We start from the raw sequence: 142,517 nt of genomic DNA on the forward strand, positions 1-142,517 counted from the left end.
GGGAGAGGGGAGAAACAACGAGCAAGCAATTAAATCAGGGAGGTGCTTGGACTTAGTTCAAGGGTTAACTCACCTGACTTCCTGGAGCAGAGTTAACGGTTCTCTGCTCTGGGTCCTCTGATCGCTTTTCATTTTAAGGGTCGTGTGTTCTAACACCTGCGCAGCATTGCAGGGCACATGGATGAATGAAGAGCCCGTTGAGTTAATAGGGGAGAGGGTCAGGTGGAGAGGTGGGGAGGCGTGGCCTGTGACACACTGAGAATGCGTGTCCCAGCTAAAGGGGACAGTGGCTTTTTCACCTCCTTCCAATTGTTGCCAGATCTGCTATTTCAACAACAACAAAAAGATGGAAATACTGATTTTTATGTGAACTTTCCCAGTTTTTAAAAATTCGTTGCCAGCTACACTAAGCATGCCTGTAGGTCAGATTTGGCCTGTGGCCACCAGTTTGCCACCCACCGTCACATGACACGATATCATTGTCTTGCATCCGATCAGTATTCATATACACTTTGTCCCCTGAGACCCTGTTCTTGAGTCGTTAGCCCCTAACACAGTGGCTGGCACATGGTACCAGTCACACAGTAACAAATGCTGATGGAAGAGCCAAAAGAAGGAATAGAAGGAGGGAGGAAGGAGGCAAACTGGGAACAAGGTTTTTTGGGGTTTTTTTTTAAGATTTTATTTATTTTATTTTTAGACAGAGCGGAAAGGAGGGAGAAAGAGATAGAGAGAAACATCAATGTGTGGTTGCCTCTCATGCACCCCCTACCAGGGACCCAGCCTGCAACCCAGGCATGTGGCCTGACTGGGAACTGAACCAGCGACCCTGTGGTTTGCAAGCAGGCGCTCAATCCACCAAGCCATACCAGCCAGGGCAGGAACAAGTTTATTGATGGGAATTTTTACTTACAACGGCTTTGGGTGTGGGGCACGTGGAACAAGAAAGCCTGAAACTAGTTATACCTGAGTGTGCATGTGTGCATGAGTGTGAGTTCCCATGTGAGCAGGTGTGACAGCTGAAAATTGTGTAAGAACCACCAGGTCCTTTCTTGGTGGGCTCCCAAGCCATCCCTCCCTCTTCTTGGCAGAGGAGGGGGAGGAGAAGAACGCCAGGCTCATGGTGGACTCCTGGCTTCCTTCCAGGACCTGTAGTCCCTGGCACTGAGATCAGAAAGAGCTTATATAGGCTTTTGGCTCCAACTGATACATCCTCGGGGGAAGGTGTCTAGCAGCTGTTGCCACCCGCTGGAGTGCCCACTGCATAGCAAGCAGTTGTGGGGGTCAAAGTAAAATGCTTTCTCTTCCTACTTGTCCAAGGTGAGATCATCAAAATGACCCTTCCCCCTGTACTGGGGATCAAAACTCCCAGGTTAAAGAGAGGGGTAGGGGTGGCTTAGACTGCCCATCACAGTCCCCAAAAGATTGAGCAGGAGCTTGACCACCGAGGCAGAGATCTGCTCATTTCTGCTAGTGGTATGCTGTCCTTTTTATCAAGAGTGATGCTGCCTTGAGCCCACACAGAGCATCCCATATATATTCTTGCTGCCCAATGAACAAGGACATATCTTTGGAAAATAGACATCTGAGGCTTAGATAGTATATTTTGTCTAGTTTTCAGGAGAAGTCACTAGATCATTTAGGAATCAGAGCCTCCATCTTCTCTCCGAGACCTCTCGTGAGGGCTGGAAAATGTGATTTTCTGAATTGGAGAGGGTGGAGGGTATTGGACAGCCTGAAGTACATTGGAATCACTTGTTCACTAGACTCTGGAAATTTCTATCCCATGATGCTCTCTCTGGTGAGAGAGATCTTGAAAGCCAAAGCTATCTCCAGCCTCCAGGGTCCCTCTTGCTTCCTACCAGCATTTGGCCAGCCAGAAGCTTTGAAGCAAGGCTTTCCAGGAAGCAATCCTTCTTACAGGCAGTGCTGACTCAGCCCGGACTCCAAGCTCCAAGCCTGGTTCCCGTCCCAGAGTAGCCAGCAGAGGCACAGGCACACAGGGAGCTGTGACCCTGGGCTGTGGGTGTGCTGCTGGGAGGAGGGGGAATGAGGGGGGTGCAGAAACAGTGAGGCATGGACCTTGAATGGTTGAGGCTTTCACTAAGGGAAAGGGGAGAGAGACTCAATAGTGGCTTGAATCTAGCACCCTTGGACAAAATCTATCTTCCATAAATTCCCAGAGGCAGGGATGGTGGCAAAGTCAGAACCTTGAATCTGAGAGTGAGAACGTTCTTTGATACATTCCCCAGTGAGTGTCATTTCTAATGTGCTGTGGGGGGAGGGCAGGACCTTCTCTGGGGCCTCCGCCCGGCTCTCCAACATTCTCTGTTACTTCCTGTAACCCAAGTTACTTCACTTGGGTTAACAGGAATTCGAGCTCCCTCTCTCCTCTTCACTCTCTTCCATCTCTGCTACTGCTTCCTGCTTGCCCTTCCTTCCTTCTCTCCTTCACTGGCATTTTCCTCTCTCCACACTCCCTCCTCCCTTCCCGCCATTCTGATGGCAAATCCTTTCCCTGGCACAGGCCCTCCACTTGCTTGCCAGCCCTGCTGGGTTATTCTCTTCATTTCTGTAGCTTCTGTCCAATTATTTCTTTGGCCAGGCTCATTGGGAGCCCTCTCCTCTGGCCACCCTGCCTCCTTCTTTCCTGCTGCTATAGCAGTGCAATCTATCACCCACAATTCCTATCTATTTGGGGATGGAGGTGGAAAGCTCATTTAAGTAGACTGGGAGATGCCTGGCAATCCATTCTGTGGTCTGCTCTGAGGGCCCCAGCAGAGTTAAGAGTCTTAGGGAAGATGACACCATTTCATAGGCCATTAAGGGCCGCAGGATCTAGTTTTAATGAACGTGGGATCAAAAGACCTTTAGAGTGGGACAGTCCTTAAGAACAAGGGCCCAGTGACAGGAAGGAGTGGAGGCCCTGGCCACCCATGGAAAACAAAGCGGTGACTCACAGGCATCGCGTGGATGCCTCCTCACTCATCCACGTTCCTGAGTTTCTTGTCTTTGGCTTGGGAATTAACTGTGAGACTTTTCCAACCTAGATAAAAATAGAACTCGTAAATGCCATCCTAGGCACTTTTCAACAAGGTGGCCTTTTAAGGCAAAGCTGGGCTCCCAGCACTGGGTGTGTCAAGGAGCCCCTTGGGCGGGGGTGTTCAGCATTCTCACAGGCTGCTGACCAGCCTGCTGACAAGCCTGTGGCCAAACAGTGGATGCAGGAAGAGGAAGCTGCTGGAGGCTTTTGTGCGTGAAACTACAGCAACCAAATTCCTGAAAGGAATGTTTATTTCACTCATTCATCCATTTATTCATCATACAGGCATTTCTCTGAATACTTAGTATGTACCAGGAATGCTGCTTGGTGCTGGAAATACCATAGACAAAAGGAAAAAGGAATCCCTGTCCCAAACACAGAGAGGGTATCAGGCTACCAAGAATCAGAGGATATTGCAGTGGGAGGGGAAATACCAGGAGACGTAGCTCAGGGTTAGAGGACTTGCGCAGCTTCCTGGAGGAACTTAATAGGTAAATCAAAGCCTAGAGACCCAGCAGAGAATTAACCTGGGGAAGGTGGGGGTGGGGGCAGAGGAAGGTGTGGAGATGACTGTTCTGGGAAGAGGTAACAGCATGTGCAAAAAGAAGAACTTGGTTTACTCAGGGAATTGAAAGTAGTTCTGTGTATATGACTAGAAACCATATTGCTAAGCGGTGTTGGGAGGGTAAGAGAGCCCTTAGAGACCAAGGCATGGTCACTGATAAAGAACCTTTCACTCCCGTTAAGGAGTGTGGACTTTATCTAGAGGGCAATGGGGAGCCATTGAAGGGCTGTATGCGAAGAGGTGACTCGAGCAGATTGGCATTTTAGAAAGCTCCCTCTTGCTGCAGAGCAGAGAATGAACTGAAAGAGGGAAGACCAGAGGCTGCGAGGCAGGTAAGGAAACTGTTATGATTCAAGGGAGAATTGGGGAAGTGTCAAGAAGATGGAAGGAAGTAGGCAGAGCTGGGAGATAACTAAAGCGCAGAATTGTCTGAACTTGTTGTTGAATTAGAAGTGGGCTCGAGAAGTCAGGAATAATTACCAGTTCCAGGCTGGATTTACTTGGTGAGACAGAGAACACTGGAGGAGAAGCACGTTTTAGATCTGCTGACTCTTAGTGCCCACGGGACATCCAACTGAAGGTGTCAGGTTGGTAGTTGGGTGTGTAAGTCTAGAGCTCAAGAGAAAGACCTGGCTCAAGATCGATTTGGAATGTTTTTCAGCAGATGGATGGCAGCGGAGCTGTGAGAGGGAATGAGCGATCTCAAGGCGAGTGAGGACAGTGTGAAGAGGAGAGGAAATGAACAGAATCCAAGGAAAGCCGATGTTCAAGGGATGGCTAAAGGAAGCAGCCAAAGAGGTAGAAGGAAAACCAGGAGCAATGGTCTCTTGTCGTCGGCCTCTAGTGCTCATTTCCCCCTTCTCCTGCCAAGAACTCTCCTGTGGTTTGGATCCTACGGGAGAGATACTGGCTGGTTCTGCCTCACCCTTCTGACCCACCTCCCACAGACTCCCACAGACTCCCACAGACTCCCACTTGTTCTCTGTACTCCAGCCACACAGATTTTCCTTGAGTTTCTAAAAAACTTTACACTCCCTGGCCTTAGGATCATTACCTCTCTGGGCTGCTTCCCTTCCTCATTCCCCTTCTCCATACCCTTTGCTTGTTAACCTTCCCTTCAGGCTTCAGATCTCTGTTCAAGCCTTTTCTGACTTTCTAGATAAGTCCAGGGCTTTCTGTCTTTGTTCATTCAATCATTCATTCATTCATCCATCCATTCATTATGTACTAACCACCTGCTATGTGTCAGCACTGTGCTGAATGCTGGGATATCATGGAGAGCCAAACAGACAGGTCCCTATGAAGCTGACAAATGAGGAAGGGAGACTGATAATAAACAAGTAAATGCTCAAAACAGTTACAAACTGTTGTTAGTGTGGTAAAGAAAGTAAACAGGATACCTTGATAGAAAATAACAGAAGGGCCTTATTTTGGATCAGGTGGGTGGTCAGAGAAGGCTCTCTGTGGATGTGAAAATTAAACTGAGATCTGAAAGGAGAGGCAGAACCACCCATGTGAAGAGCTGGGGGGAAGTGTTCCAGACAGACGGAACAGCGAATACAAAGGCCTGTGGAGGGAAAGAGCTTGATGCGTCTTATCAGTTCTAGACATTGATAGATGCCTAGGCTCAAGTGAAGACAGAAGGAAGTGACATGACACGTCGCTGAATACGAGACTCTGGTGGGCAGTGGTACAAAGCTGGGATTTTATTCTTGGTACAAAGAGAAGCCATTAAAAGGTCTTAAGCAGGGGTCAGCACGATGTGATTTAAGTTTTAATTAGATTGGCCTGGGTGCTGAGTGAAGAAGGGATTGAAGGCCAAGCAAAGAATTAGGAAGCCTCATTAAGCCTAATTAAGACCCTCTCATTGTGGTTCAGGCAAAAGAAGATCATGGCTAGAACTTGGATAGGACAGGGGAGATGCAGAAAGTGGGTGGGTTTGAAACTAGAATTTACAGGGACTCCTGATGGATTAGATGGGAGGTATCAAGGGGGAAAGACGAGGCAAGGATGCTGTCTAATTTCTGGCCTGAACGAATAGGAAGAGAAGCAGGCTGGCTTGGCTTGTTCTGCCCCAGACCCATTTGATCAGCCGTGGAGACCTTGAGACAAATCTTCAGAAGCCCAGAGCTTGAGAAGCAAGTGCCATTCAAAAACCCCTGGGCTATCTTCATGGTTCCTTCTGGTTTTGAATTGTATTCTTTCTTTGAAACTGAAAACTCTCCGTGAATAGGGACAATACTTCTATTTCTTTTGCCTTCTCCTGTAGTGAGGTAGGTAGAGCTCTGCACCCAGGGAGTGTTCACTAAGTGCTAGTTGACTGTTCACTTTGGCACAGACCTTCTGTAATTGAATTTTAGATTAAATTCCCTTTTCAAAATAGGATTCTAAGGTAGAGTAAACTTTCAGTTGAAATCAATCCACGTTGATAAAGTAGAGCCATGGCAAGGGTAATCTGAAATTGTAGAATCCAAAGTAATTTCTATTTGAGTGGAGGCAGAGAAAAAAAATGTGTTTATGCTAAACTAATTATCTACATTTAGGTAAATGTTCTTTTAGGGCAAATGCCAACAGGTGGTGGATCAATCCCAATCAGAATAGGACCCAAAAAACCCGCTGAAAATAATTCATAATGGTGAAGATAATCTGCATTTGGTAATATATTCTTTATTGAAAACAAATATTAATCCACTAAAACTTGTCTTAAAGCAATGAGCAATGACGTCAGGCAATTTTTAGACCTGTTTTAAAGATGAACAAGATGGAGATGGAGCTGTGTTGTCAGTTCAAGACAAAAATCAGAGGAGAGCGAGACATTTTCAAACTCACCGTTTCCTCTTCTCTCTTTCCCACTGCTGGTTCTTTGAGGTTACTCTACCTTCAGATATACGTTTCCTAGCCATCTTTCTCGGTTGAAACCTCAGAATGTCAGTATCTATAAGCACATTGATCAAATCCTCAAATAACTACACCGTTCCAAGCCTTTTGTTTTATTAAAGAGAGGTAAAGGAACAGAATGCCTTTTATGTGCCAAGCACTTTGGAACAAATGTCATGTCATTCCATGCTGCTTATTACCCTGTGATGAATGCCCCATTTCACAGATGACATGGGAGGGCTGGCAGTCCAGCATCTGACCCGCTTCCTCTTTGGGATGAGTCCCCTGCGATAGATAATGTCAGTGAGGAGCACCGAATATTACACAGTGGACACTGGCAGTGAGATCTTTCTTTGTTGCCCATCATGGTGGTCAGGCCTCAGGATGTGGCCTAGGATTGGCCAACAGGGTGCTGAGCATGGGGCACATGGAAGGAAGATTAGACATCCTTTCCAGCGGCAGCAGCTGTGACCATGTGTCTGGTGGTGGCACTTTGGGGCAGTGCCCAACAGTTAGACCTCCTGGCCAGAATGGCCTGCTAAAGAGGATTGTTCTTCCTCTGCTAGCCTTTGGTTTTTCAGCCGAATTTCCAAGTCTGATTCTTCAGCTCCTGTCAATTTGGGGAGCCAGAGATATTTCTTCAGTAAATTTCAGTTTTGGTTGATGTAGCTGGAGTTGGTGCAATTCTTGCAAACCGGAAACCCTGCCCGACCTGTGAGGAAACAGACTCCGCAATCAAAGAGCTTGTTCAGGGACACCAGCTAGCAGGTGGCACTGCTCTGGCTGAGAACCTATGCTGTTTCCTTGATTTCATGCTCCCCTAAAAAGGGCACAGAGAAAAGGAGTGAGCGTGGTTCACAGATTAGTGGGGCTTGAAAACCAGTTGCTCTGGATGAACACTTACCCTAAAAAACCACATTTGGTAACATACCCATAAATCAGCACGGTCTACTCTACCAGGGACTGTGCTATGTTCCAATATTATCTCAGTTATCTCTCACAACAATATATGTTGGGCATTATTTTCTCCATTGTTTTGATGGAAAAACGGAGGCTCAGAGGCATTTGTCCAAGTTTATATTATAGTGTCAGTGCTGGGTTTGGACTTAAGTCTCCAGATAGGGAGGCCGAATCTCATTCATTAAGCCACAGCTGCCTCTCCGTGAAATGTAATCAATCAATAAATATTTTTCCACTGCCAATTTCTATTAACCCCAGCATGGCCCCAGCATAACTTCATCAATGTGTTCTTGTTGGCACGTGTCCTTGTGTGTGGCCTTATGCCTGTGTCCCAGGGTGTGTCATCTGTCTCTGTTTCTTTAGACTGGAGACCTCCAGAGTACAGTACCATGTCCCTACTAAGGATCTTCCTGACTATCCCTCTCTGATTCCCATGTGGGGCTCCACCATGGCAGGGCACTGGGCCGGGTGTTCATTGACTGGCCATCTGAATAACTGTATAGAAAGGAGAGGACTTCATCTTTCAACAGGGCTTACAGCCAAAATGGGAGTTTGTACGCATCTTCTGTCCCATTCTGTCCCTCTCTATCTCCCCTAAAACTTCAAGGGAGACCATGCCTTTGTTTACTGGACTGTAAAATGGAGCCGGAAGTCCTTATTGGCCAAATAAATACGTCTCAGGGTCATTTGGGACAAAGCCCTAGCCCAGACCTGATTCCTGATGGTCAAGGAACACTTTGTCATTTGTGTTTTGGAATTAAGAAAACGAGTTCTGCATGTTTCCTCCTGTCACAAGGGGCAGTGAATTGAATTGATGCCATTGTAAGCTTGATTGTTGTTGCATAGATAAAAGCCTCATTAAGTCCCTCCTGAGGAGAGAAGAATTTTATTCCGAGGACAGAGTTGTGAGAGGGGCTTCTTGCGGTTACAACAACAAAACAATAAACGGAGGAAATAATGAAATAACTGCACTCTCCCACCCCCTCAAACCTCGTCAAGAGGCTGGGTAAGTTTTTAATTAGTGCTGCATTTTCAATAAATCCGTATCTGTATGTGGTGCCGATTCTTCCCTGGATAAGGAAAGACGATAATGAGAATCCTATTTTCCAGCCCCACACTAAAGGGATGCCTAGTATATTTAATCATGTTGTAGAAAATCCTGGCAGCTTTCTCGGAGCCCAGCCTCTACTCTAATTACATTTCTAGATTTTAGTAAATTGAAAGGGAAAATGTAGGAACAAAATAATTAAAACCGAAGAGGAAGTGCATATTAAAAAGGAGAAGCTGTTTAAAATTCTTCCACACACGGCTTCCAAGGACGTCGACAGTCATTTAATCAGATCCACACCAAATCAAAGTCCTTTGTACAGAGGCTGGTGGATCACAGTCTCAGGCGGGCGGTATGGTCCCCATCGTAGAATGGGAGCCTCATTGCAGCAGGCTACAGATGGGGATAGGACTCTTAGGTCCTTCCAGATCTCTAGGGATTCAAGGCCAGCCTGGACAAGTTGCTGGCAGACTCACTAGCCCTCAAATCTGGCTAAACTGTAATGATTAGCCCAAGTCGTGGGGTAGCTAAAGCATATTGTCCCTGCCTCCTGTTTCCTTGCTCTCCATCCCTTCCCCACCTCCATGCTCCTACCTCTAAGAAGTGAGTACTCCTTTTTTTCTTTCCCATTGTCCTGTGAAATCTAAAGTCGAGAACTAACAACCTCATGACACCAGGAGTCAATTACTAGTAACTGCTTATTGGGTTACCTGTGGGGCGCTTTGCATTTTCACAAGGACTAAAAACCTTGCTGGCTTCAGCTAAAGGAATGAATGTTTGTTGATAATCACGTTGAGTGAAATCTAATTGGAAAGTTTCATGCATCAGCCTAATAGGTGACAAAAGCTCTTTTTGTTTCAAGAGGGGCAGGCACAAATTTAGAATCCCCATTTCTTGATCATTTTTACTGAAATTCAGTTTGGGCAAGCTCTAGGAGCTTGGGGTGTTTTGACCATGATTCCTAGGACATTTTAAGCTGTGGAGTGTAGGGTCTGCCTGTGTACTTGAAAGTGGAAGCCAGCCTGGTATTGTCAGGGGTTTCTTTCCAAACCCCTGTAGCTTTGCTCAGGTGCTCCCAGCCTTTCTTGTCCAACAGACTCACCAGCCACCTGCCACCAGCACACTTGTGGCAGGAGACATTGAGCACCGTCTCCAGGAGACGGTCTCACAGCAGTAGGGCTTACAGAAGCTTTTCCCAAGGTAGGACGCACACTTTGTCACCCCATGACCTGCAGGTTCATTTGGTTGCTTTTTTGGGCCCGATGCCTCTTTCGGTATGTGTGTGTGTGTGTGTGTGTGTGTGTGTGTCTACATAATGATACTATCTCAGCATGTAAGAGACAATGCCTGCTCAGGATTATTTAGCTTGATTCAGTAAGAATAATTTTTAAAGTTTAAGCTAAAGAAAAGAATTGTAGCAATAATAAATATCCCATCACTGATGTTATTACTGTAAGTGGGAAATGACTTATTTTTCCTCGCAGGGCCAGGATACTCTAAGACTTTTTTATTTTACTAAACTCAGGAATCACTGATGGCCCCTGGGAGCTAAGACCTGAGGCCAACTGGGGACCCAGGTGTCCAAGACAACAAATTATCACTGAATCAGCTTCCTTTCAGTTGTCACTTACATGCCCGCCTTCACCCCCAAGATGGTTCTTCTTATTTTTGTTTCTAAATGCTAAATTTTAAGTTACTTAAAAGAATCTCTAGCGTTATCATGTCCAAAAAACATTTTACTGACGGTTAGAAGAAACGGGGTAATGAATGTAAAAGTTGTTGGTAATTCATAAATTGCCTGCAAATATAAACTGCCGTTGTTAAATGCCTTTATTGTTACACGGCCCACTCTCCCCTCGTTGTTACCCCTCTCCCCTCGTTGTGCCTCCATTCGGTCCTGGCACCTCCGAGCAGCTTGCGGGGGCCCGCTCGCCACCACCTTCGAGTTCCCGCCTCTTTCTTCTAAGCCCCCTCCTTCCCTTCAAATCCCCTGGCCCGGAGAGATCCCTGAGACGCCTGCGCGCTAGGGGAAAGTAGGCGGAGTCCTGAGGAAGAAGGAGGAGGGGCAGGAGAACCCAGGGAGGGGCGGAGAGTAGAGGGGGCGGAGGCCGCGCGGGGTGGGGCCCGGCGGGTGCGCGCTCGCTGCGTCGACGTGCCGACGCCATGACGTTCCGGCCGGTGTGTGTCGGTGTGTGTGTGAGTGTGTGAGTGTGCGCGTTCAGAGTGTGTGTGTATTTGTGTATCGGCGGTCCCGCAGGTCCCGGATGTTGCGGACAGTATGAGGCGAGCGCAGGGGGACGGGGACCAGCAGCTGTTGCCGCCGTTCTCAGGTGAGTGGGGGGGAGGAGAGTCGAGGGAGAGGGTTGTCTTGTCGGAGTGGGGGGCGCCTCCCTTAAGAGGTGGTTGACCCCCCACTCCACCCGCCCCCTCCTCCAGGCACACATATACTCTTCACTGCCCCTTTTCCCACATCCCGGGTTACGTGACTTGTGAATGCCAGAGCTTAATCAACCGTTCCTTCTCTCAATCCCAAGCATTCAGGAGACACAAACGCGCCCCCTGCCTTCAGCCCCCCCCACGTCATTTTCCCAGCCCCATCCCCCTTGCCAAATAGTGAGCTGTCGCCTGCGGCGAGATGGGTGACTGCGCATGCGCGAGTGTGAACGAGCTCGGGGTGCTTGTTCCCTGCCCTCGGGGCGCATGCGCATCGCTGTGTTGCAGGGACCTGCGGGATAAAAGAGCCCCTTGACCACGCGACCGCCTTCTTCCCCGGCAGTGGGCTAGACTTGCTGCCAGATAGCGAGCCTGTTGCTCCTATCCTAAAGGGAGAATTTAAATTATTTGAGGGCCTTATTGACAGAGCACTGTTTGCATCTGGTGTTGCCTTAGAGACTCCCAGGCTACAAACGCTTCCTAGAGCCAACATGCCCCACGCTGACCCTTTTGAAACTGTCACTACAACTTACAGTTCTAGCACTACTTTTCTTTACTCCCATCGTTATACTGTGTTTTAAATGCAAACATCCCCCAAATTTTGGAGTCGGTGCCCAAGCCCATTCAATTACTCTGGTAGGGGATTTTGGGAGGATTTCTGAGGACTAAGGGTAATAAAAAAGAAAGTAAAGGGGGTTTCCTTTTAGCAAAATTCTTAATTATCTTCAAAGAACTAGATAAGGTATAGAAAAAGAGCGTACAGTATAAGGTTTAGAGTAGTAGCTGTAAATCAGTATATCAAAGTTCTCTCCTCGCCAGGCCTCTTATTTATGTGAGCTATTTACCTCTTTCTTAGTAAAAGATGATCTTCCTTAGCGCTTTCGTTTTAGCTGTACATTATTGATGCTCTGTGAACGTCACATGAAAACAAAAGCAATCTGAAACTACTGGTGGACAATAGCTTATCCAGTGGAGGTTTTAACTCTTAAGTAATGAGAGTGCGAGTTACAAACAGCAATTTAAAACTAGGAACTTTGCACTACAGTAATATTTCAGTGATAAAGGCCCTGGTGGCAGACTATGCATGGCCCTTTAATTTGCTCCCGTGTTGCCCTCTTTTGCATACTTTGCTGTTTCTTACCTCTGTCATCAGAATAGGGTGAGGAAATGATAAACTCTCACAGAGGGTTGGCTGAATAGCACTGAAATGAATAGCCAAATTGTTGGGTGCCAGGGGGTGTCGGGACAGGGTGCATTTCTGCATTTTTCAGATATCTTTGCCAACTCTGACTCCTGTCTGGATAACTGGGAATGGGATATATTAATAAGCCTTATTTTCTGTTCTCTTTCTTTTGTGTTCTTTCTTTGGTATTCTTCTCTCAAGGCTTTTTTGGCTGCCATTTTTAATTCTAAGACCTAATGTTCTTGGGCCTTAAAGTATACGGGTATATTCTTTTTCACTTTCCCATTTAACTCTGGCCTTTGCATGGTTCAGCTGTCTTTTGTGCTGTTTTCTGTTGCCATGGTTACAGTGGAGCCAAGAGATGACACAGAGGAAACATAGAAATTTGGGGGACGTATGTCGTCCTTGCCCTGGGAAAGAGCTGGAGAGTCATGTTTTTTTCCTCTTGTTTGAACAGGAGGAGTGTTCAGTTGTTGTGACACTTAGGGAGCGGGTGGTGGTGTCCATTTGGTACTTTAGTGACCTCTCCTTTTAGAGCTCTTGCGATTGGTTAATGTTGTATGTGTCCAGACTTTAGTCAGGTTCTGGTAAAATCCTGAAGTAAAGCTATTGAGGTAATAAATGTCCATGTCTCTTCTTGGTAGGCTTCTGTCTTCTAGGATGCTTTGTTTTATCTGCAAACATTTCATTTGGTTGAATTTACTGAAGCCTCATTTAAAATTGTTATGATACCAAGGCATGGTATGCTTTCAGGATTTAAGATGAGTATCATTAAATAATTCTTACTGGTGCAGAGCCATGTTAAAAAAAAAAAAACTCTTCAAAATGAGTAACACATTTACATACATATGAAACAAAATTCAAAAGGTACACAGAAAAATTGAAAAATCTTTTTCTATTCTGTCCTTTCATCCATCTTGTTACCCTCCCCAAAGGAAATTGTTGCTACTTGTATCGTGTTTACCCTTCCAGAGATGGTTGATGCTTTTACAAGCATATACAACTATATATTCTTTGTCATTTTTAATAAAGATTTTATTTATTTACTTTTAGAGAGGGGAAGGGAGGGAGAAAGAGGGAAACGTCAACGCTTGTTGCCTCTCACGCATCCCCTCCTGGGGACCTGGCCCGCAACCCAGGCATGTGCCCTGACTGGGAATTGAACCAGCATTCCTTTGGTTCTCAGGCCAGCACTGAATCCACTGAGCCATACCAGCCAGGGCAGAATTTTTGTTTTTAATTGTTGTTTTACACAAATGGTAAGAAACTATACCCATTATTCTGCACTTTGCTTTTCTCATTTAATATATCTTGGCCATCAGTTAATAAAGTACATAGAGTGTCTCTTTTTAAAAGCTGGCGGGTATTCCATTGTATAGGTGTACTATCATTCATCTAGCTCTTATTATTGGAAACTTAGGTTGTTTACAGAGCTGCAATTAATGTTTTGTGTGTACTTTTCATGTACCTGAGTGTCTGTTGGGTAAATTCATAGTGGAAGGGCAGAATCAGAGACTATAGGCATTTTTAATGTTCTTCAGTATTGTTAAATTGCTTTCCATCAAGGTTGTATGAATTTATATTCCTGCCAGCAGAGTATGAGCTATATTGTCAAACATCTTTTATCTGTGTATGGTCTTTTATTTAAAATTTTAAAGTTCATTATATAGCTTGTTAAGTTTCATTACACCAGGAGTTGTGGATAAATGCCGTTGCTGTTTTGCATATGGGGGTGGTGGTGGAAGATACTGCTCAACTGAAGAATAATGTCATGGCAGTCAAGCCCTGTGCCTGGACAACACACCTCCCCATAGCAGCGCTAGGAAGACGTGGAAATCCTGTACTCTCATTCATTTAACTATTAGATGCCAGTTTTTCTATGCGAACTTGTATAAGCCCATAAATGAGGTTTTAGGATCTTTTGATAGCTGTGACTCAAAATGCTTTGTACAAGTGGACTGCCGTTCTGTTGAGGAATTGAAAAGCTAACTCAGTTAAAGTATGTTGGTACTAGCGCTATTTAAAAGTCTGCTGACTACAAAATATTTCACTGTGAGTTGTGAGGAAATAGAAAAACATTAAAAGATGTCTGTTTCTGAAGGAGCTTACAGCCCTGTTGGAAAACCAAATCTACTGAATATATGAAATAATAAGAGACCAGAAAACAGAACAGACACATTAATACAGTGTTCTATGCTGAGAGGACTTTGTAAACAAAGGATTAAGAGTTTTAGGGGAGTTCATTTGAGATACCTTGCTGGAAGAATTATATTTTGAGCCCTACTTTCTTTTTTTTACAACTATTCAAGTGAAAAAGTTTAAACACACAGAAAAACTGAAAGAATAGTACAGTTATTATCTTTATGCCATTATCCCCTAGATTCAACAGTTGTTAACATTTTACTATACTTGCTTTATATCTCTGCATGTGTGTTTATATGTATAAATTTTTGTATTGCAGACCTCATACATAATACATTAATACTTCAATACTTCGAATACGGTAGATGCGTCTTCTTAAAATACATTGTTTTACTTAATTGTTCTTACAATACATTGCCATAGTTAAGGCAATTAACAGTAATTTTCTAATACCATCTAATACCTATTTCATGTCCAGATTTTCCCATTTGTCTTGCAGATGACAACTTCTAGCTATTGGTATTTTTTTCTCTCCAAACATGCCTCTTTAGTCTCTTTTTAAGTCTAGAACAGTTTATATGGAAGCCACATAATACTGATTTTTTGAAGAGCCCAGGCCATTTGTCTTGTAGAATATGCCACTTCTAGAATTTTCTGATTGTTTTCTTAGTTTTATTTGATTTGTTCCTTTATTCATGTGTTTCCTATAAACTGGCATTGAAGTCTGAAGACTTGATTAGAATCAGGTTAAACACAGTTGGTACGAATACTTCATAGGTTTTGCTCTGTACCTCATATTGCGTCACAGTAAGAGAAGTGTAATGTTGTAATGTCTCACTGTTGATACTGAGCTTGATCATTTCTTAAGATGATAAATACAATGCGTCTCTATTGAAAAGACTTTTTTTCTTTGTAATTAGCAAGTGATCTGCAGAGTGGTGACACTTTGGCACTGTGCTGTTACACTTCTCCAGCCATCTTTCATCTGATGATGACGATCCTTGCCAGTTATTTCTTTGGTTGTTGTAAAATGGTAATTTTCCAATTCTCATTCCCCCAGTGTTCTGTAAGAATTGCCCTCATCAGTAAGGAATAAATTGTAATTTCTACCAAAAAGTTCAGGTAAATTCTTAGTGTTCCCTTTAACAATTTTCTGAGTAAGGAGATGGTATAATAATCACCTCTAACGGTGGCACATTGTTTCCTTTTCTTACTTTTTGTTTTAGCGTGATTATAAACTTACGGATTTTAATTTATTCTATGCTTTACCAAAATTTACTTTTCTTTGATGATCAAGATGCCCCATATTTGGCCTGTGGAGAGCCCTTTAAGCTTGATGTATGAGCACTTCCTTGCTTCCTTGCCTTCTAGTACAATAAGTTTCTGGCTCACTTTGCATTTTCCTGTCCCAGATGTGGAACCCTTGCCTCTCTGTGTGTGCATACCACATTTTCTTCCCTTTTAATATGTTATGTTGTCTTATCTCCCTATGGAGCTTCTGGAACCAAATTCTAAAAAATAAAGGTGCCTTTATTTTAACACAATGCACCTAGTGTTTGACTAATTTCTGTGCCACTGGCATTACTGGATCCTGGACCTTAGACTTCCCAGATTCCCTTTCTTCAGTCTTCAGTACTCTTTGTGAAAGACAGGTAGTGTCTCCGAAGAGAGCATTGCTCCCTTACACTCCCCTCCCCCTTAATAAAAGGCTAGCCGTAGAAGAGACGGGAGAATTTCTTCCCTCACGAGCAGTGTTGCTTTTTTTCTGAGATGACGGGTACACAAAATGAACTTTAGAGACTGAAATTGTGTTTATAAGCTTTCTGGGAGATGTGGGGTTTTGATTGTTATGTAAAAACATCTTTGTGTGTGTGCATATATGCACAAGTATTTGTCTTTTCTCTCTTTTCCTCAAATTACATGCATTTCTCCAGACAGTTGGAGTGTTATGTAAGATTATGCTGTAATAGCATATTTTTTTTCATTATCACTAGATTTTCAGAATAAAGAAGCAGTGAGACAAATTGTTCTTAATTAGGGAAAATTTTCAGATAGGCCATGAACTTTAATATCTAGCTGTCTCAACTCGGTCTGGAACAGCGCTGAATCCCGTGGGTTTCTTCTGTGCACCGCGGGCTCAGGAGAAATGGTGGTGCATCCAGTGTTTTCTGAAACTCCATCACACTAATGAAGGTTGATACAAACGAAAGATATAGTGGAACTGCCTTCAAAAGCTGGTTTTAGGGGCTGGACTAACTTTTGCCTTAGCAGAAAACGTTTATATTCGACGTTGATGTAGTGGCATTCTGAGTGAACTTATTTGAGTGAACTGATTTCAAATTACTCAAAGCCTGACAATAACGGTAGTCTGATATTTATCTGAAATTTGTTTTTCTTTTCACCATCTTCTCATACTTACTTCCAGACATAACATTGTTCTCGCCCTGGTTCCTCCATAAAGCAATACTGGCCCCATGTGAAATCCCGGTTATGTATTCAGGGAAGCACACCTGTTTCTCGTGTTTGCTTTCAGGCGTGGGCAATCACTCTGAAAGGCAGTGCCGACGAGTTTGTTACCAAGACCCAGTAGTTTTCTTTTGCTTTTGTTTTTGGCAAACTCCCACTGTAGGAAAAAAGATTCTAAGTATTCTGAAGTATAGCCTCTTTGGGAAACCCTTGGGCCGTCGTTCTCCCAGCTCTGGTCACGTTGTGGTAGAGCAGCAGTTGCCCACCCGCTCTGTGCCGCAAGGCTGGGCGTGCCGCTTGGGGAGAGCTGGGTGCAGACCTCCGAGTGGCGATGAGACCTGCAGACAGTAACCCTTATTTGACCACGAAGGCCTTTTTTCTTGATTGTTTCTTTTTAAGAAGCTGTAGCAATAAATCTTGCTGTGACATCAGCTACATCAAAGAAGGGCTTGCAGTAGTTTTCTGAAAACCTCTAATTCTTCCTATTTATTTGTTAGGAAAAATGTATATGTAATCATTCATCTCCTTAATTTGAAGTTTATGTAATTCTTTTCTGGTATTTAGGAACAGGTACTACTTCCTGTTTCTGTGATTTTTGGCTACTGTATCTTGTTTACTTCACTTAGCATAATGTCCATGAAATTCATCCATGTTGTGGCATGTGTCAGAATTTCCTTCCTTTTTATTTACTTTTTACCTTCTTTAAGATTTTATTTATTTATTTTAGAGAGGGGAAGGGAGGGAGAAAGAGAGGGAGAGAAACATCAGTGTGTGGTTGCCTCTCGCACACCCCCTACTGGGGACCTGGCATGAGCCCTGACTGGGAATCGAACTGGCGACCCCTTGGTTCACAGGCTGACATTCAATCCACTGAGCCACACCAGCCAGGGCAGAATTTCCTTCCTTTTTAAAGCTGAATTATATTCCATTGTATGTGTTTATTCATCTGCTGGTGGACACTTGCATTGCTTCCGTCTTTTGGCTATTGTTAATAATGCTGCTCTGAACATTGTAAACATACCTCTTTGAGATCCTGCTTGCAGTTCTTTTGGATATATACCCAGAAGTGGAATTGCTGAATCATAGGCTAACTCTATTTTTAATTTTTTTGAGGAACTGCCATGCTGTTTAACGTAGTGGCTGCACTATTTTACATTCTTACCAAGAGTGCACAAGGATTCCAATTTCTCTACATCCTCCACAACACTTGTTATTTTCTGTTTTTTTTAAATAGTAGTCATCCTAATGAGTGTGTTTTAATTTGTTTTTTTAACTTTATTCTATCTTTTTTTGAAACTAAGTTTTGAATTTTAGCAGAATCAGATTTATTATGTTTTTTCTTTGTAGCACGTGTTTTTTGTTTCTGAATGAAGGTCTCCTCCTCTATACTGAGGTAATAGTTACACCCTATATTTTCTTCTAAAAGTTTTAAAGTTTTGCTTTTCACATTTAGCTCTCTAATCTACCTAGAATTTATTTTGATATTTGGTGTGAAATAGGGATCTAATTTTTTCCATGAGAATAACCAGCTACCTCAGTATCATTTATTAAATCCCCCTACTACTTTATGTTTCCAAATATGTGAGTATTTGTGTCTGTATTTTCTGCCCTGTACTATTAGTCTGCTTGCATACTTAATTATCATAGCTTTGTAATAATTGTTCATATCGGATAGGACAAGTCTCACTAATCTTGTTCTTTTTTTGTTTATCAACCTACCTGAAAAACCCTGTCAGATTGGTATATTTTAATGAAGCCATTTGCTGTCTAAAATATATTGACATGATACATAGAATGGTTTTCTCCAGAAAAAAAAATAAGCTTCCCTTATCTAGCAGCTGATCATTAAGTTTGTCTCTTGTTCTGCATGAGCATAAAATTTCCATTTAATTTTTAGTTTTTTGGGAGTGATTTTTATTTTTATATAGGGATCTCATCTTTCAAATGAAGGAAAAGAAACTTATTTAAAATAGCTCATATAAAAGATTTATCAAAAGGAAATAGCTGTCATACAATCCAAGGAAAAGCTGAACAATCAGGCCTCAGAAAGGGCTGGAACAAAAACAGTTCCAAGGACTTTGGCAATAAGAGTTAACGGACGCTAGTGTTCCACCATAAATAGATCTCAGTATCCATGAGACGTAGTTGAGATTCCTGAGTGATATCTGATTTGGTCAGCCTAAGGCTTGATTTCCCTTGGGCCATATATCTGCCCCAGGTTCATCTGTGGTTGAGGATGGGTTGAAGGGAGATTTGGTCCAAACAGCCATGTTGGGAGTGGCTGGAATAGGAGGGAGATTCTCTTAGAGTGGTGTTTCTCAGACTCTCCCGTCTCGGGACTATTTATACTCTTAAAAAATTACTGAGGCCCCAGGGAGCTTTTGTTTACGTGGCTTATATCTATTGATATGAACCAGATTAGAAATCAAAACAGAAAACATGTTTTAGAAATATTGATTACTTAAAAAGGAAACATGTTACTTTTCTCATGTGAACATAAATTATATACAGGGGTGGGCAAAAGTAGGTTTACGGTTGTGAGTACGTGAAACAGTTTATTCTTGTATTATTATTTATTATTGTATTGTTTATTTGTATTATAACTGTAAATCTACTTTTGCCCACCCCTGTATTTTTATGTAAATAACTTAAAAAAAATTAGTGAGCCCTAGCTGGTGTGGCTCAGTGGATTGAGTGCCAGCCTGCGAACCAAAAGGTTGCTGGTTTGATTCCCAGTGCGGGTACACTCCTGCATTGAGGGACGGGTCCCCAATTGGGGGTATGCGAGAGGCAACCGATTGATGTATCTCTCACACATCAATGTTTTTCTCCCTCTTTTTCTCCTTCCCTTCCCCTCTCTCTAAAAATAAATAAAATCTTTAAAAAAATTAGTGAGAAGACTTTTTTGCATTTTTACAAATCTCATAAATATCCACTTAATAGAAGACAACTAGATTCTCATTTCTTCTATAGTTAGTCTGATATGATAGATTGTTTTAGTTGAAGTATATGAAGAAAATATGACCTCAAATGTTGTAGTTGGAAAAAGGAGGATTATTTTCAGACAGTTGTGCATATTCTTCTATGGTACTACACCAAAACTTGACAAATGGTAGTTTCTTATATGTTGCAGTGTGGAATCTGAAATCATATGTTACTGTTACATTAATCAATTGATAGGTCTTATACTTTGAATGGATCCTTTACCTATATATGATATTATAGTATCATGCATTGGTTGCTTGGGAAATATTGGTTCATTGAGTTAAGCATATCTTCCAAATGACACATTTTATAGTGCCATATCCAAAAACCATGTTAGTTGCCCTGGCTGGGTGACTCAGTTGAAGTGTTGTCCCCTACACCAACAGGTTGCAGGTTCAATTCCCAGTCACAGCACATACCTAGGTTACAGGTTTGATACCCAGTGGGAGGGGTGTACTGGAGGCAACAGATCAGTGTTTCCTTCTCTCTCTCTTCCCACCCTCTCTCCCTCTCCCCTTTCTTCTCTCCTCCCCCCTCCACCTACCCCCCATCAGTGAGCATATCCTCCAGTGAGGATTGAAAAAAAAAAAAAAACAAACCCGCACGTTAGTCAATATCACCACCCATCTCATCAGAAAAGTTTTTGAAATCTGTCATGCAGCCACAAGATTTCCAAATTTCTAACTTTTGATTAAAGGTTTAGGTTTTATCATTGGCAACATATACTGTCAGTTGTTTTCCTTGAAGTGACAGACTCATTTCATTTTCAAGAAAATGCCTGCTAAATAGTCATGTCTGAATAACCAGTTTGTTGCTTTGTTCCAAGTAAAAGTAGTGTTCTGTGAAAAAGGCAGTTAGTTCACCTCGCAACGCAGAGTCACACGTGCTTTTCCTAGAGAAATCCATTGTAATTGAATATCCTGCAGAAGTACTTTTTGCATATTTCTCATTTCACGCAGAATATTTATTTATTTACTTACTTATTTATCCTTACCTGAGGACATGCTCATTGATTTTAGAGAAAGGGGAAGGGAGGGTAAGAGAGAGGAAGGGAGAGGGAGAGAAACATCAGTGTGAGAGAGAAACATCCATCCATTGCCTCCTGTATGCACCCCGAGGGGGGACTGAACCCTCAGCTGCGGCATGTGCCCTGACCAGGAATCGAACTATGACGTTTTGGTTTATGGGGTGGTGCTCCAACCAACTGAGCCACACCGACCAGGGCCATCACACAGAATATTTAAAAGACCTGTACTCAAGGTTTTAGGTTTATAAAATTTATAATTTTTATTGCTTCATCAAAACCATTTTTAAGTGAAATTGACTTTTTAAAAATCATCAGTATATGGTGGTAAAAGACATACGACAGGTACAGTTGGATGCCATTACCTTGATTTATGCTAAGGCATCAGAAGTTTTACCCATTATTGATTTTTATACCACCAGCGGAAATGTCAATGTAATGAAAAAGGCAGATAATTTCTTAGTATTATGAAAATAGTTTTGACTTCACGGACTCTTTGAAAGGGACCTCAGAGATACACAGACTACACTTCGGGAACCACAGCCTTGTGAGAGGGCGTGGGTAGGGAAACAGAGGTCTGTAACTTAGGTATAACTTGTGTTTCATGATAGAATTTTACTGGGTTGCCAGGATGTTACTTAACGTCACTTAACATGAAATAAAAATGAATGAGATATTTTAAAAGATCATAAAATGTTTCAGATTTCTTGTTGAACATCTATATTTTTCTAGTAATTATTGTTTTCAGACAACAGAGTTTAAAGTATGCAGATTTTCAGCCAGCTATTCTTTCAAGTATGTGATAATCGTAGGGTAACTCATTTTAATATAGCTTCTGAAATTTATGTCATCATAGTAGCACATTGAAGTTTAATGTTTTTTTCCAGGCAATTGAATACATTTAAAAATCTGAGCTCCAAAAATTGCATTTAAGAAGATTTTGCTTTTTCAGAAAAGGCATAGAAGGGAATACCGTTCCTGCTTTGTACCTTCCCCCTTCCCAATTTAAATATTTTATGACAGAGAAAGGAGTAATGGTGTTAACTGACTTCATTTCACCAAACATCTGTTGACCATAAACAAAAGGTTTTGTAAAGGTAGGGGAGGGGTATGATCTGAAAAGAGTAGGGCATTAAACCAGTATTGCATACTTTGGTGTTCAGAAGAGGAAGAGGCCATTCAGTTGGGGAAGTTGGGATGGGAGTCAGGACTGTCTTTATGAAGGTTGCTTTTGAGCTGAGTTTTGAAGGGTAGGTAGTTTGAAAGCTGGAATTTTAATTGGCAGGAACAGGAAGGGAATCCAGACAGAAGGAATGTTGTGAACAAAAATGTGGAGGTGGGGAAATGCAGTGTGTGTGAGTAGTATTGGGTGTGTACCAGAAATAATGAACAGTGTAGCATTGCTGAAGCAAAAGACGCATGGAATAATGGGAGATAAGACAGGAAAGTAAATTGGTCCAGAACATGGCAGGTTTACTACCAAGGCCAGGTAGTAGGTGTTTAATGTGGTAAGTGATGGAGAGACTTGGAAAGTTTTTGATTGAAAAATAATATGATCAGATGTGCTTTCAGAAACTCTATTTGTCCTCATTCATTTATTATTTTATTCATTGACTATTTTTTTAAAGATTTTATTTATTTACTTTTAGAGAGAAGGGAAGGGAAGGAGAAAGAGAGGGAGAGAAACATCAGTGTGTGGTTGCCTCTCACACACTCCCAGCTGGGGACCTAGCCCAGGCATGTGCCCTGACTGGGAATTGAACCGGCGACCTTTTGGTTTGCAGGCTGGCACTCAATCCACTGATCCATGCCAGCCAGCGCTCACTGACTATTTTTTAAAATAGTTACTCTGTGACACTTAGTCATGAGGGATGGTGTATACAGAGTGGGCCAAGAGTAAGTTTACAGTTGTTTGTATGAAAAATAATACAACAATTAATAAATAATACAAGAATAAACTTTTGCATACTTAAACCTATGGGGCAAAAGTAGGTTTACAATTGTTTGTATGGAAAATAACACAATAAATAATAATACAAGAATATACTCTGTGTTTCATGTACTCACAACTGTAAACCTACTTTTGCTCTGCCCTGTATAATGGTGCACCAAACAGAATGTCCTTATTCTCATAGAATTTATAGTCTAGGAAAGGAGCTTCAACAAATAAACATAAATAAAATTACAAATTACTGTAAATGTTATGAAGGAAAGGAATAAATTAGAGTTAGGGGAATAATAGGGAAATTATATTTAGTTGGGGGAATCTGGGAAGGCCTTGCTGTGGAGTTAAATATTAATTATCTACCTATGTCAGATGTTATTCTGGGTGCTGGCGATATAGTTAACCAAAACAGACAAAAATTCCAGCTGTCATAAAGTATATAAACAAGATAAATAAAATACATGATTTGTTAAAAAGTGGTAAGTCCCAAGGAGAAAAATAAAGCTGGAGAAAGAGGTAGGGAATATTGAGTTGGGGTTGCAGGTTTGAATAGAAGGGCCAGGGACCATCTCACTAAATCACTGAAAATGTAATGTTGGAACAAATATCTATAGAAGGTGAAGAAGTGAATCAGAACTCCAGACAGAGGGAGTAGCAAGGGCGAACACCATGAGGAATGTACGTGCCTGGCAAGTTCAAGAAACCAGCGAGGAGGCCAATGTAGCTGGAGTTAAGTGAGCAAAGGAGAAAGCGGTAGAAATGAGGTCACAGAGGTTAGTGGGAGAACCTGTAGAGCAGTGGTTCTCACCCCTAATCGCATGTTAAAATTACCTGGGGAGCTTTTAAAAATCCTGATGCCTGGACTGCACCTCATAGCACTTAAATAAGGATCTTCGCAGGTAGGACTTGGTGGCAGAGGCGATGGAGAGAAGTAGATGGATTTAGGAAGTGTGTTAAAGAAAGAATTCATTTAATTATAGATTGAATGTGGGAGTTGAGGGAGAAGAAAGTGTCGAGGATGACTCCCAGGTTTCTGGCTCAAGCAATTGGATGGGTAGAGGTGCCACTTACTAAGATGGGAGTGAGGGGTAAAGGAATGGGAGGAGTAGGTGTGGGATTTGGAGGGAAGATCGGAAATCAGGAGTTCAATTTTAGACATGTTAAATTTGAGATGTGAATGAAGCTAAGTATAAGTATGTTAAGTAGGCAGAAATATGAGTGGAGCTTAAAGTCAGAACTTGAGTTAATAAATTTATATTATCTGCTTATTGGTAGTCTTAAAAGTATCTAAATGACATCATACAGGGTAAATTGGATGAGGGATGAACTGGTTAGCCTATTCCAGTAATTTCAACAAGAATTGGTAATAATGTGAATTAGGATGGTAGCAATTGCACTAGTATGGAAAGAGAGAGAGATTTGAGGACCTGTGGAGCCCACATCTAGTGGCAGTGGGCAGTAGGAAGGAATGAAAGATAACTGAGATACCAAGTCTGGGTGAATGATTGGTCTGTCAGCAGATGTAAAATAAGCAGAAGGAGCTGGTTTGGGGAAAATAGATAGTGTTTGACTTTGCATGTATTGCCATTTAGCAGAGGCTGCCTAACAGGTAGGCAGTTGAATCTCTTGCACTGGGCTTTGGAAGAGCAGATGAGGCTTGAAACATAGATCTGGGTTTCATTTATATATAATTGATTCACCATGGGAGTGGCAAAATTTATGAACATAACAACATCCAAAATCTTTATCGTGACCTGTTAGGCCCTCTGAGATATATATAGTCCTTTCCTGTTTCTGGTACAGTGCTTTTCCTTTGTTCACCAAGTTCAAGCTGCACTGGCCTTCCTTCTATTCTTCCCATATACCCAGCTAGATACTGCTGGGCTTCTGCACTTGCTGTTTTCCCGTCTTGACTCTTCCCTTCCCCTTGGTAGAGGGAATAGGAGTTTGGAGAGAAAAATTCAGAAGTTAATATCTGCAAAGTAGAGAAAATTCCAAGAGATCCGTGCATGTGGATGAGCTTCTGCAGTGGAATGGCCCTGGGAGCGATTGAAGTTGAAATCCCGTCAACACAAAGGCACCATCTTAGTACGCAGGGTCGTAGTGTGCCCCAATGCTCAAATCTCTTGACCAGAGATGCTCAGTCGACCAGTGGTACTTCTCTCCACCTTGGTGGTCTGATGATGCGATGGTGGTGGTGGTGGTGATGGTTGACCTTTGGAATATAACTTGTCTTGATGACGTCTTGACTCATTGCCATCCTGGCACCACTTATGGAAACCTACTCTGCATGGGTGAGAAACTTCCTTCAGTGAAAATTAATGGTTAATTATTCCAGAAACTTCTTGCTTGAAGAAACAACATGAAAACAGCAGGGAAGCCAATTGCATGTAGACTTTTTTAAAAAAAGGTTTTATTTACTTTTAGAAAGGAAGGGAGGGAGAAAGAGAGACAGAGAAACGTCAATGTGTGGTTGCCTCTCATGTGCCCCCTACTGGGGACCTGGCCTGCAACCCAGGCATGTGCCCTAAACTGGGAATCGAACCGGGGACCCTCTGGTTTGCAGGTCAGCACTCAATCCACTGAGCCACACCAGCCAGGGGTATGTGTAGACTTTGATACATTGTTAGGGACTACTTCTCTCCATGAGGTAGTATGTCACTCAAGTGGTGGTGATAATAATAGATGTGAGTAATGCACTATATACACAAATTCTTAAAAAGAGTTTTTGTAATTTCAAAATCTATACTGTATTTTCTTTTCAGAATAAAAAGATTTGCTTTTTCTGTAATACAAATGGAAAAAATAGAAAAAAATAAAATTAAAAAATTTCATGTTACTAAAAAATAATCTTTTAAATACATAGAATTCTTTGTATAGATGCATCATATTTAATTTGGCCAGTTCCCTACTAATGAATTTCCTTTTTCTCCAGTTTTTGCTTATAAGTTATGCTGTAATGAAAATCCTTGTATATAAATTATTATATACTGAGCAGGAATTTCAGTGTTAAAGGGTATGCAATGTTCAGTTTTTCCTAATTACTCTTTAAATATTTTTATAGTTAAAAGGAAATTTAAACAGCATTAAAGGACATTTTAATAAAGGGAAAAAATCAGTTTTATTCTTCTACCAGCTCTTTTGTTTTGGTTTTTAAGTACCTATTCTTAGGTCTCACTAGACCTATCAAAAGAATTTTGGGGTAGGCAAAGACATATACACAAAACAAATACATTTCTGAGCATCTTCTGTTAATTATCAGGTAGGGGAGTCTAAGTTATATTTGTTAACTGCTAAGAAAGTAATAACAAGTACTATGGGAATGTAGAGTGAACTGGGGTGATTAGGAAAAGCTCTACCTGGATCCAGAAGGGAGATATTCAAATAGAAGGTGGGAGAAATTCCTGGCTTTCAGAATGGTATGAACAGATTTGAGGAAGGCACATGGGGGAAAGGACACAGGACTGTACACATGAGCTGACAAGCAGTAACATCTAGACTAATGGGAGAGGATGGCTCATGTGGTGGTGTGGTGGAGAGGCTTGTCCAGGGTTAAAGGTATACCCCATGTGACCAGTTTTATTTCTAGGACATCTGAAGTTGTATGGATCTATAAAATAGATACATAGATGTGACCCAATTTAAGCAAAAGTGAATATATTAAAGTCTCTTTTTATAAGAAATATAGAAGGCTATTTATTTATATAAGTGAATTAATTTTAAAATATTTTATTTATTTATTTCTAGAGAGAGGGGAAGGGAGGGAGAGAGGTAGAGAAACACCAATGTGTGGCCTCTTGCACCCCCCCCCCCCACACCGGGGACCTGGCCCTCAACCCAGGCATGTTCCCTGACTGGGAATCGAACCTACGACTCTTTGGTTCAAAGGCCAGCACTCAATCCACCGAGCCATACCAGCCAGGACTGAATTATTTAAATAATGAACTTCCTGTAGATCTTAAAAGTTCTCATCACAAGAAAAAACAGTTTTTGTAACTCTGTGAGGTGATGGATGTTAAGTGGACTCACTGAGTCGCTCATTTCACAGTACAGATATCGAATCATATGTTGTACACGTGAAACTAATACAGTGTTATATGTCAGTTATATCTCAATTTTTTAATGAACTTCCCCACACTTAATATTTAGTTTGACAGACATGTTGCAACTTTTGTGGATCTTGGTTTCTTCTATAAAATCAAAGGGTTTAGATAAGGTGGTCACCAAAGTACTTTCTGGCACTGAAATTGTTACATGACCTTTCTAGAATACCTGGATTTTATGAAATAAATTGGCCTGTAGTTAGGCCGATACTCACTTCTGGCTCTTTAGCTAGCACAATAATGCACCTCCACACCTGTGGCAGCAAAGATCCTCAGTCGGATGGTCCTCTCATGGCTTCAGAGGTGTAGATCAATTCACCTTTAAACACTCCGTTGTTCTCATCATTTATTCCTAAGTGACATTTAGAGATTTTCGTTTGAAAGAATCTTATGGCTAAGATTAAACCTCAAGAGGATGCTGTGAGGTTGAGAGGAATTATTACATAGTAATAGTCAGTTTTAAATTATCCTCATGTAAATTATCTATAGGAATTTATTTCACACTGGCTTCCTTCTTTTACGTTTAGTTCACTCCCGTGATGTTTTTAATGTATGGCCACACTATGCAAACACATTTTTTTATTAGTTCAGCCCAGATACAATTTTGGATATAAATCTATAGGAGAAATTACACAATACATTCTAAAGTAAAATGTTAAGGATTTCCTTTTTACTATCAGTTTTGAATTAATTATACCACTTTTCAGCTCCTTAGTGTGGATAGTTGAGACATGACTAATACTTTTTAAACTCAGAGACTTTCTCTTTAAGTAAATCATATTCAAAGCTAATTAGTGACATACTTTAAGTATCTCCCTCCCAGCCTCACAGTCTGTTCACTAAATTGTACTATCTTTGACCAAAACGTTGCCTTTAGAGGGAACCAAGGTGAGGTGTCATAGGTGACCAACTAATTCCTCCTACAAGTCCTGTCAGGATGCTGCTACCTTGATGGGGTCTTCGAGATGCAGGACCCACCCCTGTTTTCCAAGTAAACATTTCTTCATTGTCACCAGGGTTGATTGGGTTCACGGAAAAGTGGCTAACCACGCTGCAAGGGGCGGGCAGATAAAACCTCCTGTACTTTGAGGGATAGTCTTTTCCATGACCAAGAAAACGTGTCTGCTCAGTCCATTCTCCTAGCATTGTGTATTATTAAAAAACTAATAACAATAGCTAGTGTTTACTGAGCACTTACTGTGTGTCAGGTACTGCTCTAAGCATTTTACATGTATTTAACTCATCTGATCTCCACAGCAACCTTACGGGAGAGGTATTCTTTATTAGTATTTTACAGGTGAGGAATCTGAGGCACGGTGAGGAATCTGAGGCACGGAGAGGTCTTTAAGTAACTTGCCCAAAATCGTACAACTACTGTATTGGGCTGAGCAAAAGATCACTTGGTAAGCGTGGAATCTTAACAAAGGGAAGTCATTTTATCTGGATTATGATATATTCATTCATTTTTAAAAACATTTATTTAGCATCTACAACTTGCGGGGCACTGTGTAGACACCAGGCTTACCGAGGCGAATATATAACACAGTCAGTTAAGTGCCCTCTTGGTACTCTGAATCTAGTGGAAAAGACAAATAATTGCAACAGCAAGAGGGTTACACATTCAGAGTGATCATGAGGAGAGCCCTGGCTGGTGTGACTCAGTGGATTGAGCACCAGCCTGTGAACCAAGGAGTCACCAGTTCAATTCCCAGTCAGGGCACGAGCTGGGTTGAGGGCCAGGTCCCCAGTGGGGGGTGTGCAAGAGGCAACCACACGTTGATGTTTCTCTCCCTCTCGTCTCCCTCCCTTCCTTTCTGTCTAAAAAAATAAAAAATAAAAGAGATGAGGAGAAAGCATTTAATTTTAGTTGGAGAGATTAGAGTAGATGTTTGCAAAGATGAAGGAAAGGCATTCTGGGTGGAGAAAACATTGTATGCAGTGCTGTGGTGAAAAGACGGCTTATTCCGCAGGAATGAAACAAGAAAGTATTGCATTAATTAAGGTGTACTGCAGTATACTAATGTTCCGACCTGATTAAACTGGTTGGTGGTTGTGGGGATCAGGAGAAGTAGACCATTTTGGGATATATATCTGAGGTAAAATTGACAAGGCAGACTAAATCAGGGGCGGGGAATGGAGGTGGGGGGCTGGTGAGGGAGCTTGGGGGGTTAAGGATAACTCCAAGGTTTGTAGTTTGAGTACTTGGATGAATGGCCGCATTACTGGAAAACAGGGTGTTCGGTGGGGTGAGAGGAAGATGGGCTTTCATTTTGGACTTGCTGAATTTGTATAGCCGTGAAACATCTCGTAGCAGAAGTTAGTTTGTGGTGCAGAAGATACGCTTGTACGTGGTAACTGATGGCATGGGAATTTAAGGAGTGGGGTGATTTGTAGTGATTAGAATTGGCTAGAAGGCAGGAGTACAAGCAGAGAGGGGCCAGTATTCCTCTATTTTCAGTAAATCCTTGTTTAAATTTTTAGGTCCTCTTTTATCTGCTTTTACTTGGTAGAAAGAAATCTTTTGAAGTAAGCCCTTTAGATAACTCTTATTTATGGTTGTTGTCCTAAAATTCACATGAAAACTGTTTTGTTATTTTGATTGTGGTTGTGATTACATGTGCATTTTGTCAAAATTCACAGACTGTATAATTTTATACAAAAGGTAAATTTTACTGTATATAAAAATTGTTTTAAAAATGCATTCAGAGTTTACCCCAGAGTTCTGTGGGTGCTTTTCTCCTGTATTCTTTTAATAGTATCCAATTAGAACTTTTTATAATGCCAAAACTTCATTCTAACAAATTCCTCTAAACTTTGTCACCAGTTCTTTGACCGAGCTCCCAAACAAGAAAATGGGTGGACTTAAATTTATCTATTCTCTTCTCACTCAGTTATCACTGTTTGAAGACAGGGAGGCAGCAAAGGAGCCGAAGAATCTGCAAATTGGATAGTGAGCACTATATTGACTCCAGTCTTTTTTTCCCCAGTAAATTGTGAGTGATTGCACTATATATATCTACAGTGTTTTTTAAAGTTTCTTTTTTAAGTAAGTTTTCATCTTTAATTATGGTAGGAATTAAAATAAAGATCATAATTTCATTCTAGAATAATGAAGATACGAATATTATCTTTATTGCCAACTATAATATAAAGATATTTTAAACTAGCTAAATTAACATCAGTTGTGAAAGTCAAAGTTTATAGACATGCGATATTTATAGAAGTGATTGGGTTAATTATAAATTATGTGGGAGTCTCAAGGACATTAGACATTAGTTTTTGGTAATTTTTGTGCAGCAATACACTGAGACACCTCCATTCCTCTGCTGGACTGGGCCTTGACTACTGGGCCTTGTATAGAGTACATGCTTATTGAAAACTCATACAATGAAAAGAAAAACCCCAAACTACTCATTTTTGGATGTTATTTGCATTACCTGATTTAATTGGATAAACTTGTGTGGCAAGTATGGGAAGTAACCAATAAATATGCACTTTGGTTACCAGACTGTCTACAGCCAATCATGAACCATTATTTTCTTTTATGTCACAGTAGCTTGCCATGTAACAGGAACCCAACCAAATATTGCTTTACTTTGTTTTTTACTTAAGTACAAGTTCAGTGTTAAATTGGATGTCTTTAGATTTGACTTTTGGATTAATTTCAAGTAGTCAGTTATTTTCTCTTCTTCATCCATTGCCACTTAATACCAATCTCAAGTCCAAGAAACAGATTCTTGTGTGTCTTGGAAACATTAGATTGTATTGAAGGATATAATTATTTCATTTTGGTCTGAGGCCTGCTCTTTAATTATGTGATTGGAATATTTGTTTTTCTTTGCTTTATAATTTTTATTTGAAAACTCTTAACCTAAAATATTTATCTACAAATCTATGGAATTCAGCCTGGTAGAAGGGACATTGAACTCCCTTCAGTAGAATTTGCCAGCACCCAGAAGACTTTTTCTTCAGCTGCAGCTAATCTTAAAGGGCCTATCCAAATCATATACAGGTAAGGGATTCCTTGTTAGTATTAGAATTTGGGGACTTCCCATGTGATTTTTTTGATAATATCATAGGCAGGACCCTTGCCAAGTAACCCTTTTATTTGACTTTGTGGCCCATTTAGTTCAACTCCCCCTCCCTTTCCCAGTTGCTGCTTTATTGGATGCCTGGAACTATGTGCTCTGAGCCCAGTGTCTGGCTTTGGCACTGACCATTTGGGATGTAGTCAGAACTGGGGTTGAGAAGACCACCTCATTTTAAAAGAGATGCTTCTGGCCCTCAGTATAGGACTTTCTGTGCTTGGTTAGTTTATGTGTAGGTATATATAAGGCTCACCTTGATTCTAAGTGCTTCCCATTAATGCTTGAAGTTGCTTTTTAAAAAAAAAAAATGATCTCTGACAATATAAGAAACCGGGGGCAGTTTTCTTAAGTGACTTAATGTTGGATATGGTTGATTTACCTGGGTGAGGAGAGGAAAAGAATGTGTTGGGAATAATCTCACATTGAATGTTCCTAAATTGTATTTTCCTACTTAAAAAATTAGAGGGACCTTCTGCTGGAAACAAACATATTGTATTAGATACACTCCATTTCCCTGATTATAAATTAAAATTTTTTTTTCACATTTCAGTGTAAGACCGAAGTATAATGTTTTCTGCCCCCACCCCCAATTTGATAGCATCCTACAACTGAAGGTAGAATAAATACTTACACAGTTGACCATTGAACAATGTGGGGGTTAGGGGTACTGATTCCCACGCAGTTGAAAATCCATGTGTAACTTTTGACTCAGTATCTGTGGGGGATTGGTTCCAGGACCCACTGGGCAGAAACCAGAACCTTAGGACGCTCAGGTTCCTCATATACACTGGTGTAGAGCAGTGCATAGACTCGGCCCTCTGCACCCCCGGAATCTGCGGATGGAAACCTGAGGATGCAGAGGTCCGGCTGTGCGTTTTTTGAAAATGTTCTGCTTATAAGTGGACCCATGCAGTTCAAAGGTCACCTATAATAGCAAATTATAGGACAGATAAATGAGAAACTTTTGTCTGTATTTATTTTGATTTTAGAAACTTATGTGTTCCTTCATACATGTACACATACACATTCACACATGCACTTATTCCTAGAGTTGCCTGATTTTCACATGGTCCTTTGCAAATACTTCCTATTAAACAAATTTTCAAAGTGGATAGTGTGAATAACTTAACAGCTATTTATTATCTACTGCATGCTAGACATTATTCCAACTATTTAGTAAACACCACTTTTAAAATATAGCAAGTTGCTTCCTTATGTGCTTTATTAACACTTAAAAAAAAATTTTACTAGTATTTATGCTGAATATACTCCCGGGTCATAAGTTTTTGTCTCTTCAGTTTCTTCTGGGGTATCTTTTTGTTCTGTGCAAACTCCGTTTCTGGTCTGAAACAGTCTGCCCTTTTCAGTCAGGGTCGGTGCAGTGTGGCAGGTCTGAGAGCTCGTGTGTGTGTGTGTACATCCGCCCTGAGCGCTGTTGGTTCCGTGCCGCATTTTAGGAGCTTTGTTCCCCTGGATGTGCTCGATGACCAGAGAATCTATATCTACACCCTTAAGTTCATCATTGCGTTCTGCATTTTTAAGCATGTGCAGCAAAAATTCACTCTTTTGGGCACCAACCCTGTGTCCAGCCCCACTGTTTGGCCGGGGCACACCTTACCAACTCCACCATTGTGAGGACAGAATGGCACACATTGCTTCTGTAAAGGGACATCCTTTGGATGCTTGGTGGCTTCTTGAACATGCATACGTTGATGGCCTGGGCAGCTTCACTAGTGTTCTTAAAGTGAACATGAAGATTTGAACCTCGTGATTTGCGTGATTTGATAGTGTTTTCTGGGTCAAGTGAATAACAAACCATTTTCAGAGTTCACCTCTGGCTGCAGCTATTAATACTTTTATTACCTCTGAAGTAATGTACTATTCCAATTAATTCTGGGGTAAAAGCTGAATTAATAGGGATCCTTTGCCAGTGGTAAGGATAAGGAACTAAATTGACTTTTTACTGTGGATAACCATCTCTGGAAAAAAGTGGCCAGATTATATGTAGAGGAATTCAGTCATACATGTTATTACCATATTTTTCAGACTATAAGACACACTTTTCCCTGCCCGAAACTTGGGAGGAAAATGGGGGTGCGCCTTATAGTCTGAATGTGCTTACCTGGCTCGCAGGGTGGGGTGGGCGGCTGTGGAGTGGGTTTTTTTTCCTATTTTCCTCCTCTAAAACCTAGGTACGTCTTATGGTCTGTTGCATCTTAGAGTCTAAAAAATACGGTAAATCCGTACCCTGATCTGTGACAGAACTGGGTCTCCTTGTAATTAATAGAGTCTGCAGTACAGGTTGCTTACTTGCTCTCCTTGTATTTCCTCTCCATGCCCCCCAAATTTATTTTCTATCAGTATCTTTTACAAACATCTGAAGGAAACAACACCACTTAAATCTTGTAAACAAACAAGTACCACATATCATTTCTGGTATATTTTTGGCTGAAGTTTTTCCACTTAATTCATAAAAGATATTTCTCTTCTCTAGGGGGAAAGGGTCTAAATCTCACTGGCTTTTCTGCCTAAAGGTATGTTTCAATCTCTCTGTCTCTGACCATCCTGGATGAGTATCAAGAGAATAGATGCTCAGAAATTCAGGGAATCGGGCAATTGTATGGGAAGTATGTATTATCAACACAACATTTTGTAGGGCAGTTTGGAAATATCTATCAAAATAACCAATGCACAGGTTCTTGGGCTTGGTTGCACTGGTGTTCAGATGTACGTATTTGCCACGTTGTTTGCAGTAGTAAAATCCTGACAGCCACACATCAGTGGACAAAATTCTTTGCAAAAATTAGAAAGAGTAAGGTATATGTGTGCCTACACAGGAATATGAGAGACAGTGTGTGTGTCTGCTGATACATGCCCCTTTTTTGGTTTTCTGTGTTTTTTGTTTGTTTCTGAGGAACAAAAGAAAACAGTGGTTATCTTTAGTCTTTGGAAGAGGGATTTGGGTGCCTATAACTTTTGAATTATTCTGTATGTGTATTGCTTTTCATTTTCAAAAAGCATATGAAGAGAGGCAGGTAGAATTTTAACAGTATTTCCAAAGGAGCATAGAAGCTTAGCTCTGAGAGGGACCTTAGAGATTCTTGGACAGTTGCTCTCAATTTAAAGATGAGAAAATTTAGATTTCGGAAAGTATTTGCAAAACTTGCACTAGAATTTGGGTCCCGAAAAGGCAAAAGCTTATGAATATATTGACTTGTATTCTTATTCTAAAAGTTTATTTAAATGTTCTTTTCTTGTTGTGAAGTATTGATTTTTGGAAGACCAAATAAAATGTTAACCTTTCTAAGACAGTTTTTTTTATTTTAAATTTTTTGTAAAGATTTTATTTTATTTTTAGAGAAAAGAGAAGGGAGGAAAAAGAGAGGGAAAGAAACATTATTTTATTTTAGGGAGAGGTGTGTGGTTGCCTCTCATGCACCCCCTACTAGGGACCTGGCATGTGCCCTGACTGAGAATTGAACCAGCACCCTTTGGTTCGCAGGCCAGCGCTCAATCCACTGAGCCAAACCAGCCAGGGCTAAATTCTTCTCTTTTAATTGTACTTTATTGATTATGTTATTACAGTTGTCCTGATTTTTACCCCTTTGCCCCCACTCCACCCAGTACCACCCACTCTCAGACAATTTCCCCACCATTGTCCATGTCCATGGGTCATGCATATAAATTCTTTGGCCACTCCATTTCCTATACTGTACTTTGTATCCCCATGGCTGTTCTCTCACTACCTATTTGTACTTAATCCCCTCACCTCTTCACTCATTCCCCTATAACCCCCTCCCATCTAGCAACCATCAGAATGCTCTTTGTATCCATGATTCTGTCTCTGTTGTTCTTATTTGTTTAGTTTGATTTTTAGATTTAATTATTGATAGATATGTATTTATTGCCATTTTATAGTTCATAGTCTTGATCTTCTTTTTCTTAAATAAGTCCTTTTAACATTTCTTTTTTTTTTTTAAGATTTTATTTATTTTTAGAGAGAGGGGAAGGGAGGGAGAAAGAGAGGGAGACAATGTCAATGTGTGGTTGCCTCCCTCACGCCCCCAACTGGGGACCTGGCCCGAAATCCAGGCATGTGCCCTGACTTCAGGCACAAGGTCCCCAGTTGGAATCGAACCGGCGACTTGTTTGGTTTGCAGGCTGGCACTCGATCCATCGAGCCACACCAGCCAGGGCTAACATTTCATATAACAATGGTTTGGTGATGATGAATTCCTTTAGTATTTTTTCTTGTCCAGGAAGCTCTTTATCTGCCCTTAGATTCTAAATGATATCTTTGCTGGTTAAAGCAATCTAGGTTCCTGCTTTTCATGACTTTGACTATTTCTTGCCAATCCCTTCTAGCCTACAAAATTTCTTTTAAGAAATTATCTGACATTCTTATAGGAACTCCCCTGTAGGTAACTAACTGCTTTTCTCTTGCTGCTTTTAAGATTCTCTCTTTATCTTTAACCTTTGGCATTTTAATTATGATGTGTCTTGGAGTGGGCCTCTTTGCATCCATCTTGTTTGGGACTCTCTGTGCTTCCTGGACTTGCAGGTCTATATCCTTCACCAAATTAGGGAAGTTTTCTTTCATTATTATTTCAAATAGATTTCCGATTTCTTGCTCTTTCTCTTCTCCTTCTGGCACCTCTATGATGCAAATGTTGGAATGCTTAAAGTTGTCCCAGAGGCTGCTTATACTCTCCTCATTTTTTTGAATTCTTTTTTTCTTCTTGCTGTCCCGATTGTTTTTAGCTTCCTTCATCCACTCTACTGTTGTTTCCCTGTAAATTATTCTTATTTCAATTAGTATATCCTTTGTTTCTAACTGAATCTTTTTTATGCCATTGAGGTCCCCACTAAGTTCCTTGAGCATCCTTATAACTGTTTTAAACTCTATCTGATACATTGCTTATCTCCTTTACATTTAGTTGTTTTTCTAGAGCTTTGATCTCTTCTTTCATTTGGGCCATGCTTCTTTGTCTCCTCATTTTGGCAGCCTCCCTGTGTTTATTTCTATGTATTAGAGCGAGCTGCTTTGAGTCTGTGTCTTGGTAGTGTGGCCTAATGTAGTAGGTGTCCTGAGGGGTCCAGTGGCACAGCCTCCCATATCTCCCTGAGTACTCGAGCTGTGCCCTTTGTGTGGGCTGAGTACACCCTCCTCTTGTAGCTGAGTCTTGATGGCTGTTGGCAGGTCAATGGGAGGGATGTACCCAGGCCAGTCAGCTGCAAGGACTGGCTGTGACCACTGACCACCACCCTCTGCCCTCTGTGAAGGATCAGCTGTTTGGCAGCAGGATGGTGGTGCTCTGATGTGGTCCGAAGCCGTCCACTGGGTGAACAGGCTCTAGGGTTTCCTGGGTGGTGCAGGGCAAGGTCAGCCCTCACCTGTGCTTTGCCCAGGGCCATTCTGCCTGGGGTATAAAGCAATCTGAGAAGGCTGCTACTTGTGCTGGGCTTGGAGATTCCCAAGTGAAGCCAAGCTGTGAATCTAGGCTGGCTGCTGCTGGTGCCAGGCCTGGGGCTCACTGAGGCCAGCTGTTGGTTGTTTGAGAGGATTTAGAAAGTTGTGAAGCATGAGCCAAGACCAGCTTTTCATATGGAAAAGAAGCTTGAGTGGGCCCCTAAGTTGGGTGGGGTGGAGTTTCAGGGGATCTCCAGGGTGGGGCAAACAGTGTTAGCCCAGTTGATGGAGTCTCAGATACGGCACCAGCTTGCTGGCCTTGTCGGGGGAGGATTCAGAAAAGGCACAATGGCTTTTGCTTGCCTTGATGCCAACCACTTCAGTTTCTTCCTGTATGCCACTGGTGCCTTTCATGCTGCTACCCTGTTGCTGGAGCTCAGAAGGAGTGAATCTGAGTTGGTGAGTCCGTGCGTGGGTTCTTTAAGAGGAACTGCTTGGGGCTCCAGAAGTCTCTTCCACTGACTCAATCTCTGCTCATTTTTGCAGCCAGAAGTTGTGGGAACTTATCTTCCTGGCACTGGAACCCTTGGCTAGGGGGCCTGATGTGAGGCTGGGACTCCTTGCTCCCAAGATATCCCTCCTGAATTTTATCTACCACAGGTGGATGTGGGACTAGCCTATTCCTCATCTGTGCCCCTTCTACCAGTCTGGATGGATGTGGTTTCTTTAATTTCGTAGTTGTCAGACTTCCAATCAACTCTATTTCTGAAGGTTCTGATTAATGTTTGTTTTAGATTTTAGTAGTAATTTTTATGAGGTGGTCAGAGGAGGGGAGCCATGTCTGCCTACACAGCCATCTTGACAGGAAGGAAGTCAGTTGACATTTTTTTTTAAACAGTTCTTAAAGTCCTTACCTCTGGCAGTAAAGATGAAGTGGTAGTGGTAACTCTTACCCACATTTTGTAACTTTGGAGATTCATTCCTCTAAAAATGAATTTGTTTTTGAGTTCTATAAATATTTAATATATTTTTTAATATTGTATTTGTTTATTTTTAGACAGAGGGAAAGGGAGGAAGAGAAGCATCAATGTGTGGTTGCCTCTTGTGCACCCCCTAGTGGGGGCCTGGCCCACAACCCAGGCATGTGCCCTGACCAGGAATTGAACCAGGGACCTCTCAGTTTTCAGGCCAGTGCTCAACCCACTGAGCCACACCAGCCAGCGCATAAGTATTTAATATTTAAAGTGAATTTGTGTGTAGAGTCCAAAGCTTCCCTTTTTGATTTGAATACCTGACTGTTCTGATTTATAAAATTGATTTTACTGAGTTTTTATTCATCTAATATCCAGAAGTGAATAGATGGAGAAATAATTTTTGTGACTTTTAACTGGCTTGCTATTTAAAAAGCAAAGTATACTGTAAAAGATGGTAGCAAAAAATTTTTTTAACCATTTTTTAAAAAATTTATTTATTTTTATTTTTAGAGAGAGGGGAAGGGAGAGAGAAAGAGAGGAAGAGAAGCATCAGTGTGTGGTTGCCTCTCGCACACCCCCTATTGGGAACCTGGCCTGCATCCCCATCATGTGGCCTGACTGAGAATAGAACTGGTGACCCTCTGCTCTGCAGTCTGGAGCTCAATCCACTGAACCACACCAGCCAGGGAGGTAGTAAAATTTTTTAAAGGAGGAAAATTTATATGTTGAGAATTTCTGTTCTTGAAAATATGAGCAATTTTTCTTTTAGCTGTAAGTTGAATCTTTTCCTGGTTCTTTAAGGCCAGAAACATTTTTTCTTTATTTAAACCAAGCCATTGCAAAGTTATTCTAAAGAAATTGGTAGTGGTGAGGCTGTTAGTTCAGCTTGGAACTGGCATCTAAACTGCATTCATTGAATATTTGTCATGGTTGATTGACTTTAGGATTCAGGCAATAGAAACATTAATGTAAAGATTAGTTGTTGGACTTAGGATAAAAATCTATCTTTGCTTGTGATTCTACTACTTTATAGATGGGGAATGTTACTCTTCCATAATTTAAATTGTCCATAGGACTCTCTCAAAATAGGTACTCTATTTGATGATAATTTGGTTAGGCTGATAAGATGAATCTTTCTTTTCAAAGGAAAGAATTTTCAGGAAATAGAGTAAAACCTTTTCCCATCTTGAGGATCATCGTCAAATCATGTCTGTGCAGTTTTAATCAGTAAAGGTTTGGTTGAGTTGAAAGGAGAAAAGGTTATAGAAGGCCAAGAACAAAGAGAGTTGCAGATTTGTCTTTGTAACCCTACACAGGTAGGGAGGAACCCAGTGAGTGTAACTACTTTAATTCTGTTGTGAGTGAACAATGGAGTTGGGTAGCCATCTTACTTTGAGCAGTCATATAGGTAAGACTTTAAAGCTAGGTTGGAGGATGTCAGTGTTTGAGGTGTTTTCAGTACCCTTTCTGATAATGGAGAGAAGAATTCGGTCTGTTTGGACCACACATAAAGGGTAACTGTGCCTCATCAAGTTCTTTCTTTTTGTACTTGAAATAATTTTAAACTCAGTGTCCTTAATTACAGTTTGATCGTTTTTCACCAGTGCATTATTTTTCATTTATCCACGTTGAAATTCTGGAAAAATCTTGATTTTTCCAACATAATTATAGGGAGATGGTAAAAGAGCTTGGGGTTTGGTCTCAGCTCTGGTCCTGGCCTCCTGCGTGTACTGTATCACATTGGGCCAGCCGCTGAGCCGCTTTGGGGTTCTGGTTCCTGATATGTAAAACAAAATCATTTAACTTCATGCTCATTAAGTCCTTTTACATCTCTAGATTTATTTTACTAATTTCTTTATTCACCGGAGATTTATGAAGCACCCTCTGTGTGCCAGGCACGTGCAGGACGCTGTGGGAGCAAGTCCCTGCCCTCAGAGAGTAGCCAGGCTGTAGCAAAGCATTCCCTTCACTTTATTCAGATCACTGCAGTCTTTTCCCCCTGAAGGATGAAGCGGTATTAGCAAGTTGTCTTGATCTTTATCATCACTTTATAAGGCATTTGTTAAAACTGTTGGTATTATTTACATCTCCAAAAATACTCTTATTTCTGTCTTTATTTTTCTGTTTGTAAGCCAATTTCCCATCTCAGAAAACAGATTCCAGATCCCTAGTCTCATTATCATTAGTCGTTATCCTTAATTGATAGAAAATAAACTATGTACTATACAGTAAGGTTAGTGGTCAGAAAAACTAGTGATTTCTTTAAGGCAAATGCAAAATAATGACAGACTCTAGAGGCTTGATACTATACTTTTTAAAAAGAGAAGCATGAATGGGTATAATAGGAAACATTTCAAAGAACAGTGGCTTTGTTTAAAAAATATATACTTAAAAAAAAAAGGAAATTTAAGAGAGTCTTTGGGTGCCATAAAGAAAAAGATCAGGGTGCTACTTTTGACTTTGAACGGGCATTATATTTGCAGAGCCCTCCACTGTCTAGGTTCCGGTTTTCAGCTTTGCTGAATGTCAGTATTAAAAGTGGACTCAGAAGAGATGATCAGGTTGTAGACTGTGGACAGTGTAGAGGATTAATTCATATAAAAATTCTGTAGTCAGAGAAGGCCTTTTTAAAAGATAAACACCAATGGGTTGCCTCTTGCACACCTGCATCTGGGCACCTGGCCTACAACCCAGGCATGTGCCCTGACTGGGAATCGAACCAGCAACCTTTAGGTTCACAGGCTGGTGCTCAGTCCACTGAGCCACACCAGCCGGGGCTGATTTCTTTTTTCAAAGTTCATTATGGCTGCTATGTGGCGACTAGATTGTGCTATAGAGTAAGCTGGGAGATAATTAGAAACCAGTTAACACTGGTTTAGGTAAGAGGAAGCTGCACAGAAATGGGTAAAATTAAAATAGGTAAATGTGGAATATATTAGGGAGCAGGAGAGCTGACAGGACCTCCTGATAGATCAGATATGAAAAGATAGGTTTTGGGTTGAGCAACTGGGTAGAAGATAGTTTCATTTAGTGTTTTAGTCATGTTAGATATCTCAAATTGAGTATAGTTAAGTAATGATAGAAACTTTATTTTTAAATCCTGTAATCTTGTGGCAAAAGGGAGATAGAGATCTCCAGAGAAAAAGACACTGTACCTCAGAAACTCAGACTAGAAAATTGCTCTGCACGGTAGAACAGTAGATGTTTTGTTTTTTAAATTAATGGTGATTAGCTACTACTAAAGCATGGAGAGTCATTCTAAAAGTATTAGGACATATGATTTGTTCCCAGGGTCCAGTCTTGAAGGTAGATGGGCATGAGCCTATCAACAATAGTGGAAATTTGACTCAAATTTCCACTAATAATGGTGCTCAGCCCCTAACTGGTGTGGCTTAGTTGGTTGGGCATCATTCCACAAAGCAAGGGGCCGCCAGTTCAATTCCCAGTCAGGGTACATGCCTGGGTTGTAGGTTTGGTCCCCGGATGGGGTACGTACAAGAGGCAACTGATCAGTGTTTCTCACATCGATATTTCTCTCCCTCTTTCTCCCTCCCTTCTCCTCTCTCTAAAAATAAATAAATCTTAAAAAAAAAAAACCAAAACGGTGCTCAGAATTCATTAGAACAAAAGAGCATGCTTTTCAACAGAGTTGCCAGTTGAAAATGAAATGGGAGTCAGAAGCTAGGGTATGTGAATGTGCCTTCTCTCAGATATTTTTCTGGTTCCTACAGGTTGAATAAAAGACCGTGCCTGATCTAAGAATCACCTCATCACAGAACTATAACGTATTGGATTAGGAAGTGAAAGACTTCAGTTCCGAACTCAAACCCCTTAATAGCTGTGTGACCGTGACAGTCGTAACCCCTGAGCTCTGTGCCCTTATTTGTAAAATGCACGTCCTGCATGCCTTACAGAGCTGTTTAAAACCCCAAATAAGACCATGAATGTCAGAGTCCTCTGAAGACCGAAGCACTGACGACTGCTTGGGAGAGGATGCTCGTATAGCTTAAAGCAGTGAACAAAAAGGACCTTGGAAGTTTTTGTTTCTCATTATTTTTTTTTTAAGACCAGGAGGATGAGGTTGGGAGTGTGTGGGTTGTACCTGTACTGTGAATCTTGAGGTTATGTTTCTGCTAGGCTGTCGTGTCCAACTGTGCAGACGTGTTCTAAGTGGTCTTACTGTTCTTAACCCAAGTGCCTTGTGAAGTAGAGGACTCCAGGTACGTTCACAATGCTATAAAGATGGTAAAATGAACAAGGAAGTTTGGTTTTGCTCTCTGATTAGGTGGTTAGAACTTTATCCTTAGCCATAATATCAAAATGAAAGGCAACAAAATATGGCTAGTATTTTTTACTTTTAGTTTTTTCCCCCCTTCATTTGACCTTTGAGCTGTGGAGTGGGATTTTGTTTGGTTTACTTGGGAGTATCTTTTCCTTAAGAAGTGAAATGTAGAAACGTGCCAGCGGCTGCCAGCAGTGGAAAGCAGCCGTTGGCCCTGGCCAGGTAGCTCAGTTGGTCAGAGCGTCGTCCTGGTCATCAAGGATGCGGGTTTGATCCCTGGTCGGGGCCCCTACAGGGAGCAACCAGTGAACGCCTAAGTAAGTGGAACAACAAAGCCATGTTTCTCTCTAAAACTCAATTAGAAAATAAATTAAGATGGAAGGAAAAAACAGGTTGAGGATGGAAAAGGTAACAAAAGGAAGAAAAACACATTTGAAAGAGGAGAAAAAGCTAAAATCATTTCAGAAAGTCTCAAGTTTTCTTTTAAAAAATCTGTCTTTGGGTATATAGGTAATACAATTTGAGGTGATTAAAGAAGAATTGGTCTGTAGAGAGGGAAGTGAGTAAGTAACACTGGGGAAAGATGGAGCACAGGGCTACAGGAGGTTAGAGGGTAGAGTAGAACAGAGGTCTCAGGAGGTCAGAAGGTTAGAAAGGAGAGAGAAGGCGCTCTGTGGAGACACGGTTCCTCGTGAGGGTTCATGGGCTCTGAGGATATGCTGGATTACTATGAGTATTATTTTTATTTAAAATGTACTTTTGTACTGAAGTATATGAAATCAGTCTGTTCACTCCCTCCCTTTTCAAGTAACCCCTGTGCTATGTAATTTCCACCAACTGGGAAAAATATTTTACCAACAAAAGCTGGACTTCTCATTATTGAGAAGATAGGGACTGAATTCACTGGCTTTTTTCTTTTCTTTTTTTAAAGATTTTATTTATTTATTTTTAGACAGAGGGGAGGGGAGGGAGAAAGAGAGGGAGAGAAGTATCAGTGTGTGTGGTTGCCTCTTGCACACTCCCTACCGGGACCCGGCCCACAACCCAGGCATGTGCCCTGACTGGGAATCGAACTGGTGACCCTTTAGTTTGAAGGCTGGCACTGAATCCACCGAGCCACGCCAGCCAGGGCTTCACTGGCTTTTTTTGGTTGGATTCTGATTACAGTATTGTTTATTGAAAATATTGCTCTGATGTCGATTTTTAAAGCTTTTCTAATTTACTTTTTCCTCTGAATTCATTGTTTTTGGAAAGTTTTTTCAAAAAGCCAAACAACTAGAGAGATTGTGGCAAACACCTTCAACTAAAGTCCTCTTTATTCACTTTCTCAGTTCTTTTTCCTACCTTCACTCACCAGAGGCAACCTGTTACCATAGATTTAGTGTGTATTCTTCCAGTGCCGTGTGTGTGAAATACATAGATGTGTGTAAGAAATATATAAGTAAATTCTATGGAAGTCTTTTTTCATTTATTCTTGTTTTTCAACATCTGTTCATCTGGATACGTATAGATCTAGGTCCCTCATTTTAGCTGTTTTATTTTTATTTCACCGTATGACTGTTTTCACAGTTTTTCCAAAACCCTTTGATGGATATATAAGTTGTTTTCTTTTTTTCTTTTCTTTTTTTTTTTTTTTGCCATTAAAGACAAAACTCGGGTGACCAAACTCTCATACATATTCCTTATGGTTTTCTCCTCCTCTTCCTCATCCTCTTCTTACTTTTTGTTGTTTTGCTGGTTTGATTCTATTCTAAGTACCTTTTTTTTTTTTTTTTTTTTTTTTAAGATTTTATGTATTCACTTCTAGAGAGGGGAAGGGAGGGAGAGAAACATCGGTCTGCTGCCTCTGGCATGTCCCCAACCGGGTACCTGGCCCGCAACCCAGGTATGTGCGCTGACTGGGAATCAAACCAGCGACCTTTCAGTTCGCAGACCAGCACTCAACCCCACAGAGACACACCAGCCAGGGTTTAAGTATCTTTTTATTTGAATTTTTCCCCTTAGTCTACCACTTTGAGGAGAGGGAGAGATCATTTGAGGAAGAGGAAGGGATAAGGAAAATCTTCCATAACTTGGAATGACAATCTTTTTCTAAGGCCAGAGGCCCTGAAAATTTCTTTTCCTGTGGATTCTTTCTGGAATCTGATAAATTTGGCAACTTTTGCATGTTAATATTTCGTGATTTTATTGTCTCATATCCAATAGCTATTTTTCATAAATGTCAATAACTACTCACCTTTCTCCCTTCTCAGTTTCTTTTACTACTTTTTAACTCCTAGAATATTCCCTGCCCACTAAGTGTAGGCCTATTTAGTGATCTCCAATCCAGTTCATACAATTCTTATGTTACCTTGTAAGTTCAGCAGGATCCAGATACAGCTGATATTTATGAAAGTTTCTTGGAGTGTTCTTAGTCAAATTAAGCATCTAAAAAATACAAGCCTTCACCTTAAATTAGAACTATTGGAGGTGAATTTAGCTCAGGGACCATCAGTTTTAATGACCAGTGGTTTTCAGTTAAAATTCTTTTCTGGAATCCTTAAATCTGCTATATTTTAATTATTGTGAGGTTGAGTATATTTTTAATTTTTATATTCCATATTTTCCTCTTTAAACGTATTCTGAGCTTTGAGCACTTGGAATGCTGAAGTGGGACAAATGAAAACTGGTGCTCCTTGATAATAACACTGCTGCTGCAGGTATTCCGGTGGGGTTCTTCAGTGTGGGCAGCCAGCTCGTGTATGAGTATATATACTCATGAGGTATGAACTACCTTAAGAATTTGAGAAGAATTTATATGCTACGTATTTTTTAAAACAATAAAACTTAAGATGGAAATCTTAGTAATAAGTAACTGTAGAGTATCAGATGACTGTGTATTGTCTCTCAGATTTATTAAGTCTTAGGGTATGGTTCAGGCGTGGTTGGAAAGTAACCGTTGGATGTAGGCCAACTCCGTCTTTGGCGAAGCAGTTCATGGAAAGAACGAGCCCTCCCTGTGCGCTTGGATGTGCCTGTCCTGTCGCCCAGTGGGCTTCGTTCAGTGAACTGTCCTCCTCATGCCGCCGTGACCACCAAGTTGGAGTGGAGCTCGTTCCCTGCGCTGCACCACGTCAGTCCTGTGTTTTAGCCTGTGCAGAAGTGTTCCTATTTTAACTCTTTCTTTAGAGTAAAATTATATTCTTTGTGGAATAGGAACACCATGGAGTTTTGTTTTCCCTTCTACTCTGGAAACCCTCCATAAAATTTCTAGTTTCTAAGTCAAGAAAATTGTTTTTCCTAACTGCAGTCCCCTTCTTGGGCTGTTTCATCTGGATATACAGTAGAAGCCTTCACTGTTTCTGTGTTAGTCAACAGATATTGTAAAGAACTTCTTGAAATTATGTTTTGTTTGCAAAATTTTTAAAAAACACCTTTTTTCCTGACAATAAAAGTAAAACGTGCGTGCCTGGCTGGCGTGGCGCGGTTGGAGTGTTGTCCCATGGACCGAAAGGTCACGGGCTCGATTCCCATTCAGGGCACGTGCCCAGGTTGAGGGTTCCATCCGTGGTTGGAGTGCCAAGGAGAAGGCAAGCAATTGATGTTTCTTTCTCACATCAGTGGTCTCTCTCTCTCTGCCTCTCTCCCTCTGTCCGTCGCTTTCAGAATAACAGAAAAAAATGGCCTTGGGTAAGGATTAAAAAAAAAGGAAAACATGCTTATTTTATAAAAGCTTAAAAATAACGAAAAGTATAGCTAAAGGAAACGATCCCCCAGTCTTCGTGCTGAGTCTTGTCAGGTGGTCTCCACAGCGATGAGGCCGGGATGAGGCCGGCGTCTACCTGCAGCCGCGTGCGGGAGAGTTCTTGTCTCCCCAGCGTTGTCATCGTAACAGGCGCTGCACATCGTTTTAGCAGAAAATACAATTTAGTTTGTGTCAACTTTATATAAGTCTTACCTGTGACTCCTTAATGTTAATCAGAACATAACCCTGAAACCTGCAAGTAAAACAAACTTTGTTATTAAATTTGGCGTATAGCAAGGGGAACATTGTCTGTTCGTTTGTTTCAACTGTATGGAATTACTGTCTGATCTTTCAAGAGGAATCAAAAGGAAAAGATTAATTCAGTCGTTTATTAAATAAGTATTTATTTCTGGCCTTCTGTGTGCCAGACACTGACAGGGTGCAGCAACAGAACAGACAAGAGTCTGCCTTCTTCCATTCCAAATACAGTCGGGTAGATGACTTTAAGTGCTGTAGAAAAAAAAAGTAGAGTAGGAGGAACACAATTGGGGTTACAGGGTTGGGGATTGCATCTTGAAGAGTGTTAGGGTAGGCTTCACAGAGCTGGTGACCATTATGGAAAGACCCAGCAATGTTAGCGAGTGTGCCAAGAGACTATCTCAGGGAAGAGTTATTCAGGTGCAGAGAAGGGCAAGCACAAAGCCTTGAGGCAGGAACAAGCCTCTTTTGTTTGAGGAACGACAGCGAAGAAGGGCAGCGTGGCTGGAACGAGGTGAGCTCAGGAGAAGGTAATTGGAGATGAGGCTGATGAGGTAATGACACCCAGATTGTGCGGGGCCTTTTAGCCACTGAAAAGGATTTGGCTTTTACTTGGAGTGAGATGGGAAGTCATTGGAAGTTTCATCAGAGGCAGCAGTAATACAAAGAAATACTTGTATCCTGCCTTTGCTTGTTCAGGAGCTTTTGCTTATCTCTTGTAATAATTTGGGTATTAAGTAATGGCTCCAGGTGAGTAGATATACATAGATTTAAACATTTGTGTCAGTATTGAAAATTTTCCTGAAATACAGAGCTTATATATTGCATATAAATTCAAGGAAAGGGAGTGTAGTAAGAAAGCCTGTCTGTAGGTATTCATTCCTGAGTGGCCCTGCTCTGTTACTGAGTTCTCATCCTAAATTGTCTTGTGGGGGAAAAATCAAGGGTGTATTCTGCACAAGACATTTATTTGCCCTTAGACATTGGAGGAAATAAATAGATATTATTTATAATAAATATTAAATATATTCAGTAAATATATAAATAGAATTTACATACAAACACAAAGTTGACCCTTAAACAGTTCAGGGTTTAGGGATGCCGACCCCCCCATGCCATTGAAAATCTGTATGTAACTTCGACTTCCCCAAAATTGAACTACTAATAGACTACTGATGATCGGAAGCCTTACCAATAACAGTGGATAAACACATGTTTTCTATGTTATGTATATTATATACTGTATTCTTACAGTAAAGTAAGCTAGAGAAAAGAAAATGTTATTAAGAAAATCAGGAGAAAAAATACATTTACAGTGTTTATTGGAGAAAGATCTGTGTGTATAAGTGGACCCATGCAGTTCAAAACTGCGTTGTTCAAAGGTCAGCTATATATACACACTCTGTTGGATTATTTTAACGTGTGCTGAACATTTGCATTATGAATATAACAAAGATACACAGTGTAACTGCATAAAGGTTAATTACAAAAAACAAGTACCCATAAGACCTAGAAATGATGTATCATTGCCCAAAAGCAGCTTGCTGTGTGCCCCTTCTAGCTTATAACCAGTACTTTTTTGCGCAGAGGTATGACTAGTCCGACATTTATGATAATTATTTCGTTCCTTTGTGATTTCACCATTGAGGTTTGATTGCAAACCAGTACAGTTTAATTTTGCCTGCTTTTGAACTTTATACAAATGGACTAATATTATAAGTGCTCTTTTGTGTCTTCCTTCAGAACCTAACAGTGTGTTTGTAACTGTCGTCCATGTCGTTGCGTAGACCCGTAGTTTAAGTTTACTGCCGTGTAGCATCTAGTACGTGAATGTGCGCTGCCACAATTTGTGTAGCCGTTCTCCTGTCGATGTTTTCGGCTGTCAAGAACATTGCTGCTCTGAACTTTTGTTTTCTTTAATGGGTGCTGACGGGAATTTTCAGGAGGAGTTTCTCTGGGCCATCTTGGAGAGCGAAATTGCTGGATCCTTAGGTTTATTAGATAATAAACTGTTTTTCCAAAGTGGTGGCACTAATTTGTTCTACCAAGAGTATGAGAGTGTCCCTGTTCTTCTGTTCTTCTTAGTCCTTAACCAGTATTGTCAGACTCTTCAACCTTTGCTAATCCTTTGGGCCTGAAAGTGTTTGTTTCACCAAATTAACTGAGACACCAAAAACCTTAAACGTAAAAATATAGAGAAAGAGAGTAAAGGACTAAAGGTATTGGTTTCGGCTTTAAGAATCAGATTCAAAGCATTTTTATCTGTTAAAGTTCATTAATAACTTCTGCATAAGATAGTTACTTATAAAACCTTGAAGGCATGTGTCGGTCTGTACCCTCAGAGGGTCAGGAACCTGGTCTTTTTTTTAACTACAGTATCTCAAAGAGTGTCTTGAATAGTTGGTGTTTGGTAAATATTTCTTAGATGGACTCAGCCTGAGTCTCCCTACCTTCTCTTAAACCTTCTGAGCATGGCTGTCCTGTTTTAACACAAGTAGTTTAAGGTGGTTTTTGGTGAGAGCTCATTCCGTTACTGGTAGTAACCAGATTTGGTTTACCAAAATAAGAAAAGCTTATTTGTACAGTTTAATAGTTAAAGATAGTGTTTCCATTTTCAGGAAAAGATTCTGTTTTTAAAGAATGACCCCAGTGTATGCAGTACTTCATTTTCCTGCAAAAGGGGACAGCAGCAGAATGTCCTGCCTACCTGAGGCTGCTGGAAGCCTCGCGACCACTTTTATTCCTGTTTCTGTTTTGAGTCACTTTGTAGGATATGGTAGATTTTTAGGGTGGTATAGTGGTGGTGTCTAGCCAGGTTATCTTACCAGTCTTCAACAGAAACCTCAGAGTGACAGCTGTTTATTAAAACTATAGGATACAGCTCTGACTGATGTGGCTCAGTGGGTTGGGCATCGTCCCACAAAATGAAAAGTTGACGGTTCGATTCCTACTCAGGGCACACACCTGGTTGGGGGTAGGTTTCTCTCAACACATTTATGTTTCTCTCCCTTTCTTTCTCTGTCCCTTCCCCCTCTCTAAAAATAAGTAAATAAAATCTTTTTAAAAAACTATAGGTTATATTGCTTTGTTTAAATGCATCTTGCGTTTGTGTATAGACCCACAGGGCACATTCTTAAAAGGGTATTTTACATAAAAACAATAGTTATTTTTTAAATATTTTGTGAGGTAGCTGGCAAAAGTGATCACTCCTCTCGTTGATGTGGGGCAAGCCACCTATTTCATTTTTGCTACATTCATAGGCCATTTCATTAGAAGAATTAGCTTGGATTTTCTGACTTTAATTTCTAAGCATTATCTTTTTGAAAGATGACTAAGAAGTACAGCACTCAGGACGAGAGATGTAAGAATGGTAATTTTGACGTGTAAATCCTAGCAAATGCATCACCCGCCTTTGTAAGATTTGCCCATTTCAGGACAGCCAGAGTAAGGAGGACTTGTGTTGAGAGTCAGAATCTGGTTAAGTCTGATTCATCGTCTCTATTTCCAACAGAGATTTCCTGTTAGACAAGACAAATTAGTCTTCCTGCTGACTTAGTGACTTTTTACATAGTTTTATTTTAAATATAGTTTAAGATAACGAGGAAAAAAGTGGAATGAAATGCATAGAAATATTTACCATGACTTTAAAAAATGCACATCTTGAGTGCAATCTACCATTTCATTTCAGTGCAAATGATATGTAAAGTTGGAAGTCATAGAAGGTAAGCATGTAAGTTGGTATTCAGAAAAATTTTTTAAAAAATAATGAGCATTACAAACTGTGAAAGAAACATTTTTATAAATGCCTTCAAAAAGAAGCTTTATTCTAAATATTCTTCCCTAGAGTAAGCCGAGTCATTCAGACCTCCTGCGGTGACTGTTGTGTGTAGAAAGGATTAGGCTTTATATTGAGGGTGGAGGGGAGAAAAGATGTTTGGGTTTAAACTTTTAACTAACAGTTGATAGTACATGATTTTGAGACCTTAGAGTAAGATTATTTTTCTCCCTAGGAAAGATCTTCAGGGAAATTAGAATTGCAGTCTAGAAAAGGAGATACCTTAATCCCGCAGCAGGGTGTCCAGCCCGCGGCTATTGTGGCCCAGGATGGCTATGGATGCAGCCCAACACAAACTCATAAATTTACTTCAAACCTTTTATTTGCTCATCAGTTTCCGTTAGTGTTTGTGTATTTAATGTGTGGCCCGAGACAACTAACTCTTCTTCCAGTGTGGCCCAGAGACGACAAAAGGTCGACATGCCTGCGCAATTCACGGGCTTCATTTTACTCTGTAAAAGGGTTTGATTTAGAGCAGGTTGCCTTTGTGTATGCACGTTAGGGCCCGTCTCTCTGTGGGTAACTTTAAAAGATCTACCATTCTGGCTAGCATCGTGGGTGTTTTCTTTCTTTTTTTAACATACATAGATATATTTGTATATTTATTTATTCATTTATTTATTTTTTAATTGATTTCAGAGAAAGAGAGAGGATGGGGGAGAGAGAGAAACATTGCTTTGTTGTTCCACTTGCTTAAGCATTCATTGCTTGTTTCTTGTATGTACCCTGACCTGGGATCAAACCCACAACCTTGGCGTGCGTGAATGATACTCTAACCAACTGAGCTAGCTGGCCAGGCCTGCAACTAACATCTTAAAACATTTACTTTGTGGTATGAGATTCTTGTCTCAAATGTTTATGTATGTTTTTACAGTGTTTTAGTGGGTAAAATAGGTGTTTTTGCATGCTAATCATTTAAATTCTGACACAAATCATTTGGGAGCCAGGAGATTCTGTAAAGACAGACATTCTGTCTAATTTTCCCTAGTTTTATCTGCCTGTGTGGTTTTACTTTTTCCTTGTGTTGTGAATTTTGTGATGAACATTCAAAGCTGGGAACTTCCTGCCCATCCTTTGTTTCATTTAGGTTAGTTAGAATCTTAACATTTACATAGAAATTGCTTTATTTTAATAACTTCAGAAAAAGAGAGAATTTCTTTCCTGCCAATATTTGCTAGGCCAGGAGCATGGGTCCATGTAAACAGTCATCAGATTTCTTCAGTTAAGACTGTAATTAAAGAAGGCGAAAGTATATGTACATCTTGGTCTCTCATAGTTCGAGGGAGGTCTAGGTGTTTCATAAAGAAGTATCTCCAGCCCTGGCTGCTGTGGCTCAGTAGGTGGAATGTCGGCCTGCAAACCAGAAGGTCATCAGTTGGATTCCCAGCAAGGGCACATGCCTGGGTTGCAGGCCAGGTCCCTGGTCGGGGGTGCACGAGAGGCAACCCACACATTGATGTTTGTCTCCCTCTCTTGCTCCCTCCCGTCGCCTCTCTAAAAATAAATAAATAAAATCTTATTTAAAAGAAAAGTATCTCCAGAAAATACTGATTCTGTACTTTAAAAAATATATTTAAGCTAGATAGTATTATAGTAGTTATTGCTGAAGAGACTTGGTTGCCCATGTAGTTAATATGAGGGGGACCCCCCAAAACCCCGGAATTATCTTCTGGAGGGTAGGCCCCTTGTAGTACAGGTTTCCCCCGCTAGGTCAGTGTTCTAGGAGCCCATCTGGAACGTGGTACCAGCTGATGCTGTTGTGAGAGACTGCGTTTGCCTTCAGTGAATTTATTTTAAAGAGTCTTTCAACACGTGTGTCCATTTCCTGATGGGTGATTTACGAGTGCACCTGCCCACACCATGTTGAGTGTTCAGCAGTTTTTGACCAAAAACACCCCGCCCCCCGCCGCTGCCCTGTGCCTCACCCTCCCTTTCACCCAATCTCACCTGAGCGATTCCCCTGGATGAAAAAAGTCCTCAGAGGGTAACATTTTGCTGATGTGGAAGAGGTGAAACAAAAAACAGCAGAAGCACTAAAAGACATCAAAATCATGAGTTCAAAAACTGTTTTGAGCAGTGAATAAAAGGTCCCGACAGGTGTATTGCATCAAATGGAGAGTACTTTGAAGGTGACTGAAGTTTAAACATGTAAGAATAAATACACAATTTTTATAAATAAATTCTGAGTTTTGGGGGGGACCCCTTGTATACCAAATCCTCTGGAGCAGATGGACCTTTTCAGCTTCTAACTTACTCTAAATCGTATGGCTTAAGTCCAATTTAGACTTTATTTTTTGATATGTATTCCTTGGCCCTTTCTGTAGCCAAATTGTGTTAAGAAGAAATATTTTTAAATGGCTTGACTAAAGTATAGATGGCCAAAGAACTGCATATTGAATTCGGCTTCTATAAAGGGGGGACCCTGTGGGGTTATCCAACCTCTCTCTATTTGTTTCATGTAATAGTAACTTTTGTTTCCGGATTCCTTGCAGATTGGACATGCTTAAACTGTATTAGGGCCAAGCCTTTCACCTGTTTACTATTTGGATTTTATAAGGCTCTTCCTAGTTGTAGTGGAAGGGAAAGGTTGAAAAACCTCTCAAATCTCAAAACGACTTTGGGAATATAATTATATATAAACAGAATCTTCTTAGCCATAAGGTTTTCTCCCCCTGTGCCCCATCCCCTTCCTCTCCTCCCTTCCCCCTTCCCTTCCTTTCCCCCTCCTCTACCTCCTTCCCCTCCTTCCCTCTCCCCACCTCCTCTTTCTTTTTAAAAATTCTGTTCCAGCTCTTGTTTTAGGATAAATTTCCTCAACCTAGAGGAGAAATCTTTGATAACACGTGGGATGTGTTAAAATCTTCGTCTTTCCTAACTTTGCTCTTTGTAGCCTTAGAGATTTTCTCCAAAGCCGTTCAGTGGAATCAACACATTATTATAATTCGTGAAAAAGAGAAGTTGCTGATTGTTTGGTTTTGCCGATCTAACTTCATTTCTAAATGTGTTTTCCTTTGGAACTAAGGCCCACTTTGAAGTGAAGTAGCCCCTTTATAATCAGGTTTGTTTGCTGATTTGGATTCATGTCATCCCATTTCAGACATCTCCCAAATGATGGAGTTTGTTTGAAAGTGATGTGTGGAGAGGCTTAATCTGATGAACCCTGTCTGCTGTTTCTTTTAAAGCAGTTGGAGGAATTTGTTTTTTCCTAGTTGGGGTTCTGTAATTACAATAGCAGCATATCACCTGATGGTGTTAACCCAGGTCTTGTGAAACCTCTGAGGGTTGCAGCCATGGTTTATTCTGCTGTCTCCTCCATCCAAGTGGAGACAGGATTTTTTTTCTTTCCAGTCTTGTTTTGTAGATATATTTAGCTCAATAGTCATTTTTGTCTAAATTAAAAAGCAAGAACAAAACTCAAAAAACGTTTTTTTAGGGTCTAAGGAGACACAGTCCTACAAGGCTGTTCATCTGCCTGCCTCTTTCCAGGAGAGATCTCTGCATTTGGAGCAGAGCATGCGCTACTTTCACCCTGCACATATTTTGGGGGTAGGGAATTATGCTAATATGTCTGTGTCAACAACACGCACATAATGGATAGTTTTCAGTGGAAGGGAATGATTCCCCAGCTCTTAAACTGGCAATACATTTTTCTGTTCTTTTGATTATTTTGCTAGCTGAAAAGTTGCATCCAAAGTGAAAATTATTCCATATTTTAACCTCTGAGCTGGCTGCTAAGGTCTCCTTGGGGGCAAGGACACTTTGTAGTTATTTATAACCTGTAGAAAAGGGCAGTGAGACTGTAAACAGCCAGCACACACTGAGGTGTGGGAGTCAGTGGGAGCATTTTGTTGGTTATCCCACTGCCTTCTGCGACGTGAGATTCTTTATGTACCTTCTTGTTCATCTTGACTTTGTCTGCGTGAGACTCACTAGCCAGGCCGTTCTATAAAACTCTACCTCATAACACTTAGATTGAGGAGAAGAAGGAAAAATAACCAATTTCTGTACCATGAACATACCTAATCCTTAGTCATTTTAGAGTCTGTGCTTGCCTAAGAGATACTTGTAAACTGGGATGATCCTAAAGGTGCTGACATGCATACGTAACACTGTACTTGTTTCTGAGTTTTCCCTATATACAACAGTTCCGAGAACAGTCTCACTCTTAATTCTGCATCTTAGCCTGGTATAGAAAAAGCTTAGTTATGTGACTAGACATGTTTTAAAGATATGTTTACATATATATTTACATATATATACACACACACGTTGACACGTATATATTTAATGTTAATTATCTTTGCATGCCAATTTTAAGGGAATCAAATCCATACCAGATAGTGTGAAAATTACACGTCAAATCTAGATAAATGCTAAGGATCTGCCTCATTTTATTAACATGTTGGAATTTCATTATAGAGAACTTAACTCGAAGTAACTTGGAGCCCAACCTGAATCCCTGACGACTGCCCCAGCGGTGGGCTCTGTACCCAGCACTGACTTACTCCAGAGAGTCTGCTCATTACTGTTGTCTTGTGGGTCAGGAACTTCTCGTTTAGCCCTTTTCTCCCAAGTATTCTTGGATTTTTTTAATTAAAGAAGAGTGTAGTTTTGGAATGCATTGAATGAATTTTTAAAAGTTAGAATGAGATGAACTGATAATTTTTTAAATGTGCTGTTGTTTTAAAAATATGCTTGGGTTCCTATGCTGTTATTCATTCAGTAACTCCCAAATTTTTAACATTTTAACTAGCACTCATTAAGGAAAAATCTGATCCCAAAACACAGCGAGTCTCGTTATTCAACAGTTTAGTTGAACAAATATTTATTGAGTATCTGTTATGCCATTAGGCACATGGGGATGCTATTCTTTCACTGAGCTTAATTTCTAGTGGGGAAGACAATAGATAAGTAAAAAAACTAAAATGATAATTTCAGATGGTGGTGATAAAGAAGAAAATAATATAGGGTAATACAATGAAAGGAATGGGCTAGAAGTGGGCTTCAGATTGTGTGATCAGAAAGGTATTAACATTTGATAGGATCTCTATAAAGACAAGAAGGAGCCGACTACGAAAAGAACTGAGGGAAGAAAGAGCTTTCTAGGTGGAGAAAAGAGCCTGTTCTGTTCACTAAACAGAATTAAAGGCCTGAGTGACTGGAGCATGTGATTCAGAAGGGTGAGTGTTAGATGAGGTCAGGGAGGTGCACTGAGGACTCAGCTGTCAGGACAGAACACAGATTTTATTCAGATAGCAGTGGAAGCCACTGAAGAGTTCCTGTCCTGCCTCTCATAAGGGTCTGATTTATACGCCATCTCATAACTTCTAAATTATTTCTAAATGCTACTGATTTCTTTAAATTTTACTTATTTATCCATTTTATTTACAGTATTGATTTTAGAGAGAGGGAGGGAGGGACAGAGAGAGAGAGAGGATGTGGGGAGTGGGGGGAGAGAAACATCAATTTATTCTACGTATTCATGCATTCATTGATTGATTCTTGCATGTGCCCTGACCCGGGATGGAACCTGCAACCTTGGCATATCGGGACAATGCTCTAACCATCTGAGCTACCTGACCAGGATTAAATATTTGTAATTTATTATTTGGAAAAGTAATATAGTCACGTAGTTCAAAATTCAGAAAGTAAAATGGTAATACAGTGGAAATTCTCCTTCCCAACCAACTATCCAGTTTCCTTCCTTGAAAGTAGCCAGTGTCCCTAACTTTACAGATATATATATACACACGTGTATGTGTGTGTGGTGTGTATAGAAGGTATGTATATATCTTTAATATATATTAAAACAAATATTTTTGTCTCTTTAAATAGCATGAGCTTCCTCATTTCTTTTTTTAACAGATGCTTATTACATTGTCTATCTGAGTCATAATTTCATCAAGCCCCTGTTGATGGGCTTTTACATTATTTCCATTCTTTTGTGATTACAAATAGTGTTATCATGAGAAACATTTTGTATTTGTCGTAATTAAATGCATCAATAGGGTCAGTTTCTAGAAGGAGAATCGTTGGATCAAAGGGTATATTCATTTCTTACTCATTTTTACATACATTTCCCTTCATGGAGATTGTAGCAATTTTATAATCTAATTAGAAATGTTATTCTTACCCTGGGCAAGTATTATCAAACTTATTTTTTTGTTTTTTAGATTTTATTTATTTAGTTTTAGAGAGAGGAGAAGAGAGGGAGAAAGGGAGAGAAATCAGTGTGTGGTTGCTTCTCATGTGCCCCCTACTGGGGACCTGACCCACAACCCAGGCATGTGCCCTAACTGGGAATTGAACCAGTGACCCGTTGGTTCACAGGCCAGCACTCAATCCACCTAGCCACACCAGCCAGGGCAAAAATAAACATTTTGATCTTTGCCAACTCACTGGGTGAATCAATGAGTGATTTGATTTGCATTTACCTTATTATGAATGAGAGCTTAAGATATCTTCACATATTTAAGAACCTTTGGTATTTATATTTCTATAAACCATTGACTGTTCTTTGCCCATTTTTCTTTTAGGCTGTTGACTTTTTCTTCTTGATCTTCAGATTCACTTAATACTAAATACCTCTCTTAAAGAATTAAAAAACAATGTTATTTGTCAAGTTATGTTTCAATTTTTAAAACGTAGTTATCTATAACTTAAAATTTTATATAGCGTGAACCTGATAAGGGACATAAGGGAAACCCAATCATTCCTTTGCTAATTGAGATCTCTCTTTGGTTGCTCTTAGTTTTATTTTAAGAAGTATTTCTTAATTTTACAGAAGTACATTTTAAAAAGTGTTTGGTTAGACTAGATCGAACTGCAGAAAGCTTACCCATAACAAATATTCAAAAGTCATTCAAACCTTGTAACAGAGGAAGTCAGTATGACCTATAATAATCTAACCTTGGGGTAATGAGAAAGCAGTTACTACCTCCTGGACTGTGTACAATTGAAGACACTGTAACAGAAGAAACATAAATGCACCTTTGAAGTCACATCCGTTACTCAGAAGTATAACTCAAGTCTTTCTATAGTTTAGTTTTCTCTCTCTCTCTCTCTCTCTCTCCCCCCCTCCCCCCCCCCTCTGCCCTACCCATCTCTATCTCCATTTCTCTCAATTGTCAACAATCTTTCTGGCTTCTTCTGTTTTGGAAAATGCAAACGTCTCTCAGGTTTAAAATAGTTATGACATTGGGATTTTTCCTTACTTGGAAACTGTACAAGTCTTGAAACCAAAAGGAAAAAAGCGATAGGCTTTTAAAAAGTCCCTAACAAACCATTCTTTGGCAAGAAGTTATATTCCCAGCCATCTAGCTTGCACGTGTTTGTGTATGATGTTGAACCACATAAAATTGCTGATATTTGGCCTACAGAACAATTGCATGGTTCAGTCTAATATATCTGCACCTTGGTCCTAGGATGTTTAAGGCTGGTGGATACAAAACTAACTCATAGATACCATGTGTGTGATAGGCCTGCTGGTGGTTTTTTAAAAAAATTCTGTGGATGACTGAATTAGATCAGAGGTGGAAGGATGCTTATAGAGAATAAAAAAAGGATAAAAAATAACTGCATAAATTGCCTATGTAACACTTTTCAGAGAATGTGCTAGCTTAGCTCTGCACATACTGCAGGTTAAACTGCTGTAGCACTTCCCCCTGTTGTACAGGGAATTCATCTGTCCTGAAAGAGTCCTGATTATATAAGGGTTCAAATCACTGATTTGTTTTCAAAGTGAAAGAAATTATAATGTCTTTCTCTCCATGTAGAATGAAGATACACTTAATACTGGATGAAAAACTCAATTTTACCAGGGCCGAAACTAGGAGTGCCAGGCTAGGAGTTTTTGGCTTTGTTTGTACCTCATCCAAAAGAACAAATTAATGATTTTCATTACATTGCAAATCTAATATACTCAGCACTGTTCAAAGGTCTCTTTTAGAGATATGTGAAAGAAGCAAACAAAAGTTAATGAACTTGAATATCAACTGAATAAATGTTTCAGTCATCAAAGTATTTTTGCTGAATCCCTTGTTCCAGGCTGGCTGTGCTAGGTGGTAAAGGGGATACAAAGACTAGTTTCAAGTTCCTTTTAAAAGTCTGCTAGAGGCGATAGAAGTGTTCATAGGCATAAAAGGCGGCAGAAAAGAAGTGCACTCTGAGTAGATTCGATTGAAGGCATTATCTGTGCATCATCATACCTGCTAGGAAGCTTTCTGTTCGAGATTGTTATGAGTTACTAACTGATACTACCTCATTGGAATTTGAGCAGTATTACAGTCCACGGATATTTCAGTGCATTTTGCTGTGTATAATGCACATGGTTTGTTTAGTGTTGCCCGTGTATAATGTGCATCTTTATTTTTCCCTCAAAAAGTTGGGCAAAAGGTGTGCTTTCTACACGGCAAACAAAATACAGGTAAGTTTATTTCTTGGTGTGACTCAAGAGGTATAACCTCACAGGTCTGGTCTTAATACAGTGAACAAGAAAATAAATAGTGGTATGTAACAGATAAGTTCAGCCTCAGGGTTGTCAACATACTGGGAAGTTTGCTAAGCTTTGGAGAATACATTTCTCATTTGGGAACTTGGACAGTTTGTCTTGTTTGAAGTCAAGAACAATATACTCGTATTTTGGTGCTAGTTGTCTCCTACAAAGGTTCTCAAACCATGACCCTCAAATGGATTTCCTCATTCCTAAAATTGTTTTTTGCTGGGTATCCAGCAGTTGGCATGAAGTGCTAGAGAGTTCATGTAACACCAGGCTACAGGTTGCCCATGGTCCCTGCTATGAGTGAAATTAATTAGACTTGTGCTGTCCTAGTCAATTTCCCTCTCAGCAGGTTGTGTGGTTAGAGCTCCTCAGCATCTAAGGCTGATTCTCCAGCTTTCCTAGCTGCTGGGTTGGACTTTTTTTAAAAAATTGGAAGAAAGTTGATGTTATTTAAAAAAAAAAAAAAAAAAAAAGACTTGGCTACAAAATGAGTGAGAAACAAAAAAGAAAAAAAATGGCCAAGACCAATATAGTATTTTTTCTTTCTGGTTGTAATAATGGGCCATGGTTCAGTAGCAACAATTAAGCCATTAAAATAAACTAGTTTTTAAATTTGTCCTTTTCTTCGACTTCGAGAATTCTTAAATTATTAAGATTGTTAATACTTGTTAACAATCTTAATTAACAACCTTAAATTGTTAGGTAAATTTGAGGTATTTTTAAACTTCAAAGCAAACTCAAATTTGTATTTTACGATTGCTGGGTATAGAGCTAGCTTGCACCCAGCACCTCCAGAGTTTACTTTTATGCTTTTAACTAACGTGTGGAATTCAGATCTTCATTGCCAGCCTGCCCAAAAGATCATTTCAAGTAGGAATTTTTAAGTTTCACCCTGTCCTCCACTAGACGAATAAATAGCTCTATGAGAATGTACTTTCTGCCTCAGTGCCAGCCTGCCTTGAGCACAGTTGTAGCATTTGGTCTCTTTTCTTGATGTTATCAGAGGGCCATGAAGTGCATGAACCAGGGAGGCTCAAATGCCAAAGCAGTGCTTTGTTTGCGTGCTTCAGTGAAACAGCACATCGTGTGTCAGGTAACTCCGTCTGTGATTGCATGGGATGCTTTAGTTGTAAGTGCCTGTGGAATAGTGTTTCAAACCAATGGGGACTCTGGTCGCACCAATGGCACTCCTCTGTGAGGGTGCAACTAAATCTTACTCCTCCTCCTCCATGACTTTCATGTAAGTGGTCAGTGACTGTGTATGAGATGAGAGATTTTTCATTCATTTATACCTCTGTCTCCAAGTGATTTGAGGCAGTTTCCAAAAATACTTAACATATTTAAAAAGAGTAATCACTTGAGGGAATTATAGCAAAGGGAATAACAACATTAAGTAAATAATGAAGCTGTTATAGAATGAGCATGTGGAATAACCTATAGCTTCAAGAGATAGGGCACAAATTTGTCTCAGGGTTTCTTCGTAGCCGAGCAAAGAAGGCAACATGATGAGATTCACATTGTCTGTCCATAGCTAAAAACAAACCGGAATTCAGGAAAGAATTGCTGCAGACAGTGTTGGATATAATGGAACACATCCTTACCTTATTCCTACAATTAATACAGTATGTTAAAAAAATAAAGCAGAACAGTACAAAGAAAAGTACACCCTCAAGTAGTATCTCAAATCTAACAGACATTTTTGTATTGTATATTTGTCTCAGATCGTCCTTATTTTAAAATGAGAGATCAACTTGAAATGTCTTATTTTCCTAGCTTCATTCTTCTCCCTTGCTCTCCCGTCATGAATCTGATGCGTAGCTTGTCATTTTTGTTTATTTCTACTGCATGCATATATCTGTAAATAATATATAATCTAAATTTGTATAAATAATTTTGTTAAAATTGCTTTATTAGCAGTTTTTGATTTTTTTTATCTCCATGGTACTGTAGATCTAATTAATTTTAATTCTAAAATACAGTTTTCTAGTATATGAAAATACCTCAATTTAGTTACCTTTTCCTTCAAATGGATTTTCAGTTTGTTTCTAGTTTTCACTGTTACAAACAATGCTACATTGAACACCCTTGTCAGTGTCTTCCTGTGCCCGTATCCGTTTCTCTAGGGCAGTGGTTTCTCAAAATATGGTTTCAAACCAGCATATCAAGATCACCTGGGAACTTTGTTAGAAATGCAGATTCTCGGGCTTTTTCCAAACCTCTGAACTAGAAACTCTGAGGGTGGTTCTGTTTATCAGGTGCTTCTGATGCATGCTAAGATTGATAACCATTATTCTAGTGCAGTACTTTAGTTAAAAGAGCAGAATTTCTGAGTCTTGGTGTACACATATATTCACTTTCACTAGAAATGGCCAAATTCCCATCCAAAATACACTTTCCCACCAACAGCATATGAGAGTTCCCATATCCCCATACATGGTTTGGTTGATTCTTTTTTTTCTTGCATGTCTGTTAGGGGTAAAATGTTTTATAGCAATTTTGTTTCCTTTTTTGTGAACGATATTTTGGTAGAGTAGCTGGCCTTTCTCAGTGATTTTGTAGAAACAATTTATATATAAATTTGTATATCAGTGAAATTATTTCTTTGTCATGTGATGCAAACTTTTTTTCTGTTTGGCTTTATGGTATTTTTAAAAGATTGGAACCAAATTCACCAATTTTTTGAGTGGCTTTTGTGTTTCGAAAGGCCCTGGAAGGGAGAATTTTGAATTGAATTTGATTTGCTACTGGGACACCCTGCTGAAATAAATGTGTAGAAGTTATTTGAAAATGGTCTGAGGTTTATGAGAGAGGTCAGAGTTAGAGAGATTTGGGAAATAGTTGTGTAAAGGCAGAAATTTGACACTGTTGGGATGGATAAAATTGCCATGAAAGAGGATGTAGGGTTAGAAAATGACTGAGGATTAAACCATGGGGAGCAATAGTGGAGGGAGAGAATCCAACAAAAGAGACTGAGGAATGATCAGAAAACAGAAAGGCCAAGAGCAAGTAGAAGAATCTAGAAAATTGAATAGTGATGGGGTGTAAGTGAGGAGAGATCTGCAGTGGTGCAGAGAAAGGAACGCATCTAAGAAAGGGGTAAATTTTGCCCTTCAAGAGAGCAGCTAGCAGTGGGTTGAGGGATAGGAGACTACTCTTCGTAAGTTTGTACTGAAGTGTAAGAGAAGATGAGGCAGGAGGTAGAGAGGTAACAAGATCATTTTCCTTTAGGAGTAGAGCATTTGTGCCCCAGGTAGAGGAGTCACTGCCATAGTCATATGTGGTGTTTGCTATGTTGTCTCCTCTTCAGGCAGCCTTTTCATAGATGTACTTTATGTACCTATTGAGTAAATTCATTTGGTAAGATAACATTAAGCATTGTGCAGGGGATTAAAACAGGGTGATATAATTGTGAGTAGGTGATTTCCATGGTTAACATTTAAACTTGGGATCAGAATTCTAAGAAATCATTTGAATGCTAGGTGTAGAGAATTCTAGGCAGGAGACAAAGTTTCCAGTCTCTGGAGAAAGTCAAACAGAAATAGAAGGATGATATGCCATTAATCTAAAGCATTCTCTTGCTTCTTGGGTCAACCAGGGTGAAGAGAGAACAGAAATCTTTGTCCCTTAACTTTGGAAGTTTCGTTTAACCTTCAAACTGGCGATGTCAAGGGTTCCAAGTCCTCCACCTCCGGCAGAAATGTCGAGTGGCCCTGTAGCCGAGAGCTGGTGCTACACACAGGTAAGTTCCTGTTTTCCCCCTGTGAGTCTTGCATCTTGGGAGGGTATGGTCGATGAATAAGATTTCTTTCTACATTGGGTTTTTTTCTTTCTCTGGGACAGAGCTGCTATAGAGTAGATAGATAAGGTACTTGTTAGCTTTCCTTCTATTCCTTGGTTCTCCAAGTGGAATCTGAATACCCTAGGCCAGTTTTTTTCATTGGAGGTTGAAAGGGGGGGAATTTTTGAAACTAAATCCACTTACATCTTCCTTGATGGAAATGTGTTCCTCTGTTGGAGTACTCAGAAGGAAACTAGGTTTGAGATTTGCGGCCCCAGGTAGTATGGCGTCAACATCTCAATTGTGAAACATTGCTCTGAGCAGAGGTTCATTTTAGGTGTGGCTTTATCATCTGCTTTCCCAACCCTGTCCACATTTTTCTCACTTTCCGTTCAGTGTTTCTCAAAAGCTGGGAAAAGTTACGAAAGCAGTTGGTCACTGGATGAAGGACCTAATGTGGAAAAAACAGAGCCCCCACGCTGGCCAAACAACGCTGCCTTCCCTGGGGTCATGTGGAGGGAGGGAAGGAGGGGACACAGTGATCTGATCTTCAGGCTGTTTTATAGGTTGCCCACTTCCTATTTAATTGCTTCCTGGTTTTCTATCAACAGATCAAGGTAGTGAAATTCTCCTACATGTGGACCATCAATAACTTTAGCTTTTGCCGGGAGGAAATGGGTGAAGTCATTAAAAGTTCAACATTTTCATCAGGAGCCAATGATAAACTGAAATGGTGAGGAAGAATATATCTAGCTATAAAAGTTTTTGTAAAAGTTGCCTGTTTTGCTTGGTTTTACAGGGAGACTGACGAGGATGTAAGATCTTTAGAGATAGGGACTTTGTACTTAATGTATTCCCCAGACAGAGCTGAGAACAGTGCCTTGAATATACAGGTGCTTGCTGTTGGGCTGGCCAAAAAGTCCGTATGTTTTTTTCCATAAAATAAAAGACACATTTTTCATTTTCGCCAGTAACTTTATTGATTCGGATATTTTGAGTATGTTGGCTGTCTCCTTTGCGGTATAATGTTGATTGTTCTCCATCAATGCCTCAGTTTGATAGTGTCAGCTTTAACTGGTCTACCCAACCGTGGAACATCGTCCAGCGAGAAATCTCCGGCACGAAACTTTGCAAACCACTTTTGACACATTCGATCAGTCATAGCACCTTCTCCATACACTGCATAAATCCTTTTTTGCGTTTCAGTTGTAGGGTAATGTAAGTGAGTAAAGAGGGCCAGTGTTGTAAACGATACCCATGTCTGGTATAAGTCTGACCGCTAGGCAGACCTAGTGAGTGTGCTTCTAAAAGGAGTGGTGGTTACTGAGATCCAGCTGACTAAAGCGATGTGTGAACAAGGACTGACCATCACCAGATTTTCTGATTGTTCAAGAAAAATAAGAAGTCTAGATTTCAGCATTTAATCTCTTGACTTTTAAGTTGCCTGTTTTTTTGGAAATATTAAAATTTATGTGCTTATGTAACTGGAATGCCCAGGGTGTAGGATGGCTTTGAAGCTTAGTTCGATCCAGCAGCCCAGTGGTTAGATTAAGCACCCCAATCTCTCTCTGCTCTCTACACTGTTGGAGCTCTCAAGTCTAATTTCTGTGGTGGTTGAAGGATGACTCGCATTAATAATGGGCATAACCTACTGCCATCCAATAGATGTCTTTGAACTTCCTCTGAACGGTGTGGCCAAGAATGTGTCATACTTGTTCTGATTGGTTTAGGTCTGGTTCCCTTGATCCCTGCGGCAAGGAGAATATGATCTGAGTGGGTGCGTCAGTGGCATCCAAACCCTGCGTCCTCTTGAGGAGGAGCAGGCAGTTAAGGATGCACTCATGTGCTTGCTGCAGAGACCAGAACACGTGTCCGTGAACCAGCAGTTTTGACCTTGGATAACCCACTGAAAAGTTAAATAACTCCTCATTTAATATTTATTGGCTAAGTACGTTAAGCAGTGTACTGCTCGGAGCTGAGAGAATGCTTATTCTTAGGCATTGTATTTAAATCTACATCTTTAGCACAATGCGTAGAGATAGAAGTGGCATATGCACTCCCTAGAGAGGCATTGGTTGGGCCACCTGTTTGAGAGAGGAGTCGTAACATTGGCAAGGCCTAAGGATACATATGGCCTATCTGGTAGAAGCGGTATCTGAACCACATGCAGTTCAGCTGACATTTACAACTTAACTCGGTTGAACCTATTAAATTCTATCTGAATTTTGTTTTGATTCATTGGTAACAGACTGGCATCTCTGACTATATAGCATAGAGCTATAACCTGTGTAATGGGAGTTTACTTTTATCTCTACTTCCTCCATACTGCCTCCTTTATTTTAATCTTATAATATTATTGCCAGACTGATCAAATATCTTTAAATATTTATTTATTTATTTATTTATTTATTTATTTTAGACAGGGGAAGGGAGAGAAAAAGAAAGGGAGAGAAACATCAGTGTGTGGTTGCCTCCCATGCACCACCCCCTGGGGACGTGGCCCCGCAACCCAGGCATGTGTCCTGACTGGGAATCGAACCGGCCACCCTTTGATTCGCAGGCTGGTGAATCAATCACTGAGCCACACCAGCCAGGGGATAAAATATCTTTAAAAGATTATGTACTATTCACATATTTCTCTTGAATACTTTCTCTCTCCCAGGGGGATATTAAAGGGCTTGGTTTTTTTCATGGTTTCACCACAGTCCCAACAAAATGAGGGACTGCCTCTTCTGAGATTGAGGATTACAATAGCCCTACTTTTTAAATATTTTAAGGGGGAAAGAGGGACTTGGGAGATAATGAGGAAAGAGACAGAGATGTAAGGGATGTGTTGTCAGATTCTAGAAGGTCCCTTTACTTTTGTTATTTATTTTTTAAAAGTTGACTCAGGTTGCTCTAGAAAAGGGGTTCCTAAGTGGTCATTCTATTGAATTGGAATTTCCTGCTTATGGAGCCTGGGTTGGTTGGTTGGTTTGTGTTTTAAACATCTCCCGCTCTTGATTCTGATGTTCTGGTTCTCTCCTATCACTTCACCAGCCTATAGGCATGAATACTTTCAGCTTTTTTTTTTCCTATCTGTTTTGAACAGGTGTTTGAGAGTAAACCCAAAAGGGCTAGATGAAGAAAGCAAAGATTACCTGTCACTTTACCTGTTACTGGTCAGCTGTCCAAAGAGTGAAGTTCGGGCAAAATTCAAATTCTCCATCCTGAATGCCAAGGGAGAAGAAACCAAAGCTATGGGTAAATGTTCTCATCTTTGTTGATTCTTTGTTTTCACATCCAACAACTTCATACACTGACAAGTTGTAGATTTGATCTGATTTTTTGAATCACCCTAAATATGACTTTTTTCCCACCTCAGAGAGTCAACGGGCGTATAGGTTTGTGCAAGGCAAAGACTGGGGCTTCAAAAAATTCATCCGCAGAGATTTTCTCTTGGACGAAGCCAACGGGCTTCTCCCTGATGACAAGCTTACCCTCTTCTGTGAGGTGAGTGCCCCTACACCACTGTGGGACTAGCAATTCCCAGGTGTGTTCAGTACTGGCAGATGAAGTATATCATATCAGGGATGGAGGTTGGGAAAAACCCCCAAGTGAAGTGGTGCTGCGCCATTGTTATTTATGTGACTGAAAACCGCCATGGTTTCAAGGTTTTGGGATCTCAGCTTCCCACTTGTTACTGTCCTTAAAAACAAAGACTGTTGGCTTTTTCATTGTGGGCGCTTTCAGATAGCATGTGGAAGGCCCTTGACTGTCATGTCAAGCTGGGGAGAACAGCCAGCAAGTACATATGTTGTTATACTTGTTTCTTAAACTTTGTGGCTTCTTCTTGAGTATGAAGTCCACATGTGTTTGACTATAGATCACTTTTCTTTTCTGTTCTTTGAACTAGATGACTTATCAGATGTTGAATGTCTCCCATTTGTCTTGCTAATTGTGAAATAGGAGGGTGAGAACCCTCTTTTCTAGAGTGAAGGTTATATAAAGCTAAATCAGTTAGCTGAGAGTTATCTGTATGTAGTCAGCTGGGAGAGTCCTTCTATCACCCACCACCTAAGAGCCTTTCTCAGGTTTTCAAGAGAAGCCTTGAAGTAAGATTCCCAGACTGAGAGTGGGTTGGAAAGTGGTTTCTTTAATGAGTATATATGAGTAAGTTGTTCCATGCTGTTATCAGTACATTCGTAAATACTCATAAGCTCACAGTATAATAAATGAGTAAAAGCTCCAGTCAGCTTAGATGTCAGTGTTTCCTAGACATCGTATGGTCAAGGAACCACTTCCTGGGCAGCACCACTTGATGAGAATGACCACTGTATTGTCATGGGCAGAGTGCAGGCAAGTTCCCTACAATAATAGGTTCACCCTATGAGTTAATGACAATTCCAAAGGCATGTCACCACCTGTGCAGCCAGGAAGAGCGTCCCTTAGGAATCTTGCCCTTTTGTAGAAGAGGCCTGGCCAGTAATAACACGCTTCTTTTCTGAGTCACAGTTCATTGATTATTCCCACAGAATAGTTCCTGGTGGTTAGGAAGTTTTGGAGGTTAGTTTATTAAAATACCACACTGAATACATAAAATGCAGTTTGCATAACACTACCTTCTCTTCTTTCCAATTTCTAAATAAAAGGAGGAAATACTAATGTAATGACATCCAGATAAATATAGAAACTGTTGCAGTTACTTTCTGTCTGATGAGCTAGAAATTTGAATTCCATGTAAATCTAGCTAGTTACACACTCAGTTGCCCAAGTAAGAAATGAAAACAACAGGTGGTTTTGTGTGAGTTCAGATATTATACAGACTGTCCATCAATTTAATCTTCACCTATCTTAAAGACCTAAATTCCAGGAAAATTTTAAAATAGTGGAAAATTCTAATTTCTCTTGGAAATGAAAGCCAGTCTTAACTGTTCTCCGAAGAAAGCTGTGTCCTCTAAATACTGCACCTGGTGTTTCAGGCAGTGCCGTAACCTTTATTGCAGCACCTTCACGTCCGCAGCAGGTCCATCCAATTTCCCCTCATGCGCTTCCCTCCTCCTCTAATCTCCAACCCCTGTATTGACATTCTGGATTTGGAAACCAATTACCCTGCCCTCACTTGGCAATCTCTCATCCTGTGGTGAAGACTGAGGCGCTCTCTCCCCCTTCACTTCCCCATATAAAATTCTCTTAGGAGAAATCCTGTGGTTAAGTTTAGATTTGCCTTACTGACTTAGAAGGGAAGTGAGATGACACTTTGGAAATGAGGAGATGTTGAACAGGGAAACGTCTGCTGGGTTCTGCTGATGCCATCGGTTTCTTACCATCGGACCAGGTATGCCATCTGTTCCTCTCACACTTCTCTGTTGGCCACAGGTGCTGAGTGTTGCTTCTCATACTTGGGCTGGTGCCTAGTGAGACTCGTTTCTGTTCCAAGGCTCTCTGTGGACTTAGTAGCATCCAGCATTGCAAGACTGTTGCGTGGGGGAGTGTGTTGGATGTGTGGGGTTTTAAAATGTCTGCAGCTCATCTGAGTTCTTAGTGCTTTACCAAGCTGGGTCACTCTTTGGTGCGAGTTCTGTCCCTGTGACCTGTTGCTCCATTTTATCTATGGAAAATATGTGTACAAGTTTATTTTAGTTCATATTTATATTTTATTTATTATTGGTTTAGTTAGTTTTTTTTATGGTTTAGAGGCTTTTATGAAGTTGATGTCCACATACAAATTTAGATTATGAATACTCCCCTGCTCCATTCCTCACTCAGCCTTTGGCCCAGACACTTCTGACCTGTCATGATGCAATAAGTACAGTTGGTTCATAAATTTATTTGTTTTTTTGGATGTTCCCAGAGGCCACAAGAGGGAATCCTAAGGTGCAAGACTGAGAATCACTCATTTGTTTGTTTGGGCTTTATTTCAGTAGTATTACTGTTAATGAATATTTAAATGAGATTAGATTGCAGACTCTGAAAATGCCAAATGGGTGGTCTTGTTTATAATGTGCCACACTGGGTTCACTTTCAATTCTTAGTGATGTTTTTGTCTGACTGTTGGGAAATGAGGCGATTCTTCCAAGCTGACATTGCTTAGTTAATGTATTTGGAAGCACTTTCAAAGCATTTCTTGAATCGTCTCTTTTCACAATCCTTTGAGCTAGGATTGTCTGACTGTTGGTTCTGTTGTCCTCATTTCATGTTGCTGGGGAGAGAAGCAGTGCCTGGGGAGGTCAGGTAATTTTTTCCTAATGCTGTGCGGTGAATTAGTGTAAGCTTTCCACTTTCTGTCTCCGGTCTGCTGGGCCACGCTGAGTGGAGCCAGATGCCATTCACGCAGGGAAACGTGGGCTCTACCGAGTTTTCTTAACAGAGTATTTATTTTGGTAATGGAACAGAGTCATGAAAGCTTTACACTTTTTAATTTTCTCTTTTAATAATTTGGACCGTAGAAAATCTTCTTGAAATATTTTAGCTTCTGTTGACACGTCTCTCCACTTCTTTATATTGAAAACAAGTAGCTGTTAACAATGAAAATGCATATATTCCATCTTCATTGTATATGCCTTTTATAGGTAGAAGATTCCAGTGTTTCTTTTTAATGTTGCAATTATAATTGAAATGTGAAATACCATAAGCAAATATGAAATAGTTAACTCTTAAACATTCCTTTCCTTCTCAAACATAGAATATCCCTTTATAGCCTGGGAATATGATTTGTGCCAAATTTTAAATATGTGGGTCTATTTATTTATTTTTTCTTTTTTATCATTTTGTTAATGGATTATTTGAATATATTAGTTGAACAGTATGAAAATGCCAGTATTTCTGTCCTACAAAAATGATTTAATATGTAACATTATTATAGGTTGTAAAATACGGTTATGTAGCAAACCTACAACCCAACAGCATCACCAGTACTTAGCATTGATCTGTGTTTCTCCCCGTCCCCTTAGACCTGTTGTCTTCCCCACTTAGAAGATACTGAATAGCTATTTTGAGTTGTATGTTGTCATCTGCTTCTTTATTATTTATATGCCTGAACAATATATTTTTACATTTGATCGGTTTCAAGTTTTATAAAAATGGTGTCAGAATGTATGTAGTCATCTAGGACTTGCTCTTTTCAAATGTTTCTAAAATTTATACTGTGGAGGTAACTTTATAGTTCATTCATTGTTAGTGCTGTGTAATAGTTGTGTGACTATACAACAGTTTATTTATTCTCTTGTTGATGGACATTGAGAGTGTTGCTAGTCTTTTGATTAGAAGTAGTGCTGCTGCTATGAACAGTCTATGCAGAGTCTTTCTTCCCCTCGATTGTTCTAATTACATAAAAATTTAAAAATATATTTCCATTGGTTTTATTTTGACTTTTTATGCTTAGATAATGATACAAGAATTATCACTTATATCTCTTATATCTGGCACACTCTTTAGTCTTCTATGAAATTTTCTTTAAGAAAAGGAATTGACTTTAAAAGTGAGGCCCTTTTACAACTTAAAATTCAGAGGGTTACAGAGACTGCCTGAGACATTTTCACATAGTCATTTATAAGACGACATAATGTCACTGTCATGTCATCTTCACAGCCGTAATTCTGAATGAGTCTCCGTAGTCAGCTTTACAGGCATTAAAAAAAATCTTTAGGTTTTCTCAAAATGGTTTCATTTTAGCAGCATCATTTGCAGAGGAAAAACAATCCCTTTCTAAGTTAAAAGTTTGGGCTCTGAAGACTCATTTGTGAATGCCATTTAAAATTTATTTTTAATTAAGCGTATTTAATGTTGGTAAGAGGTGCCAGACATTCAGAGCTCTGGAGACTGCAGGCATCCATATATTTACAGAACAAGTCTGGCTTAAACAGCAAAGGTACATTCTCCTTCCTGCCGGGTCCCTGTCTGTGTCTGCAGAGAGGAATTGGCCCTGCGAGAGGAGTCACAGTTTTGGGCCCCCGCTCACTGCCAAGCGTGCATCTAACCAGCGGAGGGTCCTCTGGTAACCAGAGTTTGAAATGCACCTTACCTCTTGCCAATTCATTTTACCCAGTCTAGTAAATTGCCATCAAGTGTTAATGACTTTTGGCTCCTGTCATCCTGGTGTAATTCAGGCTTAGGACCTAGTGCCAAAAGCATTCTCCATTCCCTTCATTGGTCATCCCAAGAGATTCTTGCCTTTCTCTATGAGGAAGTTGGCTTGGATTGACTTGGGCATTTCCTTTTTAAAAAAATGTAATCAGCTATATTTTGAAGCTATAGCTGAAAACAGACAGCTTCTACTTTTGTTATTGATATTATATCAAAGAAGTAAAGGTATTAATATGAGAGAATGGCTGAACCAAATTAGAGATCTTACATAGGACAAGAGAGAGTCTCTGTGTGGTAGTTTGTGCTGGGTTTCAGGCTGTTAAAATAATGCTATAATCTGGCTCTGATAAATGTGCTGCTCATGCTGAGTACATTCATAATTGATTAACTTGGCTGCTTCATTGCTAAAGCTCGTTTTAAACAAATGAGTAAATTTCTTGACCTGATAGTAAGTTTCGCACTCCTGCACAGAAGGAACTACAGGGCATTTGGATGGGGGCATTAACTTTTCCTCGGGGTTTACGACTGCATTGAAGGAAATGATTTCCATCTTGAAAGTTAAAAGAAATTTGGGTCATGTAGGATGCTCTTAAGCTGCCTTTCTCCTCTAAGTCATAGGAGTAGCAAGAGTGGGCAGCTGAGTCTCAAGGTGTATGAATTCCCCTTTGAGTTTAACACTTCTAACCTAATACGATGCAGGAGTTGAAGCCCAGTAGTGGTTGTCAGGCAGAAGACTAACCTGCTGAGTGTCTTCTTCAGTTTGGTCACTGAGATTTATTTTATAATGTTATATGACTTACAAATCCTTGTATTTGGTATGCTAACAAACCTACCTGACTTTCACTGACCCATCTAGAAGTTACCTTGGTTTTTTTTATCTAGGCTGAACTGTTAATTCAACTGGTTAAAACACGCTGCTGCTGCAGCCATGGTGGCAAGTTGGACCCCTCTTTAAACCTGTTCGCATCATTCTGTTCCAAAGCTGTAAGTGCATGTCTATCTAGCTGGAGCCAGCCATCTTGTCTATCGTTGTCACAGATGACTGAGTAAGGGGGTAAATGGTGTGTGATACCCACTCAGTTACCATACCAGAGTGGTCTTCCAACCCCAGTCCTTCATTAAACTAATATTTGTGAGGAGTACCAATTATTTATCAGGCCCTGTGGAAGCTGCATTTTATTTTCAAGTTCCAGACCTAATTGAAGTAAGTAAAGTGCTTTTAGATATACTAGATTTTTCTCTCCAAAGAGTTTAACTTAGCCCTGGCTGGTGTGGCCCAGTGGATTGAGCACCAGCCTGTGATCTAAAGGATCACTGGTTCGATTCCCAGTCAGGGCATATGCCTGGGTTGCAGGCCAGGTTCCCAGTTGGGGGCGCATGAGAGGCAACCAAACACTGATGTTTCTCTCCCACTCTTTCTCCCTCCCTTACCCTCTGTCTAAAAATAAAGTAAAATCTTTAAAAAAAATAGAGAGTTTAATTTAAATGATAGTTCCTATAGGAGTTCTTTGTATTTAACCTTTTTAAAGGCAGAATAAGGTAAATATAAATACTTGAGGATTAACATTTGTTTCTGTCCGTAATTTTCCTCTGATGGCTTTGTCCAGATTTTCAGGGAAAGGGAGGTGGAGCTTGTTAGAAGTTGGAGGAGAAGGAGATTTGTGGGGCTCTCTCCCCATTTTCCTTAGGTGGTGTAGACTAAGTGTGATTGTGGTAGATCGGCGATGACTTGATCCGCAGGACGAAGCCTTGATTTGTGGAGGCGGTTTCAAGAGAATATGACTGACATCAGTGTCTGAATGTACTGTATCAGTGAGGGGAAAGTCATCTCTCTTCCTGTTGAGAAGAAAATTCCTGGTAACAAAAGCTTTGGACTGTATTCCCTTATCTTTCACAGGTGAGTGTGGTGCAAGATTCCGTCAACATTTCTGGCCAGAATACCATGAATATGGTGAAGGTTCCCGAGTGCCGGCTGGCAGATGAGTTAGGAGGACTGTGGGAGAACTCCCGGTTCACAGACTGTTGTTTGTGTGTTGCCGGCCAGGAATTCCAGGCTCACAAAGCTATCTTAGCAGGTTAGTATCCATTCGTGGGGAGCGTTAGCTTTGGTGAAACAAGGAAAAACAGTGGCTGCATAATCACCTTTTGAATAACTTTAGTCTTTTGAACTAGTGCAAAAAAACTGCAACTAAGTATATTTTAAAATTGTGGTAACATTACTTGTCATAACCAAAAAGGCAACTCTCCATAAAAATGGTATTTCTGTTTTTCCTCTCTATAGTGGTCTTAGGCCACTGTTTTCAAGGAGTGGGTGACAATATGTATTGAATGATTTTGCATCTAAGAACAGATGTCAAAACACAAGTTAAGATACCAAGTATTAGTCCCTAGACAGGGATTTAGGGTGTAACAGAGAAGATTTTGGACTCAGGACAAAATTCACATCTAGCTAAGTCTCCAGCCCCAGAAGTCTTAGCCCTTTCTTCCATATAAACATTAGAAAAATGAGAGTATTGCCAGTGACATGGAGGACCAGGGCTTACTCTATCATTTGTGGCCCTTGAAAGCTCAACCCCACTGAACAAAAATCTTACTCCTTAGTATTTAATGTTTCTCACTAGGGATAATTAAAATTTTTATTATCTTTAAGATTAGAAAGCCTGACACAGAGGAGGAACTGATAAGGCAAGACTGACTTTACCTCACGTGGAAGCATGGCACTTAGCCACAGACTTCTCTTTCGGCCGTAAGACATAAAAGAAAATAGCACGATCCTCCAGGCAACAAATTTCTTACCGAGACCCTCAGCTCCATTGTTCTAAAATAACGTATCTGGCAAAACCTCTCTTAACTAGATGTTACCATGTATTGCTAAAGAAAGTCATCAGGACATTAAAATTACAACTAAAATATAGAATAGCCATCACTCAGAACCATCAGAAATCAAGCTGAATGGTAGTCTGACAGTCACGGAATTAAAGAAACCACATCCATCCAGATTGGTAAGAGGGGCAGAGTTGCAGAAAGGGCTGGTCCCACAACCACATGTGGTGGATAAGAATTCAGGAGGGATATCTCAGGAGTGAGGAGTCTTAGCCCCATACCAGGCCTTCCAGCCCAGGGTTCCAGTGCCAGGAAGATAAGTCCCATAACTTCTGGCTGCAAAAATGAGCAGAGATTGATTCAGTGGAAAAAACTACAGGAGTCCCAAGCGTTTCCTCTTCAAGAGCCCACACACGGACTCACTCCGTCTGAGCTCCATCACCAGGGTAGCAGCTTGAAAGGCACCAGTGGCATACAGGAAGGAATTGAAGTGTCTGGCTTCAAGGTGGCAGCTGAGCGACAGCTTTCACCAAGAGAAAAAGGTGGGCAAAGGCTATTGTTCCTTTTCTGAGCCCTCCCTGCCACAGAGCCATAGATCTGGCAGGTGGGTGCCATATCTGAGACTCCATCAACCTGTCTAAAACTGTTTGCCCTGCCCTGAAGATCTCTTGAGATTGTATCTCACCTAGCTTATGTGCCCACCCAAACTGTTAACCCTGACATGTACATATGAATGACTGGTGTTGGCCCCTGCCTCACAATTTCCTAAATCCTATCAAACAAGCAACAGCTAGCCAAGTAAGCACCCAGCCCCTATAGCTCTTGGTAAGTGGTCCCAGGCCTGGCACTAGCAGCAGCCAGCCTAGATTCACAGCTTGGCTTCACTTGGGAATCTCCAAGCCCAGCACAAGTAGCAGCCTTCTCAGATTGCTTTATACCCCAGGCAGAATGGCCCTGGGCAAAGCACAGGTGAGGGCTGACCTTGCCCTCCACCACCCAGGAAACCCCAGAGCCTGTTCACCCAGTGGACGGCTTTGGACCACATCAGAGCACCACCATCCTGCTGCCAAACAGCTGATCCTTCACAGAGGGCAGAGGGTGGTGGTCAGTGGTCACAGCCAGTCCTTGCAGCTGACTGGCCTGGGTACATCCCTCCCATTGACCTGCCAACAGCCATCAAGGCTCAGCTACAAGAGGAGCATGTACTCAGCCCACACAAAGGGTATACCTTGAGTACTCAGCTTGGGAGATAAGGGGAGGTTGTGCCACTGGACCCCACAGGACACCTACTACATTAGGCCACACTACCAAGACACAGACTCAACGTAGCTCTACCTAATACATAGAAACAAACACAGGGAGGCTGCCAAAATGAGACAAAGAAACATGGCCCAAATGAAAGATCAAAACTCCAGAAAAACAACTAAATGGAATAGAGATAAGCAATATATCAGATACAGAGTTCAAAACACTGGTTATAAGGATGCTCAAGGAACTTAGTGGGGACCTCAACGGCACTAAAAACATCCAGTTAGAAATGAAGGATACACTAATAGAAATAAAAGAACAGTTTACAGGGAAACAACAGTAGAGTGGATAAAGCCGAGAATCAGATCAGTGGTTTGGAACATAAGGAAGCTGAAAACAACCAATCAGAACAACAAGAAGAAAAAAAGAATCCAAAAAGATGAGGAGTATAAGCAGCCTCTGGAACAACTTTAAGCATTCCAACATTTGCATCATAGGGGTGCCAGAAGGAGAATAGGAAGAGCTAGAAATCGGAAATCTATTTGAAATAATAGTGAAAGAAAACTTCCCTAATTTGGTGAAGGAGATAGGCCTGTAAGTCCAGGAAGCACAGAGAGCCCCACACAAGATGGATGCAAAGAGACCCACTCCAAGACACATCATAATTAAAATGCCAAAGGTTAAAGATAAAGAGAGAATCTTAAAAGCAGCAAGAGAAAAGCAGTTAGTTACCTACAGTGGAGTTCCTGTAAGACTGTCAGCTGATTTCTCAAAAGAAATTTTGTAGGCTAGAAGGGATTGGCAAGAAATAGAGTCACAAAAAGCAGGCACCTATATATAGCCAAGATTGCTCTATCCAGCAAAGATATCATTTAGAATCTAAGGGCAGATAAAGAGCTTCCTGGACAAGAAAAAAACTAAAGGAATTCATTATCACCCAACCATTATTATATGAAATGTTAAAGGGACTTATTTAAGAAAAAGAAGATTAAAACTGTTAACAATAAAGTGACAAAAAATACATATCTATCAACAATTGAATCTAAAAAACAAACTAAGCAAAGAAGAACAGAGACAGAATCATGGATACAGAGAGCGTTTTGATAGTTGCCAGATGGGAGGCAGGTGTAGGGGAATGGGTGAGGAGGTGAGGGGATTAAGAAGTTCAAATAGGCAGTTACAGTACAGCCATGGGTATGTGAAGTACAGTATAGGGAAGGGAGTGGCCAAAGAGTTTACACACATGGTATGGTGTGGAGATAGAGGGAGTGGGGTGTCCTGGGTGGAGGGGGAAAGGGGGTAGAATTGAGACAACTGTAATATCATAATCAATAAAATACAATTTAAAAAAAGAAAGTCCAGCTCTTAAGTTAATGATTACATACTCAGTCCCTTGGCACTGCCAAAAACTCTTTTTGCAATTAGCTGGCTCCCTTTTGTTTTCTCAACAATAGGTACTTCAAACCTTTACCATTCTCCTTTAATATGCAGCTCCTAAAAGATGACCTTGCTACTTCTTCCAAGAGAAGATTGAGGCCCTTTCCTTTAGCTCTTGCCTCTCGCCTTCCTGCACTTTCCCTGCATTCTCAGTGGTAGGTGTGTTCTTCCTTTGTCCACAGCAGACTGTACTTTCTACGTCTGTTTCCTACCCCATCCATTCTGCCATCTCAGAAGCCTTCCTCTGTCACATACTCCCTGTTGTCTAGTGTCTTCACCGTCTCTTTCTCTTATTGCCTCTTTACCCTCAGCCTGAAACAGGCTCGGGCTTCTCCCTCTACTTTTTCTTTCTCTTTTATTTTAGAGCTAAGTTTCTTAAGTTAGTGCATTCACTGTCTCTATTTCTTTCCTCCCACTTACCCTCAGTTCACCTTCATGCAGTGAAAGCAGTTTTCCAAAGTTGTATGACCTGCTAGTTCTTAAATTTGAGGGACTCTTTAGTTCAAATATTATTTGACTTCTTTCTCCTAGTTTTCTTCTGGGTTTCTTGCTACTTCTACTGTAGGGCCTTCCTCTTCTTCACCCGTCAGCCCTGTGTTCACTCTGCTTATTCTCCCAGGTGATTTTATTTGTTCTCATAACATCAGCTTCTGTCTGTCCACTATAGACCTCTAGAATATCACTGCTTTGGACCCTTCCCTCTTTATTAAAAGCACCAGCCCTTTAGTCTTCAGCTTCTGTAATGTATTTATGTAGTACCTTTTAGTCTATAGACCTTCTGAGATAAGAACAATGAGAATTAATATGCTTTGAAATAGATTAAAACATTGAGGCTCAGAGAATTAAGTGATTTGCCCAAGATCACGTGGTTAAAAATGGCAGATCTACAACTAGTCTTTCCTGACGTACTGTAGGTCAGACGTCCAGTTACCTGTTAGCTCGGAGTCCGCTCTGTATTCCGTCTGTTCTTCCTCTTTCAGGTAGAGATTGGTAGTCTCGACTCAGACCAAAATCCCTGATTTATTGGACAACGTGATAAAATTTGAGTTCTTAGCCACCTTAACTTTCATGGTTAAAATTAAGTTTACTTATTATTTATGTGTTCATTAGACTAGAATTGGGTATTATTTTTTTTTCATTATTCCTACCCCTAAAGGAAAAAATTAAATTATCCCTAATGAGAGACATTAAATACTAAGGAATAAGGTTTTCTTAGGAATTAGATTTTCTTAGGGTGGAGCTTTGAAGGGCCACAACTGATTATAATATCTGAGGTGTGTTGTTCCTCTTTGAGCTGTTGTCATCTCTGTTGAGAACGAGCCTTGAAGGAACAGAACACTTGCCATAAACAAGCCTGCACTTCATCGTGTTAGTCGGTGCTGTTCAGCGCTGTCCTTGACCTCCTTGCTGTGTAGTCTCTGAAAGTGGGAGAAGTAGGTGTCATTGTTCCAGGCAAAAATCTGGGTATCAGAACATCCTGCTTCAATCCCGAGGGACCTTCCATTCGAACCCCAAAATCTACCCAGAGAATATCAGTATCATCCAATATAGGTAATTGGAGTAATTTCCCTAAAATGTGAATGGTTGGGATCGAGCTAATAAATTATTTTGAAAGCATTTTTTTCCCCTATGTATTACAATTATTCACTTATTGGTATAATGTAAGAAGGAGTTTTATAATTCTGGTATAATTTGAGGCTAAGACCCTTTCCTGTACCAGTGCAACAGGAAAGAAAATGATCTCTTCTACGTAACAGAAGAACCAGGGGATTCCAGTGTGGTAACCGTGCCCGTGTCTGTTGCCTTTTCCTTTCTAGCCCGTTCTCCAGTGTTTAGTGCCATGTTCGAACACGAAATGGAGGAGAGCAAAAAGGTATGTGTTGGGATAAAAGCATGTCTTTTAGCTAGGTGACTAGATTCAGATGATTTTTCCAATCTGGCAGAAGATTTATTTTTCTAATTATTTTTTCTTACTGTGTTACTGAAATGGAGTACAAATTCCCTGAATAGACACTTTCTGAGAGCAGAGAGGTGGTCCAGAAGGGTTTTAGGGAAAACAGACTCACTCGATCCCAGGCAGATCATCCAGACTTTTGAGGGTGAGGGTAGTAGACATGTGTTTCTACTCAGGAGAAAAGAAAGGTGAAAATGAAAGCTGTAGTTGTCTTGCTGTTGTATTTGAGAAAATAAAGGTGGTACATGTGATGGAGAAAGGCTATTATAATCAAATACAACAAAGAGCAATTTTCCATTCATACTAGGTTTTAAATGATACAAGCTTCTCTCCTCACCTGTGCTTAAAATGAGAAGGGTTTAGAGCCTTGGCCGGGTTGCTCGGTTGGTTGGTTGGAGCATTGTCCCATACACCACCGGGAGGCAAACCAGTCGATGTTTCTCATCCACATTCATGTTTGTCCCCCTCTCTCCTCCCTCGCTCCTTTCCTCTCTCTCTAAAATCAATAAACATATCCATGGATGAGGATTTTAAAAAAGAAGAAGAAAGTTGTTTAGGGATTTTATTCTGTTGGAATGTTTCTCACCTCCGGTTTTTCTGACACAGAATCGGGTTGAAATCAATGATGTGGAGCCTGAAGTCTTTAAGGAAATGATGTGCTTCATTTACACGGGGAAGGCTCCGAACCTGGACAAAATGGCTGATGATTTGCTGGCAGCTGCTGACAAGGTGAGATAGGAATAGAAAAATAATCACAAAACTAGGAGTTTCTGTGACCTCTTGAGTTTTACGACTGGGCTGCTATGCTGCATTGCAGGTAAGATGAGCTTACGTATTAGTTTGGCTGGACAGTCCTGGTTCACACTTGTGTTACAGTACAGTTATTGATAGCATCCTTTTTACTTTCAAAAGTATACTGGTTTGAATGCTTAATTATATGGTCACCATGCCTATGGAAAAGAAGAGTGAGTTTGCCGTTTACCTCTCTTCCCATCTCGAATTTAACCATAGTGATACTAAAGACACAGGTAATACTAACATTTGGATTTATCATTTATAACTTGGCTTTATTATTTATAAAATGTTCTTGAGTGCATTAACTTTTATTTAAACTTTTTCAATAAGAGAATAATCTCTTACCCAGTGTACTGGTTAGCATTTTTAACTTTCCCGTAAGTAGTTATTGAGATATTCAGAATTATAAGATGATTAAAGCTCTTTGGGAAAAAAGAGATATTACCACAGTAAACATATACTTGGATTATAAGATGCATTTTGATTTGAGAAAAGGTGTGAAAACAAAAACGTGGATCTCAGCAAGGAAATGTGGTGGCCGCCTACAACAACGTGCCGGTGACCCCCACGGAAGCCTGGGGGGTGGTTAACGAGACTCTGGGTCTCGGCCAGTCACGTGGGGCCGTGTGCTGCTGTCTCAGTGCAGCGTTTCTCAGAACCTTCAGTGTGTTGGGCGGGCCCTGAGTTCTCTGGAGCGAATATGATAGCATTTCTTCAATTTAGTTAACCCTGGAATTCTTTTCCTCAAGGATCACCCCTGCGATTCGTGCTCCCCAAAACACACCTTAGAAAACTGACTTTCATTGTGTAAATACATTAAGAGAGCTCAGTGACCTGCCCCCCATGGCCCTGTGGCCTGAGGAAACTCGAGGGGGGTGGAGGCAGGTGTGATTACCGTTCACCCTGTGGAAGCTTTTCTTGTATTGGGAAGGGGGGCAGAGGCAAGGGTGTCAGAGGGCTTGAACCTGACCACTAGTAGACCCTGTGAGAGAGGTGGTCCTCTGCTGGAAGGGCCTCCTCTTTCTGCCTTGAGGCCACAGCACCCCAAAGCTGGCTCTTATGTAAGGGCACAGAGCCTTTCAGGGTTTGCCCCGGGGGAGTAGTCTCCTTTCACCTTCCTTTGCATCCCTGAGGACAGAAGAAGGTGCCTATGTTTGCAGTGGGTGTTTTATCTTTATCGATCTGCTTTACGGAGCACTTGTAGAGGATAAGGCATGTAAAACCCCATCAGTGCTACAGATGAAAAGGATTGAATAATAACCATACCCTCCACCTTTCAAGACTTGGTTAGCATAGCTAAGCAATACAGACACCTCACGCCCTTCCAGTCTAGCTCAGTTCTGACCAGAGCGAACTTGCTTCCAGTGGAGACAGTAAGAAAATAGATCCTGTGAGCTCTGGGCCTTTGGTTAAGATCAGGTGTGGAAGCACTGAGGCTGAGTTGTAACCTCAGAGCCACAGTGAGACAGTCTGTGGCCCTGGTTTAAATCTCTGCTCCTCAGCCGGGGAACCTACTGGGAACCTACTGGGGGTGCTTGGAGCATGGGGATCGGCCTGAACCCACACTCCAGGGATGGTATTTTCAGTGCAGTGTGTGAACTTGTGATTTTAAAAGATAAAGCGGTTGAATCACAGCAGTGCTTTGTATAAATTTATGAATGAGAAGTAACTGAAGGGTGTGTTTTCAAAATCTCCCCTTAACATACTCTTTGCTCCAAGCTTATTTGAAACATTTTTACCTTTATACCTCCTTGTGAGATTCAGGAAAACAGAATAAGAAATCTTTCATGGAAGGATCTAAACATCTAGAATTTACCCTACAGGCTGAAACAGCTTCTTCTGAGCTTTTCCAGTCTCCTGGGAACATGTGTAATTAGACCAAAAACAAAACAAAACACATTGGCCAGGCCTGGGAGACACAGTTTCAATCTCTCGGGTAAGTACTGCCATCAGGCAGGTTTTTCAGAAGTATAATTAAGAAAAAACTTTGTCTCCCAAGGGACAAGAGTGGCTACTTTTGTCTAATTGTGCAGTAGGGATCAGAGCTATTCACAGTCAAAGTCCTTTTAAAAGAATGAATTGAGAAAGGGCAAGAAGAGTGTTCTGTGCAGCACAGTGTAAAACTGAACATTTACTCAACCTTTTCCAGCCCTTAAAACAAAAACCTAATTTCTTGCTTGTCTAGTGTCATTCCTGTTTTTCAGTTACTCAAATGTAAAAAATTAAAGCTGCACCAAAACCAATAAAACTCTCTTTTTGCTGCAGGAGGTCAAGCGCCAGCAGATATGCCTCCTCACGCAGGAGTGATGAAAGTAAAGTTGTCCTGGTTTGATAGCCGTGACTCAGCCGGGGGGACTGCCGTGTCACTGAGTTCCAGGCCCCTTAGATGGGACCTGTGTGGAGACCAGATACCCTCAGTCAAACCCCTTTCCTGTGACCTGATCAACGACTTTTTATTTTGGGCCTTCTTTTATCCCTTCCTCCTTCTGTCCCTGAAGTTCCTTAGTAAGTTCATAATCTCATATTTGAGAGCAAGGAGTACAGGCGCATGGGAACAAATCAGCTAAATCAGATGTGCCTAGACTTTCAGGATTAACCTAGACTTTCATTTCCAAAGCCTTTATACCCTTCACTTGGAAGATAGGCAGTGTTCAGACTGCAACCGGATCCAGGGTCTCTGTTGCTTTGTTCTCTTACCCTGAGAATCTTAACCTCAACCCCAGTAAAATAGGGCTCCATTTACTCATCTCTGTTTGAAAGGTGGCCTCGGTTGACCCTCATTCAGGAACAGTTGGTGGCAGAGGTGCTGGTGAATGTCACGGCAGGGCTCCTTTCCACAGCCTGATGGTCCAGTTGGGCGGCCCTGCCGGGCTAGTGACAGTGCTTAAGTAGACAGGACTGTGCTTCACTCTAGTCTGGCTCTAAACAAAAAGACTGCAGAAATTTAAAATGTAATGTCCTTGGTGACTAGAAGCAGAGTAGTGGTAGAAACGCTTTAATCACAGGGGACACGTGAGTTGGGACAGGGTACACGTGAGGATGTGGGTCTCCTTCATGATTGCCGTTTTTCTCATCGGTAGACTGTAGAACTGGGGTGGTAGGTATGCAGGTTATTCCAGCTGTCTTCGTTTCAGCCTTCAGAGTGTGGTTGTGTTTGTAACTGTAGTAGTAGCAGCCTTCTCACAGCCTGCGGCTTTGTTCGGGTGTCCGCTACACGAGGCGCAGCTGCAGAAAACAACCTCGGTAGCGCTCGGCCCAGAGCCATGCCTGCGCTGACGTGGTGCCCGTGTTTTCCAGTATGCCCTGGAGCGTCTGAAGGTCATGTGTGAGGATGCCCTCTGCAGTAACCTCTCCGTGGAGAACGCCGCAGAAATTCTCATCTTGGCTGACCTCCACAGCGCAGATCAATTGAAAACTCAGGCAGTGGATTTCATCAACTAGTGAGTTGGCATCTTCAAAGTTCACCTTTCAGGGTAGTTGGGATAGCTGGAGAAATGAGAAAGACTTTGAATTAGTGAGTAAAATAGACGAGAAGCTTCATTAACCTTTTAGGAGTAAGTATAGAATTTTCATCTTTCCCTTCATCTTGACAGTGTGGAAGATGGTTTTGCCTTCATGGGTCTAATTTGATTGCTGAGTGAAGAGTTTTACTTCATTGTAGTGATCAGAATTGATGAAAACGATAACTTGCTGGCCAGAAAAAGCTGAGTACCCCAAATGATAGCATCTTTCCTTCATATGCACTGGCTTGATAAAAGGCATGTAGATCTCGGGGAGAGCGGAAGTGTGTTTTTATGAGTTAGTAAAGTATATCTAGTGGTTCGTCGTGGGATGAGGAAAAGAGAAGGGACCATCAGCAAATGAGGTTGTTAAATACAGTTTTGAGAAAGAAACGTTCATTCCAGTGGACCTGTTCCTTCAAGCTTAAATGACGAGTGACCTGGCCATATCACATTCGGAAATAATTCTCCGTGGGGCATGTTCTACCCCTCTGCCCGCTGGGAGGCAAAAGTTGGAGAGAGCCTGAGGTGGAGGTGCAGGCCTTAAACAGCCCTCCCGACCCCACTGCTGGAGTGAGGCGGGTCTGAGAGGGTGCCGGGTGGACAGTGCACATTTCAACATAGAAGGGCCCCCAAACAGGAAGCAGTGTCCTCTAAGTCTGTTTGTATGATTATTTGAAGATTTTATGTATTTATTTATAGAGGGAGGGAAAAGGAGGGGGAGAGAGACATCCACACATGAGAGATGCATCAGTTGGTTGCCTCTCGCACGCCCCCCACCAGGAACCTGGTCTGCAACCCAGCCATGTGCCTGACAGGGAGCCTTTCGGTCTGCAGGCCAGTGCTCAATCCACTGAGCCACGCCAGCCAGGGCTGTACAATTATTTTCAAGGAGTTATCTATTGAAGCAAAAGAGGGAGGAGACCACCAAATGTGGGTCCTAGTGAGTGCTCATTCTGTGCTGGGGAGGTTCTTGATGCTTTGTAGATTTAACTGTTGGGTGAAGTGCGGTTAGCACCCCTTTCTTTTTTATAATCAGATATGCCCCAGGCTCTGATCTGCTCCGTGGTTAGTTAGGGCACTAGTAAATGGCAAAGCCGGAAGGAAGCTCGGAGCTGTCCCTTCATTAGCAACATAAAGAGCGTGGAGCCTGAGGAGCACTCCACCTTGAAGTTGATAAGACGGTGGTACAAAGTCCTAGTTTTCAGAGTTCAACAGCCACAATCTGGTCAGCTTTCTGCGCACTGTATAAACAAGCAAATTCTTTTGCATATTAAAGGTTTTCTTTTTGAGTGTTTCTTGCAAACTCTGGGAAATTAGGCTGTCTAGGTGGCTGTTTAATTATTCTTCACTCGCTCGTTTGGTAACCCAGCTCTCCACATTTCTCCTAGTCATGCCTCAGATGTATTGGAGACGTCCGGGTGGAAGTCCATGGTGGTGTCACACCCCCACTTGGTGGCTGAGGCGTACCGCTCTCTGGCTTCAGCACAGTGCCCCTTTCTGGGACCCCCACGCAAGCGCCTGAAGCAGTCCTAAGATCCTGCTGTTATGAGACTCCGTTTATTTTCCAGAAGCAGCAGCCACTGTTGCTGCCACTGACCACCAGGTAGACAGCGCAGTCTGTGGAGCTTTCACTCTGCTGTGGGGGAGACTGCACTGTGGCCCCAGACTTTTAAAACAGCACTAAATAAACTTGGGGGAAACGGGGGGAGGGAAGGGCCAGGGACTCGGGGCTGTTCAACCTAATGAAAACCCTGTTGCTGTGTCACTGTGTCCCCTTTGGCCTGGCCGAGTTTGGTCCCGTGGGGGCTTCGGTTTAGGCGCTGGCCCTGAGGACACCCTAGCGGTGTGGTACTTGGAGAAACCTGTCTGCATCTGACTGAGCAGAACAACACACCGTCAGGTGCCTGGAGCAAAGAGGAAAAAGAAAGAAGGACATTTAGTTTTAAGACAAGGGGAAAGAAAAGGAAAGAAGAAAGGGTTTTTGCAAAATTTCTCAAAAATCAGTTTGTGGATTCCAGTACTATTTATATTGACAGAAGTTTCAGTCCCTCCAACTGTGCTAAAACTTGGATATTTGTGAAAAACTCCTCACCGCCCTACAAGTATCAGAAGAGCTCTCTGGTTGGTAGCACTTACTGTTCGCAGGAACAGAGTATATCCTTTTGTCCCTTTATGAAAAGTGACGAGTGAAGGCGAAAGGGGAAGGAGGTTATTTGATCTGGAAGATGAGTGTTCTGATGTGGTGGCTTTTGCAGAAAATCTTTATTAGTGTTGAAAACTGGAAAAAAAATAATTCACCCAGAATTCATACTGTCTTGACAAGACTATGGTTCTCTGTTTTTAGATATTGTGGAAAATGTTTTTTGGCATTTTTCTCTGATTTTATTTCTTGTTCCTCCCCCACTCCCTTTTCTAAAAAAACAAAACAAAACAAAACAAAACCCAAGACAAAAAAGAAGAGAAAAGGAAATTTTATTATTAATGCTGTGTGAAAAAAATCCCAGCCCCGATTGCTCAGCTGTTCGTACCTGCGCTTGCGTAGGAGCCAGTTCTGTTCCTTCCAGTTCACCCCTCTTCCTACGGGGGAGAAGTTCCAAATGTTAATTTTTTTTCTTTTTGAAAATATAAATAATGACTATTTTGTACTGTGTGGTATCTCTCGTCTTTTGTTTCACCCATCTGATTTGTCTGTTGGGTCTGAGTTCCTTAAGGGATTTTGAAGGCCTCGTTTGATCCTTCAGCTGGCAGAGATTTGGTTTGAAATATCTGAGCAGCGGGGACTTATGCATCTCCCTGATCTCAGGCTTCCTTGGTGAGCCACCGGCAGCTGCCAGTCCCTTGTCCTTCCTGATTACATCACAGCCCACATTCTACTGCGGGTCAGACTCCCGCCTCTGCCGAGGCAGGTAGTGAGAGTGGGCTCTCCGGACCCGACGTGTTTTAAGACCTACTCTCAGTGTCCTTCCTAATGAAGTGGAAACCATCAAGCGGACATGGGTGTGGAGATTAAATAAAGGGACGTTATCATCTCTGACTGGGTCTGTCACTGACTCGATGTGTCTTCAGAAAAGGTGATGTCTGAATCCCCAGTGAGCTCACAAGAATGCCCTGGCCCCCTCTGCCTTTCGCACAGCAGCGGGGGACAGGATGGTGGGGGACACTGGAGAAGGCACTGGCTGTCTGGCCAAGGTATGTCTTGGCCTTAGATGGAAACTCAACTTGTTTCACCTTCCACTTCCCTTCAGGGACAGTAGCCTTTGCAGATATTTCAGTTTTTATTTATCTGGCCACCCCTGCAATGGAGTAAATATCTATTATCCATATCCTCAAAGATAGGATCTGCTTATTGGAAACCAACCACTCCATTGCAGTTTTCAGTTTCCTCCTAACTGTCACCTATGTGAGGAAGTACCCAGTTCTCCGTGCTCTGGCTGCTGTCCCTATGCCTCCTCGGTCCCCACTGCAGATCAGCACACAGCTCCAGGGGTCGGGCAGGCACACTCCCCTGTACCATGTGGTCTCTGGGGCAACTGCGTTTGCTTGGCAATTCTCAGTGTTCAGCGAACCGTGCATGCGCAGTGTCTCCTGTGAACTTCCCAACAACTTGAGTTTGGCAGGACGAATGATAAATACCTTCCCATTTTATAGATGCGAGGAGTCAAGGGACTTGCCTGAGGTCATAGAACTGTTGAGTGACAGTCCTTCTAATGTAGAACCCTGAAAAGATTGTCAGCAACAGTAGCAAGTTTCTTTCGTGAAACGTTTAGGCACAAGTATGAGGCAGAGCGTCCTTTCTGTGGGAATAGCAGGAGCAAAGCTCCGGAAAGATGCCTGTGCTTGCTTGCTCATCAGAGGTTCCCGGAGGACAAACCAGACTTCAGATTTGCTTTCTTCTTCATTCACAGAAAGCTGTGGGGTTGGGGCTGGTGGGTTTGGAGAATATGTCCCCAGGAGGGTAGCAATCCCGGCATTGAGCTTCTGGCGGGACGAAGGTCTCTGCTGGGATTTTCCAGTATTTATGGAATTTCTAATGTGGGCTTTACTGTGGGCACAAAGCTGTAGGGTTTCAGGTACAGGTGAAGCCTCTCCGTGCGTCTCCTGTCATTATTACATTATTTCTGGACGTGTTTGTTTGTGTTTAAATGATACAGTTGAAGCCATCTGGTTGTGACAACATCAGAGCCCCAGCATGCTGTTCATAAACCTCCCACTGCCGCCACCCCCTCCCTTAGCTCCCCCACATCTGAAATTTAATTCACGTTAACTCCACAATCTGGGGCCTGTGCTATTACTGCAGAGATGGCCGTGCCAGTGGAACAGTTGGAGATTTCAATTCCACAAGGAGATGGCTTATTTATCAAAACAATATTTCAGGCAAGGAGTTTCAGAGAACCTTTGGTGTTGCTGTTTCAGGTCCAAATAGAGTACCTGGTGTCGCTGCCCTGCTCCCCTCCCCCCCGTTGTCAGTCCCCCGTATCTGGACGTGGGGTCAGGGAGCCATCCATGGAGAATTGTTCCCATTCCCCATGTGGAGATGAAACCTCTCTCTGTTAATGGGCATCTCAACCACCTTTGTGGGTTTTAACTTTTTAAGTGAGAGATGCCTTTTCTTATCACTGCTAAGTCAGCTGGACTTTCAGGCCTTAAAGAGATTCCTCTATAAAAAAATTCCAGCCAGAGACATTAAGATCTTTTCTTAGGCCAAAAAGATGTCTGGCTTTGACCACCACTCCACACATTTATTTATGAATCTGGTTTCAACCTATTGTGGCTTCTCCGTATCGTGCAAGCCCCATGTGGATGAAAAGAAGCGGCTGTGTGTTTGCGAGCAGAACAAAGCGGGGAGGCGGGGTTGGGTCGCACTTTGAAACCGACTGTTGCTTTGTTCTGGCTCCTCAGCTCTTGTAAAAGAACAACTAAATTCTCCCAACATACTATGTTGGATCCTTTGGTCTATCTTCGTCAAAAACATACCCTTGGCTGGAGCCCAATCATATTTCCCACAACTAATTATCTTTTTAATCAGCCTGAGCCCGGTGTGTTTCTTTATCTCGTGACTTTTCACCGAACTCTGCCCGACGCCATTTAGATTCATTTCTGACGGTTAGCTGACTAATCTAACATTCAGGTGAGGACCGCCGGACTGCTCTTTATGTATGTGTGTGCACAAGGTGGATGTGTTTTTCCCCTTTTAATCTTAGAGGTGACTGCGCCACGTTGGGGCCTTTGACCCAAGAGGTGGACGCCTTGTGGAGACTGGGAGCAAGAAGGTGAATGTAGGATGATCAGCATTTGGGATAATGAGCTGGGAGAACCAGAAGCTTTGACCTCCAGGTGAGAGCGGAAACTTGAATATTGTGCCACTAAACCGTTAGTGAGGTGAGCACCCTCCGCTCCCCCCTTCCCACCCCCCCCCACCGGAAACCCTGTAATGCTGGAGTGGAAGCTGGCATGTGGAATACCATTTGGTTCAGATTCCTGCAACTCTTAAGAAAAAAAGAAGTTTAGAGTTGAAGGAATTCAGTACAAGCAACAGAAATGATGAACGAGTCAAAGGGGATCAACTCTAGAGAGAAAACACGGAGATACAATAGGTGTAACCCAGTATGGGAATGCAGCACCAGCCCGTAGCTTCCAGATCTCACAGGAGCTTCGAACACTTGCAGGCTTGTCTCACTCAGCTCCCATCCATCCCAGCTGCAGAGCTTGGGAAGGTGATAACGTAACTTCCTCAAGGTCACTCAGCCTGGCTCCAGGCCAAGGAGCAACAGAAGGCAAAGGAATAGTTTCGGGGCACAGGTCCAAGGAACAAAGAGCAAAAATCCAAGAGTTTGCCAGGCAGTAAAGAGGACGTACCTGCTCCGACTGCGCTGTTGAAGTGGGGAAGAGTTTCAGCCCCCTCAAACCCCGTAAAGGTGAGCTCTGGACGAGCTGAAGAGAAAAAGGGGCCCCCTGCATAGTTGATCTTCCTTTCATGACTGAGAAAACAGACATCCAGAAAACTGAGATGACACACTCAAGGTCACAGAAATAAAAATTCAGGCCACTGATTCAAAAAACCGCTGAGCACTAGAAGGTGCCAGGCATCGTGCGAGGCTAGGGCTGGTGTGGAGGGTCGGGTTTCTGCTCTACTAGTTCAGTCTAGTGGAGGAGGCAGGGGAACGGCCTTGAGGACTGAAAAGATACTGAGTTTATGCAAAAGGAGGTCAGTGGTTACCTTAGAGCGGTTTCTGTCAAATGATGGAGGCAGGAGCCAAGACCGATGAGAAGGTAAGCACACAGATTGAGTGTGAGCTACTCTCTCCAGAAGTTTGGCAGGGAGAGAGGAAGGGAATCTCTCCCACCCACTCTTAAGAACTTATGTCTCAATTTAGTCAACACATCTATTTTTGTCTGCAAGTCATCGCGTACAGGTTGTTCCATAAAATTAGATACTTTCATAACTGGTATTTGTAATAAAAGTCATGTTTATAGACTAATTATAGCTTTAAATTGAGAAGAAACAGGTACCTTCAACCCTACCACAATTTTGAGAATGGTTTCCTAAAGACAGACATGCGTGTCTATACTTTAGCCCGTCCATCCTCCGAGTGAAAGTTTGCTTCGCGCTTACTGTAAAACCCCTCAAAGGTATTCATGAACCAGCGGCGTGGTTCAGTGGTGTGCTGCTCAGTGAATGTCCTTCACTTCCCCCAAAGAGCTCTGATGGGTAGCACTGGTCGGTTTCCGTGGTGTAGAGACACCCACCATGGCCCGTTTCAAACTCCCAAGGAGACCTTATCAGGCAGGGGTGTCCGACCTTTCGGTGTCTCTGGGCCACACTGGAATAAGAAGAGTTTCTGGGGCCACACATTAAATACACTAACAAAAACTGATGAACAAAAACAATGTTTTAAGTTAATTTACGGTTTTGTGCTGGGCCACATTCATAGCCATCCTGGGCCACATGCAGGTCGTGGGTTGGACACCGGTGCCTGGGTGCAGAGCCAGAAAGGGACGCACAGCTTACCCTTAGCTAGCATTTCCACCATACAGATAAACAGATGTATAAAACCTCAAGAGCACGCATAATAGTAGAGTGTCAAATAATTAGGAAGAGGTGAATTCTGAGTATTACCTTTGCTATTAATCGTATGTTAATACGATTTAATGTTTAATTGGCCACTCAACAACGAGCTCTTGAAATTCCTCAAAATTTAACAGTTGGCTCTAGAGAGCCAGTGTGAACAAGCTCCAACACACCACTCACTGGTGTGGTTTCACGTTTTTCCTCCAACATCTGTGCGCCTCATTGTCTCCTGGAAGCCCACATCATCTAGTTCCCCCGTAAAGTGGAGCACTGCCTTTCTTGAATCTATAGGTAAATCGGCATTGCTACATGAACCAATAGTCATATTACACATTTTAATCTCTGCTTAAATATTTTTTATCTCTCTTACCGGTGTTGGAAGTGTGTATGTTATTGAAACACTAGTGGAAAGTAGGCATCTCCCCTGACCTATGATGATCCAGTATCATCCTCAGCCACCCCAGAGGGCTGTGGTCTCCGAGTGCGTGCATCCCTCCTGCCCCTGTTCCATCTGCACGGAAGTTCAAGAGGAAACAGAAAGGAAGGGACATTTGAGAATGGTCAGCACATGGACGGGTGACCCCTAAGGTCTCCTACGCCCACCAAAGTTTTAAAATTTGTGCCTTGGTTTGGCCTTTTTAGAATGAATTCTAAGCACCCTTTCTGCTTCCTTTGCTAGTAATTAATTTATACATTTGCTAGATGGTATGCCAGGGACTGTGCCAGTTTCTAGGGATAACCAGTGAGTAAAACTGCTTCTAATTATGGGAGATAGCGTCCTTAGGAGCCCACCCCCCAAAAACACAATGTCCCACCAAGGCGAGTGCTCTGAATGAACTGGGTAGGGCATGGTGACAGCCTGGGAGTGGGGAATCCATCTCACCTGGGAGATCCAGAAAGGCTTCCCACAGACAGCAGCCTTTGAAAGCGAGAGCTGAAGGATGGGGAGCTGTCAACTTGGTAGCAGCAGAGAGGCATGTTCCTCGTGGAAGAAATCGCATACATTAAGCCCTGAGTCTGGAGAGAGTGTAGTGCGCTCCAGGAGGCCGGGTGGCTGGCGCGCAGCGAGGCCGAGAGCAAGCTGGAAGCCAGGCTGACAGGTCCCTCCTAGGTCACGTTTAGACCGTACGGGGCTTATACGAAGCACCGTGGGAAAATCACTGAGTTCTAAGAGGGGTGACAAGAGTTTCATTTTAATAAGCTCTTTAGCTGGAATATAGAAAAGTTAATGTTCGAAGCAGGAATGGAGGAAGGCAAGAGATAACTTGAATGAGGGAAGTGGCAGAGCTAGAAAAGTGTAGATGTATTTGAGAGATGTAGGAGGCAAATTTGGCAGAACTTGATGATGGATTGGATAGAGGAAGGATGAAGGGGGTGACTAGGATGGACTCACCAAAGTACCGACCGATGGGAATACAAACAGGCTTGATGGAGATTTGATCGTAAGTTTCACTTGGTGATAAGATGCCTTGAGAGGTCCAAGCGGGAGGTGTCAGGCGGGCTGTTGAACTTAGGAGCCTAGGTCTCAGAGGAGGGGTCAAGCCTAGAGAGAAGGTTCTGGGGAGATACTGGTTTATAGGTATCACTGAGGTCCTGGGGTCTGTCGGATCTCCCAAGAAGTGCAGAGTGAGGGGAGAAGGGGCCCAGGACTAAACCCTTAAGGAGCTCTTACATTTAAAGGCTGGTAAAAGAAGGTAAGCCACAAAGGGGAACAACTGGCCAAGATAGGAAGAAGATATATAAATGAAGAGAAGCAGTACAAAATTGTTGAAAGTATCAAATGCTAGAGAATAAAAGAATTTTAAAATGCTCATGGAAGCTAGCATCGTGGAAGTCATTGGTGACTTCAGCCAGAGCCATTTCAGGGAAGGGACCGCAGCTGGGGAGGAGTGGGTGGGAGGCGAGGAAGAGGACAAGGAGTACCGGTGAGTGACTGAGGTGTGGTTGTGAAGGGAGGGGCAAGGTTGAGGCAGTAACAGGAGGAGGGAAAATGAGCGGGGGCAGGGGGCGTTCTGCTTTTTCCCACGGGAGCATGATTAAAGCTGGTAGGAAGGGTCCACTTAGAAATGAAGCGGTGAACGCTCCGAGGTCCAGTTGAGAGCAGATACTCTGTGCCCTAAGGTTCTGAGAGGGCTGGGAGGAGAAGGCTGGGTGCCCTTAGGCAGAGGAGGGACACCCTCCCTGGGTTTGAGGAGAGTCCTGCAGAAACAAGTGCATTTGTCTGATAGTGGGAAGATGAGCACATTTTTATCCAGGGGATGTGTACATTTTCCAGTGGTCAGTAGGAAATAAGGGCGATGGCTGAGAATTCCTGGAAAGGGTGGCGGGGTGAGCAGCCATCTGAGCTGTTCCCAGGGAAGAGTTGGTGAGAGTGCAGGCTGCAGGCTGGGTCCAGCGCAGGTGAGTGTTTGCAGAGCACAGCAGCTGGAGTCCCGGAGCCTGGCGCTGGCCTCCCGCCGCGCTCATGATGCTGGCCGCAGTACTTGGCTGTGCGAGCCTTAGTTTTCTCATCTGCAAAATGGGCCACTCTCACAGAGTTCAGGAACATGAATGAGAAAAGTCTGTGTCAGTTCCTTAACACAGTGATTGCCATTGAGCGAGGGCTCCAGCAAGGTACACTGATGCTAATGTTATTGTTACTGCTGCTTCATTCTCATTGGTTCTAACCTAAGCCTTGTAGTCTTTTGAGTCCATTGCCTTGTAGGACTCTTGGAATGGAATCTAGATCTGCGATAAGATACTGGGTTGGGCACCTTCTGGAGTGTGGGAATCTCCTGAAAGCATCCCGGCCTCTGGGCTCTCACCTGCTATAACGTGCGGAGGAGGGGGGAGTCCACAGAGGTTTCAGGGAAGAGTCCGCCTGTGCCAGGCCTCTCAGCCACCTGGAATAACTCGTTCTTCATTTATGGTCACCACTGTCATCACTGTTATCATCTCCGAAAGCTAGGAGTGCTTGACACAAGGTGTTCTAGGGAGGGAGGTAAGAGGCAGGGCGGGAACACTCCACCTTGTACTCACAGGTATGAAAATCAGGCTTGGGGAGAGGCTGCAAGTGACCTTAGGACCCAGGATCCCTGTTTCTTGGACTGTTGCTGCCTCCCAGGGCAGGGGAGAGATGGGGGATGCATACCTGCTAAATCAAGCCCGTCTTTTCTACACTTTTTTTTCTTTTTTAGCTTCTTTTTTTCTTCCAGTTCTGCCCCTGATCTTCCTTCCTCCTGGAGCATAGAAGCTTCCATTTATTTCTCTCCCGTTTTCCTAGACATTTCTCCTCCTCGTCTCTAGTCCTGCTCACTAGAGTGACATCTTGAGCCTGATCCTGCCGCATAAAAAAATAAAAAGAAAAAAACCCAAAAACCTCTGCCTACAACGAGTCCTCCAGTGCTGGTCTCCGCTGAGCTGTGGCAGATGGCAGAGCCTGACTGAGCAGCGGCGCCCCCTCCTCTCCCAGACCCGGGGGCTGCCGGGGGTAAATGGGGCATTTATATACCTTTCCACCCTCATGTACCCCTCACCTACCCCCAGTGTCCCCGAACCAGCGTCATTCTCATCGATTGCAGATGCGGCCCTACGGGGTCTAGCTGCCTCTTGACCTGTGTGGCTCTCTCCTTTTTCCTGTGCTTGTGAAAGACACCCACGATAGAATTCGAATTTAGAGTTCACCCATGAGTCAAGGTTTACTGGCCAAGCCCTGTGTGTACCCCATGCACTTGGCCCTCCCCAAGGTGTGGAAGAAACCGGCCACGCAAGGCCCAGTCCCCCAGGACTCATTTTCAGGTACAGTCCAAGCTGGTGCTCTTCACACGGCAGTTCCCAGGGGCACCGGCAAGGGACCACAGGCCATCCAGGCTGATGACAAAGTGATCTATCGAGAGGAGGCGACCTGAAGATGGGGCAGGGGGAGAAATCCGGGCGTATGGGGTAGGGTGTGGGGGCCGGCACTGGGGCAGGAGGGGCTCTCAGCAGTGGGCTGCCACAGCCCGGGGAGGGCATGGCTCACTGCTCTGGGTGTTGAACCCTGTGCTTCTAAATAAAGGCCCTTTGGCCCCCTGCATTCCCTGAGCCTTGTGTTATGTTCACGGGCACAGGTCCCCGGGGGGGGGGGGACTGTACACAGGAACCCCTCAATGTGCCACAGGGGCTTCCGGAGTGCACAATATGAGAGTCTGGGCGCAGAAGCAGTAGGAATACAACCAAGTGCCCAGGTTCTTGGCCAGAATCAAGGAGAACAGAAGTAGGTTCCTTTGTGTAAGTGTCGTCTTTCGTAGACCTGACAGAATCCCAGTCTTCCCTGTGGGGTTTTCTTCACATTCTTCCTGCAGCGAGAACGAGGGCCCGTGGCCATTCACCTGCCCGCCAGGCCCGAGCCCAGGCCCCAGTGAGGCCAGGACACCCCCGCAGTGTGGGACTGCGCTCCCAGCTGCTCCCTCCAGCACTGCTTGCTCTGTGCCAAACACCTTCCCAGCTGCTTTACACGGTCCAATGCACAGCAGCCCTCGGGCAGGTGAAGACCACCCTCATTTTACAGGTGGGGAAACTGAGACACAAAGATGTTCGGTCACTTGCCCAAAGTCTACAATTAGACCACCTGGCCCCGAATCTGTGTTCTCAGCAGCTGCACTACACAGCCTACCCTGAAAAGAAAACCAGCCCTCCCCCTTCCCAGGCTCTGCTGTGCCGTGAGCCCTGGGGAGGGGGGGACGTGCCGGGGGGGGGGGCGCGCTAGATGGCAAGAGCCCTACACTGACATGATGCCACTGTTCACAGAGCCAGCTTGCCCCTCTGTCAGCAGTGAGCAAGTCGGGGAGCACTGCCATCCAAGACCTGGGAGGGGAGGCGAGGTGACTAGATCAAGATCACGTGACAGCTAAGACTCAAGTCAGCTCCCTTTAAACACACCGTAGCTGGGCGTGGTCTTGCTTTGAGCCCAAGGTGGGGGAGCCTAGGCTCCTTGGGACTGAGCAGGCCACTTAGGCCCAGGTGGGACCATCCGCAGGAAAGGGAGCCTGGCGTGAGGGGAGGAGCAGCACCAGGTTGGGAGCCCAAGGCCCCTGCTTTTCCTGTGACTCTCAGTGCCCCCCATTGCGCCCCAGGAGCTGGCCCGGGGCCTCTTCCAGCCTGAAGACCTGGGCATGTTGAAATATGAACTGAGCAGCGGTTTGTCATCCTGTTGTCATTCCCTCTCCCCAGGTGGCAGAGTGGAGGCCGGGCTCACTGGGACAGCTCCCCGCCCCCGCCCATGGGGAGTGTGGTGTGCAGGACACCTGGGCCAGGTGAGCTCACGAGACCCGCCTCAGAGGTAGGGCCTCCCACCTCTGGGGAGCTTCCAGGCCAGCTGGACTGGGGCACATAGCCCCTACTCTCACGGTCTCCAGTCTGAGGGGAGACAGCTCCTGTGTCCAGTTTCTTGTTAGTCAAAGGTGGGGTTGGGGGGGTGCATCCGCATTTCCTGCTGTCCCCAAGTTGGGAGGTACAAAGTGCTCCAGACTCAACCTGAGTCAGAGGTAGGAGTAGGTTCTTCAGAGGGTCACAGAGGAAGCAAGATGAGTGTGGAATTGGGGCCAGATGCTAGAAGAGAGGATGGGGTGAGCAGGTGGGACGACCAATAGGCCTGGAGACCGGATGGGGGGGAGGGTGTTGCGGGGGGTGTGCTTTCAGCAGGGCCAACTACAGAGCCTCCCAGCTTCAGTATCCTACAGAGAACCTTTGGGTCGGGAGAGGCCTGGCTTACCGACTCCTACTCCCCCCTCCCCCAGTTTCTTTTTACACTGGGGGTTTCTTCCCTCAACTGGCCGCTGACGTCACACTGGCCCCTGTAGAACATTTCCTTTTAGACAATGGCTCCGATGTGGACCGAAACCTCTTCCCCTGGATCTCCTGGCACCATGGAGACCAGCTGGAACTTATAGAGGCTTTATTAAACAATATTTGTTGAATGAATAAGTACTAAGAGAACAGAAGGGTATTAACGTATGATGTCCACAAAGCTTAAAAATAGCCTGGCTCAGAGAGCCCGGGTTTCTGGATCTGTCCCTGCCGAGGCTCTGGGCTGGGCTGGGCTGGCCTGGGCTCCCTCCTTCTGCCTTCAGAGGGAGGAGCCAGTTGAGGCCCAGCACCAAGGACGGGGGTGTCCTTCCTAGTCACCAAGAAACTACATGGCCCTTATAAAGCTTGTCTAGTCACCCCCTTTCATCCACTCCCCAGGTGGATGACCCCGAGGAAAGTCCCCGTTTGCAAGGGCACAGATTTCCTCTGGTGGGTGCAGAGGTGCCCCTGTTTCTTAAGCCAGGTCAGTTCAGGAGGAATCAGAACCACAGCTGCTCCCACCCAGTGTACTGGGCAGGGCCAGGGGCTCAGGAGAGCTCAGGTCTGAGTTTATTCAGTCTTTGCTGGTCTCAGTGTAAGCACAAACCAACCCTGATGCCCTCGGGCTCAACAGCCTGGTGGTACTCTGCTCCCCGAGGCCTGATCTGCCCTACTCCCCCACTTGGCCGTCTGCCCAGCCTGAAGCACGGGCCGTGCTGGCTGGCTCATGCAATGTGCGCCTTTGTCTCTGTGTGGGAGACATGCCTCACACCCGTGGGTCCCTGAGTGGTGGGAGGGCAGCCAGTGCTCTGCCCTGTCAGCCACTCCCCCTGCCACCCTCCCCCCACCATCCCAGGCCCCTTTCTGCATTGGACTTCCAAAGCTGTGTTGTCACAGGTAATTAAAGGTTTTTAATTAAATTAGGATCCCATCTGGCTGGGATCAGTCAGGCCCTTAACGAGGATTCTGTGTCACCAATATCGGAATGTGGATGGGGACTGTGACATGTGGGGGCTGAATTGGGAGACTAAAGGCCTTCCAGGCAAGCCTGGAGAATGCTTCGGAGCCCCTCAGCCACTCCCTGCAATGCAGCTGCAAGTTTTCCAACCCACCCCCCACCCCCACCCCAAACGGAAGCTGTGCGCTTTATGCAGCTGCAAGTTTTCCAACCCACCCCCCACCCCTACCCCAAACGGAAGCTGTGCGCTTTGATGCCGGAGACAGGGCAGAGAACCAGAGCTTTCCCACGTTCATTCTTGTCCGTGAGTCTACGAGACCTCTGGAGTGCGGCACGATAGGTGAGTGCTGTCTCATTTCTACTGGCGAGGACGCCGAGGTCCACAGAAGTGAAGCGCTCAAACACATCCACTGGGTCCGCTGGGACTAGGTTTAGCTGCTAGAAATGGAGACCCAATAAAATAGAAACTTGATAGAAATAAGATAGAAATTGGATTTTTTCTTTCACATAAAAATCTGAAGATAGGCAGCCTAGGGCCAGTATGATATTTCTATCCCACACATTTTTCAGGGAACAAGATGTTTCCGATCATTTCTAGGCTACGGTTCTTATTCTCATGGCCTAAGATGGCAGCAAGAGCTCCAGCAATCACATGCATATTCCAGGCAGCAGGATGGAAGATGGAACAAAGAAGGGCTAAGCTGTCTAAGGTTTCTGGAAGTCACCTGATGACCCTTTTTGCTACATCGCTGCCCATATCCTAGTCACATGACCACACCTTGGCACAGGGAGGCAGAGAAATGTATTTATTTCAGGCAGCCATGGGCCCACTTAGAGACTGAGGATTTCATGACTATGAAGAAAGGGGGAATGAATGCTATGAAACCATCATCGGTCTCTGCCACATGCATTATGGGGCAGAACCAGGGCAGGAACCCAGGCCTCCTACGTCTAGCCTGGGTCCTTCCACCTGGGCACCTCAGGAGCAAGGCTGAAATTGACACCAACCCATCTCCAAAGACAAAGAGGAGCAAGTATGCTTGTTGAGCAGTTTCTATAACTCTCCCAACAATGCTCCGAGGGAGGCAGATGCAGGCTTTTCACGTAAGGAGGCTCTGGGAGGCTACATCACTTGTCCGTGCCACCTAGCGAATAAATCACAGACCCAGGACTGGGACGCAGAAATATCTTCCCACAGCACTTACGGGGCCCGCTCATTGGCAGCCTCTGTGGTTCAGGAAGTGCTAGCTCGTGTCTCGGGACCACTCAGCCAGGTGGCCCTGCAATGATGAACCAGGCATCTGTCTTTTGGGTTGTTTGTTATCAGGGCAGGCTTGGAGCTCGGCATGTCGACAGGAACAGGGTCCTCCCCTGTGGGGCCAGAAGCCAGCCCCCGGCTGCTGAGTGCCAGGTCTCCTCTGGCATTGGTACCTCGGTGATGGCAGCAGTTGCTTCGGTGATGGCAGCAGTTGCCACTCTAGGACTTGGGCGTCATCAGCAGATGCTGCCCCCACCTTACGTTGCTCCTGCCTGGTGGGGCTGGCGGTGCCTCTCCTCGCCTGTCACCCCAGCCCCCGGTTCCCCTGACAGTATCGTAAGACTCAGAGTCTTTGGAAGTAACATTTCTCTCTCCCACTCTCAACCATGACATTGGATCACTTTCCAACACAAAGCAACTGGCTCATCGTATCCCCCACAATCCTCTACACCAGCGGTCCCCAACCCCCTGGCCGAGGACCGTTGGGTGGGGTCAGCAGCCTGTTAGGAATGGGTGGAGAGGTAAGCTCACCTGACCTCCACCTCTCAACCCTCCCCACTTGACCTTTACCTCCTGTGCCCACCCTCACCAACCCCACCCCATTCATGGAAAAACCAGTCCCTAGTGCCAAAAAGATTGGGGACCGCTACCCTACACATATCCACTCAATAACCCAGGTCTCTGGTCACCCCATACCCTTTGGACGCCTCCACCCCCATGCACATCCTTCTCTGAGCTTCCCTACCCACCCACTGCCTCATGTGTCTCTGAGCAATGGGCCTCGCCAAAGAAGTCTGCCACACGCAAGGTCACCAGCATTCCTGCCAAAGAGGGGGAAGGGGGTGACTCAGTTCCTGCTTGCTCATCCCAGGGAAGGAAACTGAGGGGGGAGGGACCCAGACCATTTGCTTTTGCCTCAAGTTTCTTCGAGGGGAAGACTCGGCCCTGCTGCCAGTCGACCTAATGGGCATCCCCTCTGGTTAGCTTCACAGGCTGCTGGGCAGACACACCCATCAGAGATGTGAATGCTGAGGCCCACACAGCGCCTGTGCCAAGTCCGAGTGCAGAGATGATCTCCAGGGGTCTCCCCACATCCATATTGCAGGCCTTACCCTCAGGAAACCTCCAGTCTGATGAGGAAGGCACAGACCCTGGCTCCCAGGCTGATGGGGAGATGCCAGGCCATGACCTTGAAGAGCCCCCGGCCTGGCAGGCATGTCCTAGAGCCTCTGCTGGGGAGGAGACGACAAGAACCCACCCTGGGGCAGCCCCCAGGTAGGCTGAGCACTGGGGGAGCAGGGCCACAGGACCTGAGCCTGGTCACCGAAGGGCGGTGGTGGGTGGAGAAGGGGGTGTCCATCTCAGTGAGTGGGGTCCCTCTCCCAGGAGATGCCGTAGCCATCGCTCACCAGGAGAGCAGAGGCTGGCGCCTTTGTAGCCACAGGCAGCTGGATGGACCCCTTACCCTCGTGAGGACAAACGGTGCAGGGAGTATTGTGATGGCAAGAATAGTAGGGCCCACAGGGTGATTCCAAAAGAATTACGATTTTGGAGGATATCTGTCAGCAAGATCCTAGCTGGGAAGAGCAGCCGGGTGATGGGGAAGGCAGAAAAGGAGGATGAGGCGGCGGAGTGTGTGTGCGGGTGAAATGAAGTTATTAAAATGAACCCACCCCTGCGCAGGCAGAGCTGCGTGCCAGGCAGGAGGCCCTCCAGCTGTTGGCAGCATCTGGCTCTCCACGGGAGGACAGGAGCCAGAGGGGGCGGGTCAGAGTGTCCCCGGGTCCTGCTGACAATTCAGCCAGGCCAGACAGAGGAGGCCCCAGGACCACCTCTTGCTATGCCCCCCTGTTCTGGTCCTGTAGTGCCCACAGGGGCTCCTCCCTGGTGTCTGGGGGGTGGGCATCTGCCGGTGGGACAACGCACCAGATTCTACAATTGCTAAGCCCCCTGTGGCAGGGCCTGAGGCCCTGGGCCTCTTTGAGCACTGAGTCCCCGTCCCCATGGTGGGAAGGGAGAGGGTGGTGTGGCAGTGGGGCAGTGTCTCAAGTCTCTGCCTAGGAGAGATGGCCCCAGGAAGCGTGGTGCAGGGCAAAGAAGCCGGAATAGGAATGTGAGCTCAAGTCATGTGCCCTTTCTGAGTCACTTATGCAAGGTGGCTTCTGAGGTCCCATCCGGCTCTGCTCTGCAACGTGAGGGAGGCTGGTCCATGCTGAATGCTGCTGGACAGGGAAGACAGGCTGGGGGTGGCGGGACCATCGTCCCCTCATGCTAGGACTGTCCTAACAGTGGCTGCATGGCCAAAAGGGACCCAGGGGATCTGAGTGCTGCACCTCCAGAGAGGACACCGTGATCTTGGTAGTGAGGGTCCAGCCTTCCCCTCACTGAGCCCCAAAGGGCCCAGTCAACTTCCAGACGAGGTGCCACCAGCAGCCACCCATTCCAAGGCCCTCCTATGGACTGCGGCAGGGGAATGGCTGCTTCCAAGTCCCCGTCTGCCCCCACTCCACCCTGGCCTCCATCCTGTGCCCTCACTATAAGGTCATCAGACTGAAATCCCAACACCCTTGATTCTCTGAAAAGACCCTTCCCAGGAGACCTCCCCAGGAGAAGCAGGGGCAAGTCACAGCTGGTGCATCAGAGGTATATCCTCATCCTGGGCAACCAGAGCCAGAAAGGAGCTTAGAGGTCATCTGAAGGTCCTCAAAGTGTGACCCCTGAGCACAGAGCAGTAGCACCCACCTGGGCGTTGGTTAGAAAGGCAAATGCTTAGGCCCCACCCAAACCTACTCGGGATGGGACCCAGAAATCTGTTTTAACAACCCCTCGTGATGGTACAGAGGCCCATCCCCCATTCGAGAACCTCTGGGCTGGGCCAGCTCCTCATTTCATAGGGAAGGAATGGAGACCCAGAGAGAACGGACTTGCCCAAGGCCACAGAGCAAAACACTGATGGACCTGGGACACCCAATGGGCCCACCCAGATGGCGATCCAGGGGGTAACAAGAAACACCCTTCTATGGCCCATCCCACCCACCGGCTCTCCCTCCCTGAGCTGCTTTGGCAGATGCCACTGCCCACTAGCTCCCACAGCTGTGTTAGGCCTGCAGCCCCGCCGGCTGGACTGTGGGGCACCCGGCGCCCTTTCCCCTGACAAGAATCCAATGCCCCGGGAAAGCTTTATTCCCTGCTCCAAGAACAAGATTCGGCACACAGAAGTTGACAATCAGGTGACTTCACATGACTTACCCCCCTCCCCCCCACACCCACAGACAGACACCACAGAACAGGTCCAGCACACCCTCCACAGTTTGGCCTCCCCCAGCCCCATAGCCGAGAGGAGGGGCGACATCTCCATCCAGCCCTGATCTCACAGGCAAAACTGATACTGAAGGGTGGCTGGCTGGACAAGGAAGCTCCCAGAGGAGCCAGCAGGGCTGCGTTGGGGGGGGGGGGGGCACACAACGTGCTGGTGTGGGGAGGGCCCTGGTGCTGGGAGAGCCAGTCACCCCCATCTTAGCTGGAGGACAGCCGTCCCATCAGCACGGGGAGGGGTGGGAGCACAATGGCAGGAGAGGAAATTTTGGACAGGGGTGGCCTGGCTGGGGGCCGATGGCCCATGATCTATTTGTCACGACATCGAAGACTCCAAAGTCACCACTTCAGCCTCAAGCCAAGCTCAGTCCACAGTCCAGGACAAGGGGCTCCAGGCTGCCCACTGAGGGGGCCTGGACAGCTCCTCCTCCCCCAGCCCCAAGCGCTGGCTCCCAGGAGGCCCCATTTCAGCCATCCTTCCCTGCCTACTTGGTGTCCGCGCTGAGGAAATAGCCCTCTCCTTGTTGCTGCCCGGTCTCAGGATGGCAGGGAGGGAGCCGAGGGTTCAGGCTCCTCTCCATGACTTTATTGAGGCCACGCTGGTCTGCCGGCCCCAGGGCTTCCTGGACACAGCATTTGCCTCTCTCTCAGTGGGGACACCCTGTGAGGCGACACAGAGAACCCACTCCCCCTCCAGTGCACCTGTGCCCTAGTCGCTCCACAACCTCAGGATGGGGCCCACACATGAGACCCCTTCCCCACCAGTGAGACTTGGCCTCTCCTTCTCTCCATCCCACTTCCTGCCTGAGGCCCCTCCCCTTCCCTGCCCAGTGTCCAGACATATGGCCTCCTGTGCGGGCAGGCCTGTCCTTCCAGCCCCGGCCTGGCCTCTGTGGCCTGCCCAGGGTCAGCCGGAGGGGTAGTAAGGAGTGTCACTGTGGGAGTTGTAATCTGGGCACACCTTCTGGACTAGCCTGTAGTCCGCGCTGTAGAAGGCGATGTAGACGCAGACGACTTTGAAGGGCTGGGAGCAGCTCCAGGTGGCTGAGCTCTGGGCGTGGTCTCGGGAGCAGGTCTTGGCCGGGTCGTGGGTGCAGAGGGAGGTCCGGCGACCCCGTTCCACCTTCTCCCACTCCATTCGGCAGTTGAAGATTTTGGAGGCCTTGGCTTCGATGAAGATCTGCTGTTCCTGGTGGAACTCTACGGCTTTACTGGGGGGCACGAGGCTGATGGAGATGTTGCCCTGGCCAGTGGCGTTGTGTCGGAAGTGGACGCTGAAGGTCCCGTTCCCATGGTCCACGATCTTCCCCGTGACAAGCAGGTTCAGGGTGACCGTCTTGATGTTGGAGTAGAAGTCGCCCCAGCCAAAGATTTTCTTCACTTTGGCTGAAGGTGAGGGGCTATGGTTCGGGCGGCTGGGGGGCTGCCCAAGGAAGCCCCAGGCCTCTCCAGGTGGAGCCAGCAGCCCTAGGAGAGTAGAGTTGGCCAGGGGGCGGGACTTAGGGGAGATGTGGCCCCGCTTCCGAGGCATCCGGGGCTGGGGCTGGCTCTCGCGGTCATCATGCTCAGGGTCCTCTGAGCCAGGGGGCCCATCGTCCTGGCCACAGATGACCTGTGCGGGGAGTTGGGATACGTGTGAGAGCCCTGTCCCCAGAGGGCCCAGGAGTTCTGGCCCATGGCTTCCCATAGCCATAATCACCTTTCTCTTGCTCTCTTCCACTGACTTGGGGCTGAGGGGCCCCTGCACGCTGCGTATTTATGTTAGGGGTCGGGTGTACACTGGCTGCCATCATGGTCCCATCTCCTGTTCTGACACCAAAGTCACCCCCTCCACCTCTCCTCCTCACTGCCTTGCCTCTGGCCACTATTCAAAATCTAAAAGGACAGATGAGAATTCTCTGCAGTGGACCACACCTCCAGGGGTTTGCAGCCCCTACCCCTAGGGAGTGCCCAGTCAGATGGGGGAGGCCCGACCTGATCTTGGAAGAGCTGCTGTCTAATGGCAGAAGCATATTCCTGTGCTGACAGAGCCCCCAGACATAGGAGTGGCAGAGTCCCTGACTCTGTGGAATCCCAGGCTGATGCGGGGGACACAGTCCCTGCCCTCAGAGCCCCAGGGCAGATAGATAGGAGAGCTCCATCCCAAAGCTGGAAGAGTTCGCCCCCACCCCCACCATTTGACAGGAGAGGTACAGCCCCCGCCTTTGGGGGCTTCCTAGTCGGCTGGATGAGGCACCACCCTACCCTAGCACAGCTTCTACCCTCAGGGCAACAGACGATGGAGTAAGAAAATGGGGCCCAGTGACATTCTCCCTCAAGTGTAAATGCAAGAGGACCAGGGGGGGCCTGGAGTGAATTTCACACTGAGGACGGCCAAGGGAGTAGCAAGCCTAACACTCCCACGGGGGCCACTGATGATGACATGCCAGGCATTCCTTGCACTCTGAGGTAGGGGTTCTTCTGATCCCCATTTCACAGAGAGGACCCAGCATTCAAAGGCTGCATCACCGTCAGGCACTGTCACCTAGGGTCAGCCCTCCCCTGCCACCGCGCCCCCCCCCCAGCCTCGCAGACCAGATGTGTCCCAATCCCCATCCCCACCCCAAATCTCCTGTAAAACTGCCAAACTCTGCTGGACCACTCTGGCAACAGGCGACTCCTGGGGAGGCTTCCTGGAAGAGCGTGGCGAGGGCCAGCGGGACAGCCTGACCGAGCTCAAACACGGGACAGCTCTGGAGGGCATCCAGGAGCCGACAAGGTTTCCTGAGGGCAGCCGCCTGGGGTGTGTCAGCTCAGCCTTTGACGAAAGCACTTACCTAATGCGGCTCTGTTACCAGCACCAGGGGCACCTGTTCACAGCCGGGTGGCATCTGGATTTGCTGGTGTCCCTGGGGTGAGGCTGGGGGTTGCCTGAGGGCTGGAGTCTGAAGGGCTCCAAAGGGGTTTGGGGGCTTCGTGCTCCCTGTTCTGACCCTGGCAGTGCAGGCGGTCGTGTGCAGTGGCCCTGCCTGCCAGGCCCCAGGGATGGGGTAGGACAGCAGGAGGGGAGGCTCCTGGGGGTTAGACTAAAGGCTACATACAGACCTGTGTGCACTTGGCCCCTGGGGGTCGCAGCTGAATGGGTGGAGGACGGGGAGAAGGGCTGCAGGTGGGATGTGAGAAGGGAAGGGTTCTTCCACAGAGTGAGTGGCAAAGGGGAGATGGCAAAAGGGGATTATTGTTTTGAGGAAAGGGGCAGATCCAGATGTGGAGCTGAGGCTTCTCCAAGACACAATGGGGGTGGGGCGCTGGGTCGGAGAGGAGTTAAGAACTGGGCTGGGGCCTGGGGTGGGGTTCCCGGGCGTCCTAGACCCCCCGGGCAGCCGCGAGCAAGATCAAGAGGAGCAGGATCTGGGTGCCCAGCTCAGCTGCCGCGAGAGCCCGGGGCGGGAGCCGCCTGCCCTGGTCCTGTGGGGCTCGGGCTGCGCGCAGCCGGGAGAGGAGAGGAAAACAACAGGCGGGGAGGGCGGGAGCGGGAGGGAGCGGGAGCGAGGGACGCAGGGGCCGACCCCGCCTGGACGGACTCCGCGCGCTAGGGGACCCACAGACCGGGGCCCTCTGGGTCCCCGAGATCAGGAAAAACCCCAAGCCCCCCGACTTGGCGAGGCACTAGCTCCACAACCCATCCCCTCTCCCCCTCCACGCGTCCCGGGTGGGCGCCTGGAAGGGGTCGGGTAACCCTTGGCGACCTAGCTGCCGGCCATGTCCCTCGTGCTGGTCGCACCTCCCGCCACCAGCGGCCGATGGGTGGGCCAGCCAAACACCCGCTCTCCGCCCCTATTAACCCTTTCTATACCTTCTTGGGTCTCAGACCCGCCCTCTCCCCCAGCCTCCAGGCGTTCCCTCCATCCCGGGGATGCTGGGGGGAAGGGAGAAAGTTTCCGGGCTCGGAAGCTTCCCGCGCTCTCCCCCAGTCCTCCGAACCCCTGCCCTCCGCGCAGCTCCCCGCGGACCGCTTACCAGATAGAGGCTGCCCTGCACTAGGAACACGAAGCAGCAGCGAGTCAGTTGCATCCTCCTCCTTTGCTTTCTTGCCCCTTTCTCTCTTTTCCTCTCGGGGTCCCAGGCCCCTGCCTCACCCCTGCTCTTTTCAGGAGCGCCGTCCCATGCTCCGGTCGCTGGTGACTCGCGGCCCTCGCTTCTGCCAGTCGCCTCGGACGGACCCCGCCCCCTTCGGTCCAGCTGTGCAGCCGCCGCCCCCTTTCCCTGGTCCAGCTGTACGCCGCACAGCCCCCTCTCGAGGTCCCAGATGTGCGCCCCGAGCGCCTCGAGGGGCCCCAGCTGCAAGGTGGCTCTGCCGCTCCAGATCTGCGCTCGGCGCCCCCCTCGGTTCCAGCGGCGCCGCTCTCGCCCAGATGTGCTGGGGACCCGCGCGCGCGCCCGTCCCTAGTGCTAATTTCCCTGACCAGACGGCCCCTCCCGCCCCGTCGTGGCGCGCCCCCTGGCGGACGCCCCTGGCGGCGCCGAACCCGTCCGCCGCTCCCTGCGCAGCACCCGCCAGACTGGAGCGCTCCGGGCTCCCAAGCTCCCAGGCGGCTCCTGCTGCTTCGTCCCTCCTACAGGCGGCAGCGGCGGCGGCAGCGGCAGGTACTGTGAGCCCAGCCGGTACCTTCGGAGTTAACTCCTCCCCTGCCGGCCTGCAGCCCGGGGACCCAGGACAAAAGAGGCTGGACGGGGCGGGGAAGGGGATAGGGGATGCGGGTGGCAGGGAGAGGGTAGTAGCTTGGGGTTAGGTACCCTGACTTCCTCACCCGTCTGGCAGGGCGTTAGGCATCTGCTGCCCTACCCTCAACCCTAGGAGACCTGGGATTTGGAAAGACCATGTTTTCCAAATCCATTCCAACAACCAAAAACAAAACAACAAAAAAACCCAAAAGCAAAAAAAAAAAGTCTTTCTTAGTGCAACCCCTCCCCACAGTCGAAAGTCCACTTTCAATCTGTAAAACTTGCTTCCTTGCTGCGGGAAGTTCTTCTGGGTGTCTAGCCTGTACTCCTTTTGTTATAACGTCAGTTTCTTTCCTCTTCTGCTTTACTCAGAGGGGTTGGAATAACTGTTCTCACACCCTAACACACACACACACACCCTTCAGTGGAATCGCTGTGACAGGGAACTTGGGCTAACGCCCTGGGCTGAAAAGGCTACTAGGGGTCAGGCTAGACACCCAGAAGAACTTCCCTGAGAACTTCTTCTGAGGCTTCTGAGAAGAACTTCTGAGGCTGGGGTCAACGGTTAGGGCTAGTGAAGTGAGCAAGGCCTCCGTGGAGGCTGCTCCTCTGTTCTTCCTTCTCACTGACCCTGTGACCTGGGCAGTCACTAGGCTGGCGCATGGGACTCCTATTCCAGCAGGGTCCCTGGTTACCTCTGGTCTCTGCAAATTTCCAGGGCAATGAGGAAACCAAGACCCTGATAGGAGATTCTCAAAGGTGGGACCCTCCCCACCACTAATCTCCACATTTCCTCCCTGGAATTTAGGGCTCCTTTAATCCTTAGAAAAAGTAAAGGTCAGGTCCTAGTACCCTTTGAAGGTTGTGAGGGTGAGGAAGTACCTCGGCATTTGGAATGGCCCCAGCCTGGGCTGGGCCCACGGGGGCCTAGTGGGTGGGCACTCTGCTCTGTGGCCCTCGGGTCCCAGCTTGGTCTCTGGCTGCAGCCCTCAGCAGGCACCCAGCCTCCTCCCCCACCATCTGCCAGGCGGGTGCGCTGAGAATGCAGATGAATCTTAATACCAGCCTGGGCCAAGTGCAATGAGGGAGACAGCTTCTGCAGAACCCAGACAGCGTCACAGAGCCCCCTGCGTCCCTAGGCACCCTGGGCGGTACCAGGTGCCCCCGCCCTTCCCTAGTGGTGGTGGCGAGGCGTGCGTGTCTGGTCAAAGACCCCAAAGGCCAGGGGAGGAAGGAACAGATAAATCCTTGTCTGGCCTTGGGGCCTCCTGTCCGGCTGGGAGGAAGGAGCTGTCCGCTGGAGCGTGGGCAGCTGCTTCCGGCGCGCAGCTAGGCAGAGGCAAAGCTGGGCCCACTCCTTGTACGTCTCCAGAAGGCCTTGTCCCCAGGAGAGCGGTGTGGCCCAGCAGAGTAAGTACAGCTTTACAAGCCAGGCAGCTCTGGATTCCACCCCGGGCCCCGCTGTGTGACCTTGGGCAGGTTGCTCTGGTTCTCTGATGCCAGTTTCCTGATCTGTTGTTGCAGGAACTAAATGAGACAAAATGTACAAACAAAGCGCAGGCACAATGGCTGGCGTGCAGTCGTGGGAGTGCAATAAAGGGAAGTTCTCGCCTCTCCACTTCCCACGCGTTTGCTCTGCCTGTGCCTCCTGCCAGACTCGCCCTCACTGCCCTCTTGGCCATTCCTGGCTCTTGCTTCCTTCAAGTTTCCCCTCCCCACTCATCCATCAACCACGAATCAAGCCTGCCCTCAGGGTCAGGCACCAGGCCAGGGGCTGGGATACAGAGATGAATGGGACACCGTCCCTGCCCTCAAGGATCTCACTGGCCAGTGCTGAACCAGGTGGTGGAAATCAATGATTCAAACTCAGTGTGGTGAATGGAATAATAGATTCCTGTACTGCGCATTATGGATGCACCAAGCATGGTGCAGACAGGGGCAGGGTGGGTCAGGGATGGCTTCCCGGAGGAGGTGATGCCGAAGTTATGAGGAGGAATCAGCCAGGTGAGGGCTACTATGCCTGGCAAGGGGCACTGACTGATCCAAGGTCCGGAGGCTAAAGGTGGAAGCACTTTGCTGTTACTGGAGCTCAGAGGGGAGAAGAGGAAGCTGGAGCAGAAGGCTGGGACCAGCTAATGGAGGGTCTTTTGTGTCAGGCCAAGGGACTAGGGCTTTTGTTTATGAGGATCTATTGAAAGGTTTTAATAAGGAGGATGGGGGTTATAGTCAGATTTGCATTTTAGGAAGCTTTTGGAGACTTCACTGGAAAGAGGGGAGCCTAGAGGGAGAGAACCAGTTAGGAGGTAAATGCCACGGCTTGAGGTAAGAGAGGAGGAGGCCGAAACATCCTTAGGAAGTAAAATAATCAGGATCTGGTAGTTGCTGAGGTGAGAGAGGAAGGGAGAAAGGGAGTCAGGTATGATACTCAGGGTTCTGGCCTGGGTAACAGGGAGGATGCTTGCTGAGACGGGCGCCGCAGGTGAGGGAAGGAAGGTGGGCACTGGGGAGAGGGTGTGGTAGGGTCAGCTTTGGTCTTGTCAAGTCTGGGTGCTTTTGGCCACCCCAGGAGGGAAGAAAGTCTAGCCTTGGGTATTAGGGTGGTCGGTGACGCTGGCTGTGAAAGAATTCACAGAGAAGAAAATGCAGAGTGAAGTTTTTATTCACTCTCCAAGAAAGGCGAGGGGCGAGGTGTGGAGAGATACGAGGGCATTGAGGGACGGGGGCTTTGAGCTTTTATTGGATTATCATTGGATTAAAAAAGGGTGGGGGTGCTGTTGTGAGGCCCCTGGGCTGTTGGGGCTTCGTAACCAGAGGCTGCAGTTTGTTCCAGTGTTATCTTCCCCCTGTGGCCCAGGGAGAGGGTAGGTCTGTTCTTGCTTTCCAGTAATTTCCTGTCCTGGGGACTTAAGCTCAGAAGAGTAAAATGACAGTCATGTTTCACAAGGTCACAGGCCTGCTCAGCAAATGACACTGACTTGATAGCAAGGTCACTGCCAAGATAGCAAATGACACTGACTTGATCTTTCCACTGGGTGCTGAGGGTACGGATATATAAGAGGAGCAAGGGGCTTGGGGGGTGGGGGTGGGGTCCTGGGCACTCTGGCATTTAAGGGGTGAGCAGAAGGACAGCTCTCAGAGGTTCTTGGGTAGGAGCAGGCAGCCAGGGGCAAGGAGGGCAGGCGGGCTGATGGGGTTGTCTCACTTCAGTGTACCAAGTAGAGAGGGGTTATTGTGCTCACAGAGTCCAGGGGGTCCCAGCCCAGGGAAACTTAATGGGTAGGTGGGGGCCCAGGAGCATGTATTTTTATAGGCCCCTGCCCTGCCCTCCTGATGCCTGTGGAGATGACCTCTAGATTTCACTCTGACAAACTCTGGTGTGGGGGGAGCATAGGGAAAGAGGGAATGAGAAGCAGCTCAAAAGAGCGGAGTGGCCTGGGAAGGCAGAGAAGGAACAGAGAATGCTGAGTTTGGCTGAGATTCCTCCACACGGTACCCAGCCTCCGTCCCTCCAGCTGGTCCCAGGGTGGGACAACAGTGCTCGGGTGTGCTGGTGGTGACGCCAGGCATTCAGGCTCACCTTTCTGAGTCCCGCAACTCCCCTCCCCTGCCACACCCTGCTGCTCAATGAAGGGGACAGGATTCTATGCACTAGTCCCACCCCTCAGCCCACACCCGGCCTCCTCACCCTCCTCCAGCCCCTGTTTGCACCCTGGATGCAGGTGGGCTGAGCATTTGCTTAGCGCTCCGATGCCTTCACCTGCTTCTCCAGTCTCACCCTCAGAAGAGTCCTATTTCCCACCAGCCTCTCCAGTGCTGCAGAAAAAACAACGCAGTAGGTGCCTGATCAGTGCCTATTGAATGAACGGAAAATGGGGGTCCTCATGGTCTGAAAGGCAAGAGAGTGGATGCCCTTGAGCCAGCTGCAGCAGAGCGGTCTGGGAGGAGAGGTGGGAGAAGGTCGTTATCGTTAACAATCATTCACATTTACCTAGAATCTGCAGTTTTGAAGCGTTATCGTAGAGTGCTATGGAGGGGGGACTAGCAGAGCCCAGAAGGAAACCCTAATTCAAGTGAGGGGCCAAAGACGAATCCCAGATAAATTACCTTGTGACATGTGGATCAGCCCAGATAGGAGGGGAAGGAAAGAACCTTCTAGGCAGAGGAAGCAACTCTGCAAAGGCCAGAGATGAAAGCAAGCCTGGGACCGGGGCTCTGATGAAGACGAGATGAAAGAAAGAATCATTTGTTCTACAAATAGTTATCCAGTGTCTACTTTTATGTCGGGCCCTGGGCTGGGTGTGGGGGTACAGCTGTGAACGGAGAGGCTGCAGTACTTATTCACATGGAGAATCTGGGCTTCGGGAGAGACAGAGATTAAACAGTTAAGCCCAAGAAAACACAAGCTCTGAGATGGTGGCAAGTGGTATGAAGGAAGAACAGCAAGTTCTAAGCCAGAGAAACTAAGAAGGGACCCTGATTTACCTGGAAGGAGTCGGGGGAAAGCCTGAAAGTCACCTCAGTCAAGATCTAAAGGATGAAGAGGCCTTGGCCAGCCACAGAGCTGGGGGAGGGGCCATCCAGGCAGAGGGAACAGGGCATGCTAAGGATGGTGCGAGCTAAGGAAGACTTTAGTGCTTTGGAGGAGCTGAAGGAACTGAGTGTAGTGAAGGGGGGTGGCGAGGGTGGGGATTTGAGCCAGAGAGATGGGTGGGGAATGGATCTAGGGCTTTATGGATCTAGTTAAGGTTTGGGGTTATATCCTGTGATTAGTGTTTTTCTTCTTTTAATTTTAAGTTTTAAACAGGGGTCAGATTTGCACTTTAGAACGATCGCTAGAAAGACCACTCTGACCACAGGGTGGAGGGTGGGTTTGAGAGGACAGTTGAAACAGGAGCCTGGCGGGTGACGGTGGCCTGAATTAGGGCAGAAGCCATCGGGATGGGAGGAAGCAATGATCCTGAAGGATGTTCAAGGGTTGGAGTGGAGAGGAGTTAGACTCCAGAATAATGTGCTGAGGAGTCAAAGATGACCTCCAGCTTTCTGGCCTGAGGACACAGGACAAGGAGCAGGTTGGCAGGGGGACACGCAGCACCCTGCCCTGGACAGGTGGAAGGTAGGCGCTTCGGGGAGCTCAGGTGCATAGCTGGATAGCTGGGTGCAGAGTGGAGTGTCGACTGCAGGGACAGAAGGAGATGAGGATGAGCCTCGGGAATCATCGGAGGTGAAAGTGTGAAGAGATTGCAAAGAACCCATCTTGGGAGGGTGTGAGATGGGGCTGCTCGGGCCAGTCATGTAGGAAGCAGTGAGGGGAGATGGGGCACCAGGGCTGCGGAAGGGCAAGGGAGCCAAGTAAGTAGGTGGCAGAGCCCTGGTCTGGAGGTCCAGAGGGAAGCTACCCACTAACATCCTGAACCACGCACACCTCAGGCTTTGAGAGGTCATTTTGTCTATACCACTGCCTCTCACAGGACTCACCAGCCAGGAGGGACCTCCAGCCTGTAAAGGTTCCCACCAGTGTTGTTATACAGTGGGAGGGGCGAGGACGTGGAGCCCAGCAGCCCTGGATTAAGTCAGGCTCCGAGATCTGCTTTCTGGGTGACCTTGGATGAATCTGTTCTCCACTTCCCTGCATATAAAGTGGGATCATCTGATAGGTGAGGACGTGCTGAGTGTGAGAGCATCTGGCTCTCCACTGGGCGCACAGTACTCCCGGGTCTTTTGTCTGAACTGAACTGGTAGAAAACGCTTTGTAATCAGTGACGCACTGAACAAAAAGAGTCTGGTCACGCTCCTTCCTGCTACATCTCAGGTGGCTTCGCAGGTGAGAAGCAAGGGGGGAAAACAGGGCCTGAGCTGGGCCGCCAGACAACAGGGGATCTGGCATGGAGCCAACACCTGGCCAGGAGCCGACACCTGGCACCAGGTCACCTGGCCGCCACCTGTCAGCTGGACCCATGTCGCTGTGGTCCGCGCCAACTCCCACAGGGGGCGATGGAGAGGCGCGTGGGCGTGGCGCGTCGGAGGTGAGTGGGGTTCGTGCGCCACCTGGTGGTCAATTGGGGCGCCTCCAGTGGGCTCTTTGCCGAAGCAAGAAAGGCGATGTGGAACCCGCCAAAGCGCGCGGTGCCCCAGAACTTACGGGTGCTCAGATCCTCTCCGCGCGACCGGCGCAGAGGAGCTTAGTAAAGATTCCTTAAAACAACGAATGGCTCTGGAGCCAGATCGCCTGGGTCGTAATCCTGGTTTTGTCACTGTCTTCCGTAAATTACTTCAACTCTGTGCCTCAGTTTCTTCATGGGTATAATAACAGTATCCCCATATAAGGTTGTCGAGAAGAGTCTCTGGCACATAGTAAGTGCTCAGTAAACTCTGGCTATTGTTGTATTCTCATTCAGTAACTCATTCGGATTTTCAAATGTCAGGAGCTTGCAGGGAGGCAGGTCTGTAGTGCAAATAGCCTCCGCTGGGAGGGGGAGAGAGGGTTCCTACAAACTGGGGCGCGGGAACAGAGCCTCGGGTCTGTTATTTGTGAAGTGGGTCAATGTAACGTCTGTAGTGAGAAGTTCCGCTTCCTCTTCAGGGAAGGGGCGCGAGGTGCGTCTACAGGCAGGGCACCCCAGGGTCCACAAGCTCTCTTGCATCTCTGGCCCTCAGGTTTACCTCGTGAGGTCCGGCCAAGTCAGCCCTATTTCAGGGGCTCTTGCCCCTCTGGACCCCCGAAGGACACTGGGGCTACAGCGCCGAATGGCAGCCACCTCCGGGGGTCAAATCGTCCCCGCCGGAGCGTCCCCGCCCTCCTGCACAGGGCTGCCGGGGTGCTTCTCCCGTTTTCTGGCGACCGGATGGGCCAGGCTGCGCCTTTCATTCGCAGGCCGGTGGTGACCCCTGGCGGCAGAGGGAAGCACAACCGTGACCTCCAAGCCATCAAGAACGCGTACTAAGAACTTCTCAGCCTGCACCGAGGGGTCACGCTGGTGGGGGAGGGGAGGGAGGGAAGCAGACACCGTCAGGGGAATCCGGGATGTAGAACGGATTCCCGGAGCATCCCTGGCCTGGGCTTCTGCTGGGGAGACGGAACCTAGGGTCTTCCTTCCCAATCAGATCAGAGAGGGGGCAGGGGTGGAGTCAAGGCCCACTGAGGAAGGTGCAGGGTTGGGGTGTAGCCAGAGGACGCACCAAGTTCAGGAGAAAGACCTCCTTGATTTTCTCCCCCCACACCATTTGGGGTCAATACTGTTTCATGTTGGTGCCCCAGCCCCCTAAGATTTCCATGGGGACAGTGTAGGGCAGTTCGTGGGGAGAAATGAGCCTGGGAATGACCATAGCCTGCAAGGGTCCTCAGTCCTGGCTGCTTCCAGGAGGGGTCACCTGCAGCCACAGAGCCCAGCAGAAGATTTGGAGGGGCAACAGGAAGGGCACCACCTGGAAATTCTCTTCTTACCCCTGCTCTGCCTGGAGCACCACAGAAGTGTGGCTGCCCACGCCTGCTCCCTGCAAATTCACCCACCCTGGAACGTTGCGAGCTGGTGGGGGCCGGACCTTAACTCACTCATTCCTCAATGCCAGGCCTAACGTCAGCCACCTCTGGACATGGGATTCCACAGACTCTGCCAACTCAGGGTAAACAAAATCATGCTCAGCACATTCTGACCCATAGAACTGTGGCTTCCTGTGTTCCCCGCTCCAGGAAGAGCCATGCACCCCACCTCATTAGAACCTTGGTGCCAGCCTTGCCGCTGGTCTCTTTCCCCGATACCCAGCTGCATCTCCTCCACCCCATTGAAGGCTTCAGGACTCCATCCTTGCTTACTGGGACCCCAGCAGCCCTGGCCGGGTCTCCCCTAGCTTTCCTTACCCATGGCACAGCCAGAGGGAGGCTGACTTCTAGGATGCAAACTAGATGATGCCCCTCTCCTGTTTCAAACCCTTGGGAGGCTTTCCATGGTCCCAGACTTGCCAGGGTGTATTACAGCACCCACGAGATGTGAACCAAATTCTTGTTTAATCACACCACCCAACGAGGTAGGTTCTATTACTGCCCCATTTCCCAGATGAGAAAACTGAGGCTTCTAGAGACAAGGGGACTTCCCCAAGGATCCACAGCTCATACTCTGCTGGCTTCCAGAGCCCTTGCCTTTACCCACTGCACCAGTGTGTCCTGAGGTGAGGTGTTTGCTGTGTTGGCTGGGAGAGTCCTCTTATTGATATTACAGATGAACAATTTTAATTTTCATGGAAATATGTTTCATTTGAGCTTTTCAATTCCCTTTTATTTACAGCAAGAGAGATGGGTTTCCCATTTATGGAAGTAGGTAACATCCCTTTAGGTGGAACCTATTTTAGGAAAAAAGGTAGCTAATTGAAGGGAAAGTAGTAAGACGTTGGTAACACAGGTGCAGTGTGCATGTGGGAAAAGGGTGTGGGCATATTCCCGCCGCCACATGCCTGCGTGCTGCTCCTCGGGAGAAAGTGCAACGTCTTCAGCGTGCTTACGAAAGTGCTCCGGCCCTCTCACCCTCCCCTCCCCTTCTCCCTGGCTGTGGCCTCTGAAACACTTGCAGCTCCCCAAACACACCGGGCTTTGTACATGCTGCTCCCTCCGCCCGACCTCCCCTTTTCTTCTTGGCTGTGTGGTAAACGCCTGCTCACCACAGGTGACGCCCCCCCAGCTCAGGCATCATTTTCTTCTTGACGCTTTTCTCAAATGGACCTCTCCTACCTTTGCACCCCGAGTCACCGGACCTCACAACATTACTGCACTTTGTTCTTCCCCCTTTCCTCCCCCGAAGTCAACAGGGACAGCCTTCTCTGGCCCAGCACCTGACACCCAGACGGAGGTCAATGCATGTGTGTGCAATGAATGAGCTCCGTGGGGGCGGGCAGGAAGCGGACAAGCTAAGCCTGGCTGGGAGGAATGGGCAGCTGGTCACAGCCTTCGAGGAGAAGGTGGGTGTGGACCTCTGAGCTGGACGTTGATGAGGGCGTGGAGAACTGGGGAAGAGGGTCTCGAGGAAGCAGATCCAAGGATCTCCATGGGAGCTTATTATCTGTCAAGGGGAAACGTCAATTGAGGGGGAAGGTCGATTTGTTTAATTAACCACGCTGCCATTTTGGTGACCCACCTGGAAGAAAATAAAGCCAAATTCTCACCTTCCACCTGACAAAACTGATCCCAGATGGATTAAAGGTTGAAAGTGATATAAAAACTAAAAATATTAGAAGAAAATCGAGAAGAATAATTCTCTCACCTTGAAGGGACAGGAAATCCAGAAGCCATAAAACAAAGAAAGAGAAAAAGAAAGATTTGGTTATGGAAAAAAAAAGTATTCTTGACTGATGTAAGTTTCCATAAACAAAATAAAAAGACCAACAATAAACTGGAAGAAATATTTGTAACATATATAACAAAGGGTTAACATCCTTACTATGAAAAAAATGTTTTAAACCAATAAGAAAAAGACGAAAATAAAGAATGTGCACAAGTGTAAAAAACAGTTAACAGAACATCTATTTGAAAAGAGACTCAGCCTCAGTAGGAGGGAAATACAAGTAAAAAGAACAATGAGATGTGTATTTTTGGATCAATACACTAATTTTCTAGAGCCGTCTTAGACTTACAGGAAAGATAGAGCAGAAAGCACAGAGAGTTCCCACAGGCGACTTCCCGGGACACAGTTTCCTCAGCTACTAACAACTTACAAATGGTACTTTTGTTACAATTAAAGAACCAAGATGGACATATTATTTCCTAAAGTGCATAGTTTATTTGCATGTTCTTCGGGTTTTTTTTTTTTTTTTAATCTCATGTCCTTTTTCTGTCCCAGGATCGCATCCAGGACACCCCCTCACATTTAGTCTGCAGGCTCCTCTTGGTTGTGACCTTTTCTCAGCCTTGTCTTGATTTTTGATGACGTTCACAATTTGAGGAGTGCTGCTCGGGTATTTTGTAGAATTCCCCTCTACTGGAGTTTGCCTGATGTTTTTCTCATAGACAGGGGCTGTGAGTTTTGGGGAAGGTGACCACAGGGATAAAAGTCCACTTTTAGGGCATCATGTCAAGGCTACACACCATCATCGTGATGGATGACACTGAGGTGGACCTGGATCACCTGGCTGATGTAATGTTTGTCAGGTGTCTTCACTGTAAAATTATCCCCTCCCCTCCCAGCCTGCCTCTTCTATAATGTACGCTTTAGCCCATAGGTGGCAAACACGAGGCCCGCGGGCCGGATCCGGCCCTCCACCTTGCTCTGTCCAGCCCGGCACCTTCTTTCTATCCAGAAGCAGCGCCAAGCTCTCGCTTAACTGTTCAGGAGTAGTTACATGTATACAGTCCTAAAATTACATTTGGCCCTTTGAAGGCAACATCGAGGCTGATGTGGCCCCTGGTGAAAATGAGTTTAACACCCTTGCTCTAGAAGGAAGGCATTATGTGCAGCCCACAATGAAGCAGTGGGGGGGTTATGTGCCCCCTCTTTTAGGATGAAGTATCCACATCACTCATTTGGAATTCCTTTGCATGGGAGATTTGTCTCTTCCCCTCCCCCCTCCATTTATTAATGTATTCAATCACTTGCATATTTAAGTTCGTATGGGCTCATGAATATTTACGTTATACTTTGGGTTTTAATCCAATAGTACTTTATTCATTTTGTTCCTTGAATTGATGTATTTTTTTACACTTCCGATTGGAAAAACGGAAGATTAACAACCCGGGCTGAGGCAGCTGTGGGTGCTGGCTGCCTGACCGTGAGCTGCTGCCCCTCTGCAGCGAGAGCTGCGTGGCCCCACCTGGAAGCACTGAAGGAAAAAGAGCAGCGGCAGAGCCACAGGTGTTGTCTGAGCCCATTTTAAATAACAATAAGGGCTGACTATCTATCTATCTATCTATCATCTGTCTATCTCCATTTGTCCCCCACCCCTCACCCCACAGCCACACTGGCCCACCTTCAATCCACTCTCCACCCAGTGGACACCCCAGGGGTTCTTGTGCTCTCAGTACCTTTTGGCACCATCAGAATAACAAACCCCTCACAGTGGCCCACAGTGCCCTCCCCTGGGGCTCAACTCAAACGTCCCATCTCAGAGAGTCCTTCCCTGGCAATTTCAGTTAAAGCAGCCTGGTTCCTGCCCCAGGCCCCACCACTCCCCTCCGCCCAAGCCCAGAGAATTCATTACTATTGGAAATATTTTAGTTCACTGTCTCTTGCCTCCTCTCGCCCACTGGAATGAAAGCCCCAATAGGACAACAGGCACCGTGTTGTCTTAATTTGCTCCCATAGCCCAGGCTTAGCACCTGGCCCAGTGCACAGCAGGTGTCAGAACTTCTTGCTTGTTGCGTGAGCCACCCTAGAGCAACAGAAGGGAAGACAGCTCCTTCAGCCACGTTAGTGACGCAGGGCTGTGGGGCTGGAAGGGGAGCGGGAAGATGGCCGGCTTTTTCTTTAGATCCCTCTAGTTTGTTGAAGCTGTTACAAAGAACACGCAGTGCTATGGTTTGTGATTAAAAAGAAAATCCAATAAAGTTAATTAAGAAAAGAAAAGAAAAATTAAAGTTTTCATTTCCTGGGCGGGGAAAAAAAAGCAGAAGGCTTTCTGTGGGAAATTGTTTGGTGTGCAGGGGAACACAGGTAGCCGCCTGAGGCTGGGAGGTTGGGGTGGACTGAAGAGGATTGGGGTTCTGGTAGCAGAGGAGGGGGTTGGTGCAAGACTGGGAGGTTCTAGAATTGTTATGGGAGGGGGTTGGGGTAGAAGGGGTGAGGGACAGAGGCTGGGCTGGGAGACTTGTTTGGAGTGAGCTGGAAGTGGGTTGATTCAGGGTGGTCAGTGGGGAGCGTGGCTGGTGGGGTGACTAGGGAATCCCTGGCCATCCCGTGGCACTACCGCTGGAATTTAGCCCCTTAGTCCCATCCCTGGCCTCAGCCTCTCTGGGGGCTAGTCATCTCTCTCTCTTCACCCAGCAATAAAGTAGGGACTGACGCTGGCGGCTCCCAAGTCCTCCCAGGTGCTCCCAGGTCTGACGACCGCCTCGGTCGGGGCTGACTCCTGGGACTCAAGGGAACTTGCTTTGGGCCAGGCCAGCAGGTACCCTGCCCCTCTAACCACCGTTAAGCTCTGAACAGGACGCCCCCGCCTCAGGACAACAGAGGGCGCTGCGGCGCCGCCGCACGTAGCCGGGCTCAGCGCCTCCCAGAGCGGTTCGCTGCCGCTAAGGTCCTGGGTGAGCCCCAGCGTCCACCGGTTACTTCTCTGTCCACCGGGTTATTCTCTGTACAGCCCTGGTCACTCCAGAGTATCTGCGGTGCTCGAGAGTGCGCTTCTTTGGGTTTGGGAAGAAGAGGGCAGGCTGGATCCGGAGCCTAAAGGAGCTCAAGAAGTCATTCCTTCCACGCCCCCTTGCCTCTAATCTCTGCCTCTCCTCTCCCTCCCCGCATATCTCCCTGGCCTGTGTCCAGCCCACAACGTCTGTGAGCAGGATCAGCTTTGAGCTGCTTGCCTGTCGCTCCCGCGTCTCGCTTCATCTCCTCCGAAGAAAGGCCCTTCTTCCCTGTTCCAAGCCTCTCTGACTGCCATCTCAGGCCTGGAAGGCTCTTGGGCTTGTCTTGTCCCAGGATCAGAGGAAGCTCTGCAGACTCTTAGATGTCTAGTTTGTCTCTGCTGGGATTCTGGCCATTGGGGCCACCCTCCCGGAAGCTGATTGAGTGTACAGATGATGCCAGACCCAGGAGAGCATTGAGGACTCCGGCTACCTGCTGGCCTCGCCCCCAGCAGGGCCAGGGAAAGGGGGCCCCACTGATTCCAGGAGCTGGGCAGGCCACACTGTGCAAGACTCACTCTCCGGCCTACTTTTGCCCAGCTGCCACAGGGGAAACCTATGTGTCCCTACTCCCCTGGTCCTCCACAGCCTCCAGGGCCCTCCCCGCCTGGACAGAGGGCCCCCATTAGGCTGTTGGCCCGGGGTGTGTAGTAGAAGGGTGGTGTGAGTGAGACCTGGCAGGTGGGGCTGTGGGAAACACATTGCCAGGCAAGCTTCCCAGCAGGAGGGGGTGTGAGTGTGGAGTGGAGATGGTCTCTCCAGCCAGGTGCTCTGGGTTGGGATGCTGAATGGGTATGAGGGGAGGGTATGACTGATCCCATCACCTTGGGACAAAGACTCCATGCCCCAGGCCCTCATTCTGATTCCCCCTGCCCTCAGGGAAACCTGTTCTCAGGGTGGTGCCGATGAACCTCAGTTAGCTGTGGGGATCAGGCCAAGGGGCAGCTTCTTTTCAGGGTATCCCCACGCTGTTGTCAGTTATGAGACCAGATGGAGCACAGGCCTCTAAGCTACAGGGACACAGTGAGGGGTGTGGCCAGGGGTATCAGGAAGTCCTGGGCCTGATATTTGATCAGTTTTCCTAGCACTGTCACATCCTGCTGCGTGGTTAAGAGTCTGCCAAGTCCAAGTTCAAATCTGGGTTCTAACACTTGCTCACTGTGTGTCTTTGGCAAGGAAGCTCCTAAATGTCCTGAGCCTCACTTTCCCCACCTGTAAAGTTGGGTAATAGTATCCTCAGTAACACAAGGCTGTTGTGCGAATTAAACGATAGGGTATGCAAGAACTACAATAGCAAACTGAGCAGGAAGTGCCGGGAGCTCTTCTAAGCGCATTACAGGAGCTAATTCATTTAATCCTCACTATAGGCATATGAGGTCTGTTCTATTGTTATCCCCATTTTGTAGACAGAGACATTGCCTTTGCCCTCGCGGAACCTCCAGTCCAGTGGGGAGACAGAGAAGTGAGCAAAAACCCTTTGAGCCAAATCAATATGTACTCTTTAATTAAATGAAAATTCGGGCCATAAATGTTTAAGCTCTAATTGGGTCCTCATAATCCCTCATGGTGAGCCCACATTACAGACGAGGAAACTGAGGCCCAGAGAGGCTGCAACACTCACCCAAAGGTGCACAGCAGAAAGGATGGAAGCATCATCGTCTGATTCTGGTGCCCATGCTCTTCTCCTCCAAATAAATGCAAATATAACTTAAGCAGAAGTGCCGTCCCTTGGCAGACGGGGACAAATATAACTTAAGCAAAAGTTTTCAGAAAAGTTCCCCGGCCGTCTTTACAAACGGAGGATTGCAGCTCCCGGCCCCCTACGCATCCCCTGTACAGATATTCAGGGCCATCCCTGCCTTTCCGCCCCACTGCTCTGCCCCTGCAGGTGTGGAGTGTGGAGTGATCACTTCTGCCTGGTGAGACTAGAGGAGGTTTCACCCAGGAGGTGACATTTGAAGTGGGACTTGAAGAATGTGCGGGGCTGTGCCCAGTGGACAGGGAGGGAAGCCCATCTAGGAAGAGGGCATGCATGCAAAGGCAAAAAGGTGTGAGTGTTTATGGTGGAGGAAGGCAGCCAGAGGTTTTCCGTGGGGAGCAGGGCAAACACAGTCAGAAGGCAGGGCCACCTAAGGGAGTTGGGTTTGGGGACTCATGAGAGCAGCGGCCTGGGAGGGAGGCCCCTGAGACGAGAGAAAACTCAGGGCGAAGCCATGGTTCTGTGGGGATGAAGCTCTGACCCGAGGACCGCTGCTCTGACTGCGGTGTTCCGGGGTCACCGGCAGCACAGCCACTAAAAACAGCCACTGGATCAGCACTGTCCCCCGAAAGAGTCACTCAGGGGGCCCCTGCCAGTCCTGCTCATCTGAGGGTCTGGGTGCGCTCTGCTGTTCAGAGCTCTTCCCTGGCAGCCAGCCCCGGCTCACTGGCCACATGCAGGCCCTGGGCCCCTAGGTGGAGCTGAGTGGTGTGTGCTTGCACACTAATCTGTGTGCGCAGAATGTGCTGGAGCTATGGGGGCATGTGTGTAGACAAGTGTAGACAAATATGTGTGAAGACACAGAACCATGGGCAGGTGCCTGCGTGAGTACACCTGGTGCAGCTCCCATGGGGCACAGGTGAGAGTGCACAGGGATTTCCACGCGTGGGTGCAGGCCGGTATACTTTGGTGCATGTGCATACATAAATTCAGGTGTTTGCGGAGACAGAACTCACGTGTGTGTGTTTGTGTGTCCTTGTATGTGATAACCCCTAGGAGGAATCTGGCTCCGGGGGAGATGGAACAAAACAAGCCCTGGGAAAAGGCTTTGCATCCTGTGAGATCAAAATTCCAGGGTTGCTTAGAAATGGCCAACCAGGAGGCACATGCAAATCAGATGTAAGTGATATGCAAATAAGTGCACTTCTTCCTGACCTGGGCTGGGGCCCCAGAAGTCCTCCTGGAGCCCTGGGGACAGAGGAAGTGGAAAGTGAGACTCTGGGGGTGCTGGGAGCAGAGTTCCTTGTCACCTTAATCCTTCCCAGTTTGTAGATTAAGGCTCCAAACCCCACGAGAGATACCATGGCCACAGAAGCTTCCAGGTGCCACTGGCCTAATTCCCTGGTGTGGATGCAATGAGGAGGGAGAAGGGTGAGAGAGTTGGGGGGACTGGGTGGGAGCTCCCAGACCCGCCATGGAGAATGGATGTCACAGCGACAGCTGGCCTGGTCTGCGTTCGCTGCTCAGGCGCAGTTGTTGGGCGCCAAGGCGAGGGATTAGGGGCAGACAGAAGGCTTGGAGGTGGGTGTGCAGGGGCCCTGGGGCTTCCCCTGGGGCTCAGAGCCCAGACCGATGGGATGGAGCTGGGAAAGCTTCACACAGCCCTCGCTCATCCTGGGTGCAGGGCATCTGAGGCCCAGGGAGGGCTTGCAGGTCACCCAGCAGGACTTCAAGGGGCCGAGACCCAGACAGAAACCACGCCCAAGCTTTCCACTCCCCAGGGGTCAGCATCCTGACTCGGGCACATGTGGTATGCATGTCGTGCATACACCTGCATGTCCCAGGCTTGCAGACTCTGCATAGCCTCCGAGTGGAGTGTGGTCACGGGCACTGAGGACCATGAACTGGGCACACCCATCCCCCAGGCCGGAGCACAGGTGTGAGGACATCTGCCTGCAGATGTGCACACGGCCTCCAGCCGGCTTTGACTCAGCCGTCTCTCTTACACCCAGCACATGTCTGCGACAGGCCAGTGCAGGGAGTGCATGGCTCCCTCGCCCCCATGGGCTCCCCAACATAATGCTGGGCATTTTGCCATGTCTGCTTCCCTGATCCAGTTTCAGATTCACACGCAGCTGGGGGTCCAGCTGCCTCCAGAGTGGGGGATTTGGGGTTTGCCTGACTCCCAGCTCATTTCTCCTTGCCACAGGTCTTTTACCTGAGGCAGGGCCTATGACTCTTCTGTGCTCGTGGGGCCCCTGCAAACGAGGGCTCTGTGCCCCCCAGCAGACAGAGCTCCCTGGGGTCAGTGCCGGCCCTACTGTCAGGAGCTCCCTGAAGGCAGGCGTTGTGTCTGCTGCACCAGGCAGACTGCCACCAACCTCAAAGCCAGCGCTTGGCTCCGCACCATCCTAGGGGTACAGGGCGAGTGGACAAACAGCCTTGCTCCATGACTAAGCCAAAGGTCAAAAGCCACACCTCCGGAGTGCCTGGAAGGGAAATCCAACCTGCCCAGGACAAAGTCCCCATCCTGGCTACAAAGGCAGGAGGTATATCTGCCAGTACCGCCTTGGCCACAGGTCCCTCCCGCTGTCCAGCCAGAAGGAACCCTGGAAAGCAGTGACATGGGGCCTGGCCAGCGGCTCATATCCCTCCTTCCCAGGAAGTTCTTCTTTTCTAAAAAATATATTTTATTGATTATGCTATTACAGTTGTCCCATTTCCCCCCCTTTATTCCCCTCTGCCCTGCACACCGCCTTCCACCCTCATTCCCCTCCTTTACGTCTTGTTCATGGGTCATACATGTAAGTTCTTTGGCTTCTCCATTTCCTATACTATTCTTAACCTCCCCCTGTCTATTTTCTGCCTACCGTTTATGCTACCTATTCTCTGTACATTTTCTCCCTCTCTCCCCATCCCCGCTGATAACCCTCCATGTGATCTCCATTTCTGTGATTCTTCTGTTCCTGTTCTAGTTTTTTGCTTAGTTCGTTTTTTTTTTTTTAAAGTTTGGTTGTTAATAGCTGTGAGTTTGTTGTCATTTTACTGTTCATATTTTTGATCGTCTTTTTCTTAGATAAGTCCCTTTAACATTTCATATAATAAGGGCTTAGTGATGATGAACCCCTTTAACTTGGCCTTATCTGGGAATCACTTTATCTGCCTTTCCATTCTGATGAAAGCTTTGCTGGATAGAGTAATCTTGGATGTAGGTCCTTGCCTTTCATGACTTCAAATACTTCTTGCCAGCCCCTTCTTGCCTTCAAGGTCTCTTTTGAGAAATCAGCTGACAGTCTTATGGGAACTCCTTTGTAGGTAACTGTCTCCTTTTCTCTTGTTGCTTCTAAGCTTCTCTCCTTATCTTTAATCTTGGGTAATGTAAGTATGATGTGCTTTGGTGTGTGCTTTCTTGGGGCCAACTTCTTTGGGACTCTCTGAGCTTCCTGGACTTCCTGGAAGTCTATTTCCTTTGCCAGACTGAGGAAGTTCCCCTTCATTATTTTTTCAAATAAGTTTTCCATTTCTTGCTCTTCCTCTTCTCCTTCTGGTACCCCTATAATTTGGAAGTTGGAATGTTTAAAGTTGTCCTGGAGGTTCCTAAGCCTCTCCTCATTTTTTTGAATTCTTGTTTCTTCATTCTGTTCTGGTTGACTGTTTCTTTCTTCCTTCTGCTCCAAACCATTGATTTGAGTCCTGGTTTCCTTCCTGTCACTGTTGGTTCCCTGTATGTTTTCCTTTATTTCACTTTTCATAGCCTTCACTCTTTCCTCTATTTTGTGACCATACTCAATGAGTTCTGTGAGTATCCTGATTACCAGTGTTTTGAACTGTGCATCTGATAGGTTGGCAATCTCTTCGTTGCTTAGTTGTATTTTTTCTGGAGCTTTGATCTGTTCTTTCATTTGGGCCATTTTTTTTTTTTTTTGGTCTCAGTGTGCCTGTTACATAGTAACGGGCAGGGCCTTAGATGTTCACCAGGGCGGGGCCCCTCAGGTCACTGTGTTGTGATGCAGTCTGTGGGGGAGGGGTCCAAGAGGGAACGGTGCCTCTTGCTCTACTCTCTGTGGGTTTTCAGTTACTCCCCCCGCTACCCACAAGCAAATTGGGCCCTTCTGGTGCTGATTCCCAGGTGGGTAGGTTTGTGTACATTCTAGGACCCTGGGGTCTCTCCAATGAACTCTCCTGTGAGGCTGGGAGTGTCTCCTGCAGCCTCAACCCCCACAGGTGTTTTCAGTCAGAGGTTTGATGCTTTATTTTCCCACACGGAACCCTGGGTTGCGGGTTCTGTCTTGCTCCCAGTTGTTCCTCCTGGTTTATTGGCACGTGAATGTGGGACCACCTGCTCTGCCAGCCGCCACCTTGCCCGCCCTGGTCCTCCAGCCGCCGCCTTGTCGAGAGTTCTCTCCACCTGGCTGCCCATCTCCGCCCCTCCTACAGGTCTGGGTGAGTGTTTCTTCTTTAATTAACTCCTTGGTTTTTAGACTTCCATACAGTTTGATTTTCTGGCAGTTCTGGTTGTTTTTTGTTTTTAAATTTGTTGTTGTCCTTCTTTTGGTTGTGCAAGGAGGCACAGTGTGTCTATGTACACCTCCATCTTGGCCAGAAGTCTCCAGGAAGTCCTTCTTAGTGTCAGCCTCAAATTCTCATGCTGTGGCATCTCCTCTCATTTGACTTCATGGAACTCTCACATGAGGTGACTCCTGACCTTTCAGTTTTCGGAGATGTATTGTCCCTGTTGGAATAAAAAACATGTGAGGGCCAGAAGGGACTGCAGCGACCATCCCAGGCCTATGGGAAAACTGGCCAGTGGAACTGAAGGGCTGACCCAAGGCCCATAGGAATTAAGGGAAGAGGCTAAGGGCCCTTTCTCCCAGCTCTTTGTCTAGACCTTCCTTGTTCTAGCAACCTTTCCTGGGTCTTCTTCCAACCCCAGTCCTGCCCTCAGATCCCTCCCGAGGGTGAGTGTGGACCTTGGCCTCTGCCCAGAGCCCATCCAGCCCCACTCAGCAATCGCCCCAACCTCAGCAGCTGTGTGCATTCACAGCTGGGGGAGAGCAGGCCACTAGGCTGGATCCGCGAGGAGGGAGGTGGGCAGGGGGGGCTGAGGCTGAGTGGAGACCTTCTGTGGGAGCTGGTTCTCCCCTGGCCTGGCAACACCCCCGAGAGGTACTTCTGAGAAAGTTCCGGTGTACCCTGCTGCCCGGGAGCAGTGGCCTCAGTTCAGGAAATGGCGGGTGGCTGGTGAGTGTTTCAGGATGACATGACCAGCTTCACTCTGTTCCTGGTCCCTCAGGAGATGTGGGAGCAGGCAGGCACCTGGTGGCTGGACAGGAAACAGACCCTGTCTTAGGGAGCCCCCAGCCTCATGGAGAAAGTGTTACCATGACCTCAGGCCTCTCCAGGGTGAAGGGGAAACGAGGCCCCTGCCCTCAGAGAGCTCAGGTGTTGAGCAGACTGCCTGTCCCACTTTCCCTTAATAACTCACGAGCCATCCCTCCCCGTGTGGTCTGTTTAATGCCTGCTTCACCTGCTGCTTGGCATCTGCCTGAGACCCCTCATCTGGCTTGTTCACAGTTGTCTCGACGCCTGGCCCCCAGCAGCTGCTGTTGAGGTTGGGGGGACTTTAGGTGTGAGATGGGTCAGAGGCCAGCTCCCGGGCAGAACCTGGGAGGTCCAGTCAGGCGCCAGGAGCTGCTGGTTTTTCTCCTAAACACAGCCTTGGCTCCTGCCTGGGTTCCCTGCCTCCCCTGGGCCAGCCCTTCTGATCTCTTTTCCTCACCACAGCCAGAGTGATCTTCCTCCAGCCCACATCCGAACAGCCACTTCCGGACCTCAAATCTCCCATGGCTCCCCCGTGCCCCAGAAGAATGTCCTAACTCTATATCCCAACTTCTTTCACATGCGGACTCACCAGCCTCCCCTGCCTCCTCCCAGCCTCACATTCTCTCCAACAGCCCCAAGGTGGTCTGCTCCCTCTGCCTGCCCGGGGGAAGGATGCTCCCGTAACCCTCTGTCTCCCCGAGTACTAGTCACACTGCACGCCTCGGGTGCAGAGTCTGGCTGCCGCTGGCCTTAGAATCTCCACTGCACAGCAGGACGCACTGGAGAGACAGGCAAACAGCCGACCTCTGACCAGCGCAGCCTTCCCACGCTGCCTCCACCCATCTGTCCAGACTCCTCCTGCTCGCCCCTCTGAGTTCTTTCCTGTCACCTGTCACAGCCTTTAGTGCTGTGATCTCTAGTGCTAATTGTTTACATGTTCAGTGTCTGCCTGGGCCTCTAAAGTGGGAGTTCAAGATGACTCAGGCGTTGTCTCTGCCTGGAGCTGCTCGGAACTGGGCCTTCAGGAGGATAGCCAGGCAGTTCTGAGTGCCGGTACCAGCCTTGGTCCTTTGCACGCATTACCTCCTTTCGTCCTCTGAGCCCGGCTAAGGCAGCTCCTACGCTTCCCTCCATCTTAGAGAGAGGCTCGCTGAGACCCCAGTAACTTGTCTGTGGATGCGAGGTTAGTGGGTGTGGGACTGAGATGGGAGCTCAGGCTTCCCCTGCTGCGCTGAGCTGCCTCCAGAGCAAAGCAACAGTCTCAGGACATGACAGGGCTGGAGGCTTCTCCAGACCCTGTTGCTGCCATTTCTCCTGCTATTCCTACACCCATTTCTCATTTCTCTGCCTGGAAGCTGAGGGGGCATTGGAGATCAGAGAGGAGCAATCAGCAGCTGCCACAGCACATGGACAGCAGTGACCAAGCCAGAGAGCGGGAGCAAGGTCAGACAACAGAAAGGACTTCCAGCCCCTGGCTCCTTGGGGACATGAACTGTGTCTTCTTTCTATAACAATGAATGAATGAGTGACACTGTTCCCTGGGGAGCAAGAAAGACTTTCCTTGTCCAGCCAGAAGAGTGCCTGCTGGGATGGCTGAGGAGTGGGGGCCTCTGGCTGGAGGGCAAGGGAGTGGCAGTGATGAGAACACAGGGACCCCTTGGAGCTGAGCTGGGGGGGAAGGGGTTAAGCACGCCCCCCTCACCACCCGAGCCTGCCTGCTCAGGCCCCTGACCAATGTATGCTTTGGCTGGAGGAGTCCGCTGTTTGTCTGAGGCGCGTCCCCTGTTTGCCCTCCTTCCCAGAGCTACTGGCAGGCCCCTTGTCCCACAAGCCGGATGGCCAGCTGTGCAGCTGTCTGGGGCTGTGTCTGGGGCAGTGGGGCGTGAGAACATCTGGGGACGGGTGTACAGACAAGGCCAGGCAGTGGGGCAGGGTCCTCCGGGCCTGCTGTGGTAGCACAGAGGGACAAAGGTCCAAGGGGGCTCCCATCACTCAGGGACCTGCGGTTGTGCCCCTGGCTGAGGGTTTCTGTGAGCAGGAAAGTCAAGGGTTCTTCCCTTAGCAGTGTGCGAAGGCGGAGGGAGCGTGCTAGCTCAGAGCTGGGCGCACAGAGTGCGTGCCCGCGGCCCCTGCCTTGAGAGAGGGTGAGAATTAGGGGCAGAGAGGCTGCCTTCAGACTGAAGATGCCCGTGTGGAGCAGGTGCAGCGCCCACCTGTTCTTTCTCTTCTCGCCGCTGGGCTGTGATATACCAGCCTCCCCCCCACGGTCCCCCCACCCCACCCCCGGTCTCTGTGGACTCACCAGACTAGGGCAGGGCCCCTTTTCTTTGCTCTTACAATACCTTGTTCTTTCTTTTCAGCTCATATTCCAGATGTAATTGATGATTTGGTTAATGTCTGTGTCCCTGAGTCGTCTCTAAGATCCCTGAGGTCCCCTCTATGCTGAGTTAATATTGTGTTCCCAGCGCCAAACTCAGTGTCTGGCTCACAGTGGGAGCTCAGTATAGAGAGGGAGATGGGGCTCTCAGGAGGTGTCCATGACAAGATATCATCACGTCCTTCCCCTGCTCATAGAAGTTCACGTTCACGGCTTCCTGAGCCCTCCCTCATCAGCTTTCTAATTGAAAGGCCTGCAGTCAACAGCTACATTGTTCCCCAAATTCACTTCCTGTAAGCTGTCCTTTAGCCCTAATAGCCCTTTCCCCTGCCCGCCCCCGACTTTGGTTGTCTTCAAAATCCCAGCAGGGTCAGCGCAGGGTATCCCACCCCTGACAAGCTCCCTTGGATTCCCCTAAAGTCTGAAGTGGCTTCTTTATATGGGGTTGGCCTCCCTCTTAAGGATGGGTGACCCAGTGGCTAGAGTCACAGCCTCACCAATCTACACATTCCCAGAATGCCTTGTGCGCATCAAACAGCACTTTGGTGAATGGAAGTCGAAAAAGAAAGGGCCCACACCTGGCCCCCCACCGGGCTATCAACAGGCTCACTGTCTCACAAAGTCTGCCCTCCAGAGAGGGCAGAAGTCTGGGAGGAGGAGCAGGGACCAAGACACTCTGTGGCTGGTGTGGCAGAGACACACTAAGGTGGTCCCCAGTGAGTCACAGTGTCACGTAATCTCCTCCCCTTGAACATGCGCAGAACCTGTGACTTGCTTCTGACCAATAGAATATGACAGAGGTGAAGGGGTTTTGCAGATGTAATGAAGATTCCAAATCAGTTTATTTTCAAATATCAAAAGGGAGATGAGCGCACCGATGTGGCTCAGTGGCTCGGGTGTCGTCCTGCAAAGGAAAAGGTTGCTGGGTTAATTCCCAGTCAGGGCACGTGCCTGGGTTGCAGGTTCAGTCCTAAGGTTGGGTCGTGTATGGGAGGTAACAGAGTGATGTTTCCCTCTTGCATCAATGTTTCCTCCCCCTCACTTTCTCCCTCCCTTCCCTTCTCTCTAAAAATAAATAAGTAGAATCTTTTAAAAAGAAGACAGCTCTATTGAGCCTGGATTCATCAGGTGCAATCTCTTAAAATGGGTACTGAGACCCTCCCTGGGATCACGAGATCCTCTGCTGGGCAAAGAAGTCACCTGCCCTGCGGTGAGGGGGTTTAGGAGAGGCCCTGTGGCCGGGAACTGTGGGCAGCCTCTGAGAGCTGAAAGCAGCCCCCGGCTGGCAGCCAGCGAGAAAACCAGAACCTCAGTCCTGCAGCTGCAGGAACTGAATACCGACAACCACTGTGTGAGTTCAGAAGAGGACCTTGAACTCAGGAAGGAATGCAGCCTGGCCGACACCTTGACCACAGCCTGTGAGACCCTGAGCAGAAGGCCCAGTTAAGATGGACCCAGAGTCTGACTCATGGAAACTGTGAGATCTAAATTTTAAAAAAGGGTGTGTGTGTTTTAAGCTACTAAATTTGTGGTAATGTGTTACTGGGCAACCAATCCGGGTGGGCTTGAGGCAATGAGCCCCAGGGAGCGATGCTAAGGGAAGGTCATGGGCATGAGAGAACCCTGGAGAACCCGAGGCTACATTCAGGCCTTCACGTGACCACCACCGCTGGGGTTACCTCGCCCAGCCCCCACCCATCTCCACCTCTGGACCTGGCCCATCTATACTAGGGACTTGGCCTGAGAGTCCATGTGGATTCTAAGTGGTCTCAGTGGGTGACTTGTGGGGACATGGTTTGGGGGTCCTAGTCTCTGAGTATCCTTGAATTTAGACCAAATTTGGTATAAGGTTAACTGTACCACAAACACCGCCCCCCATCCTAACGCCAACTGTGAGGCCCCAAATTACCATAGAGGCAGGTGAAACATGGATCCTCCCCCTCCACACCCCCTTATGGAGACCAGGCGCCTGTCTGTGGCCCCAGACAGCCCCAAACAGACAGCTGCTGCTCCCCTTGGCTCTTCTGCTGTTGTTGACTGCAGGGGAAGAGTTCACAGCTTCCATGGAGGCTGGCAGCTGGGGATCCAGATGTGGGGGAGCCCAGAGTCTGGGGATAGTGTTACACCCAAGTGGCCAGTCTGCTTTCCTAGGAGGGGTGGGAAAGTCAGGGGGTATCTGAGATTGAAGAATCTGGATGGGGCTACTTCCTACTCAACCCCCCCCCCCAGTTCTGCACCAAGTACCCTTCTTAGATGTGGGTAACTTGGAATCAGCTAAAAGTGGGGCTTGAGGAGTGGACCCAGGTCCCCAACCAGAAGGGGTACAAACTGCCACCTGCTTTGAGACTTTCCTGCCCCTGAAGAGAGCGTGATTCAGATGTCCTAAGACCTTGCCAGAAGCCTCCAGCCAGAACAGCTGGTGAGGGGAGCTGGACCCCTCTCCAAGCCCTTCCTTTTGTCCACAGTGAATACAGTGGGATTTGGTTTCTCCACTGACACTCCCACCCCCAGCCCAGCCACTGGCCCAGGGCTGCCATCCATCCTGTCTCAGGCTGGGCCTCTCCAGGGTACAGACAAAGAAGCCATCTCAGGTTCCCTTGTCGGGGAGCCTGCCCTTTGATCTGCCCCCTCCTCCTACCCTGGGGGTCCTGGGGTGCCCCAGGGAAAGCTGCATCCAGGGACAGGCACCTAAAGATAAGATCTGGGATGGGAGGGAGCCCAGGGCACAGGGGATTTTAAAAGGGTGCCGACAGTCCCCCGCCCCAGCTCACCTCCGCCTGCTTGCCTAGGCTCCTTCCCAGTACATCCCCCAAGCCTCTCAACTCCCCATTGGGCCCTGCCTGGGAGATTCTTAAAGCCCGGAGATTATCAGGCTCTCTACCTTCCCAGCAACTCTCTGGGGGAAAGAAGCCCGTCACACGGAGCACTGCCTCTCAAGATGGAATCCCAGACCAGATGCTGCAGCAGCATCACCTGGGGCTCAGAGGTCCAGCCTCCTCCCAGTCCCAGCCTCCTCCTGCATCCGAATCGGAATTGGGGAGCAGAGGTTGGGCATCTGCACTGGTTTGATGTTAGGAATTGGGGTGAAATGGAGTCAGTGATGACCAAGTTTCTAAGCCTGCGCGGGTGAGTGTTATCAATTAAACACAGAGTGCTAACAGACAATCAATAATTAATTACATTTCCAAACAAAGCATCAAGCCCAGATGGGTGAATTTTACCAAGTATTTAAGGAAGAAATTATACCCATTCTCTATAATCTTTTCCAGAAGATAGAATTCTTTCTAACTACCAAAGACATTATAAGAAAAGAAAACCACATACCAAAATCATGTGAGCATAGATGCAAAAATCCTCAAAAAAACATTAGCAAATTAATTCCTACAGTGTATAAGAAGAATTGTATACCGCAACCGAGTGGGATTTATCCCGACATGCAGAGCTGGCTCAGTATTCGAAAATCAATTCATGTAATCTCTCACCTCAGTGCGCTAAAAAGGAAAATTACATGGTCATATCAATAGGTACAGAAAAAACATTTAACAAAATTCAACACTCATATGATATAAAAAAAGAACCATCAGTAAAATAGGAATAGAGGGGAACTCAATAATAAACATCTACGAAAACCCTACAGCTAACATCACACTCAACGGGGAGGAACTCGACGCTGTCTCACCAAGATCAGAAACCAGGCAAGGACGCCCCTCTCATCGCTGCTGCTCCACATCGTATGGAGAGTCTGGCTACTTCAGTAAAGTGAGCGAAGAAAATAAGTTATTGAGAAGGAAGAACTCAACTATCTTGGTTCATAGATGGTATGATCGTCTAAATAGAAGATCTGAAAAAAAAATCTACAGGAAAAACCCTCCTCCTGAAACGAATGAGTGATTATAGCAAGGCTAATAGACAAAAGGCAATCACTTTCCTATACCAGCAACGAACAAGTGGAGTTTGAGACAAAAAAACCCACTTTACCACTTACATTAGTATCTCCCCAAATGAAGTCCTTAGATATAAATCTAACAAAATATGGACAAGATCTATATGAGGAAAACCACAAAACTCTGATAAAAGAATGAAATAAATTGAGAGAGATTCCATGCTCGTGGATAGGAAGACTGAATTTTGTCAAGATCTCCGTCCCAACTTGATGTATAGATTTAATGCAATTCTAATCAAAATGCCAACAAGTTATTCGGCGGATACCAGCAAACTGGTTATAAAGTTTATATGGCGAGGGAAAAGACCCAGAATACCCAACTCAATATAGAAGGAGAAAATCAAAGCCAGAACGCTGATGCTGCTCTTCAAGACTTACCAAGAAACTAAGGTAATCAAAGCCGTGTGGTGTAAGTGAGGGAACAGTCGGGTAGACCAAGGACAGAATGGAGAGCCCAGACACAGGGCCCTGTGAATACCATCGACTGCTCTTTGACAAAGGAGCAAAGGTAATGCCATGGAGAAAAGATACTCATTTCAGCAAATGGTTCTGGAACAACTGGACAACCACATGCAAAAATAATAATAATAATAACTCAAAATGGATCATAGACCTAAATGCAAAATGCAAAACTGTAAAACTCCTAGAACATAGAATAAAACCTAACTGACCTTGGTTATGTGATAACTTTTTTTCTTGTTGCAGTTTTGCATTTCTTTTTATGAATTTAGAATCAAATGAGAAGATGTAAGGAAGGTTACAGGAAGTCCATTGGTGGTAGATGAGGGAGGCAGAGGAAAGCAGGTGGAGTAATCTCTAGGATTGGATAGCAATGGAGAGATCCGTGCTTTTTTTACATTGGTGGGTGCAGGAGAGCTCACATTTAATATTTACAAGGTAACAACGACGAGTTTCATGGGCTTACGCTTTGGCGCCAGGTGTTGTGCCTGTGAGGGGTCTGGAAACAAAAATTACTTTGACATTGCAAAGGTCTGTTATCTTAGATGCATAGGAGCAATGGACAGGTCTCACTTACGGCAAAGACTGACCTCCGCTAGGGAAGAAATAGGCCTGGGATGGGACTCCCCGCCAAAACCTGCCCAGTTAGCAATTTATGATCAGACCATCCTCTGACATTGATTTTGGTCACTCAGCTTGTCAGACCTGCCACGTGGCCTCCTGAGCTTATCAGGTCTATTACGTTGCCCCTTTTACATTCACAAGTTGACCCGGTTATAGTGATGGGGAATCTCTGAGAACTTTAAAAGGGGTTCACACACGCCTCATACTTAAGAAACACTGTTAGAGTATCTTGGGTTGCTTACCTTTTTTTTTTTTTTTTTCAGTTAGTAAGGAATATGGGAGTTAAAACTAGTTAAACATCTTAGTCCCACCACTGACTAGCGGTGTGTGTCTTGTGCAAATTACTTATCTGCACATTACCTGCCTGGAGTTTTTTGAAAGGGACTGAATAGAATAATGCACAACAAGTGCTTAGCGTTCCGCCTGGGCACACGGGGCTCTCAGCGAATGAATCTACGCCGCCCTCATTAAGGTGATGACACTTTAGATACATTACCAAAGGCACAATCAGAGACAGGAATCGCCGATGAACTGGACTTCATTAAAATTTAAATCTTCTGCTCTGTGAAAGAAAATGTAAAGAGAATGAGAAGACGAGCTATTGACCGAGAGAAAATATTTGCAAAAAACATACCTGGTGAGGGACTGTTGTCCAAAATATACAAAGAACTCTTCAACCCAACAGTAAGAGAATGAACAACTTGAATAAAAAACAGGCAAAAGATCTTAACAGACACCTCACCAAAGCAGACACACATATTTGGCAAGGAAGCACATGAAAAGATCATAAGCATCCTGCGTCCTTAGGGAATTACAAATAAAAGCCACGATGAGAGAGCACCACACTCCTAATAGGATGGCCAAAATCGAAAACACGGGTACACCCAATGCTGGGCCGCGTGTGGAGCGAAACCAACTCATGCATTGCTGGTGGAATTGCAAAGTGGTGCAGCCACTGTGGCAGACGGTTTGACAGTTTCTTGCTAAACTAACATACCCCCTTTTAAAAATAGTTTATTTTTTATTGTATTTTTCCCCCTAAACTAACATACTCTTAACAATCGTGCTTCTTGGTATTTACACAAATGAATTGAAAACTTATATCCACTCAAAAACCTGCACATAGGTATTTATAGCTGCTATATTCATACCAGTAACTGCCCCAAACTTTGAAGTAACCACGATGTGCATCCGTGGGTGGGAGGATCAATAAGCCGAACTACGTCCAGACAATGGAATAGTATTCAGCGCTAAAAAGAAATGAGCTATCAAATCATGAAGAGACATGGAGGAATCTTAAATACGCATTACTAGGTGAAAAAAAGCCAATCTGAAAAGGCTGTATACTGTATGATTCCAACCATGTGATAGTCTGGAAGAAGCAAAATAATGGAGCCTGTAAAAGGATCAGTGGTTGCCAGGGGGTGGGGAGGGTGCGGGGTGAATGGGGGGTGCAGGATCTTCAGGACAGTGAGATTTTTCTGCGTGACCCTGCAACACTGGACTCATATCATTATACATTTGCCCAGATCCATAGACTGTACAAAACAGAAATTGAACGCTAATGTAAGTATCGGCTTCAGGTGATAATTATGTTTCAGTGCAGGTCCATCAATTGTAACAAATGCACTGAATGCCCCGCCGTTGGAGTGCAGGATACAGAGAATAGGGGAGGATTGTTTTGGGGGGACAGAGACGGAGGATCTATGGAAACTCTGGGTACTGTCCACTCAGTTTTGCTAGGAACCTAAAACTGCTTCGCAAAATCAAGTTTAGCACTGAGGGAGGAACTTTCATCACCGTTTTGTTTTGGGAGGAGCGGTGGGGATAAAGAGTGAATTCCTGTTGCTTTCTGAGTGTGTTGAGATTGAGATGTGGGTAGCACATGCGGAAGGTGGAATCGAACAGGCAACCAGAAAATTGGTCTGGAGAGAGGCGGTGCTGAGGTAACAAAGCTGGGCCATTTAGAGTGGGGACAGGGGCCACCCTGCAGTGGGTCACATGACACAGGAAGACAGCACAGCCCGGAGAGAATAAAGGGCCCAGAAGGGGACCCAGCGCTCGGGGGCTGCTGCAGTGAGCAGACATGGAGCTGGTGGAGAGGCAGTTCAGGGCCAGGCAGTTCAGGAATGACAGGGTTTCTGTTTCTGTTTCCAGGAGGTGTGTTTCCGTTTCTGGGCAGGTGTGTCCCTCCCAATGTAGGTGCAGGCACAGGGAGGCTGGGAGGGTGAGGCCTGGGAGTGTGGAGCTGGATCCCACCAGAAAGGAGGCCTGCATGGGCAGGAGAGGGGTGTGGGCTGTCGGAGAGCAGGGGCCTGCTGTGTGAGGGTGGGAGGGAGGAGGGGTGAACCTCTTTTTCCCTCAGTCCGGAGTTTGGCATGGAAGGGGCAAGGACAGAGGTTTCAGAGGGGGGCGGGTTTCAGAGAAGGTGTTTATAAGGATGAGCGAAGTGGGGGGCTGTTTATAGACCCAGGGGGTGGAGTCCTCAGGGAGGACCCAGGGCACAGGTGGAAGACTAAGGACCTTTTCACGAATTGTTTCCATTTATTGTAGAAAAAGTATCACACCAATAAAAACATTTTTGGGGAAACACCCATAATTCCACTTCTCACTTTGTTCAACGATTCCACTTTCCTCTGATGTCAAGAAGTTTTTCCTGGCAGAGAGAGAAAGGGAATACAAGGAGGTCCTGTCCCAAGGCCGCTTTGTTCCCAGGGATGTGGAGGAGAAGGGCTGGGCCGCAGCCTCGAAATTGAATATTGAATCCATCGGACTTGAGTAAAAACAGTGAGCTCCTACCCCCCACTTCTTGCACCAGCTCCCCCTGGTCCCCATCCCTCCTGCCATCTTCCCTGGGCCACCCCTTTGCAGGGCAGGGCACAGCTCTGAGCCCCAGCACTGCGGTGGTGGGAAGGGCCACAGCGCTAGTGGGGGGTTGGGTGGTAATTGAATCCAGGGGCCTTGAGACAGAGGCAATGTCTTTTCCCCGGCCCAATTAGAGGGTTTTTTTTTTTTTAAAACCCAGGAAACAAATCCATATGGTCTGCAATTGTTTCTCAGGCTCTTTACCCTCCCCAAGTCGTAAATGTCGTGGGCTTTTTAGCACTGGGAGGATTGGGAAGGGGGAGGGCCCTCGGGCTTAGGTTTCTCTGCTGGAGCCCAGTCCAGGATCTGGGGCCTTCAAGGGTCCTGCCCCGCAACCCCACCTGCTCAGCCATCTCCATTCCCTCTGCAAGTCCTGGCAGGCAGCTTCCACCCGCACCTGCCCAGTCTCCTCTTCTCCCCCAGGCCTTTCCCCTAGCTCTTCCCCCCAACCCAGCTTCCTTCCCCTCATGCCCTGCCCAGGCATGTCACTTTCCCTTTGCCTTCCCCAAATCCCTTGCACCGATGACCACCGTCCTTTGTCTCTCTGCTGTCCTCCAAGTGTGACCTGTTTCCACGTCAGATTGGGAGCGAACCAGAGACAAGAACCATGCCTTTCCTGTCAGTCTGGGGGCTTCTTAAGGGTTCCTCTGAGCAATTTTTATTTGGCTTAAATAGCAGAAGACACTGAAGTTGGACCTGAGGCAGGCCAATGGGAGAGTATAGAGCTTTGCTGTTTACACAGGGGTGGTTCAGAGTTCGAGAGAGCCTGGAACCTGGGAGTCAGGCCCCTGAGCTGCTGACCACGTGAATCACTGGCTGCCTTGAGTGGCACCCTGGGGCCTGGGGTACTCCCCGGTGGAACCAGGAAGCAAAGGAAGGTGGAGGGGTGGAGGTTTGCTGCAAAACTGGGAGAGAAGCTCCTCTGGTCAGGAGCTAATGACAGTGCTCAGGGCCTTCGAAGGTAGGAGGAGGTCGCTTTGGGAGAGACCTGGGAGTTTATGGTTGGGGAGCAAGGAGCCTGCTTTCTGCTCCTGAAGCCTGAAGAATTTGCTGAGCTTTGGGAATTTGTTTGCAGATATCTTGCCCTTGAGATCCCCCATCCCCAGAGGGTGGTGAGAAGTGTCCAGGGTATTTGAAGGCCCAAGGTCTCAAACAGGCTCCCAGGTCAGCTGTGCATGTGAACTTGGGAGAGTCACATACCTCCCTGAGCCTCACTCTCCTTGTCTGTGTAACGGGGTGCTGATTCTCTCAGCTGTTGATCAAGCACAGCACTGGGTGTGGTGGGTTACTTAGTGAGAGCCAGGCTCTTGATCTCAAGGAGCATGTAGTTCAGGTGGAATGAAGAGGGGACTTCACTAGAAATCTAAAAGGAGTTGGAGTGCGGACGGTGTGTGCAGGGACAGCAGCCCAGAAGGCCGACAGGTGTCGGATGCGTTAGTCTCCGGCCCCATGTCAGCGGCAGCCAATCTCAGCCATCGTCCCCTGACTTGACCTCCCCTCACCCCTCAGCCTTCCTCTAGCTCCTGCCTGGAGGCCCAGGCTACGTCTGTCTCACAATCAGTGTCGGTGGGTGGCTTCTCCTTCTCTGCGCCATCAGCCGAGTGTCGGGGAGGCTGAGCTGCTGGTCTGGCTGGAGTCAGAGGGACGACTTGAACGGCTTTGCCGAACTGTGTCAAACTGGATTTAGTCACAGGGCTGGTTCCCCATGAACGTGCTTCTCTCTCTCCACTCTCCTACTCTGTCTGAGGACAGCTAGGTTCCAGGCTCTCCTTGGTGAACAGCGCTCTGTCCTGGTGGGATGGTGTGAAGGCTCCGTGTGGCAGTGGGCCCAAGCAGGTGGGAGGAGGCTCGCACCATGGAAGAAAAACATAGGTGGCATTCCATGGGTTCTTGAGTACCTACTGTGCACAGGGGCCTGGGGGGAGGAGTTCCGTGGGAATAGAGAGAGTTGCAGAAATGAATCAGCTTATAGTTTAATAAAAGATAATAAAGCAAGGACTCACAATAGAATGGAGTCCTTTCTATGCAAAGTGCTGAGGAGACCCTGGAGGAAATGTGAGAGGGAGATCTGGGAGGGCTTCCAGGAAGAGCTGGGGAAGGGATGCAGCTACAGGTTGGGCGGGGGAGAGGGCCCCGCAGACAGCAGATGCAGCCATAGAGGTCCCCGTGGGAGGCATGGGCTGTACTCGGGGACGCAAGGCACCCAGTCTGGCTGCAGGGTGGGAGCTAGACTGGGAGGGCAGGGTGGGGCTCTTATGGGGGCCTCTAGTGCCAGAATAGAGTGACAATGACTCATGTACCCTCTGTGACCTGAGGTTGTGCCTGGTCTACCCCTAAAGCTTTAAGTTTTACAGCAAATCTCCAAGGGAGCTGCTGTTTCTCCCATTTTACATTGAGAACAAAGGCTCAGTGACTGTCTGTGACCACCTTACCCAAGATCCCAGAGCTGGGAAGTGACAAGGCCAAGGTTTGAACCCAGGACTGTGTGACTCTTCAGCTCACATCCTCTCCACTCGTGTTCTTGGGTGATGGGGCCAAAATAACCAGCAGCAAAGGTGGGAAGACTGTTCTCACAGGGGGGCCTTAGAGCCTTCATTTCGGGGACCCAAGGAGGGCCCAGCAGAGCCCAGTATAGAGGGGAGGGATGCAGTGACTTGAAAAAGCAGACTTATCTGAATCCTAGACTGAGGTCTCTGGCCCTGAGGAGTCTCCGTAAACAAGCAGAGTGGTGGCCTGCTGGGGATAGGCAGAGGGGTCCAGGCCAGGGGCCCCCAGGATGGGACTTGGCACTGCAGGGTGGCCATGGTGGCCTTCTGTCCCCCCCGACCAGGCCTGACCCGTGTGGCTCTGTGCCGGCCTCCTGCAGCCTGGGTGGGGTCTGGGAGCACAGGGGAATGGGTGCTGGTGGCGGCATCGAGGTTAAGACACCAGGCTCTGCACTGGGATCCTCTTTCTCCTTCCCCTTGTGGGTCCCAGCTGTCCCTGCCACTCTTTGCAGGAGGGGGCAGGGGACTCTGGAAGGGGACATGAACCTTTGGAAATACCCAAATGAGGTCAGCTTATCTTAACTTCCACCCCCCTGTCTGAATTCCAGTCCCCACCACAGGCTCCCTGCCTCCCCACACAAGCCCTTTGTCCCAGCCTTCGTCCCCACCCCACCCTCAGTCCCATGGCAGCAGACTCAGCCTGCCAGGGGGAAAGAACAGGAGAGGAGGGTGCTGCCTCCCAGGCCAGCTGTGCCACTTGCTATCAGGCGGCCTTGGGCAAAGCTTCAGGTGTCAGTTGTCTAGTCTATAGAGTGGGCCCACTAATGCTTCCCTGTAGGGCTACTGAGACAGTCATGTGAAATCACAGCTGTGACAGTGCTTTGCAAAGTTTCAAATGTCACCTGTCATCATTGCGCGGTGTCTCCAGAGGCCCAGTTACTAGGTGCTGTGTTGCTTGGTTCACCTACTTCAGTGGCTGTGGTTAGCCTCTGTCCCTTAAGGTCCCCTGGGCTCTCCAGGTCCTCTCCCCTACTTTGGGGCCAAACCAGGGCCCAGAGTCCAGGGAATAAGGCTGTGGCGCCCACTGACAGCCCTACCCTTAGTCCTATCCTCACAGTAGGCCTTAGGGACACGTCCTCCCAGGCCTGGCCTGTGGCCGCACCATTGCCCTCAATGGAGGCTCTTCCTTGATGGAGGGCTGCCCGGCATTCGGGCATCACATCTGAGTTTGGGTCAGGTTGAGACAGCCCCCGGGCCAGTCATCCAAGCAGACTTCTCTCTTGCCAAGAGAGGCTATGCCTTGCTCCCAGATGGGGAGCCCAGCCCCTGCTCCGGGCACCCATGCTCCCGCTGCTGACCTTTGGGTGCTCAGACACCTGGTGGGAGGAGGGGAGGCCCACAGTCTGGCCTGGACTGCAGCCTTCCCTCCCCGCCCTTACTCCTCGCCTGAGTCACTGTTCTGGGTTTGCCCTGCTCCGGGGCTTCTGGCAGCCTCCCTGGAGAGGCATGAGACAGGCTCCAGCCTGACAGGCATGTGGCACTCTCTGGGCACATGCCTAGTCCATGTGTTACCCTAGGAAGAGGCGGGGCTTTGTGCCCAGAGCTGCCAAGGTGGATTCTGCATGAACCCATTGTGATTCTGGCAGTTCTTCAGTCCTGCCCTGGCCTTCAGCCATTCCCCTGGAAGGGATGGAGTGAGGTTGCTTATTGAAGACTCAAAGAGGTGGCATTTTGACAAGGGGTCAGTTCTTCCGGTAGAATCCAACCCCACTTAGATTTTCAGACAATTTTTCTCTTCATTTTAACTGAACTTTGAGCTCCTTGAGAACAGGCGCTGATTCTTGCTACTTAATCCTGCACCATCGGCAGTGAGATGGATGTGAGGGGGACAAGACGGTTGGGGCAAGAAGAGAGGTAGGACCCTGAGGACCAAAGCTGACCCCCTTGAAGCAAGCTTGGACCCTCAAAACTGTGGAATTCCCCACAGGGGGGCCGGGCTGGTGGAACTAGGCTGTGGAGTCCAAGTTGAGAGGGATGGCTGGAGACATCCAGCGTGAAATCTTAAAGCTCCCTGACCATGGAGATCACACCATCCTGCCTCTTTCCTCTAACAGAGTCCCTCCTCGCCCCAGGGCCTCCCCTCCCTCCTTCCCCTCCCAGCAAAGCTTTGAGGAGAAACACTGTATACACAGGGGCATCTCCGCCGTCCCACCCGCCACCCTCTCCTCCAACCACTGCCTTTGGTCTTCTGCAGCCCCCGCAGTCCAATCCAAGGGCTCGTCCCAGCGGCCCGGTCCCAGAACTCTCTGCAGCACCTGAACTGAGGATCATCTGCTGCCTCCTCCCGGAAACATGCTCCTTGCTTGGGCTTCCTTGGTGCTACAAGACCCAGGCCCCACCCCCATCTCTGCCCCATTTTCCTTGGCCTAGCCCAAAGGGCTCTCTCTCCTTCTGTCCCAGGGGGACCTCACCAAGCGGCTGGCAGATGGTTATAATCCATTCCCTGGAATTTCCTATAGCCCTGGAATTTCCCTGAGTTCCTGACTTGTATAACCATGCCTCTTGCCTTTCTCCCTGAATGTCCCACAGACTTCTCAAACTCAACAGGGGGTCCTCGATCCTCCACAAACGCGTGCTCCTCCTCCAGTGCTCTGTCTGCCTTCAGCCGCCAAAGCTGGAGCCTGGGAGTCATGGAGATTCCCCTCTGCCTTGCCATTTCCCATCTGATCTGGCGCCAAGGCGAGTTCATTCTCCCTTCTTAATGTTTCCTGAATTGCTTCCCTCTTTTCCTCCCTACCGCTAGTTTCTGTGGCTGAAGCGCCAACCTCCCAGCTGGTCTTCCTGCCTCTAGTTCCTTCCTCCTGCCAGAATACTCTGCTGCTCAGACAGCCTCAGTACCACCCAATGCAGTCCAAATTCCTCAGCCTGGCATTCTGGTCCCCGCTAGACCTGGCCTGATTTTCCCTTAGTTCCCATTATTATTTATGCCAGTCAAAGTTAACTATGCCTCACTCCTCATTCTTGTGTCTGTGCTCCAGCTGTTTCCTTCGCTGGAAATATTATCCCCACCTATTTTCCATCCCCCTAATCCAAATCTGTCCATTCTTCAAAACTTCAAAATCGGATCAAGGCCTCCCCCTCAGAGACCCTCCCCGGGTCCCTGCGGCCACGAGGACTTCTTCCTTCCTCAGACCCCCAGTGCCTCCTGGACGCCCCTGTACCCCTATGTCTCTACTGTTTCATGACGATTCTGCGGCCGTGGGTAGAGTGTCGCTCAGACTTCCTGGTGACGAGAAAGAGCCCCTTTTCAAACTGTGCCTCAGTTTCCCCCACTCTCAGTCCCCGATGCTTCAGAGGGCATACCCCTGCCTGGGAAATCGAGCCCCAGACAAGGACCTCCACCTTAGCCAATCAGTGGTCGCCATTGCTGAGATGGGCCAATCAGAACCCGGGATGCCTGAAGACTTGCGCTGGAATTCTAGGACTTGAGGCTCTCTTTGCCCTGTGATTGAACCTGAACCTATACAGCCATCTTACCACCCCCGGAGGAAATTGTCTGTAGGAGGAAGTGGGGGGCCAGGGGTAGCGAGGGGGACACTGTGTCTTGGGATGTTATTTGAGCCTCTGAATCAAGGTGGGCTTAGAGCCAGCCATACCCCCGGACCTTCCACTTCCGACGGACAGTAAATTCCCTTGAACCACCCTGGGTTGGGTTTTCCCCTTCTCGCATCGCAAAGAATCTGAACTGATACAAAAGGTGAGAAGAGAGGAGCTCCCAGGTGGCTGACTTCTGAATCTTGGCATCATTTTCCAGGAGGTCGTAGTGTGATTTCCAAGGTAGAGGAATGGAAGCGTGGATGCTCTTTGCCCACGGCCCGCATACCTGGGGTGGCCCGGTGGCATACCAAGGTCCGTTGGAGTAGATGAGAACCATCTGGACCGGTGATGAAGGCTTAGGCCCTGAGGTAGGGCTGGGTCCTTGGAAGGTGGACGCTGAGCCTCGGGCCCAGGCCAGAGAGCTTTGAGCACTTCTCAGGGGAGCGTCAGGCTCCCACTGCATGATGCAAAAGGACCCCCAGATTCTATGAATCATTAGAACAAGGGATGGCGCCCTGGCTGGTATGGCTCAGTGGATTGAGCACCAGTCTGTGAAAGAAAAAAGTCACCAGTTCAATTCCCAGTCAGGGCACATGCTTGGGTTGTAGGCCAGATCCCCAGTTGGGGGCACGTTAGAAGCAGCCAATCGTTTCTGTAGCACATCGATGTTTCCCTCTCTCTCCTTTTCCTTCCCTTCCCCTCTCTCTAAAACAATAAATAAATAAAATTTTTTAAAAAAGAAAGAATAAGGGATGGGTATGGGAACATTCCCAGACTTTTCCAAAGGGAGCAGTCATTGTGGGGAGGAGACCCAGTCCCACCTCTCCCAGGAGCCCTTTGGGAATGTAGCTGCGAACAGCTGGAGCAGGGATTACTGGGAAGGGAGCAGAGGGACTGGGAAGTGCCCGGATGCTGTGGGAAGAGGGCAGGGCTGAGTGCCCTGGGAGGGATGGTGGGTGAGAGTCGGAATGTTCCTGAATGTTTTTTCATGATGGAGCCTTAGGGAAATGTTCCTGGCCTCTCCTCTGACATGGCTGGGGGACTGGAATAGGTAGAATTGAGGTGTGGAAATGGGGAACCCTCACTTTCTGTTGAATCTGGGAAGAATCACCCCACGTGTAGGGATCGATGAAAGGGCTGCTCTGGGTCTGCCTTAGGAAGAATACTGGGTGCCCCCCTGAATGAAGGTGCGGCATCACAGACCCCCAAGGATTGGTGCCGAGGACTGGGGGTCTCTGATGGAGCTGGAGAGTGATCTGGAGCCTGGGGCAGGGCCCGTAGCAGGCAGATTGCTGCAGAGGAGCCTGGTGTAGCTGGGAGGGGTCAGCACGAGGGCAAGCCTGTTGGGGGGAGACAGGGATGAGGGAGCATGAGGCTGGTCGAGCCCTCCTTGCCTCAGCTCTTCTGTATCCAGGTTCCTGAGGGCTCAGTCTTGTCCGCTGGCCTTCTGCACACCAGCTGCCACAAAGCTAAGCAGGAATCTGCTTTGCATTATCAGAGGAGCCAAGTCCCCCAGGCATATGGTCAGCAGACCCCCCGGGCCAAGAGCATCATGGGAAACGTGTTCTCCTGACCCCAGCTCTGGCCCAGCCCCTTGTTCCCCTGGAGCATGGGGCTCCGAGCTCAGTGGCTCCCACCACACCCCTCCGCACTGGATGAAGAAGCTTTTCACGTAGTTCCAAGTCTCACCTCGGCTTCATTGCACTGGGTGAAAGGGAGGAGGGAGGCACGAGGGAAAGAGAAGGGGCTCTGCTGGGCCAGCGAAGATAAAAGGTCTCACCCTCTAGCCTCGAGAATGACAGAGACAGAGCAGTTCCCACAACGTGAGCGAAGGGGACAGAGGCCTTGGGGATGGTGGGAGGGGTGGGAAGGGAGAACGACAGACCTCAGGTCCAAGGAGACTGATGATACAGGAAGAAGGAAGGGAGCATCTCTCTGTCCTCTGAGCCCACTGGGGGCTCAGAGTGAGTCCCTGCTCCGGGACGTAAGTGACTCTGGAGCTGCCTGGTATGATAGCCACCGCCGCGGGCGGCCCCTGAGCACTCGCCATGGGGCTAGTCTAAGCTGAGATGTACTGTAAGAATGAAATACGCCCTGAAGTTTGAAGACTCAGTAGGAAAAAAAACCCAAAACATTTCATTAATCATTTAAAAATATTGATTACATGTTGATATAATACTTTGGACATACGGGGCTAAATGAAATATATTACTAAGTTCATCGCGTCTGCTGCTTTTTCATTTTGTAATGTGGCTGCTAAAACTTGAAAGTCA

At 46.3% G+C, this 142,517-nt stretch overlaps 2 protein-coding genes across 5 annotated transcripts; one reads left to right on the forward strand and one right to left on the reverse strand.

Annotated features, from left to right (window-relative positions):
• Positions 1–10,641: 10,641 nt before the first annotated feature.
• Positions 10,642–84,097, forward strand: SPOP (speckle type BTB/POZ protein). 2 transcript variants are annotated; one of them, XM_045182201.2, is made up of 11 exons: positions 10,643–10,823; positions 29,666–29,767; positions 61,441–61,584; positions 62,235–62,356; positions 64,715–64,866; positions 64,988–65,115; positions 71,585–71,762; positions 77,013–77,068; positions 77,756–77,878; positions 81,242–81,384; positions 82,836–84,097. In XM_045182201.2, exons 3-11 carry the CDS (start codon positions 61,507–61,509, stop codon positions 82,978–82,980), a joined length of 1,125 nt encoding a protein of 374 aa, XP_045038136.2. In that variant the 5' UTR covers positions 10,643–10,823; positions 29,666–29,767; positions 61,441–61,506; the 3' UTR covers positions 82,981–84,097. The 2 variants fall into 2 exon arrangements, with proteins under 2 accessions (XP_024429221.2, XP_045038136.2); XM_024573453.4 differs by lacking the exon at positions 29,666–29,767 and having other exon boundaries at positions 10,642–10,823.
• Positions 84,098–99,696: 15,599 nt separating this feature from the next.
• On the reverse strand, positions 99,697–104,299 carry NXPH3 (neurexophilin 3). Of its 3 annotated transcripts, XM_045182578.3 has the most exons (3): positions 103,852–104,298; positions 102,669–102,825; positions 99,697–101,464 (listed from the first exon to the last, which is right to left on the reverse strand). In XM_045182578.3, the coding sequence occupies exon 3, from the start codon at positions 101,381–101,383 to the stop codon at positions 100,760–100,762; it is 624 nt and encodes a 207-aa protein (XP_045038513.1). In that variant the 5' UTR covers positions 101,384–101,464; positions 102,669–102,825; positions 103,852–104,298; the 3' UTR covers positions 99,697–100,759. The 3 variants fall into 3 exon arrangements, with proteins under 3 accessions (XP_045038513.1, XP_024429081.1, XP_045038512.1); XM_024573313.4 differs by lacking the exon at positions 102,669–102,825 and having other exon boundaries at positions 103,852–104,299; XM_045182577.3 differs by lacking the exon at positions 103,852–104,298 and having other exon boundaries at positions 102,669–103,639.
• Between the last annotated feature and the right edge of the window lie 38,218 nt (positions 104,300–142,517).

The sequence above is a fragment of the Desmodus rotundus genome, chromosome 9 (assembly GCF_022682495.2).
Source record: "Desmodus rotundus isolate HL8 chromosome 9, HLdesRot8A.1, whole genome shotgun sequence".
Taxonomy (NCBI): Eukaryota; Metazoa; Chordata; class Mammalia; order Chiroptera; family Phyllostomidae; genus Desmodus; species Desmodus rotundus.

What these genes read in the sequence shown, in the direction of transcription:
- SPOP (XM_024573453.4), top strand. Translation starts at nt 61,507, where the DNA reads ATGTCAAGGGTTCCAAGTCCTCCACCTCCGGCAGAAATGTCGAGTGGC. An exon ending in AGAAGAAACCAAAGCTATGG is followed by an intron (nt 64,867 to 64,987) that starts GTAAATGTTCTC and finishes TTCCCACCTCAG; the next exon opens with AGAGTCAACGGGCGTATAGG. An exon ending in TCACAAAGCTATCTTAGCAG is followed by an intron (nt 71,763 to 77,012) that starts GTTAGTATCCAT and finishes TTTCCTTTCTAG; the next exon opens with CCCGTTCTCCAGTGTTTAGT.
- NXPH3 (XM_024573313.4), bottom strand. Translation starts at nt 103,905, where the DNA reads ATGCAACTGACTCGCTGCTGCTTCGTGTTCCTAGTGCAGGGCAGCCTC. An exon ending in TGCAGGGCAGCCTCTATCTG is followed by an intron (nt 101,465 to 103,851) that starts GTAAGCGGTCCG and finishes CTCCCCGCACAG; the next exon opens with GTCATCTGTGGCCAGGACGA.